The 125,361-nt window shown below is 38.0% G+C and overlaps 19 protein-coding genes and 2 long non-coding RNA genes across 28 annotated transcripts; 5 read left to right on the top strand and 16 right to left on the bottom strand.

Moving 5' to 3' along the window:
- Window positions 1–6,131: 6,131 nt before the first annotated feature.
- LOC112201424 (stigma-specific STIG1-like protein 1) lies at window positions 6,132–6,572 on the bottom strand. The gene has a single exon (XM_024342299.1). It carries the CDS (start codon window positions 6,570–6,572, stop codon window positions 6,132–6,134), a length of 441 nt encoding a protein of 146 aa, XP_024198067.1.
- A 7,063-nt stretch (window positions 6,573–13,635) lies between these two features.
- On the bottom strand, window positions 13,636–14,076 carry LOC112201418 (stigma-specific STIG1-like protein 1). The gene has a single exon (XM_024342294.1). It carries the CDS (start codon window positions 14,074–14,076, stop codon window positions 13,636–13,638), a length of 441 nt encoding a protein of 146 aa, XP_024198062.1.
- Window positions 14,077–21,594: 7,518 nt separating this feature from the next.
- Window positions 21,595–22,424, bottom strand: LOC112202436. The gene is made up of 2 exons (XM_024343452.2): window positions 22,070–22,424; window positions 21,595–21,999 (listed from the first exon to the last, which is right to left on the bottom strand). Exons 1-2 carry the CDS (start codon window positions 22,333–22,335, stop codon window positions 21,744–21,746), a joined length of 522 nt encoding a protein of 173 aa, XP_024199220.1. The 5' UTR covers window positions 22,336–22,424; the 3' UTR covers window positions 21,595–21,743.
- Window positions 22,425–27,275: 4,851 nt separating this feature from the next.
- Window positions 27,276–28,228, top strand: LOC121053135. Its single transcript, XR_005810867.1, has 2 exons — window positions 27,276–27,583; window positions 28,144–28,228. It is a non-coding gene; the product is annotated as an uncharacterized LOC121053135 (long non-coding RNA).
- A 283-nt stretch (window positions 28,229–28,511) lies between these two features.
- On the bottom strand, window positions 28,512–31,128 carry LOC112202032. Of its 3 annotated transcripts, none has more exons than XM_040519654.1 (6): window positions 30,964–31,127; window positions 30,843–30,887; window positions 30,043–30,088; window positions 29,535–29,598; window positions 29,363–29,416; window positions 28,512–29,162 (listed from the first exon to the last, which is right to left on the bottom strand). In XM_040519654.1, the coding sequence occupies exons 1-6, from the start codon at window positions 31,083–31,085 to the stop codon at window positions 28,948–28,950; spliced, it is 546 nt and encodes a 181-aa protein (XP_040375588.1). In that variant the 5' UTR covers window positions 31,086–31,127; the 3' UTR covers window positions 28,512–28,947. The 3 variants fall into 3 exon arrangements, with proteins under 3 accessions (XP_040375588.1, XP_040375589.1, XP_040375590.1); XM_040519656.1 differs by having other exon boundaries at window positions 29,020–29,291; window positions 30,964–31,128; XM_040519655.1 differs by lacking the exon at window positions 30,843–30,887 and having other exon boundaries at window positions 30,964–31,125.
- A 3,322-nt stretch (window positions 31,129–34,450) lies between these two features.
- On the bottom strand, window positions 34,451–36,992 carry LOC112167996. The gene is made up of 5 exons (XR_002924023.2): window positions 36,584–36,992; window positions 36,169–36,226; window positions 35,589–35,776; window positions 35,100–35,199; window positions 34,451–34,722 (listed from the first exon to the last, which is right to left on the bottom strand). It is a non-coding gene; the product is annotated as an uncharacterized LOC112167996 (long non-coding RNA).
- Window positions 36,993–37,297: 305 nt separating this feature from the next.
- LOC121048750 (stigma-specific STIG1-like protein 1) lies at window positions 37,298–38,046 on the bottom strand. Its single transcript, XM_040507461.1, has one exon. It carries the CDS (start codon window positions 37,944–37,946, stop codon window positions 37,470–37,472), a length of 477 nt encoding a protein of 158 aa, XP_040363395.1. The 5' UTR covers window positions 37,947–38,046; the 3' UTR covers window positions 37,298–37,469.
- A 1,518-nt stretch (window positions 38,047–39,564) lies between these two features.
- On the bottom strand, window positions 39,565–41,368 carry LOC121049631 (protein FAR1-RELATED SEQUENCE 5-like). The gene is made up of 2 exons (XM_040507469.1): window positions 39,691–41,368; window positions 39,565–39,620 (listed from the first exon to the last, which is right to left on the bottom strand). Exons 1-2 carry the CDS (start codon window positions 41,366–41,368, stop codon window positions 39,565–39,567), a joined length of 1,734 nt encoding a protein of 577 aa, XP_040363403.1.
- A 13,783-nt stretch (window positions 41,369–55,151) lies between these two features.
- On the bottom strand, window positions 55,152–55,956 carry LOC112166444 (stigma-specific STIG1-like protein 1). Its single transcript, XM_024303288.2, has one exon. The coding sequence runs from the start codon at window positions 55,854–55,856 to the stop codon at window positions 55,380–55,382; it is 477 nt and encodes a 158-aa protein (XP_024159056.2). The 5' UTR covers window positions 55,857–55,956; the 3' UTR covers window positions 55,152–55,379.
- A 1,630-nt stretch (window positions 55,957–57,586) lies between these two features.
- Window positions 57,587–57,904, bottom strand: LOC121049629 (stigma-specific STIG1-like protein 1). Its single transcript, XM_040507466.1, has one exon. The coding sequence runs from the start codon at window positions 57,902–57,904 to the stop codon at window positions 57,587–57,589; it is 318 nt and encodes a 105-aa protein (XP_040363400.1).
- Window positions 57,905–64,083: 6,179 nt separating this feature from the next.
- On the bottom strand, window positions 64,084–64,683 carry LOC121049110 (protein STIG1-like). The gene has a single exon (XM_040505625.1). The coding sequence runs from the start codon at window positions 64,666–64,668 to the stop codon at window positions 64,084–64,086; it is 585 nt and encodes a 194-aa protein (XP_040361559.1). The 5' UTR covers window positions 64,669–64,683.
- Window positions 64,684–67,551: 2,868 nt separating this feature from the next.
- LOC112165913 (pyridoxal phosphate homeostasis protein) lies at window positions 67,552–69,688 on the top strand. The gene is made up of 7 exons (XM_024302617.2): window positions 67,552–67,890; window positions 67,991–68,057; window positions 68,193–68,239; window positions 68,454–68,541; window positions 68,979–69,112; window positions 69,205–69,303; window positions 69,425–69,688. Exons 1-7 carry the CDS (start codon window positions 67,663–67,665, stop codon window positions 69,503–69,505), a joined length of 744 nt encoding a protein of 247 aa, XP_024158385.1. The 5' UTR covers window positions 67,552–67,662; the 3' UTR covers window positions 69,506–69,688.
- Window positions 69,689–71,632: 1,944 nt separating this feature from the next.
- On the top strand, window positions 71,633–73,623 carry LOC112201391 (exopolygalacturonase). The gene is made up of 4 exons (XM_024342268.2): window positions 71,633–71,751; window positions 71,862–72,170; window positions 72,560–73,084; window positions 73,185–73,623. The coding sequence occupies exons 1-4, from the start codon at window positions 71,692–71,694 to the stop codon at window positions 73,416–73,418; spliced, it is 1,128 nt and encodes a 375-aa protein (XP_024198036.1). The 5' UTR covers window positions 71,633–71,691; the 3' UTR covers window positions 73,419–73,623.
- Window positions 73,624–73,709: 86 nt separating this feature from the next.
- Window positions 73,710–76,141, top strand: LOC112166528 (pentatricopeptide repeat-containing protein At4g04370). The gene has a single exon (XM_024303396.2). It carries the CDS (start codon window positions 73,901–73,903, stop codon window positions 76,139–76,141), a length of 2,241 nt encoding a protein of 746 aa, XP_024159164.1. The 5' UTR covers window positions 73,710–73,900.
- Window positions 76,142–76,373: 232 nt separating this feature from the next.
- LOC112166529 (glycosyltransferase BC10) lies at window positions 76,374–80,252 on the bottom strand. The gene is made up of 10 exons (XM_024303397.2): window positions 79,712–80,252; window positions 79,487–79,606; window positions 79,051–79,151; window positions 78,839–78,910; window positions 78,586–78,667; window positions 78,163–78,243; window positions 77,842–77,883; window positions 77,606–77,665; window positions 77,295–77,441; window positions 76,374–77,142 (listed from the first exon to the last, which is right to left on the bottom strand). Exons 1-10 carry the CDS (start codon window positions 80,000–80,002, stop codon window positions 76,963–76,965), a joined length of 1,176 nt encoding a protein of 391 aa, XP_024159165.1. The 5' UTR covers window positions 80,003–80,252; the 3' UTR covers window positions 76,374–76,962.
- A 2,889-nt stretch (window positions 80,253–83,141) lies between these two features.
- LOC112166691 (leucine--tRNA ligase, chloroplastic/mitochondrial) lies at window positions 83,142–90,460 on the bottom strand. 2 transcript variants are annotated; one of them, XM_024303575.2, is made up of 20 exons: window positions 90,055–90,460; window positions 89,415–89,559; window positions 89,260–89,316; window positions 88,766–88,885; window positions 88,576–88,680; window positions 88,232–88,455; window positions 88,026–88,092; window positions 87,791–87,945; window positions 87,388–87,652; window positions 87,085–87,279; window positions 86,818–86,897; window positions 86,646–86,708; window positions 86,433–86,514; window positions 85,795–85,872; window positions 85,626–85,724; window positions 85,299–85,471; window positions 85,011–85,188; window positions 84,782–84,859; window positions 84,154–84,285; window positions 83,142–83,877 (listed from the first exon to the last, which is right to left on the bottom strand). In XM_024303575.2, exons 1-20 carry the CDS (start codon window positions 90,393–90,395, stop codon window positions 83,635–83,637), a joined length of 2,880 nt encoding a protein of 959 aa, XP_024159343.1. In that variant the 5' UTR covers window positions 90,396–90,460; the 3' UTR covers window positions 83,142–83,634. The 2 variants fall into 2 exon arrangements, with proteins under 2 accessions (XP_024159343.1, XP_040362582.1); XM_040506648.1 differs by lacking the exon at window positions 83,142–83,877 and having other exon boundaries at window positions 84,782–84,884.
- A 4,345-nt stretch (window positions 90,461–94,805) lies between these two features.
- Window positions 94,806–99,989, bottom strand: LOC112167797 (lysine-specific demethylase JMJ25). Of its 3 annotated transcripts, none has more exons than XM_024304869.2 (13): window positions 99,763–99,989; window positions 98,655–99,170; window positions 98,428–98,546; window positions 98,238–98,337; window positions 98,016–98,148; window positions 97,879–97,942; window positions 97,079–97,799; window positions 96,274–96,603; window positions 95,782–96,156; window positions 95,628–95,700; window positions 95,444–95,529; window positions 95,235–95,354; window positions 94,806–95,129 (listed from the first exon to the last, which is right to left on the bottom strand). In XM_024304869.2, the coding sequence occupies exons 2-13, from the start codon at window positions 99,159–99,161 to the stop codon at window positions 95,055–95,057; spliced, it is 2,703 nt and encodes a 900-aa protein (XP_024160637.1). In that variant the 5' UTR covers window positions 99,162–99,170; window positions 99,763–99,989; the 3' UTR covers window positions 94,806–95,054. The 3 variants fall into 3 exon arrangements, with proteins under 3 accessions (XP_024160637.1, XP_040362722.1, XP_024160639.1); XM_040506788.1 differs by having other exon boundaries at window positions 98,428–98,540; XM_024304871.2 differs by having other exon boundaries at window positions 98,428–98,543; window positions 99,763–99,988.
- A 3,278-nt stretch (window positions 99,990–103,267) lies between these two features.
- Window positions 103,268–109,571, bottom strand: LOC112164504 (calcium permeable stress-gated cation channel 1). 2 transcript variants are annotated; one of them, XM_024300714.2, is made up of 12 exons: window positions 109,230–109,569; window positions 108,432–108,775; window positions 107,693–107,851; window positions 107,151–107,286; window positions 106,477–106,578; window positions 105,967–106,089; window positions 105,785–105,865; window positions 105,351–105,691; window positions 104,981–105,226; window positions 104,475–104,799; window positions 104,048–104,281; window positions 103,268–103,908 (listed from the first exon to the last, which is right to left on the bottom strand). In XM_024300714.2, the coding sequence occupies exons 2-12, from the start codon at window positions 108,743–108,745 to the stop codon at window positions 103,636–103,638; spliced, it is 2,334 nt and encodes a 777-aa protein (XP_024156482.1). In that variant the 5' UTR covers window positions 108,746–108,775; window positions 109,230–109,569; the 3' UTR covers window positions 103,268–103,635. The 2 variants fall into 2 exon arrangements, with proteins under 2 accessions (XP_024156482.1, XP_040361800.1); XM_040505866.1 differs by lacking the exon at window positions 103,268–103,908 and having other exon boundaries at window positions 104,139–104,301; window positions 109,230–109,571.
- A 4,304-nt stretch (window positions 109,572–113,875) lies between these two features.
- LOC112201373 (lysM domain receptor-like kinase 3) lies at window positions 113,876–118,294 on the bottom strand. 2 transcript variants are annotated; one of them, XM_040506739.1, is made up of 11 exons: window positions 117,598–118,294; window positions 116,428–116,461; window positions 116,318–116,331; window positions 116,024–116,188; window positions 115,670–115,872; window positions 115,370–115,459; window positions 114,909–115,157; window positions 114,736–114,827; window positions 114,518–114,656; window positions 114,307–114,408; window positions 113,876–114,202 (listed from the first exon to the last, which is right to left on the bottom strand). In XM_040506739.1, the coding sequence occupies exons 1-11, from the start codon at window positions 118,223–118,225 to the stop codon at window positions 114,035–114,037; spliced, it is 1,884 nt and encodes a 627-aa protein (XP_040362673.1). In that variant the 5' UTR covers window positions 118,226–118,294; the 3' UTR covers window positions 113,876–114,034. The 2 variants fall into 2 exon arrangements, with proteins under 2 accessions (XP_040362673.1, XP_040362674.1); XM_040506740.1 differs by having other exon boundaries at window positions 116,324–116,331; window positions 117,598–118,293.
- A 622-nt stretch (window positions 118,295–118,916) lies between these two features.
- Window positions 118,917–120,304, top strand: LOC112168297 (chaperonin-like RBCX protein 1, chloroplastic). The gene is made up of 6 exons (XM_024305418.2): window positions 118,917–119,158; window positions 119,253–119,347; window positions 119,450–119,567; window positions 119,836–119,852; window positions 119,959–120,021; window positions 120,116–120,304. Exons 1-6 carry the CDS (start codon window positions 119,002–119,004, stop codon window positions 120,191–120,193), a joined length of 528 nt encoding a protein of 175 aa, XP_024161186.1. The 5' UTR covers window positions 118,917–119,001; the 3' UTR covers window positions 120,194–120,304.
- Window positions 120,294–124,740, bottom strand: LOC112168296 (malonyl-CoA decarboxylase, mitochondrial). The gene is made up of 16 exons (XM_024305416.2): window positions 124,546–124,740; window positions 124,397–124,476; window positions 124,072–124,162; window positions 123,848–123,980; window positions 123,567–123,750; window positions 123,262–123,406; window positions 123,089–123,179; window positions 122,898–122,956; window positions 122,739–122,816; window positions 122,474–122,557; window positions 121,847–122,028; window positions 121,648–121,776; window positions 121,374–121,446; window positions 121,065–121,150; window positions 120,712–120,796; window positions 120,294–120,597 (listed from the first exon to the last, which is right to left on the bottom strand). Exons 1-16 carry the CDS (start codon window positions 124,633–124,635, stop codon window positions 120,565–120,567), a joined length of 1,623 nt encoding a protein of 540 aa, XP_024161184.1. The 5' UTR covers window positions 124,636–124,740; the 3' UTR covers window positions 120,294–120,564.
- Between the last annotated feature and the right edge of the window lie 621 nt (window positions 124,741–125,361).

The raw sequence follows: 125,361 nt of genomic DNA, 5'->3' as shown, positions 1-125,361 counted from the left end.
TCCAAGATATCGCAGTGCTTCCCATGGTAAAGACATAACCAGTTTGGGAGCGACCTTTGTGAGGGTCAGAGAGGTACCCTGCATCAGCAAAACCCATCAAGACATCATTGTCGTTTTGATGGAAGGAGATAGGAGAATGCCGGCCACCATGAGCGGTGGCGGCGCTGGCGGCGGCAACATGGCCGGCGGCCATTCCATGGACGGGGGCGTTTTGCCTCTTGGGGTCCAATCCCAATTTTCCGTCATTCCTTTTCTCTCTGTAGGGATAGAATAGGCCCATATCAATCGTACCTCTTAGGTATCGAAAGATTGTCTTTATACCAATCCAATGGCGGCGTGTTGGCGCAGAGCTATGTCTAGCTAACAAGTTCACTGCGAATGAGATATCCGGTCTTGTGCATTGAGCTAAGTACAATAATGCGCCTATTGCACTCAAATAGGGCACCTCGGCCTCTAATGGTTCTTCGTCCTCATCCCTTGGACGAAACGGATCTTTTCCGGGCTCAAGACTACGGCCGATCATGGGAGTACTCGTAGGCTTTGCTTTATCTTCATTAAAGCGCCTTAGGATTTTCTGAGTATATGTAGACTGATGGATCAAGATTCCATCACTACGGTGCTCGAGTTCTAAACCGAGACAAAACCGTGTTTTCCCAAGATCTTTCATCTCAAATTCGGATTTCAAGTATTTAGCAGTTACCTTCAACTCATCTAGAGTTCCAATTAGGTTCATGTCATCGACATAAACTGCTACGATTGCAAATCCGGAACTTGTTCTTTTAATGAACACGCATGGGCATATTTCATTGTTAATATATCCCTTCCCAATCAAGTAGTCACTTAGACGGTTATACCACATCCGTCCGGATTGTTTTAATCCATATAGTGAGCGTTTTAATCTTATTGAAAACACGCTCCGTGGTTTAGAGCCACTTGATTTGGGTAATTGAAGTCCATCTGGAACCTTCATATATATCTCTGAATCTAGATCCCCATAGAGATATGCTGTAACCACATCCATAAGCTGCATGTCAAGTTTTTCGGAAACTACCAAACTGACAAGGTAGCGGAACGTTATAACGTCCATTACGGGAGAATATGTCTCCTCGTAGTCAATTCCAGGGCGTTGTGAGAAACCTTGCGCCACAAGGCGGGCTTTGTATCTAACAACCTCGTTTTTCTCATTACGCTTTCTAACAAAGACCCATTTATGGCCAACAGGCTTTACACTTGGGGGTGTCTGCGTTACAGGCCCAAATACCTGTCTCTTTGTTAGTGAATCCAATTCAACCTGGATTGCATCTTTCCATTTAGGCCAATCCGCTCTTTGTTGACATTCTTCAACAGAGCGAGGTTCGATATCATCATATTCTATAATTCCTTTTGCAATATGATATGCAAATGCATCATCAATCGCCATAGAATTTCTATCCATCATCTCATGTACACTAGTGTAATTTATGGAGATCTCTCTATTCTCTGGAGTTGGTTCTGACATTGGAGCGTCCCCCAATGATGTCTCTTGGACATAACCATAATCCGGAATATTCTCATGAGATGGATTATTTACATCGATGATTAATGGATTATTTTGTGCCGAACTCGCTTTCTTTCTTGGGCGAGAATCCATCGAACCTATGGGCCTCCCGCGCTTCTTGGCGGGAGCCGTGGGCCTAGCCACAACGTCACCATCATTGAGAGATGGGACGTTGGCGCCATGCTCATGCATTCTTGAGTTGGCGTCATGTCCTCTACTTTTAGGGACATCAATCCTTGCAGGCACGTTTGCAGCAGGTATGTGTGATCTCGTCACTTTAGCGATATCAGAAAACGCATCAGGCATCGAATCTGCTACGTTCTGAAGATCGAGAATTCTCCGCACTTCAATTTCTGACTGTGCGGTTCGGGGATCAAGATGAGACAGAGTGGGGACAGACCACGACAATTCCTGTCGTTCCTGTTGAACATTGATGTTCTTATCTCCCCCTAACGACGGGAAGACTGTCTCATCGAAGTGACAATCCGCAAATCTAGCGGTAAAGAGATCGCTTGTCAAGGGTTCTATGTAGCGGATAATTGTTGGAGAATCATATCCAACATAAAGGCCTAATCGTCTTTGAGGACCCATTTTGGTACGCTGTGGCGGCGCAATAGGCACATAGACTGCACACCCAAATATGCGTAAGTGTGAGACATCAGGCTCATACCCAGTAACCATCTGGGACGCAGAGAAGGGTTGAGTGGCAGTGGGCCTCAGACGAATAAGCACAGCTGCATGCAATATTGCATAGCCCCAAGCAGAAATAGGGAGATTGGTGCGCATCACCAATGCTCGAGCAACCATTTGTAGTCGTTTAATGGTGGCTTCTGCGAGACCATTTTGGGTATGAACATGAGGTACAGGATGTTCAACATCAATCCCAATGGACATGCAATAATCATCAAAAGTCTTTGATGTAAACTCCCCAGCATTGTCTAATCTTATAGACTTAATGGGATGATCAGGGTGGTGAGCCCGTAACTTAATTATTTGTGCTAGGAGTTTAGCAAATGCAGCGTTCCTTGTGGACAATAGCATGACATGTGACCAGCGTGTCGATGCATCAACCAACACCATAAAATATCTAAATGGTCCGCATGGTGGTTGAATAGGTCCACAAATATCACCTTGGATTCTTTGCAAGAATGGTATATTTTCTTTGGTGTCCTTTGCATAGGATGGTCTCGATCCTAACTTTGCTAAAGAGCAGGCTTTGCAGAACGAATGATGGGCTTTGGAAACAACCAATGAGGATTTTGGTTGAGCCATGAAGTCACAATGGACTTTAGAAGTCGAAATTTGAGTCAGAGGAGCAGAGGTGGCGTCAAAGCCACCCTTGAGCCGCAGGGGGATGGCGGCGCCGGCTAGTGGTGGCCGGACTTGAAGGAGGAAGGCACCGTGAGGCGCAGGTGCTCCTCCTTGATCCAAATTTCGAGTTTTACTTCCTTTCGTTCTGAAAAAGGGATGTCCGGGTGAAGTCTTTAATATACGGATCATCATGTCACGACCTGGGTGTCCCAAACGGTCGTGCCAAAGCCTATACGTGTCGGAATCCCATAAATCATCTCTCATGACATGGTTGGATTCAATGACTCGAATAGTGGTTGCATACAACCCACTAGAGCGACACATAAGTTTATCTAATACTCGTTTATGTCCGTAGTCATTAGAGGTGATGCAAAGGAACTCTTGTCCATTCTCACAATGTGTTTCCACATGAAAACCATTGGCTCTTATATCTTTGAAATAATAAAGTTCGAAAAACATGTCTACGACATGAGATAAAATAAATCGATACTTTATTAATAATATCCAATGATGACACCAAAGTTTCGTGACCATAATCTAATCCAATATAAAAATCAAATCGTAGACAAATCGTAGTCACTCTATCCGTTCGGTAATTTCAATTTAGTTGTGACCAGGTAAGGTAAGGCGAGATTTTGGTGGAGCGTTGCTCACTTTTAAAACCGTTCTCTCAGATCAAACCTTGCCTAGACATCACAAGTACTCTTGAGTACGCTTAGAGGGAAAGAGTTAATACAATAAGTCATTTTATTGATATAAGGCATAATTGCCATGACATAATTCTTGGAAAAATAAAAGACTATAAATAAAAATCTGCGGTATTTTGTCTTCATCGCCAGATTTAAAGTCTTTGTGAACTCGAAGTCTTGATCACCATGATGCGACTACCTTCGTAGGTACATTGCAAATTCAGGTCCATTGATCAGACGTTCCATATCAGAAATAGACACCATAAAGAGGATTCTCCCTTGATTGAGGCGCATTGGCACAATATGCATAGTCCCTAGGACTGGTGGCGTTGGAAAGTGGTGCCCATGGCCAACGTTGGCTCCATGGTTTCCAACCCTATTTCCCTCAAAATCACGCCTCCTACGGTCGTGGGATTGTCGCCTTGAGCGATTACCTTCTTGAGCATTTCGATCGTATGGATCATGACGTCGATGGCGACTTTCTCTAGCCATAGGACGATGCTCTTGATAGCTATCTTGAAGCCTATCAAATATTCTTTTCACAAGTTCATTGCCATGTCTTTCAGTAGTGACCATAGCTTCAATAAGCTGTTGAAAACTTGTGATTCGCCTTGCATTTACATGAGTCCGGAATAAGTCAGAGGACCTCATAGCATAGACGGGGAAGGTATTGAGGGTTTTCTCAATCAATTGGTCTTCTGTGATTGTTTTTCCAGAGAGACGCATCATTGCTTTGATGCTGAGAGCTTCCGAATAAAATTGCATGACAGTTTCAAATTCATAGAAGCGAAGATCGTTCCATTCTGCTTCTGTATTCGGAAGAATGGAGTCACGAACATTGCCATATCGTTCGCGAAGCGCATGCCAAAGCTTTATGGCGCTATCCTCATTTATGAACTCAAACTGGAGGTCACTATCCATGTGACGTTTCATAAAGGCAAGTGCCTTGGAATTATCTTTCTCAGTTTGAGGGTCTGGAGCTGTTTCTATAAGACAAAGCTCTTGGATTGTATGCAATAAATCACGGGCAATGAGGTGGATCTCGACATCAGTGACCCAAATTAAGTACCTTTTGCCTGCATAATCCAATGGAACAAAATCGAGTTTGTTTGTGTTTGACATCCTGAAAGATGAAACAAAAACAAGTTAGTTTCGGAGTCAATGCTTCCACGAAAACTAAATAAGATTTCCGAGCTATGCTACCAAGAAATCGATTTCCAAGAATAATTGGATTAGACCGAAACAATGATGTTTAAATGGTCAAAATCTATGCTCACGAACGCTCTTAGTCCGTAGCTTACGAACGCTCTTAGTTCGTTAAATCGATGCTTACGGACGCTCTTAGTCCGAAGTCTTACGAACGCTCTTAGTTCGTTAATTGCGTGAATCCCCACGATTCCGCTTTTCTCAAAAATCGAACCCACGTTATAAGAAAGGTGGGATGTAGAAGAAGAGAGGTTTTCAAGTCCCCGAGAAAAGAAGAAGAAATATAAATTCTGAAATTATAGGAACTTCAAAACTTACTCTTTTGAATACTTACTTGTATTTGGATCACGCGCGTGTCGATGCAGGCGTGATGGAGCGAAGCAATCCGAGTAGATTCTGTTCTGAACAGCTTGTACCTCGATTGGTGTACAGATCTCAATATGACTCCGATAAGGCTGAAATTCGGAGGTTAGATGGAAGAGACAGAGACGAACAACTTTGATGAAGAAAGTTTTTCGATCTGAGCTTCCGAACTAGACGTTTCGAGGCTTGCAAGAAGACGGATGTGCACAGGAACGGGAAAAAGATGCAGTGGGTGTGCGTTGGCTTGTTTGCGCAGCAGGGATGCTTCGGTGGCAGCAGGCTGGAACGCAGGGCTGCAGGGAGGGGGCAGCAGGGGCTGCTGTGCAAGGTTGCAAGCGCACGGGCGCTCGGGCTGCAGCGAAGGCTCGGCTAGCTCGGGCTAGGGGCTGATTTGTGAATGAGTTTTGGTTTTCTGTTTTGTGGTTAGAGTCGTGCTGATAACGTGTTTAAGTATAATGTATTTGAGAGAGATTGATGAGAGAGATGTGTACTTATTATTGAGAATAGGAGCCCTATATATAGGGATTACAAAGTGCTAGTTCTAATGTTACAAGGAATACTAATCCGTGTAGGATTGGGAAATCTAGAACCTTCTCTCCTATTGCTACTCCTAGTTTGATAAGGCACACTAAATCGATATTCCTTCAACACTTAAAGCTTTTTTAGGCTTATCAATAGATTTTTTTTTTTTTATCTTCACAGCCAACCATACAAAAAACACAGCAAAAAACCCATGTTGATGTCGGGGTCCACTTACATCCAACTCACTTTGTGTTAGTAAAAACACAAAAATTTCCAAAATCATTTTCCTTAATTATTTTCTATCTTACTCACTGGAAGTAAATTATGCGCCATGAATCTATAATATATGATGGAACCATTTCAGTACATATACATATAGCCAGCTGCTACATATACTTTCAACGAAAAAAGAAAAAAAGTATACATCAAGATTTTAAATATGCCCACAGACATATCACTATTGTGTTCCTCCTTTTTTAGTAGAGTAAGTATATATCCTCGTTCTATGCATAGCTGCACATCCCAAACGCGCATGAGTTGCGTCCCTTGCAAGCATTGTTGCATCTCCCACAGTTTTTCTTGTCAGACATTGGAGTTACAATATGACCATTGCAGCATATCTCTGTCTGCTTGCATTTCACCCCACATTTCCCGCAATTGAGTCTGTCCGTCTTCAAATCCACGCACTTCTTACTGCAGCACTCCGAGCCGTCCGCGGCAGCTGCGCCACAAACCTTAGGGTTTTTGTCACATGTTGACGCTGTCACTGACCGAGAAGCAAAGAAGACGCTGCTTGTTCCCCTGAGAGAAGTTTTTTCTTGGTTTTGGACGTTGTTATCCTCGTTGAAGAATGATGATTCTTCTTCATCTAGTGTCGCAGAAAGCGTACCGGCTGAAGCCATCATCAGCATGGCTAGCAGAAGGAAAACCTTATGACAGTTCATGTTTGATTTGATTGATAGTTTGTAAGAAAGATTGAGGAGGCCGGATTGGAGGGTTGAAGAAGGAAGACGATGAAACTAGTTATGAATGCTTTGGATGGAAGAAGCATGTAGAATTGAAGAATATAAATAGAAGAATGAGCTGATAGAGGTCATCAACGTACGTCGGGAATATTGCATGTGTTTTAATTTCTCTCTTTTTTTTAGCTGTTATCAGCATGACTTTGCAATGAATTATTCATGTGCATTTATTTGATTAACTAAATAATTGGCTGGTATATAAGGCATATTAATTCATCAAAAACCACAAAAAGTTAATTCAGCAAACAAAATTATTCGTCCAAAGAATATTACGCTCTAACTTAGGTGAACAGAGACAAAATAAACACGCACAAATTACTTATAATAAAATGAGTTTAATCGATATTTAAGTTCCTTTATTTCCAATTGGGCTCGTGCAGATTAGTGTCTAGTCTAGTACATACAGTTATTAAATCTAAGTATGAAGTATCTAAGAGTGTTCATATGCTGTTTTTCCCAATTTTCTAGCAAGGAAAAAGTTGTCCCAGCTATTGGTAGTCTTGCCGCATACAGTGTTCATTTGTTTGTAGAAATTCTCATGTGGATTGTCTTTTATGGTAGCTAATGAAATTTGAACTAAACAAATATATCATGAAATATTAGATATAAATCATATTCTAAGAGCTCGTAATCAACATATATTTTTTTGAGAAGCACCTCAAGTATGATTTGATCTCAGGTTAAAGCTGAATATATATCAAATATAAATTCTATGTTTTAGAGAAACGAGAATCGAAAGAACAACGATTTTTTCTCATTGATAATAGGGGTCTCTTTATATAGAGGATTACAATGCATAGAATCCAAATCATACAACGAACGATAATCATACATTGAATAGGAATCTCTATATTCTTTTAATTAAACCCTATTACCACTAGGTCAAGTAACCTAGAGTTTGGGCCAGACACAAAATAGAGATTTACTTGAACACTCCCCCTTGTGTCGCCCAAACGTGGTGCTCCTCTTGTTGCCTCATTAAAAACCTTGCCGAGTAATAAAAACCCTGTGGGACAAAAATAACCTCGGTCGAAGGGGAAAAAGAGCACAACACACTCTTCACGTTTCGAGACCATACATGTAGACATCTTCCCCTGCATGATGTCTGCATCTCCCCTTGATGACTACGGTCATGAGAGTTTGGATAATTTCCGCAAACGATGCTACCAACATGTTTCTTGAAAGTAGAATTTAGGCAATGACTTAGTGAGCAAGTCTGCCACACTGTCCTCAGATCGAACCTAGTTCACTTTGATCTTGAGGAGAGTCTGTTGTTGCTTATTATCCTTGGTGTTGTCGCTTTTGATGTAGCCTTGCTTCATTTGTTCAAAATAAGCAGCATTATCCTAAATGCTCGTAGGCTCATTTGTGGTAGACTTCAAACCACAATTTTCGAACATGCGCAATTATGGATCCAATCCATATACATTCACGAACCACTTCGTGAAGAGCAATGATCTCTGCATTGTTCGAAGATATAGTGACTAGGGTCTATTTTGTAGACCTCCAAGATATTGCGGTATCTTTACCCATGGTGAACACTTAACCAGTTTGGGAATGACCTTTGTGTGAGTTAGAGAGATACTCAATATTAGCAAAACCTTCCAAAACACATGTCGTTTTGGTATGGGGATAGTGGCCGCAGGCCAGTGTTGGCGGCATTCCTGGTGTGTGATGGGTCCAAATCCATCGTCTCTCTGTAGGGATAAAACATGTCCATATCAGTCGTACATCTCTAGTATAGAAATATATCTTTTACACCAATCCAATGGTGTCGCGTTGGTGCATGATAGGAGCATTTTTATGCGACGTTTTAATAATTATTTCCTCATATTTTTCATAGTTATTTCCTTTATTTAATCATTTTTAATTTAGTTTTTATTTTATAGGTACATTGAAATAAATGGAGAAGAAATGAGCTGAAATGAAGAAATGGAGTTTTCCTGGTCCGACTAGGAATCACAGTCAACGCAGGAATCCTGATGAGGTTAGGAAACCTGAAGGCATTAGGAGAACACATGATGACGTGGGAGATATTATGGGGAATTAAAGCTGATTTTGCCATGGGAAATCATGGAGTTAATGTCAAAAATCAAGAGATGATCAAGGATAATGATGCCATGGAGAGATTTAAGGGAGAAAAAGTCCAAAACAAGTCCAGATTCATTCCTATTTTCACTCAAGAGTATTTTGGCCGAAAATTAAGAGAAAAATCAGATTAGATCTTGGGAAAATCAGCAATAATATATTTGGAAAGATTATGGGATTTATTTTGGAGGCTTCTGATTGGCTGGATGACTCAACAGAGCTGACATTGCATTCTGTGATTGGTCGAAGCTGTGTGGCATGATTGGATAGTTATTTGAGGAGATAAATCAGAAAATAATCATGCAATTAATTCAAAAATAATCTCCCTAAATCAAGGTGTTAAATTGGAGGTTTCTTATTGGTTGGATGATATAGCAGAGCTGACGTGGCGTTCTCTGATTGGCTAATGCTGTGTGGATCAATCTTGAAGACTTGGAGACTAAGTTGTCATCCTCCTATAAATAGGAGCATTCTCTACACAATTCTACACACCAACACACCATCAAACAGAAGAACAACACCACAACACCTCTTCATTCAGAAAAATTCTCTCCATTCTCTAGTTGCAAAGCTCTGCGTTTTCAAGCAAGGAGAGGAAGAAGAAGAATGAGCTGTGAAGATCATATCCTCCATCATCCACCTTGAAGGCTTGCTTCCAAGATTCAAGATCCAACCATCTAGCTCTCCATCTCCATCTCCACTCACGGTGTAATTCGTTCCTTTTCCTTGTAACCTTTTTGGTTTCCTTGTTTGATTTCGTATGAACTTGTTTCTAGTTAACAATAACGTTTAGGGCAAAGTTTAAGCCCAATTTCTATGTTTAAATAAAGTTTTCGAATTCTATAATTGTGATTCTAAGTTGCTTATGTGAGTTTGTTCGATTGAATTTGCTTTACAGAAAACTTTTATATGTTTATCTTATTTGGGTCGACACTTATAGGATTTGCATGTAATTGGTGCTAGGTTTAAGAACATGAATCAACTTTTTGCTTTGTGTAACTTGAATCAAAAGTAGTAAAGGCTTTGGACAAAGGTCGAATTTAATTGAAGAGGATTGCAATTAGGTGGACTTTTCCATAACTAAGTTGTACACTTGAGTTGATAGCCTTTCTCTATGTGTAATGCGTTAAACATGTTATGATTAACTAGCTTTCTAGTGCTTGAATGCATGTTTGATAGGATTGATCTAGGTGCTTTCGCTTAGGTTAATTAGCATTGAAAAGTAAAATATGGGAAATCATTTGCTTTCGAATATTTCACATGATCAACTCCTTTCTCATGACTTAGATGATCAATTATAGGGTTTGAATCAAATTTGATTACATGGAATTGGTTTTGATCTTTGTTCCTTGCGTTCCACCCATGTATATATGTTTTTACGTTTTCTTTATTTTATTTATTTTAATTTTAATTTAATAATCCTAAAACCCCCTTTTGTGTTCATTTGTATATATTTTTATTCTTTGTTTTATTTTTGTAATTAATACTTTTTACTAATTAATTAATTGTTTTTGCAATTACAGGTGTACCCTTAATCCCCGGAATTGAACGATCCCTATTTGCTTATACTACTAACGATATTTTCAGGGTTAAATTATGCGCTTACTTTTAGCGTTATCAGTGCATTGTTATACCTTAGCTAACAAGTTCATTGCAAATGAGATGTCCGGTCTTGTGCATTGAGCTAATTACAATAATGCGCCTATTGTACTTATGTAGGGCACTTCCGCCCCTAGCACATCTTCGCCATCATCCTTCTGATGAAGAGGATCCTTTACAGGATCAAGACTATGGACGATCATGGAGGTGCTTGAAGGCTTGACCTTGTCAAAATGCCTAAGCAACTATCAACATGATGCTCAAGTTCCAAACCGAGACATAATCTTGTTGTTAGCATTAAAGCCACCCTCAAGTGCAAGAGGTACAAGTTATAGAATAGGGGATTAAGTAAGGATGTCGAACCCACGAGGATTGGTGAATCCTTTCCTAGCTAGGGAAAACCTAAGGAAAAACTAGAAGAATATGCAAATATACAATCACAAACAAAGGCTCACAAGTGAACCAAAGTTCATGGTGAGTATGTGCAAGATGGTGTGTAGAGATTTGATTTTGATTTTGAGATTGGTTTCTATTCAAATTGAAACAATGAAAGCGAGTAATATAAACTAAGCTAAACTAAACAAGTTGTTATCAAATGGATGTGAGTTAGGGCATCGGGTTTCACCTTTTGCCTCCCTTGCAAGTATTAAAGCAATTGAATATGAATGATGCAAAGCTAATTGTCCAACTACCCTCTTAGCATCCGGATAGGACTACTAAGGCTTAAACCCCTTTCATTTTATTAACTCTAACCGGATAAGTCTAGAGCTAACTACCTAGAGACAAATTCAATTACCGGATAGGTCTCAATCCTTTGCCCCTAAATGCATAAAGCTTAGAGTTTAGGTAACCAAGCAAGCAAACCAATCCTATCTCTAGGTGATTTTAGCTCACTACCCTCACATGCACACATGGTGTGCTTTCATGCTCCCTTTTTGCCTAAAGGTAATCAATCTCTAGGAAAAACTTCATGTCATGGCAAACACATAACTCAAATTGATTAGGTCTAAGTAATGCATTCAACTATTGACTTAGCATGTGAGAATGACAACATGAATTTGCATCAATTTATAAACAAAAGCATCAATCCAAGCAAGTTTGGCTAGGGTTGAAAAGTTTGGCTAGGGCTTTCAACCCTAGCCCCAACTAGTTCACTACTCACACATAGCTAGATACACAAACTTCAACATTCTATTAAACATCAAATACATAAAGAGATAAGGAGTAAAGGGTGACTATTGATGATGCCGGAAGAGGTGGTGGAGATGGGTCTCCAAGAACATGATGTGGTGGTAGTCACCTCCTTCTCCTTGCTCCAAGCTCTTGATATTGGTGAGAATAGTGAAATTTGGGATCTCTAAGATGAGATGTGGTGTTGAGTGGTGAAGGAAATGGAGGATGTAGTGGTGGAAATGGAGGTTTTAGAGGTGGAGATGGTGGTTTTTGTGGTGGAGATGGTGGTCTCTTCTCTAGAGAGAAAAATGGATCTTGGATAGGATGAAGATGATTGAATGGAGTCAAGAATTCTGAATAAATCACTTTGGCCTCTCCTTGATCAGCTATGTGTGTCCTCCTTGGTCCCAAAGTGTGCAAGAGATGCTCTTACACATTGTCCCCCAAATGGTCCCAAATAGGCAAGGTGACAAAAGGACAAGGTGTAGGGAGATATTTGAATTTCAAGTGATGGGATATTTTCACAACCATGGTCCTCCTTTGCTGGAGAAAAAACCCTCCATGAGTGGCGGCTCGCCGGAAAAGTCGCCGGAAAGTTTGCCGGAAAAATCGCCGGAAAAGTCAATTTGCAATTTTCTTCTAATCTCCGTGTCTTCTTCTCATAGCTTCAAATCTCCGCATTTCAAGCCTCAAATGGTCATTTTATTCTCAATGCAAGGTTTCCTACAAATAAAAGGAAATGGATTAAAAAGGGTAAAATAGAGTGGAAGACAAATCAATTTTCATAATTATGGGGCACAATTGCATAAGTAATTTGTGACTCAACACTTGTTCTCCCAAAATCCTTTATCTCAAAATCGGATTTCAAGTGTTTAGCGGTTTCCCTTATATTTAGGTTCTTTTTGGATTTTCTTTCTTTCTTTCTTTCTTTCTTCTTTTCCTTTTTTTTTTTTTTTTGACTTTCTTTCTTGACTTTCTTGAAATGTAAAGACAAATTACAATTGCACAACAAACATAATACTCCCCCACACTTATTTCTTTTCAAGTACCCCCAAACTTTGTTTCTTGAAGCATCTTGACATACACAATCTCACATTGCCCACTAAGAAAACTTGGAAAGGGTAAGGCTAGTGTTTAAGCTAGAAGGTAAGACATTTGTGGTGCAAAGAAATGAACGGCTAACAAAAGGCACAAATGGGCTATCTAAGGATATTCATCTCTTTAGGACAAGAGCTTGTTTGGCCATGAGGTTTGGTATAGTTCCTCCTCTCTGTATTAATTTTTTATTCAATAAATAATCCTCGTTTTGCCAAGGCTCATCCAAAAAAAATAATTTGATTTTCCCGTAGAGAATCGGTCAATCGACGGAGTTAGGTGGATGACAAAAATTCTTACCAATTGTGATTATCTTGGTTTTAATTATAGAGAATAGAACTTCAACTATCTTACTTTTCTTTACGTACTCATTCAACACATCTTTTTATTGCTCAAGTCTTCTTGATACATTTTAACAAATATCTTGCCTCCATAACTATAAGCAATCAGAATTATGTGAATCACAAATTCTTACCGGATTATTCTTGACTTGATTTTTTTTTTTTTTTTAGAGAATTTGTCGAATAACTTACTTTGTTTTACTCATTCAATATTGTTTTTCATTGCTTAAAGCTTTTTTAGGCTTATCAATAGATTTTTTTTTTATCTTCACAGCCAACCATACGAAAAACACAGCAAAAAACCCATGTTGATGTCGGGGTCCACTTACATCCAACTCACTTTGTGTTGGTAAAAACACAAAAATTTCCAAAATCATTTTCCTTAATTATTTTCTATCTTACTCACTGGAAGTAAATTATGCGCCATGAATCTCAACAGTATCACTGCAACGAAATTAAAAGCTAACTAGCTGCTAGTCAGGCATTATTCGTTTCCAAATACACAAATTCATAGATATAAATCATATAATATATGATGGAACCATTTCAGTACATATACATATAGCCAGCTGCTACATATACTTTCAACAAAAAAAGAAAAAAAGTATACATCAAGATTTTAAATATGCCCACAGACATATCACTATTGTGTTCCTCCTTTTTTAGTAGAGTAAGTATATATCCTCGTTCTATGCATAGCTGCACATCCCAAAAGCGCATGAGTTGCGTCCCTTGCAAGCATTGTTGCATCTCCCACAGTTTTTCTTGTCAGACATTGGAGTTACAATATGACCATTGCAGCATATCTCTGACTGCTTGCATTTCACCCCACATTTCCCGCAATTGAGTCTGTCCGTCTTCAAATCCACGCACTTCTTACTGCAGCACTCCGAGCCGTCCGCGGCAGCCGCGCCACAAACCTTAGGGTTTTTGTCACATGTTGACGCTGTCACTGACCGAGAAGCAAAGAAGACGCTGCTTGTTCCCCTGAGAGAAGTTTTTTCTTGGTTTTGGACGTTGTTATCCTCGTTGAAGAATGATGATTCTTCTTCATCTAGTGTCGCAGAAAGCGTACCGGCTGAAGCCATCATCAGCATGGCTAGCAGAAGGAAAACCTTATGACAGTTCATGTTTGATTTGATTGATAGTTTGTAAGAAAGATTGAGGAGGCCGGATTGGAGGGTTGAAGAAGGAAGACGATGAAACTAGTTATGAATGCTTTGGATGGAAGAAGCATGTAGAATTGATGAATATAAATAGACGAATGAGCTGATAGAGGTCATCAACGTACGTCGGGAATATTGCATGTGTTTTAATTTCTCTCTTTTTTTTAGCTGTTATCACTTATCAGCATGACTTTGCAATGAATTATTCATGTGCATTTATTTGATTAACTAAATAATTGGCTGGTATATAAGGCATATTAATTCATCAAAAACCACAAAAAGTTAATTCAGCAAACAAAATTATTCTTCCAAAGAATATTACGCTCTAACTTAGGTGAACAGGGACAAAATAAACACGCACAAATTACTTATAATAAAATGAGTTTAATCGATATTTAAGTTCCTTTATTTCCAATTGGGCTCGTGCAGATTAGTGTCTAGTCTAGTACATACAATTATTAAATCTAAGTATGAAGTATCTAAGAGTGTTCATATGCTGTTTTTCCCAATTTTCTGGCAAGGAAAAAGTTGTCCCAGCTATTGGTAGTCTTGCCGCTTACAGTGTTCATTTGTTTGTAGAAATTCTCATGTGGGTTGTTTTTTATGGTAGCTAATGAAATTTGAACTAAACAAATATATCATGAAATATTAGATATAAATCATATTCTAAGAGCTCGTAATCAACATATATTTTTTTGAGAAGCACCTCAAGTATGATTTGATCTCAGGTTAAAGCTGAATATATATCAAATATAAATTCTATGTTTTAGAGAAACGAGAATCGAAAGAACAACGATTTTTTCTCATTGATAATAGGGGTCTCTTTATATAGAGGATTACAATGCATAGAATCCAAATCATACAAGGAAAGATAATCATACATTGAATAGGAATCTCTATATTCTTCTAATTAAAACCTCTTACCACTAGGTCAAGTAACCTAGAGTTTGGGCCAGACACAAAATAGAGATTTACTTGAACACTCCTCCTTGTGTCGCCCAAACGTGGTGCTCCTCTTGTTGCCTCATTAAAAACCTTGCTGAGTAATAAAAACCCTGTGGGACAAAAATAACCTCAGTCGAATGGGAAAAAGAGCACAACACACTCTTCACGTTTCGAGACCATACATGTAGACATCTTCCCCTGCATGATGTCTGCATCTCCCCTTGATGACTACTGTCATGAGAGTTTGGATAATTTCCGCAAACGATGCTACCAACATGTTTCTTGAAAGTAGAATTTAGGCAATGACTTAGTGAGCAAGTCTGCCACACTGTCCTCAGATCGAACCTAGTTCACTTTGATCTTGAGGAGAGTCTGTTGTTGCTGATTATCCTTGGTGTTGTCGCTTTTGATGTAGCCTTGCTTCATTTGTTCAAAATAAGCAGCATTATCCTAAATGCTCGTAGGCTCATTTGTGGTAGACTTCAAACCACAATTTTCGAACATGCGCAATTATGGATCCAATCCATATACATTCACGAACCACTTCGTGAAATGATCTCTGCATTGTTCGAAGATATAGTGACTAGGGTCTATTTTGTAGACCTCCAAGATATTGCGGTCTCTTTACCCATGGTGAACACTTAACCAGTTTGGGAATGACCTTTGTGTGGGTCAGAGAGATACCCAATATCAGCAAAACCTTCCAAAACACATGTCGTTTTGGTATGGGGATAGTGGCCGCAGGCCAGTGTTGGCGGCGTTCCTGGTGTGTGATGGGTCCAAATCCATCGTCTCTCTGTAGGGATAAAACATGTCCATATCAGTAGTACATCTCTAGTATCGAAAGATATCTTTTACACCAATCCAATGGTGTCGCGTGGCGCATTGTTATACCTTAGCTAACAAGTTCATTGCAAATGAGATGTCCGGTCTTGTGCATTGAGCTAATTACAATAATGCGCCTATTGTACTTATGTAGGGCACTTCCGCCCCTAGCACATCTTCGCCATCATCCTTCTGACGAAGAGGATCCTTTACAGGATCAAGACTATGGACGATCATGGGGGTGCTTGAAGGCTTGACCTTGTCAAAATGCCTAAGCAACTATCAACATGATGCTCAAGTTCCAAACCGAGACATAATCTTGTTCTCCCAAAATCCTTCATCTCAAAATCGGATTTCAAGTGTTTAGCGGTTTCCCTTAACTCTTTAAGGGTTTCCAATGAAGATCATGTCCAACATGAACTGTGATAGAATCCAAAACTTGTTATGAAAACGCGTTGGCTTATCCATTCCTAATCAAGTAGTCACTTTAGTGAGCGTTTGAATCTTATTGCAAACGCGCTCCGTGGTCTAGAGCCACTTGACTTGGGTAAATGAAGTTCACCATGAATCTTCATATATATTCCGTATCTAGATCCCCATAGAGATACGTAGTGACCACATTTGTAAGTTGCATGTTCAGTTATTCGGAAACTACCAAACTGACAGGGTAGTGGAGTGTAATGACATCCATTACGAGTGAATACGTCTCATCGTAGTATATTCCAGGGCGTTTTGTGAGAAGCCTTGCGCCATAAGGCGAGATTGCCATCTCTTTTTCTCATCACGCTTTCTAACGAAGTCCCATTAGTCAATAGGTTTTATGTTAGGAGGTGTTGACATCACTGACTCAAAAACCTTCCTCTTCGTTAGAGAATCCAACTTAACCTGGATCGCATCTTTCCATTTATGCCAAATTTCACTACGTTGGCATTCATTAATCAACAGAGCATGGTTCGATATCATCAAACTCAACAAACTCATGCGCAACTACATCATCAATTATGATGGAGTTTCTATCCCACGTCTTATGTACACTAGTGTAATTTTCATAGAACTCTATATTCTCAGGAATAGGTTATGACGTCGAGGTTTCCCCCAACGATAACCATAATCCGGAAGATTCTCATGAGACGGACTTTGAGTCTAGATGATCAAAGGATTGGAATGTGCCAAAGTATCATTCGAACCCACGGGTCTCCCAAGCATCCTAGTTGGGGCCAAGGCCTATAATGCCAGAGTGTGACTCTCTTTGGCGTTGGCTCCATACCTACCTCCATGTAGGGAGGCACTATGTCCTCTCGTAGGGACGTCTATCCTTGCAGGCATATTCGCAGCAGATGTATGTGATCTCGTCACTTTAATAGGGATCGAGATGAGACATAGTGGGGACAGATCACGACAATCCATGTCGTTCCAGCTGAACATTCGTGTTCTTATCTCCCCCTAACGACTGGAAGACTGTTTCATCAAAGTGACATCCGCAAATCTAGTGGTAATGAGATCGCCTTGCAAGGGCATTAAGTGGAGGATGATTGTTGGAGTCTCAAATCCAAGAGAGTTGCCCAGTCGTCTGTAAGGACCTATCATAGAGCGATGTGGCGGCGCAATTGGCACATAAATGACACACTCACATATGCGTAAGTACGATATTTGTACCCAATCACTAGCTGTAACGCAGAGGTAGATTGAGTGGCAGTGGGTCATAGACGAATTAGCATAGCTGCATGCGATATTGCATCACCCCAATTGGATATAAGGAGATTGGTGCGCATTACTAGTGTTCGAACTACCATCGTAGTCGTTTCCGCGAGACCATTTGGGTGTGTGCATGGGAATATAATGTCCAACATCAGTCCCAATGAAATAATCATCGAAAGTCTTCGATGTAAACTCTCTAGCATCATCAAGTCCAATTGACGGAATATGATGATCCGGGGAGTGAGCCCGTTGTCATATGATATGTACTAGGAGTGTAGCATAAGCAGCATTACAAGTGGATAATGGCACAACACGTCACCAGCGTGTTTGTGTGTCAACCAACATCATGAGATATTTAAACGTCGATCCGCAAGTTGGTTGAACTAGTCCACAGAATCCCCACAGATTCCTTATAAGAACAGAATGAGTATTTTCATATCCTTTGCATAGGACTATCTCAGTCTTAACTTCCCTAAGAAACAGGCTTTGTAAATTGAGCGATAGGCCTTAGAAGCAACCAATAAGGACTGTGGTTGGGCCTGAGCGTTTGAAACACTATTTGAAGCAAAGTTGGTGATTGCAGCATCACCTGGGGGGCCATCACTATGATGGACGCCATCCATGGCGTTATGGATAGGGACTGTTCCAGCCCTAGGCTGGTGGTGGACGGTGGAGGTTCTAGAGGCAGCGACGGCTGTCACACTTAGTCTAGGAATCAACTTTTGATTCATGTTTCATTTCGCTCGAGAGAAAAGATGTCCATGTGAAGTCTTTAGTAGACGGATCATCATATCATGACTAGGATGACCTATCATGTCGTGTCAAAGCCAATATGTGTCTAAATCCAAGAGATATTCTCTCATAACTTTATTGGATTTAATAGCTCGAATAGTGACATAGAGTCCACTAGAGAGACACATAAACTTCTCTAAGATGCGTCTTTGTTCGCAATCGTTAGAGGTATTGCAAAGGAACTCATTTCCGTTCTCTACATGAGTTTTCACATGAAATCCGTTAGCTATCCATAGGTGCAATTGGCCCTAGGAGCGTAGAGAGTTTCTGTGACAGTAATTAAGGTGCCATTTGGCAAGTATTCCATGTCCTTGAATTAATACTGATGGCCCAGCCATCGTAGTAACAAAGTAATATACTCAGAATCAAAATGGAGTCATGAAAAGAACTCGAAATTTTATTCATAAACCAATGGAGTTACATCATTGTCTCTTTGATGAAAGAAAATCTAATCCAAAATGCTAGCTAATGCAAAACAATGGTAGTCGTCTAACTTCTTTCGGTAATTCCAAAATAAATGTGACCAGGTGAGTAAAGAGATGTTGGTGGAGCAAGGCTCGTAAGTACCACTAATCTCAGAACCTTCCTAGACATCACACTTACTTTGGGGGAGCCTACTTTGAAGAAAGACTAAACCATTGGCATCTACTACAAAAATATATGGCAATTGCCTATTACATCTCTTGGAAAATAAAAAGACTTAATCAAAATCGCCAGTCTCTGGATCTTGGCCTTTGAAGTGTTCAACCCTTAGAGCGAGATCGTCATCTTGATCTTCTTACTCCATGTAATTTGCTTCCCTTTCTTTATGATACGTCTTGTACGCGTTAGCAACATTCTGGGGTGCATTACATGCTTTAGCCCAATGTCCGGACGCTCCACACTGAAGATAAGCATCATCATGGTCAGGCTCCCTTGATCGAGGCGCTCTTAGAGCACATTGGGGACGGCTTATGATCCTTGGTGGCGCCACCACCATAGCCGGAGGCTCTGCCTCTCTCTCTCTTCACACGTTAACCTCTACGGTTCCGTGCACGCCTATCTTGACAATTTCCTTCCTCTTTGGGGCTAGAATATGGACTAGAACGTCCAGAATAATCTCTTTCCTTAGGGTTTCGCTCCTGGCGCCCTCCCTTAGGGGCACGACAATAGTTAGACTCCAAAATTGGCTTTTCTCCCACGGGTCTAGAGTTATAGCTCTTCACAAGTATGTTGTCATGCTTTTTAGCTACGTTCATGGCTCCAATTAGCTACGTTCATGGCTCCAATTAGCTCATGAAATCTTGTGATGCGTCCAGCATTGACATCAATCTGATAGTTATTGGCTATCATCAATGCAGAGACAGGGAAGGTAGAGAGAGTTTTCTCGATCAACATCGTATCAGTGATTTTCTGCCCATAGAATTCCATCAAAGACTTGATACGAAGTGCTTCCAAATTGTAGTCAAGTACAAACTTGAAATCACAGAAGCGGAGGCTATGCCATCTCACTTCTAAATCAGAAAGCAGAGAGTCACGAACGTTGCCAAAACACTGCTCGAGTTCTACCTATAGTTTTCTGGGGTCTTCCTCATTAAGGTACTCATTTTAGAGCGTGTCATTCATGTGTCTTGTCATGAGAATTATGGCTTTAGCTTCACTGGCCTCTCTCGTAGCTCTATTCGCTTCAAAAGCGGCAGCTTGTTGAGGAGTAAGCACGTTCTAACTTGGTTCTTGGATCATACTTAGGATCCCATCAGCCTTAAGATGCTGGGGCACATCACAGACCCACTTGTGGTATCCTGCGCCTGTTGTCTCTAGTGGAGATTCGCTCCACTTGTTCAGGTTACTCATCCTGAAAAACAACAAAACATTAGGGTTAGTTTCGGAGCGAAAAAGGCTACCACGAAAACAATAAAAATTTCTGACCGTAATCGCTTCCAAGAAATTCAATTCCAAGAGGTATTGGATTAGATCGAAACAATGACGTAAGTGGTCGATCATAAATTCTCTACAAACTCTAAGTTTGGAGATCTCAACAAGCTCCAAGTTTTGAGTGAGCACGAACTCCCACAGTTCGGCTTTTTGGTCTCCCCTATGAAGAAGAAAAGGAGGGGTAGAATAAGAGAGGTTGCAATTCCAGGAGAAAAAGAGAAAAAACTCAAAAAGGGAACTTTTAGTAAAACATACCTCTTAGGATTGCGAAACGTATTTGGTGCTTGTCATAGGATTGGAGACGAGCTTCAGTCCTAATGCAAGCAAGCAGAATTTTTGCGGGGGTCGCAAGGTAGATCGCGGAGTCCTTGGATCGCGAGGTCGAGGGGGTCGCTGAGTCATGAGGAATCGGGGGTCGCGAAGGTCGAGGAATCGTGAGGTTGCGGGGTCGTGGCCGTACTAGTGCGAAGGCAGGCGAGCGTTCGTGAGGGCAGACGAGCGTTCGCAGGAGAAGGCGAGCGTTTGCGAGGGGCAGAGGGCAGGCAAGGTTTGCAGGCGATGCATGGGCAGCGAGGCTAACCAGGTAGGGTTAACGTTGAGTTGCGACGCGGGGGCAGTAGTAGCGCAGGCGAGGCTAATCCGGTGAAGAATATTTTCGGATTTTAGGGTTTTGGTTTTTTAAGGCTAGGGTTAGAGCTCATGCTGATAACGTGTTTTAGAGAAATGGGAATTGAGATAAAATCGATGTGTATTCTTATTGATAATAGGGGCCTCTTTATATATAGAGGATTACAATGCATAGAATCTATAAAGAGGATTACAATGCATAGAATCTATAAAGTGGATTACAATGCATAGAATCCAAATCATTTCCTTGTATCATACATTGAATATGAATATCTAGATTCTTCTAATTAAATCCTATTAATTACTAGTAGGTCAAGTAACCTATAATTTGGGCCAGACACAAAATAGAGATTTATTTGAACATTCTCAATATTTTATGATGTTAATTTTGAAATACTTTGGAGTTGAACCTGGCTAAAATATATATAGAAATTAAAATATTTTTCTATTTGATGAAGTCAATATTAAGCTAAGTAAAACACATTTAAACTGATTGAGTTCGACTTACTGATTGATATCAAGGTAATCAAACTTGGTTTGAATGTGTTTTAAACATTTACCTGGCTCAATCCACTTGACCTGGTTAAAATAAATTAATAAACTGAGCTTAATTATCTTATATTGGCCTTAAAGTTGGAGACATTTGCGTTGATATCTCTCTAAGTCTTAGCCTATGATTTATTGTGCTACATCTAACTTCTTATTGATGATCGAACCATAAATGATTCCTCAAACAAACATGGAAAATCCAAATCCCTTCCCCAAAAAAAAAAAAAAGACAAACAAACAAACATAGAACATTGTTTGCTAGCCAAAGGATGGAGTGGCATTTACCCAAAGAATTTACCAAAAACGGCAGTCAATTTGGATGAACACCACTTATTGGCTTTTGCGCACAACTCCATCTCAGTCATCTTTCTTTGGGCATCTCGTCGAGCATACTTAAGTTCTTGCCTCGCTGAAGCCAAATTAGAGAAGCTATACTCATTGGGATCCATAGCCTTAAGTCCCTCCTCCACCTCCTCTATTCTCTTGATCAAGAGCACTTGATTCACAAAGCGAGTTTTACGGAAGGTGGATGCAATTCTGAACATAACAAGAAGAAGAAAAAGTTAATCAAAACTCAATGCACGCTAAGAATTAAAGTAGTACTCACTCTTTGTTGAGATAGTCTCGAGCACTCTGAAGTTGTGCTATTGATTTGTAAGGGTAGCCGGTCTCCCAGTTCCCATTCAGGGCCTTATCCATGAGCTTAACTCGCTCCAATAGGTACTCAGTATTCTTGAGCAAGTTCAGGAGCTCTGGCTCTCTACTAAGAGACTGGATTTCTTGAGCCCAATCGGTGCAACCAGCAGGTGGTGGTATAGTTTTAAGTAGCACCAAATCCTTGTCAATGTTGTTGACGAAAGTTTCATAATCCATTCTAGTGTTATCTGATCACTAATAATTATCAGACAAGAGTCACAAGACTAATTTCCACTTTAGAAACTAGAATATGACGAACTGTCCATTTAATTAACCGACAAGTACGTTTCGCCTTAGAGCCTTTCATGTACTAATTATATTTTCAATCGCATCCTTCGAATTCTTTTCATGTAAGAGGAGTTATACTTTACATGGAAGCAAAGGATTAACCCGTTAACAAGTTATCTATAATAGTGCTACGTACATATTCACCAAATGGAATATATGTCAATTAGAGCAAAAAAATTTATTCAGCAAACGCCAAAAGAATATTATTCTCTAAATAAAGTGAATAAGAACAGAAAAGCTAGCTAGTTAAGATACTATAAGTTAGGCTTTGAAATCATGTTAATAACCAAGAAAACCAGGTGATCTATATCAGTGTTTTCAAATGCGAAAGCGAAGGCGAAGGCGACCGCCTAGAGCCTCACGAGGCGAGCGCCTCAAGGCGTTAAGGCGACCGCTTTTCCCGTAACTATTATAATAATACATTATATTTATAAATAATATGAATATGCTTAAATATGATTCTAAATAAGCACTTTCATAACATTAAATTCAATAATACATAGGTTCATACTAAATTAATTCAAAAATAACAAATGCACTTCATTCTTCCAAATTATAATTATTATATCCATCCACACCCACATGAATATCATCACAATCATCAATGTTCAATGCTGCATCAGTGTGGGGAGGCAAAGTAAGATCTTCTATCTCATCATCTTCATCCCTAAGTAATGCAGTAAGTTTTCTCATATTTTGTCTCTTCCATTTCTCTTTCTAACGGATGATTAATCAAATATGGTTTATATTCATTGTTGGGCCCATGCTTTAACCAACAAAAACCAAGAAATTGTTAAATCAATTTTGGCATATATGGTTTTGTTGCTGATTTAAAATGAATAATTGTACAAACATTGGCAATAATTAATAGTATTGTACGTGTGAAATAATTAATAGTTTTGGAAACAGCCTCGTTTTGAGAAAGCCCATAATCCAAAGTTCCAAACGTTGTCGTCTCTACAGAAAAAAAAAAAAGGGCCCATTTGATCAAAAAAAAAAAAAGGAAAAAAAGGCTCAGACTTCATCTTCTTCCTCTCGCTCCGTCGCTTTTTTGCTCTGCATCTGCAGAAAACGCCGCCCCGACGCCTGGGCGGACGCTTTTCCAGCAGCAAGCCTCATTTTGAACCAGCGAGGCGTTTTTCGGTCGCCTCACACAGGAGCGCGCCCCGGGCTCGCCTCTAAATCGCCTTTGAAAACATTGATCTATATCAATCAATTTTATTGATAAAAGATTGAAGTAAAAGAAACTTCAAAATTCTTCAAAGAGTGATAGCCGAATCCAAAGTCTGACCTTTCTTTTAGTTAGAAATATAGGAGTTAGTCAAACAGAACAAAGAGATTGAGAATTTTCTGATACTCATATATTTCTCATCTTCTGAATTAGAGTATATATACAGAAGTTACAGAGTTCTACACAATCTTAATCAATCCACAATTTACCACGATAAATGGGATACCAATCCCATGACTCACGCTAGCAGAGTTAACCAGAGTTTAGAAGATCAGAACATCCAAACTTGGTTATTACGTGTAATAAAAAGTATGCTAGCCGAAGGAGTGGCTTCCATGATTTTATTTAAGGAAGTCGATCCATTTGGATGAACACCAAGCGGCGGCTCCAGAAATCCATCTAACTCTGTTGGCCTTGTCGAGCATACCCAAGTTGTTGCCTTGCTGAATCCAACTTAAAGATGCTATACTCATTGGGATCCAAAGCCTTAAGCCTCTCCTCCGCCTCGCCGATTGTGTTGATCAATTGCACTTGATTCTTGAATCGAAATTTGCGATATAATGATAAAATTCTGCAGCACAAAAGAAAAAAATATAATTAAAGTAAGCCTCAATGCACTTCAAATAAAAGACAAACATGGGTCTATTGTATCTCCTTACTCCTTCTTGGGAAGACATCCTCTCAAGCTTGGACGGCCTCAAGTTGTTCCAATTCGTCCGCTATGTTCTTGAACGAGCTCAGAGTGTCTCGCCAAAATTTAAGGTGTTGTATTTCTTGATCCCAGTTGTTGCAACCGGCTAGTAGTGGTGTCGTCCTGAGTTGCTCCAAATCCTCTACATCCCTGTCAAAGTTCTTGATAAGAGTTTCATAATCCATACGAAAACAAGTCAGCTGGATGATATGTTGATAAACTTCCTTTTACGCACCAAGAGTACTATTGCTTATAAAGAGAACAAAGCAACAAATCCTACTGCACATTGTCATACAAATACCTCAAACAGTATATTAATAGGAAAAGAAGTAAATTATAAATTTACTGTTTATATATGATACACAATGTCGCTCTACATAAGGTTTGCAGCATTCCTAAACTAATTCATATTCATCGACTATAAGACCACAGTACAAAAAACACATGTTTTTATTTTCACACCAAAATTTTATAAGAAAGTTCTTAAGAAATTTGTTATACTTAAAAAAGAGTCAAAAATATTTTGGTTTCATATACAGTTAGATTTGGTGGTACATTCTTGATTAATCATTGATCGTTTACTTTAAGCAAAAAAAAAATTATACATTGAACTTAATTATCATAGCTGCAATACAAATATTACAATTGTGAACCATATTGAGTAATGAGTAGAAGTAGTAATCAAACTAGCTTCGTAATTCCTAAGCATAGCTGCACATCCCAAACGCACAAGAACCACCTCGCTTGCAATGGTTGTCGCAGCTCCCGCAGTGTTTCTTGTCGGACATTGTGTGCACATGCAACATGACCGTTGCAGCATATCTCTGCGTGCTTGCATTTCACCCCACATTTCCCGCAGTTGAGTTTGTCCGTCTTCACATCCATACACTTGTTGTGGTAGCAGTGTGATTTTGGGCTGTTTGCAGCGGCCCTGCAAAACCTTAGAGTTTTTGTCGCATGTTGATGTAGTCACTGCCCTAGAAGTAGAACCAAGGAATCGAAGACGCTACTTGTTCCCCTCAGAGAGGTTTTCCCTTGGCTTTTGGCATCCATTGGAAGATCATCATCAAAGGTTTCGTGATCATTTGTAGCCTCGGTTCCCTTGTCGGAAAAATGGAAAATAGTTCTTCTTCGACTAGTGTTGCAGAAAGAGTAACGGCTAAAGCCATCAACATCGTTACCACTAATAGTTAAGCAAAACCTTGACAAATTTCATATTAATTAAATAAGTTTCTTTTGGTGTTGATAGTATATGTATAATTAAAGAGGGACTAAAATGTGGGAGGAAGTAGATTAATGAATTATGAATGCTTTGGATGAAGAAGCATGTAAGGTTGGAGAAGTATATATAGATGGAATGGGTACGATAAGTCAACTTTGGGAATATTTCATTAGTTTGCAATGGATACTGACTTTCATTGAATTCATTCTTTTAATAAATTGATTCAAAGGGCCAAAGCCAAAATTCAGTGAACAAAATTAGGCTTCCAAGAATATGTTATCTGTAAATTAGGTGAATAGAACAAGAAACATGCATGCAAACTACAAGCATATATATACTATATATAAAAATTAGGGAAGCTTCTTATCTATTCTTGTCTGTCTAATATCCAAAAGCACATAATACAATTTAACTCTGCAATTTGGACCGATGTATATAAACATTAATATTAATAGTCTATAATCGATCAGGTCAAGCCCGCCTTCAGATTTCAAATTTCCAAGAAATTAACAAATTATTAGTCCAAGTAGTCCAACTTCCATAAATTATGACAATGTGTCATCTCTGCTCTTTTACTAAAATATTTTTCTATTTTTTACAAATGTTCTTGGCTAGATAATTTGTGGAAATTTTGTCATGTTATAGCTTGACTATGAATATTGTTTCATTCGATTATAGTATTTGTTAGAAGAATTCTTTTCTGTTAAAACTTATTCTATTAACTTTTTTCCAGTACCCTGTACCCCCATAAATATATGCACACTTATCGTATTATAATCGATTAATTAGAATTAGTAACTAGCCAAAGAATGTTGTTAGGTTAATTTAAGTACATGCACTTGATTTCGAGCGATTAACTTTTAGTACAACAAAAGCATATGCAGAATGTTGTTTTAGCAAACATAATCAAATCATATTCTTTCTTCTTTCCAGTTTTCCCATTTATTTGCAGGATTAATTGCTGACTGCAATATTACTTGTCTTATTGTTCATTATACGTGGATGACTCCTTGTGTCAACTGAAAAACCAAAAAGAATATATATATATATATATATATATATATATATATATATATATATATATGCTCAACTACTCAATATATATTTTAGAAGATCAGTACTACAGTCTGGAATATATATATATATATATATATATATATATATATATAAGGGATTTTTTGATGCACATAAGGAGCATCTTACAATTAACATGAACAAATAAGCTATAAGAACTTAATAAAAGGGAAATGATGGAAAAGGTCACATTAGAGAGTGAAATGATAAAAAGATCATCTAGTTTCCCACTTGATAAAAAGGTCCATAATGAATTGTTAATAATATTAATTTAGTCCTTATGAATGATAGAATGATGTTAAAAAAGGTCAGTTTTTAATTTTTTGATTCCGATTCTGTCCTTAAAAGGTAAATAAACGTTTATAACTGTTTATTCAAAATCTTCAAGCTCAAATCTCTCTCTCGATCAGAAATCCCAAAACCTAAAAAGTTTGATTCGATTTTGATCGGAGTTTCTCTCTTTGATTTGATTCAAATTTCAATTGGTTCAGATTGAAGGTGCTGCAGCTTCTGTTCATTGACGACTACGCCTCCTCCAGCCAAATTGATTAACCACCGCTGCGCCGCTAGCTTCCGACTGCTCTTGGTCCATGGCGTCTAGTGGCTTTTAGTTTTTGGTTTCGTTATGGTTTTCACCGGCTCCAGCGACTCACCGGTGGTGTGTTCGGACTGCGACAGTGGCTTCATCGTGGAGATCGGCAACCCGTCCTGCTCCGTCCATGTGGATTCGTGCCGCAAGGGGAGTTCCGCTGCTGCGATGTACATGATCGGAGCCAACAACCGCTCCGGTTTCAATCATGATCTCTGATGAGAGCTTGGAACTGATTGCCAAGTATTTCAAGAATTTCAATCTCCTTGTGCTTTCGTCCTGTGAGGGATTCGGTACCGATGGCCTTGCCTTCATTGCGGCTAATTGCAGGTTCATCTCTCTGCCAGTATGGATATCTATTGCACTGTGTTTGCTGATGTTCATCACTCTCTCTCTCTCTCTCTCTGTGTGAATGTGATTGCGGCTGATTTGATTTGATTGGAGCTGGTTTGTGCTGATTTAGTTGCTAGGGTTTTGGGATTTAACTATTGATGTTTTACGTTTGTAGAATTCAAAAAGTACACATACACGCTTGACTAGTAGAGAAAGTTATTGCTCACCATTACTGGATACCATCACATTTCAACAGTACCTGGAAAGTTATTGTTCAATTTGTTGTTACAGTTGTGTTCTTAGCTCAGATAGTTGATTTTTGGTCATATTGTGCTTGATTCGTAGTTTGGACTTCGTTTTTTATTGCTTTACTTCTCGTCAAGCTTCAGATAGATCTATGAGTTTGTGAAGTTTATAGTCTCTGTTCAGATCTGGTAGTTAGCTCACTAGGAATTGCTGGCTTTAGGAGCCAGCTTTTGAATAGTAGATGTACTCTGGGAGGTTTTGACTGTTATAAAAAGTGATTGATGAATTCATGTGATCTGATCTGATTGCAGCTTCCGAGTGTTGAGATTAATCCGCAATTCATAACATTTACGCATGTTACTATGGAGTCCAATAAGTACACATGTGTTCGAGAAACAACGCTGCAGAATAGTATTGTGATTATTGATATGAGTGTGCCGAATCAACGCCGACTCTGCACCTATGAATCCAAACTCCTAAATCCTTGCTTTGAAAGGTAGGTTTTAACTTATGACTTCGTATTGACATTGATAACTGGTCATGCTTAGCCTTTTGGTATTGATCTTAATATGCTTCTGCTTCAACTTGTTGAACCTCAGTTTACTTAATTATGAGTGCATGACTTGTAGTTGTAATTCAACTTTCTATTATAAGTGTTACATTTAGTTGTTGAGATATAAAAAAAATAATTATTCTTATAAATAATGAACATATGAGGCCAAAGGAGCAAAATTCCATAATGCCGTGCTACAATTTGCTGGTAGCTTTCTTTATTATACAAGATAAAGTTCCAACCAAATAATGATTAAAAAAAAGAAGAGAAAGAATAGGAGCAGCAGGAGAGAACGTCTCAATGAAAGATAAGGAAAATCCATCTTCAAGAGCCTTGGATTAATGAGACTCTAGCTATTTCATTCCATGTGGAAGTCAACCACATCCACGTTAAACTCTCCATCAGCCCACTATATAAAGCTAGCAATAGTGACACGGAGGGGACACAGAAAAAGAGAAGAAGAGAGCGGAGGCCCTGCTGCAAGCAAGAAGAATTCAACAGCGTGCTTTTATCACAAAGGTTGAGACTCCCTCTCTTCCTTGATCTTCACTTTCTTTTGTGTTCACAGGTTTGTCAGGATGTCATGAAAAAGGAAAAAACATGCCGGAGCAGCGTCTCCAATGACCATGCCGGAGCAGCGTCTCCGATGAACCATGCCGGGCAGCGTCCCGATGAACCATGCCGGGCAGCGTCCCGATGAACCATGCCGGGCAGCGTCCCGATGACTCATGCCGGGCAGCGTCCTGATGAATATACCGGAGCAGCGTCTCCGATGGTCTACAAACAGAACAATCCCTCAAAATTAAAAAGCATCTGCCTTTTGAAACACCAGCACGAGCAATCTCCCTTCCTCCCTTGTCTCTTTTCCAAACCACCATACCACATAGCCTGTCCCCAAATTCCATGCTTGCTTCCCAAGAGCACCAACTCAGATAACACACGGAAAAAATAAACAAAGTCTAAATAGTCAGACTCACCCTCAAATTGAAACTCTGGAGTCTGGACTGCAGTTGCTGTCCTTGCCTTTATACCTGCACAACAGGGTTTAACAAATTCAAAATCCTTAAAGTTGCAGCAATGGGAGTTGACAAAGCACAAAGAAGTTGTTTTTGGTACAAAGAAACTAAAAGAGAAGGGCGGAAGACTCACCGTTGAAATCAAAAGTCTGGAACTCTGAAATTATGACACCACAGCTTCTGTACTTGTTTTGTACCTGCATAAAAAAAATAATAAGGTTTTGACAAGTTAACAAAGGCCTTGAAATCGCAGCACTTGGTAATACAAATGAAAGGCAGCATCTTCATTGAAGAAATGAGATCAAATCGATTACAGAAGTTACCAAAGTACAAAGCAAAAGATACAAAAGAAAAGAAAGCGATAATGATGTTCTGGTGGCATTTGCAGAGGAGAGAGTTCCATCAAATTGCACAAGTATAACGAGACTGACAAAAGCAAGTGACAAGCATGTGTTTGTGGGTGCAGCGTCTCAAGATGCAGAATAAAAGGAAAAAAAAAAGGTTGAAAGCCTAGTACACAAGACAATTTGACCCTATTTGTCAAAGATGTCTTGAAGTGCAGGGGATATGTTAAAGCCACTTTCAACTTATTCCAAGAGGCTGCAGCGAGTTCTGATGCAAGTAAACGAAACGGTGCTTACTTCTGAAAGCTGGCAGCAAGCCTTGGCGGAGGAGACACAACGATGCCTGCATGAATAAAGGAAAAGAACATTTAATGAGTGCTTTGTGAAGCGGTGGTGGGCGGTGTGATTAACAGAGGCAAAAGTGGTAGCAGAGCAGCTGTTTTGACGCTGTGATACGATCAGATGAAGTTGTTGCTATTCATGGTCAAAGTAAAACATGGTGACAAATTTAATTAATGGTGCAGTCTTTGATGTGGTGGTGTGATCAGAAGGAGGACAAGATAGAAAACAAAGCTTAATTGTTTCTAGGAGCATTACCACACAAAAAGACAAGAAACAATGAAACATGGCTTAGATATGTTCAATCTGGAACTTGCAAAAGTGAAACGGTGGCATCTATTAATTGTTTCAATAGCTAGCAAACAAACAAGATGGCATGTTAATTAATTGATCTTTTGAAGTACTGACAACAACAACAAACACAAGTGCAGCAACTAGGTTCAATTAAACAATTGCTTTGACTTTAGATGCTGTGCAAATGAGCTTATCTTTCCGAGACTTTGGTTGTAGAGACCCGTAGATAATGACAAGTAGCTTCAATCATATAAAAAGCTTGTCAAAAACGAGCTGCAAGCCAAGACTTTCGCAAGTATGCAGTAAGTTGGTTTTGAATGCAAATCAGACCAAGAAACATGATGCTACGTGCTCAGCTCTCAATCAAAGGAAAAAATTAAAAGAAAGAGGATGCTCCAGCTTTGAATTTCAACTACACCCAGGCAATTGATAATCAGAAAAGAAGTAGCAAGATGGGTTCATACAAGTTATGGAAGTACGGGTCAATTGCTCGAAGAATCGCTCCGGATCTGGGTAGCAATGATTAATCAAAGCCAGTCAGTACACAAACAAGAAATTGGAGGTACAGAGGATCGAAGCTATTACCCAATCTCAAACGCAGAAAATCCAGTGCAGAATCTGGACATTGAGTTCAATCCATCTATAGCACAACTCCTTCTCCGCTTCAAACTCTGACAGCCGGTTTCCGTCTCCAGTTCGGTCTCCATCTTAGACTGCTAGAGATATTCCCCAAAAAAAAAAAGACAGAGGTTATCGAGTTACTAGAGATAGGGAGTATGCCTGCTGCAGGGCCTTTACCAGATGGCCCAAGGCATAAATTGGGCTCAAATTGGTGTGGATATAAATTAATGGGTGCCCAATCCATGGGCTTGCTAAATTGCCCATCCACAGATCTTGAAGCCCATTTCTAAACAGTTCACCTCGGTGTTCGGGCCTGGCCAAATTCGTTTGTTGACAACGCAAAAGCCCATTCATACGGCCCAGTACAAGATTCAATACATCGAGTGCCCACATTAAATTCGAGTGTCTGTAGAAGAAATACATTCGACAGATTCAAAAATAAATATATGTACATCTGTCAACCAGAAATACAAATTGTTATGAACTACAATGGTTTGATCCCTTCACAGGGTATGTAGGCAATCTGGATTTAAATCTGGATGCAACCACAACGTAAACCGAATCCCTGGTTCTTTTAAAACCAAATTCACCCAAACACCTCACCAGAATTGTTTCGATAGGTCATCCACCTGTTGAAACTCCAAAGCCACGAAAACTTGAACTACGAGTGGCTTGATCCCTTCCGGGGTACGTAGGCAACCTGTAAAACAATCCAGGTGCAGCCGCAATTTTCCACAAACACACACATCTCCATATGTTAACTTTGTACTTGGAATCAAAGGGTTTTTCCCTTAAATGAGGGGTTGTAATTAAGAGATTGTTGTTATCTTGAATGGGTCGAACCCGACATAATAAAAGCTCTATTTTGTCAATAAGATAGAGCCAAATTATGTTGGGTATAAATTTACAATTTTTTGCTCAACATTAGTGGAACCATCTGCAACTATTATATGCAGTTGAAGTGTTAGCATTATTTAAATTTCTGGTTTGTTCTTGCATCTAGCTTAAATGAGATACTCCTGGCACCTTACACTTATAAAGCAGGGCTTGACAAAATAGAAAGTATCAGCAGGTGAGAGCTGATAAATATAGCTATGTCTGAAATCCTGACATGCCTTAACTACATTGAAAATATCACAATAGATGAGTAATAGAAAAATGTCTGTGTTGAGGTTCTTAACAAGACCCATTCAGATGTTGAGTTCTGATAGCAATGCTGCTTTAATGCATTTTCATTTAAACACCATTTAAAACCAGTTGCCATTGAAATGTCATTACCTGTTCTCCACATAATTTTGGCCTTTCTATGGACAGATTGTGCTTGTTTGGTGTTAGTTTTGTTCTTGTTCCTGTACTATTATTTTCTGCAGCAGTTTTGTTGTTAAAAGAGTAAGGTTGAGCTGAGTTGGGGAACTTGAGTCGGATGAATCATGCATACTCCACAACCACCGTACTTTTTATTATATTTAGTGGGCTTGTTTAGTACTTTTTTGTACCTTGCAGTTTCAGCATGTTTCTCGGAATAGTTGGTAATTTTAACTTGCCATCATATGCAGTGATAAAGTCTCTCTGCAGACTCTGAAGGCGAGTGATTGGCATCTTGAAGGAGCATTTGATATATTCTACAGCCAGCCTCAGATTCAAGCACATACTGATTCTAGACATTTGGAGAAACTATACAATAGATATAAAGGCAAGTTATGTCCTGCCACTTGGTGTTTTCCTGAATCAATATTTTATCCTTTTGCTGCACCTTCATAATAGATCCAGAAGACCCAGATGTAAACCAGTTTATATTCTCACAATTTTACAATGTCAGTCTAAATTTGTATCAAAATCCACATACGAGTTTGGATTCAGTCCTAATCCTATAGTAGCGATCATTATGGATTTCCAAAACTGTTTTGAACTTTATTTAATAAAAGAGAGATTGATGGAATTGATTTTCATGAAGTATTTTCATCAACTATGTTATTATGTGCTGCTCAAGGACCAAGAGTGACTTTGATTTGGGTATGCTTTATTTGTTAAGTCACGGATCGTGTCACTGTCAATCCCTAACCAAGTCAGTGTTAACCTCAAGTCACTGGCAAAGTTACTGACCACGTCACTATTAACCTCAAGTCACTGGCCATGTCATAATCATGAACATGTCACTGTTAATTACATGTCACTAACTAAGTAACTGACCATGTCACTAATCAAGTAACTGTCAGTAGCCATAAGTTAGTAGCCAAGTCACTGTTAATCACATGTCACTAACTAAGTAACTGACCATGTCACTAATCAAGTAACTATCAGTAACCAAGTAACAAGTTAATAGCCAAGTCACTGTTAATCACATGTCACTGACCAAGTAATTGACCATGTCACTGACCAAGTAACTATCAATAGCCAAGTCACTGTTAATCACATGTCACTAACTAAGTAACTGACCATGTCACTAACCAAGTAACTGTCAGTAGCCAAGTCAATATTAATCACATGTCACTGACCAAGTAACTGTTAGTAGCCAAGTCACAACTTAATAGCCAAGTCACTGTTAATCACATGTCACTAACTAAGTAACTGACCAAGTAACTGTTAGTAGCCAAGTCACAAGTTAATAGTCAAGTCACTGTTAATCACATGTCACTAACTATGTAACTGACCATGTAACTAACCAAGTAACTGACCATGTCACTAACCAAGTAATTGTCAGTAGCCAAGTCACAAGTTAATAGCCAAGTCACTGTTAATCACATGTCACTAACCAAGTAACTGACCATGTCACTAACCAAGTAACTGACCATGTCACTAACCAAGTAACTGACCATGTCACTAACTAAGTAACTTACAGTAGCCAAGTCACAAGTTAATAGCCAAGTCACTGTTAATCACATAGCCAAGTCATTGTTAATGACATAGCCAATGACTTGAGGTTAACAATAACTTGGGCAGTGACCTCACTAACTAGGGACTTGATCTGGTCAGTGACTTGGCCAGAGATTAACAGTGACTTGCCAATGACTTGGCCAGTAATTCACACTGACACGGTCAGTGACTTGAGATTAACACTGATAGTGACATGCAATGTGACTTGGCTAGTAACTTAATCAGTGATATATTCATGACTGTGACATGGCTAGTAACTTGGCTAGTGACTTGGACTTAAAAGTGACCTCATTAACTAGGAACCTGACCTGGCCAGTGACTTAGTCAGTGACATGAGTATAAGTATCTAACAGTGATATGGTCACTGATCAAGTTACTAGCCACTAACATGCAATGTGACTTGGCCAGTAACTTGACATGTGTATTAAATGTATAGCAGGACCTGGCCTAGATGTGATTTCATAATAAGAATACTAAACGTTATGAGCTATAGGAGCAATAATTTAACAAAACACTCAATCCCACAAGTCATGATCGCCAACATAATGAGCATCAAGACCTCTTCTTTTTTTTGGGGATAAAATAAGAAAACACCAGTAATTTGTTATTTGATACAAATTACAAGCCTAAAATGATAATGTGCAAGGGGCTCTAAATGTCACCTCCCTCAGTACAAATTGTTATGGCTGACAAAATTTCATCTGTAAATATGAAATATAAAATGTATAGAACAACCACCCTTACTGGACCTGATGCCTAGTATCTAATACTATTCAACACTGTTAACACCAAGAGTTCTTCCTCTGCGCTATCTTGAGATAGTTGAGAGAGAGACTCCACAGCAGTTCCCTGCATATCCAACAACAAACCGATATCAGCAGGAGCTGTAAGTCTCTATTGATACAATTTCACAAAACGGTTGATTCGATTAGAGAAATTTAAGGTCCAAAAATCCTTTCAAGGAAACCTTTGCTTCCTTAACCCAAAAAACAAAAACAATTTGGCTCCAATCAAATGGGTGTCTATAGAGTTCACTTGCCATGTGGTCTGGATCACCCTTGGCAAAAGCATATTCGTACTTCATTAGAATGTGCTTTCATGCACTTTCAAAAAGCAGTAGGAAAGCATTCCTTATTGTTCAGAAAGTAAAGTGACAATGGTACAAACTAGCATGAAAATGGAAATGCCAAAAAAGAGATATAATAAGAGGTATAACTCTTGCTTACCTATACACTGAAACCATTGAGATCATGAACTTTGCTTTTGAGATCACCCATCCCTTCGTGCTTCTTAAGTTCTGAATATTATTTTTTGCTTCTGGGCAGACTAGAGTACACAAAAAACCCACAAAAGATTAAAACCGATCTAATAGAAACTGGGCAATAAGATAAAAAGTAGTTTCCTATTCAATGTGGCTGGTGTAAAATTTCATACAACTTTCATTTTCCAAGAAGTTGACATATACTCCTTTTAAATCAAAACTGGGGAAAATGGTTGACACAACTACCACATGCAAGTATAATATCATATAAATCCAATTGGTGATATTTATCTGCTTTAAGAAGACATATTTAAAATTGTATAACAGAAACATCTAACTTGGGTTTCTAAAACAAAGAGGTCATCACACAAAAACAAGTATATTTACTTCAATTTACGAAGTCTCATCACTAATTGATGAGGTAGAATAAAAATTAGTTAAATTAAAGTCAAACCTGTGCAAGTTTCTTCAAAACAACATTCTCAAATGATTGATACCCAGCGCCAACTAAATTATTAAGACGATCAGGTGCATCAGATTTCTGAGCTACTGGAGCCACTGGCGCAACAACTGGTTGAAGAGGTTTAACCAACAATGGATTAGAAAGGTCACGGCACCAGTCAAAGTTCTTGTTGAAGCAACCTACAAATAGTAACACCAACAACATGTTACTACAGCATTTAGAAAATAGATGTCTAAATTGAGAAGCATGAAAAAAAAAAACAGTTTATCTGCATCTTTAGTTACCAACATAACTACAAAACAGAAGTTACAATTCCTGGAATTATCAAATGCCAAAATCAGTAGCTATGAGATATTTGAATGCAAGTTATATGCTCCCATTCTTCTATAGATATCAGAAACTAAAACCAACAAACAAGACTGTCATCTTTTATATATAGCTTAGCATCACTGCAATATGATAAGATAAACCGATACACCATATGATAATAACTTCCTAGCTTTCAAGCAAACTTAATTCAATAGAAGGTTACCCGATGCCAATCGATGTCAAATGAGAGAACGAAACTAACCTGAGTGACTCTGTAATTGAAATAAGGATCAAACTTGTGAATATCAGTGATTTAGGACCTGTAGATTAATTTTCACAAAGCAACAACACCGTGAGCATTACTAGTAAAATCACTGATAAATCACAATTCTAAATCTCCATTTTACAAAACTAGCCAAAACGAATCACAATTGATTTGGTAAACGTAAACACTATGATTCAAACATTGAGTAATCTACAATTACATGAACATGAGCGAATAGAGATTGTAGTATAAATGCATTTTCGAGGCAGCGATACCAGTAACATTAAATATAAACAGTAACAGACGATAAGGTCTTGGAAAAATTGAAGATCATGGAGGCATACAGAGAAGAGACGGATCGAAAAAGCGAGAACGCCGATCAGGATGAGGATGAAGAAGGAGAAAACATTACCGAAAGCATTCCTCAAGGTTGTACCGCTGGAGGTCTTGGAGGCCTCCATTGACGACTGGAATGAGCTTCTGAGCTTTTCACACCAAAGACGACGGAGTAGACGCAGTAGGCGTGCTCCTTGAACGTGCTGACGGAGGCGGGACGGTCAACGGTCTAGCTTCACGGTGTCATCCCACGCGACTCGTGAGAAACGAGTCGCGGCGCGTGGGGTTGTAGTCAGCGGAGCTAACCTCGCGCGTGTGCTCGTGGAGGGAGCGGAGGAGGTTGCAGGTCGGCGGGAGGGCAAGGTTTTAGAGCTTGACGGAGATTTGGACCAGGCGACGGCATAGACGCTGTTGGCGGTGTCGAAGAAGCCATGGCGGTGAAGTTAGTTTTTTTTTTATAAGACGGTGAAGTCAGTTGAGAGAGAGAGGGTTGATTATATCGTGAAATAGATTGGGGAAGAGAGAGGTGATGACATGAGTTGTAATTTTTGTTAGTTTTAATGTCAGATTGTTAAAAGGTGACCTTAATTATCATGAGGATATTTGTGTTACCTGAATTATAATAAGGTATTTTAAAATGACTTCTTTTATCATTGTCCCCTTAATAAATGAAGAGAGGAATTTATATATTATTCTTTTTACAACAAATAAAAGACAAATTGAATAATTCCTCATCGACAATTGACAAAGCCAATGGGTGCTGACTCCCGTTATTCCTTCCACACATAAGTACACAAATTCATAGCTTTAATTTAACTTATCCCACAATTCAAGTACTTTGTACTTAATTTGAATTAGACGAATAAATAATGAATTCAATAAAGTAGATATATAGCTGCACAAATGAAATTAGTGTTATCCTTATCATGCATGGACGTACGTAGAAGTTGGTCTGCTCATTTCTATGCATAGCTGCACATTCCGTACACACACGAACTGCCTTTCTTGCACTTGTTGTTGCAGCTCCCACAGTTTTTCTTGTCAGACATTGGATTCAGACACTTTCCTTTGCAGCATATCTCCGAGTACTTGCATTTCCTCCCACACTTGCCGCAATTGACTCTGTCCGTCTTCAAATTCACACACTTCTTCTTGCAGCAATCTCGCCCCGCACTGCCTGCAGCCTTACAAACCTTAGGGTTTTTGTCACAGGTAGTCGCAACAGCCCGGGTGGCAAGGAAGCGGCTTGCTCCCCTAAGGGAAGTTTTTGGTTGGCTTAAGGTCGCAGGGAGATCATCTGATGGTTCCTTTGGATTATCATTTTCCTCATCGGAGAACCATTCCTGTTGATCTTCTTCCGGGGTTGATGCGGAAAGGGTAATGGCGGCTAAAGCCATTAGCATGGCTAGCAGAAAAAAGACTTGGATGGAGCCTTTCATGTTTTGTATTCCTGTCTAGGTATAAATGAGATATTTCGAAAGGGGTCGTGGTGGATTGAAGTACTAGGATAATGGTGAGATTATATGGATGCGTTTTTGATGAGGAAGCATGCAAGTTTGAAGAGGTATATATAGAGAGCAAAAAGGGCAAGTAGAAAAGGGGATTGCATGCATAAACTGTGCGTGTGAATAATCGGGGACTTAATGGGATGGTCTAATTCGAAGGGCTGCAAAACATGTAAGTAAACGAAAGTTAGGTTTCCGAGGAAGATTATTTAAATTAGGTGAATTTGCAGAAGAAACAGCTGGAGATTACTATCTATGTTGGGCAGGTTAGGCTAGCCCACCCTCGGGTTCTCATTCATATGTATATGTAGGTAATTGCCTGAGCACATGCTCGTTTTCTTGTTTTAAGAGACGCACTCCAAGAAACCAAATGCATGTTCTCTATTCCATACCAGCAGGCCCGCTCACCTGCGGGACGAAAATAAAGGGACAAAACGGGACAAAACCATCCCAGCCGTTGGATCTTAATTCAGTTGATCAAATGGACAAAACGACAAACCATTAAAACAAATTTTTTTTAACCTATTATCCAATCCCGTTTAGTCTCATGGTCAGTTACTTGGTCAGTTACATGGTCAGTTACATGACCAGTTACTTGGTCAGTGATATGGGCAGTTACTTGGTCAGTGACATGGGCAGTTACTTGGTCAGTGACATGGGCAGGTGACCAGTTACTTGGTAAGTGACATGGGCAGTTACTTGGTCAGTGACATGGGTAGTTACTTGGTCAGTGACATGGTCAGTTACATGGTCAGTTACGTGACTAGTTACATGGCCAGTTACAGTTACTTGGTCAGTGACATGGTCAGTTACGTGACCAGTTACAGTTACTTGGTCAATGACATGTAACAGACATCCCAATTCACAATCACAAGTTATAATCATAATGCAAAAGAATATACACAAGTTCTGGGCAGTGGATGAATGAAAAAACATTCATTGAATGACAACCCAACTGATGCATATTACAATCCATTACATATAAAAAAACTTGTGATTATGCTGAAACAAAACAGAAGAAAGATCAACTTCATCCTTTACATGCTAAGTGGTGCTTCATTTGATTGCTCAGTGGGGTTAATTTGTATGCTTGACCTGCTCATATACAATATCAATGATACATTAATAAGCATGAAATAGATCACATCAAGAAATAAAAGCAAGTGTTAGTAGTAAATAAAGTTATTACCCATTAGCATTGTGCTTCTCACATGTTTTTATGTTGTGCCCAGTTTTACCACATTTTCCACAGTTTCTCTGCCTATTCATTGCAATTTCTTTGGATGACTTCAACCTCTTCCCACTTCCTTTTGCCTTTGATTGAGATGGTTCTTCAATGAGTATTTCCTGAGGTATTCTTTTTTTTTTGTGGATGGAAGTTCCTCAACACCTAGATTTGAGAGAAGTTCTTTAATACCAAGGCGAAGGGAATGGAGTCCGTCTGTGAAATATTTTGTTGTTTCTTGTGAAAGAGACGCCTCATCAATTACACCTTGTGAAAGTTGAGATAATTGAATATATCTCATCATCAATGACTTATCACCCACATCTTTCACTTCGACACCATCATCATCCCAAACTCTTCCAACTTTTGCATTTTTTGTCCACCTATCCAAGATGTATTCAATTGGCAAATGTACCATATTCATACTTCGAAAAAAGAAAATGATATGCCTACATGCAATTCCTTCAACCTCAAAGCCTCCACAACTACACTTGGCAAAACCAGAAACTTTGTCATGAACTATTTGTCGCAATTTCCAGCTTTGTTCATCATCTGCAGCCCTTAAAACATTATACACGCATTCATTTTCATCTTCCTTCAAAGTTTCACATTTCAAGTAAGCAGTACTCTTGACAACCTCATCTTGGAACCTCAAAAATATTTCTTTTGTGTACACCTCACGCATTTGCTTTTCTATGGGATAGTAAGTCCTTGTCTTTGGAATTTCATTACTATCAACATGATCACGAATCAGTTCTTCATGCCTTTGTTGTCTAAGTCCCCTTTTAATCCTTGTAGCAAAATCCAATAAAGAATTATTCACCGAAACAAATGATTTGAAGAATGAATGGTTACTCTCAACTCTTTGACTACTTTGCATACCCGCATGAAAGATGTGATTGCAAAATGCAGGGACCCATTTACTTCGTAGTTCATACATTGTGTTCAACCACGCATGATTTTCTTGACTACTTTGTTGCACAGCATTCTTCCAACTAGCTTCAAATTCTTCTTTAGTCTTGGAGTTATATACACTGGCTTTGAAGAGTCCATAATAACTTTGAGCAATCACAGGACCAAGCTTATCTCGAAATTTAAACATGATATGCCAAAGACAAAAACGATGGAGTGTAAGTGGAAGAACTTGAGCAATGGCTTTTGCAATTGCTGGATCTTGATCAGTAATTATAACTTTCGGTGGACCACTAGGCATAGCTTTCAACCATTGTTCCAGTAACCAAATAAAAGACTCAGTTTTCTCATCACTTAGAAGTCCACAACCAAATACAATTGTTTGGCCATGATGGTTGACGCCAGTGATTGGAGCAAAGATCATGCGATATTTGTTTGTGTTGTACGTGGTATCAAACACAACAACATCGTTAAAGAAATAATATGCTTTTTTTGAGGTAGGATCAGCCCAAAAGCAACGATTCATCCTATTTTCTTCATCTCGGTCAACTTCAAAATAAAAAGACGGCTTCTTTTCCTTTTCTGACTCTAAGAACTCAAGTAGCATAGTTGCATCATGTCCCTTCACTTCTTCCCTTGAATCTCTTTCAAAGTTTCTCAAATCTCTGGGAATACATCCAACATTCTGTATACCACCTGCCACAGTCTCCATTATTTTGAATTGCTGACTTGTTCGAACATTAACACTACTTAGCTTTTCCATAAGACACTTTTTTGCCTTTGTAAGCTTGCGGTGTGATGGTAATAAATGTACTCTTTTGGGGGTTGTAAGTTCATGTGTATGAGCCTCCTCGAAGTCACTTACACACCAATTTTTGCTTGCCTTGTTAAAGGCGATGTTCAACCTTGCCTTACAACCCATACGCTTTATTCCGCACCTCCTTTCTTCCATGGTCGATGAATGTTGCCGTCTTGAGTTCTCATAAGTCTCATCTGTTTTTCCTTCCTTGGAACATAAAAATTGTTTCCAAGTAATCTCTCCAGTCACCTTACTTCTCTTAGTTGAACCCATTCTCACACTAAAACCAATAGTCTTTGCATATATCTCATTGTAAAAGTAATAGGCCTCCTCTATTGATTCGAATTCTTGACCAAGCTGAAGTTTTGGTTCATCTACAACAGCATTCTCATTTGTCTCTTGTAACGATGGTTCACCCATCATAAAGCTATAGCATTATATTACAAACACCCTGTACAAACACAGCTATAATTAGAATTTCACCATAACAGAGTCAAAGACATAACACTAATAAAAAAGAAGTTAAAAACTAAACACAATTTCAATTCAAGCATTTTACTTATACAGGCCCGCTCACCTGCGGGACGAAAATAAAGGGACAAAACGGGACAAAACCATCCCAACCGTTGGATCTTAATTCAGTTGATCAAACGGACAAAACGGCAAACCATTAAAACAAATTTTTTTTTAACCTATTATCCAATCCCGTTTAGTCTCATGGTCAGTGACATGGTCAGTTACATGGTCAGTTATGTGACCAGTTACTTGGTCAGTGACATGGGCAGTTACTTGGTCAGTGACATGGTCAGTTACGTGACCAGTTACTTGGTCAGTGACATGAGCAGTTACTTGGTCAGTGACATGGGCAGGTGACCAGTTACTTGGTCAGTGACATGGGCAGTTACTTGGTCAGTGACATGGGCAGTTACTTGGTCAGTGACATGGTCAGTTACGTGACTAGTTACATGGCCAGTTACAGTTACTTGGTCAGTGACATGGTCAGTTACTTGGTCAGTGACATGGTCAGTTACGTGACTAGTTACAGTTACTTGGTCAGTGACATGTAACAGACATCCCAATTCACAATCACAAGTTATAATCATAATGCAAAAGAATATACACAAGTTCTAAACACAATTTCAATTCAAGCATTTTACTTATATTATAATTGAGCTCTTCATGTATGCAATTGCATTTTGACGACAAAATTGTGTGAAGCCATGAGCTCCTCATTAAACAAATCTATGTTGACCATTTGAGATTTTAGTGCTCTGAATTAATATATTGCCCTACTTGAAAAAGATTTTTTAAAAAAAAGAAAAAAAAAAGCAGAAACTTTGACCGTGAGATAGAGAATGAAATCAAAATTAAGACAATGAAACCAAGACAAAAAGTACTGACCTTTTTGGGTCAATGAGGCTTCCTATTCAATGATTCAATCCATTCCATGGACAAAAAGTATTGACCTTTTTTCAATTTCTTTTGACCAACTCTATATCCCAGCAAAATCAATACTTGCAAAAGAATACCAAAATTTCAACAATCAAATCAGAACACCAGAAATGAAATCATCAAACAAAATACGATGGCTCCATGATTCACCCAAACTGAAGAGAAAAAATTAAAATAAAAAAAAAACCCTAAAATCGAGAGAGAGTAAAATCTAAGAAAAATACCTTCAAGATAGGCCAATCTTATGATGATGAGGATGAGGATGAATCAAGAATGGTATATGGGAGGCGAGGGAGGAGGAAGAACTCAAGACTGAACGTGGAGACAAGGGAGGAGGAAGAACCCAAGACTGAACGTAGAGTCTTGGTTGAGACTAAACGGGATTGGATAATAGGTTAAAAAAAATTTGTTTTAATGGTTTGCCGTTTTGTTCGTTTGATCAACTGAATTAAGATTCAACGGCTGGGATGGTTTTGTCCCGTTTTGTCCCTTTATTTTCGTCCCGCAGGTGAGCGGGCCTGTCCATACCAGGGTATAAAGCCGTTACAGAAGCACTAGCTGCTTGTAGCCTATATTGACCTTTTTAAGCTCAATACTGAATAGAATTCGACAGTTGACTGTTGACCAATACGTGCGTCAAGAAAATTCAAGGACCGGAGGATGACTTGGTAACCACATCCAATTCTACTTTGCTATGACCTACAACTCCGATCGAGTTCTTATTAGAGACATACGTACACTACTGTTTTCCCTACATTTTGTACATATATTAAATAGGATTTCATAAAGAAGAAAAACAGAGCTATATCATAGTTTAACCCATCGGTACTATTTAGTCAGCCTCATTAGTGGTACTTTTGGAACCCCATTATTAGTAGTTGCAGTTGAACCTATTACTATTTCTACTTTCTATTACTTTAAAGGGAAAATTTCACAAACAGTACATCAAGTAAAGGTCACTAATAATTCTTATACGCAAAGTTTCAAACTAAATATTTCGGTACACGAAATCTGAAACTCGACCCACTATCAGTACACGACGTCAATTTTTGACACCAAAATGTCTATTATGCCCTCAATTCTTTTTTTTTTAATAATTTTTTTTTTCTGTTATTTTTTTTTCCTTCGTTTATAAATTACTCGAGTCATTTTTTTTCTGTTATGCGAGGTGAGGAAGGCGGCGTTGGAAGCGAGGGAGTGAGCTCGGAAGAAGGAAGAAGAAACAAAGGAAAAAAAATAACAGAAAAAAAAATATTAAAAAAAAAAAAGAACTGAGGGCATAATGAACATTTTCGTGTCAAAAATTAACGTCGTGTACTGATAGTGGGTCGAGTTTCAGATTTCATGTACCGAAATGTTTGGTTTGAAACTTTGTGTATAAGAATTATTAGTGGCCTTTACTTGGTGTACTGTTTGCGAAATTTACCTTACTTTAAATGATCGTTTCGTTCTTATGAACGGTTTTATTGCATGTTTTCTTTTAGCACTTTTCGTGAGCTATTAATCATTTTTTATTTATTTTTTTTTTTAAAAGTAGATCAATACAAACTGGAATGAGTCTATTTAAGGATATTCTTAGATTTTAAAATCTAAGGAGGTCCTTAGCATAGAAAGACTGTGTATATATATATATATATATATATATATAGGCCTGATCACAGGCGGAGGGCTGACGTCGACGCTGCAGCAGCTTCCAGGCGGCGCGGGGCTTGCAGGACGGAAGCCAGAGGCATCCCAGACCGCTTCTGGGCAGCAATCGAGGTCGGAGGAGATCGAGGTTGAAGGATAGTCCCCGGCGACCTCATCTGCAACTGCAACATTCTGGACAGCGTTGCAACCTCGTCGCCAGCGGCTCCACCCGACTGCAGATTGGTCTTTCGACCCCTGGCCTCTGACCAGCAAGCTGCTCCTCGCCGTCGACGCTTGATCGAGGCCTGACGAGCGAAGCTTCGCTTTGAAATTAAAATGTACATTTAGAGTTTATGGTCACTTTTCGGTTGCATATCCATACCTCAACCATTCAGTTTTTAGGTACAAATATATAGATCATCTCTGCAAATTTTCAACCAAATTGATGATCGTTAAGGCATTAATAACTGCCTTAAAGCTAGTACGGTTCAGGTTGGACAGATTCAGTTCATCCATTGGTTTGAGTGAGTTAGATATCTTAACAATCATTAATTTGGCTGAAAATTTGCAGAGATGATTTATACATTAGTAACTAAAAACGGTCGAGATGTGGATATGCGATTGAAAAGTGACCCTAAACTCTAAATGCGCACTTTAATTTCAAAACGGAGCTCCACTCTGGATAGGTTCTATATATATCTAACGATTTTTTGATGCACAGAAGGAGCATCTTACAAGTAAACACGAACAAATTCATTTGTTCAACTTAATTAATGAAGAGAAGAATTTATATATTGTTTTTTTTTTTTACAACAAATAAAAGATAAATTTGTTATAGAGAAACTGAAATTGAGAAGAATTTGTTGTGTATTCTCATTGATAATAGGGGTCTCTTTATATAGAGGATTACAATGCATAGAATCCAAATCATATAAGGAAAGTAATCGTACATTGAATAGGAATCTAGATCCTTCTAGTGTAACCCTATTACCACTCAAGTAACCTAGAGTTTGGGCCAAACACAAAATAGAGATTTACTTAAACACTCCCCCTTGTGTTGCCCAAACGCGGTGCTTCTCTAGTTGTAACAAAAATCCAGTGGGACAAAAATAACCTCGGTCGAAGGGGAAAAAGAGTACAACACACCCTTCACGATTCGAGATGAACATGTAGACATCTCCTCTTGATGTCTGCGCCTCCCGCTGATGACTACGATCATGGGAGTTTAGATAATTTCCTCAAGCCAATTCTTGCCACATGTTTCTCGAACGTGGATTTGGACAATGACTTAGTGAACAAGTCTGCCACATTGTCCTCAGATCGAACCTGGTTCACTTTGATCTTGAGGAGCTTCTGTTGTTGATGATTGTAGAAGAATTTAGGCGATATGTGCTTGGTGTTGTCGCCTTTGATGTAGCCTTGCTTCATTTGTTTAATGCAAGCAGCATTATCCTCATAAATGCTTGTTGGCTCATCTATGGTAGACTTCAGACCACAATTGCTTCGAACATGCGTAACTACGGACCTAAGCCATATACATTCACGAACTGCTTCTTGAAGAGCAATAATCTTTGCATGATTCGAAGAGGTAGCGACTAAGGTCTGCTTTGTAGACCTCCAAGATATCGCGGTCTTTCCCATGGTGAAAACATAACCAGTTTGGGAGCGACCTTTGTGTGGGTCAGAGAGGTACCCAACATAAGCAAAACCTTCTAAAACACTTATATCGTTTTAGGATGGGGAGAGGGAACGCAGTCCACCATATGTGGCTTCCCTGACACTAGATGGGTCTGAATCCATCTTCTCTCAGTAGGGATAAAACAAGCCCATATCAATCGTACCACTTAGGTATCGAAAGATATCTTTAACACCAGTCCAATGGCGTCGTGTTGGCACAGAGCTATATCTAACTAGCAAGTTCACAGCGAATGAGATATCCGGTCTTGTGCATTGTGTTAAGTACAATAATGCGCCTATTGCACTTAGGTATGGCACTTCTGCCTCTAGCACTTCTTCGTCGTCATCTTTTGGACGGAATGGATCATTCTTTGGATCAAGACTACGGACGACCATTGGGGTACTTGAAGGCTTAATCTTGTCAGTGTTGAAACGCCTAAGCATCTTTTGGGTATAAGCTGATTGATGAATCAGGATACCATCTTCACAGTGCTCAAGTTCCAAACCAAGACAAAACCTTGTTTTCCCCAGATCTTTCATCTCAAACTCGGATTTCAAGTGTTTAACGGTTTCCCTAAACTCTTTCAGGGTGCAAATTATATTCATGTCATCGACATAAACCGCTACTATTGCAAATCTGGAACTTGTCCTTTTTATGGACACACATGGACATAGTTCATTGTTGACATATCATTTCCAATCAAGTAGTCACTTAGACGATTATACCACATCCGTCCGGATTGTTTCAATCCACATAGTGAGCGTTTCAATCTTATAGCAAACGCTCTTTGTGGTTTAGAGCCACTTGATTTGGGTAACTGAATTCCATATGAAATCTTCATGTATATTTCTGTATCTAGATCCCCATATAGATACGCAGTAACCACATCCATAAGCTACATGTTCAGTTTTTCTGAAACTACCAAACTGACAAGGTAACGGAATGTAATGACGTCCATTACGGAAGAATAAGTCTCCTCGTAGTCGATTCCAGGGCATTGTGAGAAGTCTTGCACCACAAGGTTTGTACCTTACAATCTCGTTTCTCTCATTACGCTTTCTAACGAATACCCATTTATGACCAACTGGTTTGGTGTTGGGGGTATTGGCACAACTTTTCCAAATACCTTTCTTTTCGCTAGAGAATCAAGTTCTGCCTGGATCGCATCTTTCCATTTCGGCCAATCGGCTCTACGCTGGTATTCATCAATGGAGCGTGGTTCGATGTCATCGGTCTTAATAATCTCACGCGCTATAGAATATGCGAATACATCATCAATGACCTCTACGTTCTCATGGATAGGTTCTGACATTGAGGCGTCCCCCAATGATGTGTCTTGGACATAACCATAATCCGGAAAATTTTCATAAGACCGATTTTGAGTATCGATGATCAAAGGATTTGTTTGTGCCTCATTCGCTCTCTTTCTAGGGCGAGTATCCTTTGCACCAAGTGGTCTACCGCGATTCCTTGCGGGACCTGCGGCCATAGACGCCACATCATTGCCATGTTGGGCAATGACACCATCTCCTAGCGTCACAGGAGTGGCATGATGTCCATTACTCGGGACATCAATCCTTGCAGGCACGTTTGCAGCTGGTATGTGTGATCTCGTCACTTTGGCAACATCAGAAACAGCATCAGCAGAGTGTCTGCTACGTTCTGGAGCTCAATTATTCGTCGCACTTCGATTTCAGACTGTGTGGTACGGGGATCGAGATGAGACATAGTGGGGATAGACCACGATAATTCATGTCGTTCATGTTGAACATCTGTGTTCTGATCTCCCCCTAATGAAGGGAAGACTGTTTCATCAAAGTGACAATCCGCAAATCTTGAGGTAAAGAGATCGCCTGTCAAGGGTTCAAGATAGCGGACGATAGTTGGTAATTCATAGCCAACATAGATGCCCATTCGTCGTTAGGGACCCATCTTAGTACGTTGTGGCGGCGTAATAGGGACATAAATAGCACACCCAAAAATGCGTAAGTGAGAGATATCAGGCTCGCACCCAGTCATTAGCTATAACGCAGAGTAAGAATGAGATGCAACAGGTCGTAGACAAATTAGCGTCGCTGCATGCAGTATTGCATATCCCCAAGCAGAAACAGGGAGACTGGAGCGCATAACCAATGTCTGTGCTATCATCTGTAGTCGTTTGATAGTGGCTTCTGCGAGACCATTTTGGGTATGAACATGGGGAACTGGATGCTCTACATCAATCCCTAATGACATGCAATAGTCATCGAATATTTTCGATATAAACTCCCCAACATTATCAAGTCGAATTCACTTAATTAGATGGTCAGGGTAGTGAGCCCGTAGACGGATAATCTGGGCAAGGAGTTTAGCATAAGCAGCATTTCGAGTGGACAACAGCTCGACATGTGACCAGCGTATTGACGCATCAACTAATACCATAAAGTATTTAAAAGGTCTGCGTGATGGTTGAATTGGTCCACAGATATCCTCTTGGATTCTCTGTAAGAACGGAATGAGTATTTTAGGATCCTTTGCGTAGGACGGTCTCGGTCCCAATTTTCCGAAGGAACAAGCTTTGCAAAAAGAGTGAGGGGCCTTAGAAGCAACCAATGAGGATTTTGGTTGGGCATAAGCGACTGTAGCGCTATTAGAAGCAAAATGTGTGACTACATCTCCTATCATGGCTTTGGAGCCATGGGAATTGGTATTTATGGCGTCATGGCCATTGGGAGGAAAAACCATGGCGTCATGCTCATGGTTGGCGCCATTTATGGTGTCATCACAGGGGATGTGGGCAGCCCAAGACAACAGTAGCACTAGGGGCTGCGGTTGTTGCGGTCTTGCCAAGTCCGGGAATCAATTTTCGATTCTTACTTCTTCTCACTCTGAAGAATGGATGTCCGTGTGAAGTTTTTTGTATACGGATCACCGTATCACGACCATGATGTCCTAGTCGGTCATGCCAAAGCCAATATGTGTCAGAATCTAAGAGATCGTCTCTTATCACATTATTGGATTCAATTGGTCGAATTATAATGACATAAAGTCCACTAGATCGACACATAAACTTCTCTAAGATGCGCTTTCGTCCGTAATCATAATGGTAATGCAAAGGAACTCTTTCCCATTCTCATGATGTTTTTCCGCATGGAATCCGTTGGCTCTTATATCCTTAAAACTCAATAAGGTTCGATTTGTCTTAGAAGCGTAGAGAGCTTCTGCAACTTTAATCAATGTGCCATTTGGCAATAGGAATTGGGTCATTCCATGTCCTAGAACTAAACCTGATGGCCCAGCCATCGTAGTCACAGAGGAATATGTAGGCAACATCTCTAAGAATAATTGCCTATGTCGTAGAATGGTGTGCGTAGTCGCACTATCAGCAAGACATTGTAGTTCATCCATTCCTAAAAGAAAAACTCGTAATTAAAAAGGAGTCATAAAGAAAAGAACTCAACTTTTATTAATAAGCCAAACGGAATTACATCATCGTTTCTTTGACCAAGGGAAATCTAATCCAATAAACTAGCTAATGCAAAACAATGCGGTCATCCAACTTCTTTTGGTAATTCCAATGCGAATGTGACCAGGTGAGTAGAGAAATGTCGATGGAGCAAAGCTCGCTTAAGTACCACTTATCTCAAAACCTTCCTAGATATCACACTTACATTGAGTACGCCTACTTTGAAGAAGGATTAAACCATTGGCAATTGCCTACATCTCTTGGGAAATAAAAGACTTAATCAAAATCGCCAGTTTCTGGGTCTTGATTCTTATAATCTTCCACCCTCAGATCGAGATCGCCATCTTGATCTTCTTGTTCCATGTAATTTGCCTCCCTTGCTTCACGATACATCTTGTATGCGTTTGCAACATTCTGGGATGCTTTACATGCCCTTGCCCAATGTCCTGGTAGTCCACATCTGAGACAAGCATGCATCATTATGGTCAGGTTCCCTTGATCGAGGCGCTTTGAGGACTGTTATTGCCTTTGGTGGCGTCACCACCATAACTGGAGGCTTGGCCTCTCTCTCTCTCTCTTCACATGTTTTCCTCCATGGTTCCGTGTACGCCTATTTTGGCGGTTTCCTTCCTCTTTAGAGCGAGAATATGGATAAGAATGTCCAGAATTATCCCTATTCTTAGGGCTTCGCTCCTTACATCCTCCCTTAGAGGCGCGACTATAATTAGACTCCGGAATTGACTTGGTTCCCATGGGTCTAGAGTTATAGTTCTTCACAAGTATGTTGTCGTGCTTTTTAGCTACGTTCATGGCACCAATCAGCTCATGAAATCTTGTGATGCGTCTAGCATTGAATCAATCTGATAGTTCTTGGCTACCATCAATGTAGAGACAGGGAAGGTGGAGAGAGTTTTCTCGATCAACATTGTGTCAGTGATTTTCTGTCCACAGAATTTCATCAAAGACTTGATACAAAGTGCTTCTGAATTGTAGTCAAGTACAGACTTGAAATCACAGAAGCGGAGGCTATGCCATCTCACTTCTAAGTTTGGAAGCAGGAAGTCACGAATGTTGCCAAAACGCTGCTCGAGTTCTACCTATAATTTTCTTGGGTCTTCCTCATTGAGGTACTCATTTTGGAGCGCGTCATTCATGTGCCTTATCATGAGAATGGTGGCTTTTGCTTCATTAGCCTCTCTCGTAGCTCTATTTGCTTCAAAAGCAGCAACTTGTTGAGGAGTAAGCACGTCTTGACTTGGCTTTTGGATCGTACTCAGGATCCCATAAGCCTTAAGATGCTGGCGCACATCACGGACCAACTTGTGGTATCCTGCGCCTGTTGTCTCTAGTAGAGCAAAGCTCAACTTGTTCAGGTTATTCATCCTGAAAAACAACAAGAAAATAGGGTTAGTTTCGGAGCGAAAAAGGTTACCACGAAAGCAATAGAAATTTCTGAGCGTAGTCGCTTCTAAGAAATTAGGAGTTTTCCAAGCGTAGTCGCTTCCAAGAAAAATCCGATTCTAAGAGGAGTTTTGGATTAGATCGAAACAATGATGTATGTGGTCGATCGTTTTTCTTCTCAACAAACTCTAAGTTTGGAGGATTCTACAAGCTTCAAGCTTGGAATGAGCACGAACCCCCACAATTCGGCTTTTGGTCTCCCCTATGAAGAAGAAAGGGGGGTAGAAGAAGGGATGTTGGAAGTCCCTGAGAAAAAGAAGAAAAAAATGAAAACTTCAAAAACAGGAACTTTTAAAAAAGTTTACCTTGAAAATTGCGGAAATCTTGACCGGAAAAGTTGTTAGGGGTGGCCAGAAAAACGTTGTCGGAGGTCGCCGAAAAAGTGGTGGTTGGGCGGTGGTCACCCGTGGCCGGAGCAAAGCTGGCGGTGGCTGCAGGTAGGGATGGCAGAGTCTTGCAGGGCTTATGCAGAGCTACTGCAGGGCAGTTGCAAGGTTGCTGCACAGCTCAAGCAGGAGAGGCAGTCGGCAGCTGTCGAGGGCGTGCAGGGGATCTGTCGGCAGATGTCGACAGGCGCTAGGCAGGTGCGCGCAGGGGTCAGCAGGGGCAGGCATAGATCTCGGCAGGGGCTAGGCAGATGTCGACAGGCTTCATTAGGAGGCACGTAGATGATGTCTGCATATCTCCGCAGATGCAGGCACATGGGTGCGCAAGGCTTGGCAGCTTCTCGGCAGCTGCACAGGGGCAGGCACAAGGCAGTGGCCTATTCGGATTTTCCAAAGGCCGGTTCGGATTTTCCAACGGCCGGTTCTAGTGGTTCCGCCGCCGGTTCTAGGTTCCTTGAGGCTAGGGCTTTAATATGTGGGGCGGTGGATGTTGGAATTTTAGGGCTACGAAATTAGGATTTCAGGGTTAGGGCTTCGTGCTGATAACGTGTTGTAGAAAAACTGAAATTGAGAGGAATTTGTTGTGTATTCTCATTGATAATAGGGGTCTCTTTATATAGAGGATTACAATGCATAGAATCCAAATCATACAAGGAAAGTAATCATACATATTCAATGTATCTAGATCCTTCTAATGTAACCCTATTACCACTAGGTCAAGTAGCCTAGAGTTTGAGCCAAACACAAAATAGATTTACTTAAACAAAATTAATAATTCCTCGTCGCCAATTAACAAAGCCAATGGTGCTGATTGCTGACCAGTTAGCTACGTACACCTTATTCCTTGCACAGTTTCATGCCCAGGATCCGCACTAACCCCAGAACCCACTAAAAGGCGCATAGAGAGAGGTGTCTCTCTCTCTCTGACGCAAAGCCATGTCTGACTTCGAGAGCCAGAACCCTAATTTGGACCGTCCGGCGAAGCGCCGAGGTGAAGAACTCGCTGAGGACGATGAGAGCAAAATCCATGAACAGGCGAAGCGTCGAAGGGAAGAATTTGATGAGCGCGGTATGCTTTTCGTTTTTTCGATTTAGGGTTTTGAGCCCGATTTGCTTGCTCTGCTTTTCTCGTGTGTTTGATAGATTAGTAAAATTAATGGATTTGAATTTCGCTTGTCTATTATTACAGGATCATAAATTGTATTTGATTCGAGAAATAAGGTTTTGTTAATTAATTTGTCAATGTCAAGTTCATGATCCTGATCCTGGTCATAAAATTCATCACATGCTTCAATGGACAATGGTAATAAAAATTTCAGATATAACCGGTTAACAACTTTACCTTTATTGTGCTTGAAGCTGTACTTGTGTTTTCAATGTGAAAACATAAAAGTAAAATGGGCTTTGATTCAACTGTCTAGCTTTACCTAAGATATCCTTTCTGCTTGCTGGGAATTAGTTGCTTAAGGTTTTCATGTAATTGGCTTAATGAGTTATAATCCTCCTATACCATACTTCCATACATGTATTTAACTATTTAGTAGTTTGTGTTCTGTTGTGCCTACATAATGGGCTTTAAGATGCTACTAGTTTTGTCTCCCTCGATTTAGGTTTCCATGATTCTCTTCTTATCACATCGTGTTGATATATTTGCTAACAGCTGCTGGCACTGGGAACAGTACATCGTCGAACAAGGAGCCTCCAATCGTAGATGATGGCTCCCCATTGGCGGTGCAGCAAAACGAAGATAAGGAGGGTATGCTGTTAATTTTTGTTTGTGTGCAAGTTTATCTGGATTTGCTTGGCCCATGTGTTATCCTTTTGAATTTATTTATGCTTCATTCTGAAATTCTCTTTTGATATTGGAAATGTTATCTGGACCGAAAAAAAAAAATGTGCCTTGGTTATTGTCACGGACACGTTCTCGAGTAGGGAAATTTTTTCGCTTCCCTCAAGTCCGTGATGGCGCCTTGCTGCCCCTCATATGACAACAAGACCAACCTAGCACACCTTAGAGTAGAATGTGCTTACACTCAAGTGTTACGCTGCCACCCAACACTCAAAGTGGACACCAATGTGTGGGTGAATGTTTCAATCGACAAGACACACGAAATACGGGGAAACCCTAACCTTTTATTAACTCACACTGAACAAAAGGAACTCATGTTAGATCTCCACAATACACTCCCTATTGGATTGTGTTTAGAGTCTCAACACACTTGGCTATTTATAGAGGGCAGCCAACCCTCGGAAGTTGGGGTTGAAGTTGACAACCCCAACTTCCCTACGTACGTGTGTCGAGCACTCCACGGTTTTCTCTTATGGTTGACACCCCAACCGCCTAGGGATAAGATCGCTTAACTAGTCGATCTTTGTGGTTGACAGCCCCAACCACCTAAGCTTATCCAAAGGGGAGTTACTCAAGGCAACTTCCTCCAACTTCCTTTGGATAGGAGCTAATAACCTATGCTAACCGCCGCTTACATCACCCTTGCATCAGCTTGCTTGCTCACGCTTGCAGCTTGCTTGTCAGCATGCCATCCTCGCCCCTCGCTGTGCGCTGCCCCTGCCAGTCCCTCGCACAGGCCACACACTGCCTACTCTCAATGCATGGGCTTGCCATTAGTGCTTAGCGAGGTTAACCCTCGAGTCCTCCTCCTTGCCTGCTGATCATGGGCCAATGTTGGCTTTGCCTGCTGCCTGCAAGCTTGGCTAGCGAAGCTTGCACACTCGAACACTGGTCTTCCTTAGACAACCCTTGCTGCCCTTCGACACTCGAGGTAGGCGCAAGACATGCCTTAACCTCGGTGCGTTTACCCCTTTTACCTTCAAGGGTGTAACAGTTATCCAGTAGAAGTTTGTTTGTGTATCGTAGTTGATTTGATTTGATTATAGTTTTAAGAATTATGTATCAAGATTAGAATTCTAGAGGCCTTTTTTTATTTTCTTATTTCAGGTTTTCTCTTTTCGTTATGGGAACAGATTGAGTTTCATTATTTGAATGATAGAAGAAAAGAGTAGAGGGTCTTTAATATTAATGTGGGAAGCTTTTAACTTTTCAGTTTCAAATAAAGAGTAGAAGGTCTAGTTTAGAGATATATGAATTCAATCACTAATAAATTATTTCTTTTCCCCGAGTGTTTGAAGTAGGTGACATGACTTTTCTATTCAATCAAATTGAACCATGCATGGATTGTTTATAACTTGACCACTGCTAAGCTTGAACTTGAAGAGATGGTGCTTATTGATGCAAGTGTATGAGTGGCTTACCTAATATGTATTGTTCTAGATTACAAATTGCTCTTGGGAACATGTATCTCTGAGCGTTAACATCGTTTTCGTTTTGCTTCTGTTTAACAAACATTCAGGTAGCGGTGCCAAAGAAGATAGTGATGTAGAAGAAGTTAGCGCTACAGAAGAAGATTATGATTCAGCAGACCCCTATATGTTAGATAATTATGTTCATGAAGATGATGGTAGAATTTATGGATATTGTGCATCTTGTGTTGACAATGAAGTCTGCAAACGTTGTGGTAACAAGGATGGCTACCCTGCTGGTGTGGATCCGGTCAAATGTCATATTTGTGGTACCAGTTGTGAGTTTACTGAATACTGTCTATCTGGGGTGCTCAATGAGTGTTTCGAGAAGGGTTTTATGCTTCCAAGGAGTTGGGAAGGATCAGGTGACTCTGGATATGTTCCTCCATCCTACTGAGATGAGCTATCAATAATAAATTGTAGGGATGGTTTGATTTTGTTGTTTTTAATGAAAAACAATTTATGTGTTGTGAAATTAAAGCAGTTCTAGGTGTATTGTTGTGCTGATTTTTTTTTTCCTTCTTATTTTTCTATTTCTTTTGTAATTTGACTATATTATTCTTATAATTTGTTATATATTTTATGAGTAATAAAGTTTATTAATATTTCAGGATTATTTTAGTAAATTTTTGAGTTTTAGCTAACAATGCCTCTTCTCTTAATAATAGTATAGATTATATGTGAATGACTCCTTGTGTAAACTGAAAAAATATGCTTCTTGTGGAGTTGTGGATTATATATATTCTAGAAGATCAGTACAAACTGAAATGAGATCGACTATATGTATAAGGGATTTTTTAATGCACAGAAGAAGTATCGATCTTACAAGTAATATGAACAAATAATAACTTAATTAATGAAGTGACGAATTCATATATTGTCCTTTTTACAACAAATTAAATAATTCCTCGTCGACAATTGACAAAGCCAATGGGTGCTGATCGACTAGTTAGCATAATTAAACTCATGCCACATTGCCACAGTTCAATATATAGCTGCACAAATGAAATTAGTGCTATCCTTATCATGCATGGACGTACGTAGAAGTTGGCCTGCTCATTTCTATGCATAGCTGCACATTCCGTACACACACGAACTGCCTTTCTTGCACTTGTTGTTGCAGCTCCCACAGTTTTTCTTGTCAGACATTGGATTCAGACACTTTCCTTTGCAGCATATCTCCGAGTACTTGCATTTCTTCCCACACTTGCCGCAATTGACTCTGTCCGTCTTCAGATCCACACACTTCTTCTTGCAGCAATCTCGCCCCGCGCTGCCTGCAGCCTTACACACCTTAGGGTTTTTGTCACATGTAGTCGCAACAGCCCGAGTGGCAAGGAAGCGGCTTGCTCCCCTGAGAGAAGTTTTTGGTTGGCTTAAGGTCGTAGGGAGATCATCAGATGGTTCATTTGGAGTATCTGTTTCCTCATCAGAGAACCATTCATCTCGACCTTCCTCCGGGGTTGATGCGGAAAGAGTAATGGCGGCTAAAGCCATTAACATGGCTAGCAAAAAGAAGACTTGGATGGAGCCTTTCATGTTTTGTTTTCGTGTCTGGGAATAATGAGATTTCGAAGGGGGCCGGGAGGATTGAAGTACTGAGAAAATAGTGAGAAAATATGAATGTGTTTTTGATGAGGAAGCATGCTAGTTTGAAAAGGTATATATAGAGAACAAAAAGGGCTAGTAGAAAAGGGATTGCATGCATAAACTGTGCGTGTGATTATAGTCGGGGACTTAATGGGATGGTCTAATTCGAAGGGCTGCATAACATGCAAGTAAACAAAAGTTAGGCTTCACGAGAAAGATTATATTAAATTAGGTGAATTTGCAGAACAGCTAGAGATTACTATGTTGGGCAGATTAGGCTATAGCTCATCCTTGGGTTCTCATTCATATATATGTATATGTATATGTAAGTAATTGCGTGAGCACATGCTCGTCTTCTTGTTTTGAGAGACTCCAAGAAACCAAATGCATGTTCTCTATTCCAAACCGGTGTAAAAAGCCGTTATAGAAGCACTAGCTGCTTGTAGCCTATATTGACCATTTTAAGCTCAATACTGAATAGAATTCTACAGTTGACTATTGACCAATACGTGCGTCAAGAAACTTAAAGGAGGACGACGACTTGGAAACCACATCCAATTGTATTTTGCTATGAGCTACAACTCCGATCGAGTTCTTATTAGATACATACGTTGATACGTACACTTCTGTTCCCTATTAGATACATATATCAAATAGGAATTTCATAAAGAAGAAAAACAGAGCTGCATCATAGTTTAACCGATCGGTACTTTTTAGTCAGCCTCATTAGTGCTACTTTTTGGATCCTCATTATTAGTAGTTAGAGTTGAACCGATTACTATATATATGTAATAAACAAGAAAATATAAACAAGAATGAGGACCCTCATTAGTGCTACTTTTAAATTATCTAGCTTTTCGTTCTTATATGAATGGTCTTGTTTCTTATTTTCTTTTAGCACTTTTTTGGATCGTTTTGATCCGTCATGAGGTATTAATTAGATTTTTTTTTTTATGACAGTCGAGAGTAAGTCTTAAAATAAATATCAAAAGTGATTGTTATTTGGTTCCTAAAATACGTAAGCCTTAGTCTAATAGAATTTAAAAGTACTTTAGTAAAGACTCTTTAGACTATATATGTTCAATATGGTTGTTGGAATGAATTTATAATAGTACAATAGAGATTTGAGAATTAGTTATGTATGGATTTTAAAACCAAATTAGATGGCCAATGTGTTGAAGAACATACTAGAAAAATCCCGGACACAATTATTTGAATAAAAAGGACTCAAGATTAGTATAAATCATATTTCAGTTTTGTATGCTCTTCTTTTTTTCACAATTGCAAAGTTAGTAGTCGTTCGGCCAACACTACTGTTTTTTTTTTCGAGGTTCAAACTCAGAGCCTTACTATCTGATTGAAGATATGGACGTCAAACAAGATCGAATTACATATTTATATTTTTGCAACTGAATTATAGAAAATACTATATATATATATATATATATATATATATATATATATATATTCAATTATTCATCGTGAATACAATACAATGGCAAATATCCACCGGAGTGTGGCCACTTGGCCTTATTCGTAAGTACATGTAATCTCACACCCTTCTGTTCTGTAACCCTAGCTAATTAAAACAATGTTTCATTTTTATGAATCCATAATTAATCAATAAACCATCACACTTGATCTAATCCAATTCGATCATTAAGCTAAGCTAGCGTTATCTAATTAGCATAGCTGCACAGGCCATACAAGCATGAGCTTCCTTTTCCACACTTGTTGCCGCACTTGCCACAATGTTTGCCATTGACAGACGGATTCACACAAACACCGTTGCAGCAGAGTTCCGAGTACTTACACTTCACTCCACATCGCCCGCAATTGTTTGTATCCGTCGTTACATTGACGCAATTTTTGCTGCAGCAGTTAGGCCCTGCGCTGCCCTTGCTCTTACAGACTGTCGGATTCTTGTCACATGTGGTCAGTGTGGCTCGTACTTGCTCCGCAAGGAACCGGCCACCAATCCCTCGCAGAGATGCCATTGCGGACGAAAGCTCGTTAAGGTTGAGTTGGGGCTCCTGAGCGCTCCTCTTCGACAGTTGGTGTTGCTGAATGGGCAATGGCTATACCCAACAACACGAAGATTAGGGTGAACACAATTTTGGATACTATGCAATATGTACAAATATTGTGTTAATCACTCCAAAACCAGGGACAAAAGGCTAGATATTTTGTGGAAACTGAAAAAAAGCTAGAGAGTTGGAAACTATGTGAATGAATTTCATATGGGAAAAAAGCAAAGAGAGGTAGTGCTATTTATAGAACTAAACCCTAGCCGGCTAGCTAGATCGATGAGGTGCCATCTCATAGTTTAAATATACGTGTTTTAATTGCGAGCTTATAATGGAGGTCTCTATCAATATGGTACATAATGGTAGTTATGTTTCCAACTAATTCCAAAATTAGAAATTGTACACGGTGAACTGGAAAATGGGGAAACAAAGAATCACCACAAGATCCAATCGGACATATACATATTGACCAAAAGTCCAAAATTATTGCAGCCGGAGATTTTCTATTTGCGTATTAAACGGAAAAGAATGTTTTGACATTATATATATAGATATATAAGTTGATTTATTTCTCAACGGTGGATTGATATACTTTTTCTTTTGATTAATTGTAGAAAGGAAACTGAAAACTCAGAGTATGGTAACTTCAGTTTATGAGGGCAAGTGACTGCGTGTTGAGTAAAGAAGCAACAACTTCATACTGCTATTCCCTAAGCACATGAAAATGCATGTTCCTCATAGCTAGTAGTATGATTGCAGAAAATTGCGACCTTTTTGGTTGACATGAGGAACAGTTTTGAGACAAGAGAAAAAAAAAAAAACATATATATATATATATATATATATATATATATAAACCCTTAGCCGACCCTACGCTTATATATTTCAGTGAGAATCGAACCTATGATCTTTACAATATTGAAATTATAACTTACTAATATGTCATAGCTCACCGTCAAAACAAATATATGTATGGTACAAGTTGTTGCCGGAAAAGAAAAATTCTTACATAGGGCAAATGTAGTTGTTGTCGGTGAGGCTGCCAAATTAAAACCTAGAAAATTTAAGTATATTCCGAAACTATCTTTATTTTATTAAAGTGAATACCCAAAATACCCTCTTGCATGTGCATTGATTGGTCAGCCTTACTAAATACGTGGTATGTTTGCCCTACGTAAGAATCTCTCGCCGGGAAATTCTCAAATTCTTGACAAAGCACAAATGAGATAGATCGATAGAGAATAGCTAATTTGGAGCAGTTATGATCAGCATTACATGAAAACATTAGACAGGAAGGTATATCAGGATTAAAGTTAACTAGTTAAGTACCATTTATTCCCGGTGTTAGTTTACTCAATAAATTAGTTGATAACAAGTATGGATCTCTCTTTCTTTTTTTTCTTTTTGTCTTTTTTTCTGTTCTGCAAAATCACTTGATTGGACACAAAGAAAAGTTGGGACAGCTTCTTCCTCAATTTCGTCAACTTTGGGTTACTCTCTTTCTTCATTTACTTTTTCATCTTTGCTTTCATTTACCTCTAGGGGTTCACGCATCTCTTCCCAACACTCGCAGCTTCACTCACCATGTTAGTTCCATTTACTACTGTTTCGGTGCTATTAGCCACCGTGTCTTTACGTACATTTTCGCGATATATTCATCTAGCTCAACAGGCAATTTGCTAAATGCATATTACCTCTTACACGGTGAGAGTTTATAGTTGTTTGGTTAAGTAATATATGTTTACATTTACACAACCAAACTAATTTGAATTCGAAAAACCTCTCTTCCGCCAACTAATGCTTTATATCTCAGTAAAAGTGTTATGTCACTTAGGCAAGCTTCGTTATAATGAATCATTTTCATCTTTCAAATCTGAGGGCTACGTTAACTTGCTAATGAGGAATTGTGCTGTAACAAATGGTAACAGCTAGAGACTTGAAGTTTCGATTGGGGGTGGATAAAAGTATAAGACTACCCTCTTTTTTGAAAGTAAAGGTGACTAGGTGAGCTTTGGTCCGTAAAACAAGGTGATACATGTATATGCACATTTCTGAGGGACGGTGGATTAATACACGTTTTCTTTATAATTGTAGAAAGGGATCGAACTAAAAAAGTCACTAAGGGTAACTTGAATATATTAGAGGAAGTGAGTGTTGGAAATTCTGATCATGGTGAAAAATAAGCCCTAAGCTAAAGAACAAAGGAAGAAGACGATGTACCGTGTACGTACGTACCTTTCAGATTTTTCTCTAGGTAGCTTTTTTTACAATTGGTAAACAACTTAACAGTACTTAAGGATAAATCTCCCTATTTATACTGACTTGATTACTAGCACCTTGATCTTTGACCATCTATATTGACCAACTATATTGACTTTGACCTATACTCTTAACAGTGAGTGCGTGCTAAGTAAAGAAGCAACTAGAGATACTAACCACTGCAAGTGGTCTAGTGGTTCTTGCCTAGTTGGGTGTGCTCCCCAACCTAGGTTCGAACTGTCAAAGTGGCCAGACATTGTGCTGCAATGCACAGTTGGAGCATTGCACATGCGCCGAAGGGAGTTTATCTTGGGTCTAGGAAACCTTTGGGTTCCCCTTGACAAAGTTAAAATAAAAAATAAAAAAATAAAAAACAACCGGAGATACTATGTACCTTTCCTATCCCTAAAGCACATTCCTCATATTATGATTGCAGCATCTATACGACCCTGATATGCCATAGCCATATGTATTAAGGGAATAATGCACTTTTTACCTATTAGATTGTCGAACAACTGAACAAGTATCAGTGTATTTATCCTAGAAAATTGCGACACTTGTTTGACATAAGGAGCAGTACTGAGTAGGGGTCGTCAACGGGCCGGGCCGGCCCATTCATAGCGGGCTTAGGCCGGGCTTTATTAAAAATCAAAGGATCCAAGCCCGTCCATATAAAGCGGGCCTTGCGGGCTTTTTCGGGCCGGGCCTTGCGGGCTTTATTTATAAATAAATATTTAAAGACACAAGTATTTTTTTTTTTTAATCAAGCTTTGGAAATTCAATGGATAATGATCAAATACAACCAAAGATAACAATCTATATAACTATATTGTACCAAAAAAATCTATATTTATATATAGATACTAATTTGTTGATAAATAAATTTTTAAAGACACTAATTTTTTATAAATCTATATTTATACATCATACACTCCAAAGAGCTACATATAGCAATTCAAAGAAAATGAGAAACCGACCGTTAGATGAGTTTATTACAATAAATTATGAGTGTGGTAAAAAATTTAGCCAATTTCACCATATTTTTGAATCCGATCGGATTGGTCAACCGTAGTCACTTATATGTTTTATTAGTTGACCGATGGCGTGGCAACCGCGAAACGTGCTTATTTTTTCACATCACGTTTGTATATATTCCATCGATGGATGTGCGTGGACATAAGATAAAAAAAAAATTAATTTTAATTACAAACACATTGGACTATACCAATTTTATTCCTAAAGTTATATGACTTATACATTGCATTTAAATTGTTTAGGTTCATTCTAAAGCAACCATGAAGTAGAAAATGAATTCGGAGAAACCAACCGCTCGATGGAGAGATTGTAATGTTTTATGGTGGTTGTAGAAAATCCAGCCAATTTGGTTCACGTTTCGAATTCGATCAACTAGGTCAAACGTAGTTACTCTTATAAACCTATATTTATATATCATACACTCCAAAGAGCAACCCCTATCAATTCAAAGAAAATGGAAAGACCGACCGTTGGATGAGTTTATTACAATAAATTATGAGTGTGGTAAAAAATTTAGCCAATTTCACCATATTTTCAAATCCGATCGGATTGGTCAACCGTAGTCACTTATATGTTTTATTGGTTGACCGATGCCGTGACAACCACGAAACGTGCTTATTTTTTCACATCACGTTTGTATATATTCCATCAATGGATGTGCGTGGACATAAGATAAAAAAAATTAATTTTAATTACAAACACATTGGTCTATACCAATTTTATTCCTAAAGTTGTATGACTTATACATTGCATTTAAATTGTTTAGGTTCATTCTAAAGTAACCATGAAGTAGAAAATGAATTCGGAGAAACCAACCGCTCGATGGAGAGATTGTAATGTTTTATGGTGATTGTAGAAAATCCAGCCAATTTGGTTATCGTTTCAAATTCGATCAACTAGATCAAACGTAGTTACTCATATAAATCTATATTTATATATCATACACTCCAAAGAGCAACCCCTATCAATTCAAAGAAAATGGAAAAACCGACCGTTGGATGAGTTTATTACAATAAATTATGAGTGTAGTAAAAAATTTAGCCAATTTCACCATATTTTCGAATCTGATCGGATTGGTCAACCGTAGTCACTTATATGTTTTATTGGTTGACCGATGCCGTGACAACTGCGAAACGTGCTTATTTTTTCACATCACGTTTGTATATATTCCATCAATGGATGTGCGTGGACATAAGATAAAAAAAATTAATTTTAATTACAAACACATTGGTCTATACCAATTTTATTCCTATAGTTGCATGACTTATACATTGCATTTAAATTGTTTAGGTTCATTCTAAAGCAAGCATGAAGTAGAAAATGAATTCGGAGAAACCAACCGCTCGATGGAGAGATTGTAATATTTTATGGTGGTTGTAGAAAATCTAGCCAATTTGGTTCTCGTTTCGAATTCGATCAACTAGGTCAAACGTAGTTACTCTTATAAACCTATATTTATATATCATACACTCCAAAGAGCAACCCCTATCAATTCAAAGAAAATGGAAAAACCGACCGTTGGATGAGTTTATTACAATAAATTATGAGTGTGGTAAAAAATTTAGCCAATTTCACCATATTTTCGAATCCGATCGGATTGGTCAACCGATATGTAGAATATATATATGCACATATTTTATATAAAAGTATAATAGTATAAGAACTTCCACACACACACACATATATATATATATATATCTATATATATATATATATATATATATATATAAACACACACACATATATGATATATTGATATATATATATATATATATATATATATATATCTATCTCTCTCTCTCTCTATATGATATATTGATATATATATATATATATCTATATCTATATCTCTCTCTCTCTCTCTCTATATATATATATATATATATATATATATAAACACACACACACACATATGATATATTGATATATATATATAAACACACACACAAATATATATCTATATGTGTCTATATATATATAAACACGCGCGCGCGCGCGCGCACACACACACACACACATATATATATATATATATAATATTTTGCGAGCTTTTACTGGCCGGGCCTAAAGGGCTTTTACGGGCCGGGCCTAGCGGGCTTTTGGCGGGCCGGGCCTATGGGCCGGGCAGGGTTTTTGCGGGCCTCCATCGGCCCACCATGGTGGGCTTTTGCGGGTTTTTTGACGGGCCGGGCCGGGCCAAAAGCCCTGCGGGCCAGCGGGCCTTCATCGGCTCACTTGATCCGCGGGCTTTTTGATGAGGCCTAGTACTGAGGCATGAGAGACAAATACATATATTTTTTATGGACCATTCCCATGTTCTTGGAATATCTGGGAAGGATAAAAATAATATGTATTGAGAGGTTCAAAATATTGTATGTTGTAAATAATGCAAGACGTATTTTTCGGTTGCATGTATACGATTGTATTGTATGATTTACTATATGTGGAAACTAGATCCAATATCATTGATACACTCCCGATCTTACAAACTAAGATTGTACTTATAGTCCGGGATTAAAAATTAATCTAAGGGTAACAGTGAAATTTTTAACACTCTTAAAGTAATGCATACAGTTAGGATGAATCTAAAAAATTGTAATATATACATAAAAGCAAAATATAGAATTAAAATTTTAAGCAAATAAACAATCAAATATATGGAGCAGTACTGAACATTACAGGAAGAAATGAGACAGGAAAGTACTTTTACGCGGCTTGAAACAATAGATTTCCGATAAATCAATGCTTTAGTTTATTACAAGTATAGTTTTGATCTTTTCCTTTGTTTAGGTGTAAAATCACAATCATGTATATATGGTGTCATTCAAATTAACTTGGAGCATTGTAGTGAGAACTCATGCATAATTGCACATCCCATAAACACATAACTCCCCTCTCTTGCACTTCTTGTTGCATCCACCGCAATTCTTTTTGTCACAAGTTGGATTGACGCACTTCCCCTTGCAGCAAATCTCAGGGTACTTGCACTTGTAACCGCAGATCCCGCAGTTCAATTTATCCGTCTTCACATTGACGCACTTTCCCTTGCAACAAATCTCAGGGTACTTGCATTTGTAACCGCAGACCCCGCAGTTCAATTTATCCGTCTTCACATTGACGCACTTCCCCTTGCAACAAATCTCAGTTTGCTTGCACTTGCGCCCGCAGAACCCGCAGTTCAATTTATCCGTCTTCACATTGACACACTTCTTCTTACAGCAGTCGGGCCCTGGGCTCTTCTTCAGACGACAAACCCTAGGAAACTTGTTGCAGGTCAAGTTTCCCAACAGGTTCTGCTGGGAAGTCAGAAAGCGGCTCACTCCTCTCAAAGAAGTAGTCGCTTCTTGCATTTCAGATTCAGGCACCGTTGATTCATTACTCTGCACTTCCGGTTCTTCATTGTAATCTTCCAGATCAAATGCAGCTGAAACAACAGCCATTGTTGCTAGGAGTGCAAAGATGTGGAGCAACTTCATGGCTGTTGCTGCAGTTAAGTTAGAAATGGTACAATTGATGCTGTAGAGAGAGAGAGAGAGAGGAGCTTGTAGCTAGGGTTAGCACCGAAGTTGAATGGGAGATGGGGTTTTATAGAAACAGTTTGGGTGAGTTGACAACAGGAAACTTGATATACAAGTTATGCTAGCTTTATCTGTGTGGTGGTCTAATTCATCAGACTGCTTACAAATTACTGAAAATCATTGATCTTCTAAGAAGCGAAATCACTTGATTGGACACAAAGGAAAGTCGACCTAGCCTACTAGTGATTCTCTCTGTGTCCCCATCATTAAGTCTGGGAAGATTCATATAAATGTATAAAAAATGCACACGCTATTACGCTTTTCTTCATTTTCACATTAATAATATCAACGTGTGCACTATTTTAAATTGATGTATCCCAATGATGAAACTCAAAGCCTCCTGCATGTCGAAGAGAAAGCCACAAATAAATACACTTTACAATAACAATCTGTATCAATTATTAAAGGGTAGTATCCAAGATGAGAATAAAATCAACTAAATCCCAGATTTCTCAATTTTCATGGAATGAAATCTGGGATCTTCTGATTGATTAAGTTTTGAGTTCAGAAAATAATCGACCGAAAGTATATATGCATATATAGTTACACTTATTTTAGTTTGAATCAGTAGCTGACCAAATGCTGGCTCGGTTACAACAAATTTGTTAATTTTTCCTTACAATGATTCTTTCATTTTTTTTTTATGTACTTCGTACTGGTTTTCGATGAATTATACGAATTAAATTCCATATTACCATATATTGAGGCAATCTTACTCATGAACTGAACTTGCATCTTAATAGAGTACGGTGGCAAGTCAACTAAGCATGCATTTTGTCGCAGTTTAAGGAGTTAATTGCCATAGTAAGACATATATATAAATTATATCAAATAGAAACACAAATTGGAGACAATGCATTTGAGTCAATCACTGTGTGAAAAACGTGGTAGATTCTAGGCACCAAGCTCCTGAACTTGGGGCCGAAAACTTTGAGACTTGAATCGTGGGCCATTGTCAGCCTAACATATATTATCAACTTCCGGACTTCGAGCCTCCGATTTGGTTAAAACTCAAGTTACTTGCAACTTGCAAGTCTTGCTTGACATCTATTTTGACTCCACAAGTCAACTCAAGTTTTTAGCTCACCATTACAAGTAGGGGTGGGGGCGGTGTAGTTTGGTTTGCTTTGAGGCCCAAACAGCAACCAAACTGCATTTTTCGGTTGGCCTATATATCAAACCGCAACCGCATTATAAAAGGGCTGAACCGATTGTTTTGGTTACTCCATTTTTCAATGCGGTGCGGGTCGGTTTCTGTTTGGAGCGATTTATTAATTTCAACTAGAAAGAGAGGGCCAAAATCAGGCTTATTTTTACCTAACAATTTCAATAACGCATAAATAAATTTTGAATGCATTTAAAGTCCACACAAATCGGCAAATGTCACCCAAATATCAAGCAACTTGCAGAAAAACCATAGCAACTTATTACACACACACACACACACACATATATATATATATATATCAACGATCAAGCAAACATAGCAACTTTTTACAAACTGAAAACATAATCAAAAATGGATTTATTATATATTGAAAACCAACATTTCCATCAATAGAGAAATAATAAATAAAGAAAATGTAATTAAAATAAATTCGGTGTGGGTCGGTTTAAATCGGGCGGTTTATGACCCAAAACCTCAACCGAACCACTTTTATAAGGTTCGGTGTGGTGTGATCATAAAACGACATCGTTTTAGTAATGCAGAACGGATGGCAGCCCAATTTAAAGAATAGTTAGATCTGCGAAAGGAGGAAAACGAAAAGTGACTAGTAGACAGGAAACAGCACGGTGTCCGATTGGGACGTACCTTACCTTTCCGGAAAGGGAATCGTGCCAGAAACAAGACTTATTGCTTTGCTATGAGCTGTAGCATTTTTCGGGATTTCGGGGTCGTTTAGGGCCTCAAAACTGCATTTTTCTATTTTACCCATTTTTGGTTTTCTTAGTTATTTTTGGATTGTTTTCGTTTTTATCCATGGGCTTTAGGGTTTCATTGTTAGTCGCCCTAGGGTACTTTCTCTTATATATGCGGCTGCAGAACGCATCTTTCAACTTTTAATCAATAAAATAGAGATTTTCTCTTTTATCTCTAGTGGATTCCAGAACCCTTTTGTTAGGTTTATTGCTGGTAAACCTAGTTATCAATCCGACTGCATCATTTAGTTTGGTGCGGTTGTCGAACTATTTTTTCGGTGCGGTTCGGGTCGGTAGCCGCATTTTCGGTACAAAATGCCCACCCCTAATTACAAGACTGAAGTATAATAGAAGGAGCCATAACTCATATGTAAAAGTTTAACAATTGTTAGAAATAAATTGTCAAAATTGATAATACAATTGAGGAGCACTAAAATGAAGATTTCATAAGGACTTTTTAATCAACGGTTTCAGAGACTCATTTTTTAATTATATACCGCAAATCAGCCGTCGGATGTTTATGTATGCACGAGTAGATCACTTCGGAAAATTTTCTTCCAAATCGATAATCATTAAGATACCAAATTAGATTAAATCAATGGATGAACAAAATCTATCAAACCTGAACCATTCATGTTCATAAATGATAAATCATGATTATAAATGTCTTAATGATTTTTAATTTGGTTGAAAATTTGTATAAATGATTTATACATGAATATCTAAACATCTAACAGTTGATTTGCCGAGATGTGATAAAAAAGTGATAAGTCTCACATAAAATTCCTCATGGAGTGGGATACGTCGTCGTTTCGGACTCTTGGGCAGAACAATGGCAAACGTGAATTTTAAGCACCACGAAACGTTTCGTAACCCAACAGCAATCTGGAGAAGCCTCAGAAAACTCTAGAAGCGGAGGAGGACGAGCAATCAGCCATGTCCAGCTCCGCCGCAGTCTTCGACGGCGTCGCAGCCACCGCGCTCCGCTCAGTTCTCCACCGCGTCCAGCTGGCAGCCGAAAAGTCCGGCCGCCGCGCCGACGAGATCCGAGTGGTGGCGGTGAGCAAGACGAAGCCGGCGGCCGTCCTCCGCCAAGTCTACGACGCCGGCCACCGCTGCTTCGGCGAGAACTACGTCCAGGAAATCGTCGAGAAAGCTCCTCAGGTTTTGGTTTTGTGCTCTCAGCTAAATTTTTCATTCAAAGAATTGAAATTTGATTGTGAATTTTGTGATGGTGATTATTGGTTTTTTTGGGGTTTTGCAGCTTCCTGAAGATATAGAGTGGCATTTTATTGGGAATTTGCAGAGCAATAAAGTAAAGCCTCTTCTAAGTATGAGTCTTTATATCTCACTATGAATTATAGTTTGTTGTTGATTATTCAAAATCATACAGATTAAGCTTTGTTTATTAAGCATTGGTTTGTAGCAAAGGAATGAGCTTTTTGTTCTTGTGTGAATTTTTGAAGGTGCTATTCCCAACCTTGCAATGGTAGAGAGTGTGGATGATGAGAAGGTAAACACTTTGTGAAACATTGTTAAAAGGGTCTTAATTTTTTGGTGCCGTTTCGTGTATATGAAGTTTGGGTTGAAATCTGTGATATTTGGGGCGGTTAAAGTAGTAGTCTTTGTAGAATGTGTTGAATGAGGGAAGTACTGGTTTTTGTAATCCGGTTCTTATAATTTGAGCAGTTTGGTTGGTTTATAAGTTTATTGCAAATGTTTTGCAGATTGCAAATCGTCTTAATACTGTTGTTTCTAGCATTGGGAGAAAGCCTTTGAAGGTCTTGCTCCAAGTGAATACTAGTGGAGAAGAATGTAAGTTAACTAGATTTGAGCTACAACTTTTGCAGATATTACCACCTGCAAGTTTATCAGAAGGTTTATTATTCATCTGCCTTATAGATAAATGTTGGTCTAGGTTTGGATGTATGTTAGTCATTTGCTCTTTATGGCCATCTTTGTTACTCATCTTCAGATTGAAGGATTAATAATGGAAGAAATAGGGACGAACTTCCAACTTTTATCCAATTTAGGGGAAGTAGATGAATTAGTTATAAAGAGTTGATATTCCACCATTTTGTGGGGATCAGAAGGAGTTTCCTCCCCGGAACAATCCAATTTCTTTCTTCGACTTGGACAAAATGTGGAAGTTAGCCTTCATTTCTTCCTTCCATCTAATGAGTTATAATAACTAATAATATAATCATAGGCACCAAATGGGGACTGAAATTTTGATGTAATATCTGTTGCAGCAAAATCTGGTGTTGAGCCCTCTGGATGTGTGGAGCTGGCAAAGCATGTGAGTTTGGATTGTCCAAACCTAGAGTTTTGTGGTCTAATGACCATTGGTATGTTGGATTATTCATCTACACCAGAAAACTTTAAGGTGATAGTTTGATGACATATAAATCTTTCTCCATGACTTCATTTCCCTGAGCTTCATGGTAATAATACTTAAACCATACGGTTTGTTTTCAGACATTAGCCAACTGCAGAGCGGAGGTCTGCAAGGCACTTGGAATTCCAGAAGAGAAATGTGAGCTATCAATGGGCATGTCTGCGGACTTTGAGCTAGCTGTAAGGACTAATCCATGGCTTTATCCTACTAATTTGTATACCTTTATAATGTGTATCTGGATAGTCGAAAACTTACACTTCTAAAGTGTAAAACTAATGAAAAAAACTTGCAATTTCGCAGATCGAAATGGGAAGCACAAATGTGAGAATTGGATCGACAATTTTTGGGCCAAGAGAATATCCAAAGAAACAATCGACTTAGCTTTGATATATTTCAGATTTATTTTTCATGTAATCTTATGCATTGATATTGACAGAATTGTGGTCACAATTGTATGCCATTTGAAGACTGGATGCATAATCTTTGTTATAAAATGTTCGTTGTACTTGAGCATAGGATGAAAATCTTGAAATCACCTCTCTGACATAAGGGGAGTGCTACGTAGTGTGTATGTGAGCCATACGTGTCAACTTGGTTTTCTGCTATTTAATTACACAATAACAATTAAAGCTACTTTGAGTGTTTTTTTAACATCTCTACCCTAACCATCTTTCGCTCTCCATTTTCTACTTTCCCTCCATCCTTCTCCCTCCATTTTCAATGAATAACATTTAACAAACTTGGTTGGTAACGTTTTGCAGAATAATCAGCAAAAAAAAATATTTCTTTCTTCAACCATTAAGATCAACAAAAAATAAGAACACAGCAAAATAAAATCCTTCTTTCCATTAACGTTTTGCAAAATTACATCAGCAAAAAATCTACTGTTCAACCAATTTTCACTACCTGATAAAGGAAACAAGGCTAATTGGACAATATAAATGATAACAAGTCAATTATATATTACTTGCACACCTTAAAAGGGATTCCAAAACATGGAATTAATATGGTTTGCTTGATTCCCAATACTTTCCATATTCATAAGGTCATAGGATTGATTAGCATCCAAACTTGAATTTCCGTTGTAGCTTGAGTGATTCCCAGTACCAATATTCATAAGGCCATAGTTTCAAAAAGCATTCAAATCGGAATCCAAAAACATGGAATTATAACAAGACGTGTGTGAGTCGCAAAGCTCATGGTTCTCTAAATCAATCACCAAAAGCACACATACAATTAGAATTATCGAAGACATAGCTCAATGTAATACAATTTACCTGCAAGGCTTCAATGAGTGCGTCAAAAGAATTATGTGTTTAATAGAGTAGAGTGCACAGATCCTATATACAATGCAGACCCTTTGATCAAGCTATTGTTGATTACTTGATTTATATATGAATAAGGAAACAAACAACATGTTTAATAGACTAGAGTGCACATATCCTATATATAATTTTTTTTCCAGCAAAGAATATAATGCAAACCCTTTGATCAAGCTATTTTTGATCTACTTGATTTATATATGAATAAGGAAACAAACAACATAAATTTACATATGAATAAGGAAACAAACAACACGGATTTATATATGAAAAAGGAAACAATCAAACTATTGATTTCCTACAATCACGTCAAATAAAAAGGGAAATCAGGCATTAAGAGTAAGAATTACCTCACAATAGAGTACCAATATAATTAGGGACCATCACGAGTATAAATCAGTACCAACTACCAACATAAAAATCACATAAATTGATTAAGAATCTTACCTCAATGTAAAAGGCAACCCACGAAAGTAACTAAGATAGCTGGAAATTGCATCTCAGTCAGAAGCTTGCTCTTTTTTCTTTCTAAATCAGGGATCTCAAAAGTTTACTTTGAGGTAATTAAGCCTTTTGGCGCGAGAAAATTGAAGCTTTAATTGGCTTGTGGCGAGAATGGAAAGTAGAAGGAGGAGGGTCTCTCTGTTTTCCAAAACAGGGGTAGAGATGGAAAAAAATAAATTTAAGGTAGCTTTAATTGTTATTGTGTAATTAAATAGTAGAAAATCATGAGAAGTGACACTTGTTTGAGTGTGGCTCACACATACTCACAAGTGAGTGTGTATGTAGCACTTCCCCTGACATAAATCCAAATTTCCTAAATTTAGGCGACCCATAAATCTGAAAATTGTTTACTTTATTTAGCTAAAATCATTGGGGTTTTTTTTCACCTTTCTGGCACAAAACTTTCCTACAACATGTATTTTCATACGAACAATAAATTCTAATTTCTCATTAAATCCATAATTTTTGTACTATTAGCCCCTATTGTTAAAATGTACACATGAGGCAATGAAATTTTAATTTCCGCTTAATTGAGGCAATAATTTCATCATACGAACATTGCTATATAAGAAGAGAAGAAAGAACTTCTAAACCCACTCGGTGAACAAAAAGAACGCCGAAAAAAAAATGACTGTTTTGATTTCTTCCCTAGTCTTTCGGACTTTTTTGTTTTTGTTCTTGTTGGCATGGATAACAAAAGGCCATAAACTCTATCGTCAAACAGCACGTCTTGGTAGACCCATGGTTTTCAATGTGATGCGTTATGGAGCTATTGAAGGAGGAAGAACTGATAATAGTCAGGTAACGTTTTTGTAAAAGCTTTCGGATTTTTGCTTACTATGTGAAATGATGAGTTTTATCGTATTAAATCCAACAGCGAGTGACCGTATTCTCATTGTTAATGCATACAGGCATTTTTGAAAGCATGGATCGAAGCATGTAAATGGGATGGAAGAGCAAAGGTTGTGATTCCGCCCGGAACATTCAAGTTGTTCCCAGTTATATTCTCAGGTCCATGCAAGGGTAACATGGCCTTTGTAATCAAGGGAACTTTGTTGGCTTCTACTAGTCCATCAGCATTGAGTTCTGAAAATTGGATAAGCTTTCGGAACATTGAACAATTAACTGTAGCCGGGGGAGGTACGCTGGACGGCCAAGGATCCTCGGTTTGGTCTCTTAACGATTGCAAAACTAATCCCGTATGCAAAGCTCTCCCAACTGTAAGTTTTTACAGTTTCATAACAAAGGATTCTAATCTGAAAACGTACAGCATTTAAAGTTCATCTCATATAATGCCATTTGTATTACATTACTTACATTTGCATCCTTAAAATACAGAGAGGTTGCCTATTCTTTCAAATTTGTTACTATAATGATCGAGCATTGTTTTTCATCAGCAAAGCGATTAGGGCCAAAACATTTATCATTGTTTATATACAAAGTGCAGGTGTTTGTTTTATGGTCGATAAAAATGGATCTTTTTCTTCACTATTACTTAAAATACCACACCCCCTAGTGGTGGGATAGGGAGTGGTGGGCAGTTATAAGTAGTATAGATAATTTCATGGATGTGATCACATTTTAACATCGATCTTCTTGTGATGATCAGTCAATGACTTTCGACTTCGTAACAAATGCAAGTGTTCATCACTTAAGATCATTCAACAGCCAAAATGGTCATTTCAAGGTTCATGGATGCCAGAAGATAGACTTCGGAAACATTAGAATATCAGCTCCTGAGGACAGTCCAAACACCGATGGCATAAAAATTGGAAACTCATACCGCATCAGAATTAGACGAACGATCATTGAGACCGGCGATGATTGTATAGGAATTGTATCGGGAAGTCAAAAAATCCACATTTCTAATGTCTTTTGCGGTCCCGGACATGGAATTAGCATTGGAAGTCTTGGAGGGCATAGTTATACAGAATATGATGTGGAGGGAATTTTTGTGAAAAATAGCGTTTTCAAAAAGACTGATAATGGTTTGAGAATCAAAACATGGGCTCGAGATTCTCCAAAACCATTGAAGGCTTCGAATATTGTGTATGAAGATATTAACATGATTGATGTCAGGAATCCCATTGTCATCGATCAACAATATTGTCCGAACAATCAATGCAATCAACAGGTATATATAATATTGATCTAGGGCATTTTCTTTTGCACTAAAACCTGAGTTTTATTTGATGAAACTAGCTAGGGTTTCTCACATTTCTTGTTCATTGTAGGCTACTTCATCAAATGTGCAAATCAGCGATGTTACATTCAGAAACATATGGGGAACCTCGTCTTCCCAAGAAGCAGTGACTCTGAAATGCAGCAAAAGCAAGCCATGCAAGAATATAGTGATGGAGAATATCAAGTTACCTCATACTGATTCCAAAGGAGCTGCGACGACTTCCATCTGTAATAATGTCATCGGCAACTCTTATGGCTCACACATCCCTCCTAGTTGCATATAAGTGTCATCTATTCTTTACGTATTTATAAGTTTCTAGACCTAGCTAGTTTTAGTTTTCATTTTTTTTTTTTGGCTCATTTGCTAGTTTATTTTGCCAAGAAGTGAAAACGCACAAAAGACTCTAATTTGATTCTTCATTCGATATTATGTATTATGTAATAAGTTCAAAAAATAATTTCGTCATTGATTTGACTTACACATCCTCTTAGTCATTCGATCAACTAATCACTCTTTTTATCCTAGAACTACATCATGCACGAATTCAACGAATTTAAGCTAAAAAGAAACTATGTTGGGGGTAGTATAAAAGCTTATCCATCATACCAATCATGAAATGAGTATACCTCGTAAAACCAATGTTAATCATTACTTCGTACTAAATAGTCTTGGATGAACTTGCCAAAAAATAAAGAAAATCAAAGCCACTCTCTGTTTTGCTTCCTTTCCCCCTTCATTTCTGTGCTAGATATACTGGCATGAGTTATGAACAAGCTAAACAGCTCCTTCTTAAAACCCCAACCTCAGCCTACACCAACTGCCACCACCACCAGAGCTTTCAACGCTATCATCAACCGTCTCTCTTCTCAAGGCTCTCACCATGAAGTCCTTGCCACATACTCCTCTATGCTCAAAACCCACATAGCTCCGGATACCCACACCTTCCCTAATCTGCTCAAAGCTTGCACCTCCCTGAACCTCTTTTGTTATGGTGTCTCGTGTCATCAATGCATTGTTGTTAACGGGTTTTCTTCGGATGCTTACATTGCCTCTTCATTGATCAACTTCTATGCGAAATTTGGTTATGCCCAAAATGCACGCAAGGTGTTTGATACAATGGCGGAAAGAAACGTTGTTCCTTGGACTTCCATTATCGGATGCTATTCGCGTGCCGCAAGTGTTGGAGTCGCGTTTGAGATGTTTGGTGATATGCGGCGTGAGGGAGTTCAACCCAGTTCGGTTACTCTGCTCAGCTTGCTCTCTGGAGCTCTGGAACTTGCCCATGTGCAGTGTTTGCATGGTTGTGCTGTGTTGTATGGTTTTGAGTCTGATATGTCTTTGATGAATTCCATGTTGAATGTGTATTGTAAATGTGGGAGAGTTGAAGATGCTAGGGACTTGTTTGAGTATTTGAATCGAAGAGACATTGTTTCGTGGAACTCATTGATTTCAGGCTATGCACAGAGTGGAAATATCAGAGAAGTATTCCAGCTTTTATTTAAGATGAGGGTTGAAGGTGTGGAACCTGATAAGCAGACATACGCGACTGCGGTGTCTGTGGCCGCAACACAGAGTAATCTTAAATTGGGAAAGTCTGTGCATGGACAGATTTTGAGAACAGGATTTGAATTGGATTCCCACGTCGAAACAGCGCTTATTGTTATGTACTTGAAGTGCAGGAATATTGATCTTGCGTTTCGTGTATTTGAAAGGACAATTCAGAAGGATGTGGTTCTGTGGACGGCTATGATCTCAGGGCTTGCGCAAAATGATTCTGCAGACAGGGCTCTAATGGTTTTCTCTCAGATGTTGGAATCGAGAACAGAACCGTCTAGTTCTACCATAGCTAGTGCTCTTGCAGCTTGTGCGCAACTAGGTTCTATTGATTTAGGAACCTCAATTCACGGTTATGTGTTGAGGCAAGGAATGAGACTTGACATTCCTGCCCAAAACTCCCTTGTCACCATGTATGCAAAGTGTGCACGTTTGGATCATTGTCGCGCTGTTTTCGAAAATATGAGCAAAAGAGATTTGGTTTCTTGGAATGCAATAGTTGCTGGATATGCTCAAAATGGTCATATATGCGAGGCTCTGGTACTTTTCTCCGAGATGAGGGCAACTCTTCAGAAGCCTGATTCGTTAACTGTGGTCTCCCTTCTCCAAGCTTGTGCTTCCACTGGGGCTCTCCATCAAGGAAAGTGGATCCACAACTTCATTATTAGAAGTTGCCTCAGACCATGCATCTTGGTAGACACAGCTCTGGTCGACATGTACTCAAAATGCGGCGACATTGATAAAGCTCACAAGTGCTTTGTTGAGATGTCTGACCGGGATCTGGTGTCATGGAGCACTATTATTTCTGGTTATGGTTGTCATGGCAAAACAGAGACTGCTTTGGAGTTGTATGCAGAGCTTCTGCAGACTGGAATCAAACCAAATCATGTCATTTTCCTCTCAATTCTTTCAGCTTGTAGTCATAATGGTCTTGTCGACAAGGGTTTGAGCATATACCAGTCGATGACTGAAGATTTTGGTATTGCACCAAGCCTTGAACATCGAGCTTGCATTGTTGATCTCCTCAGTCGAGCTGGAAGGGTGGAAAAGGCATATGATTTCTACAAGAGGGTGTTTCCAGAGCCTGCAGTTGACGTCTTAGGCATACTTCTCGATGCCTGTCGAACCAAGGGCAATGAGTTTCTCGTGGACATTATCGCAGGAGAAATTTTGAGGCTGAGACCTGTGGATGCTGGAAACTATGTGCAATTGGCGCATACCTATGCTTCGATGAACAGATGGGATGGCGTTGGTGAAGCATGGAACCAAATGAAGTCTCTTGGCTTGAAAAAACTCCCTGGTTGGAGTTTTATCGAATTACATGGGACTATCACTACATTCTTCACAGATCACAATTCAAATCCTCAGATTGATGATATAGTGTCACTACTGAAAATTTTGAGCAAGGAAATGAGGAAATCAAGCCTCCGCAGTTGGGATGGCGTTGAATAAATTCTTAGGACTCAACAATCAATACTTGGAAATGAGCCATTTTTTCTGTAGATATCTTATATTTTACTCTATCGGTAGATAAAAAAAAATAGAGAAAAAGACTGAAATGAGTTGAAAGAAACGATTAGATTCATAAACCAAAGTACCAAACCAAACCAAACATGAGAGCTTACTTTTAGTTATCAAAACAAATATAGATGATTGATGTATAAAGCCGCAACTCACATCCTCGTTAAATTTGCCGAAATAGGCTACACTGGCCAAGAAATGATGCAGCCTTTCCAAACCGTGTGAAGGTTCAGGAACAAGTGAAACTACTTGTTATTCAACTAGGCAGCATTCTACAGAGAGTTCAAAGCAATCTATGATCTACAAGACTTGAAACCATCATCCACCATCTCCTTCCATAACTCACGTAACTTGATTTACATATATGTTGTATAATCAAAGGCCAGGAGAAGAAAAGATGACTACGATTTTACTAGTTAAATGTGTATAGCATGCAGCAAGCATGAAGTTAATACTCCGTAAGATCTTAACTGAAGGCCTGGCAAGTGTACTAGTTCAGCATGTCTAAATGCCACAAGCAGAATGCCATTGAAATCCCAGGTGGAACATTCCCCATCATGTCTCTGACGAGTGACGAATCTTCATCTCTGCACAAGTTTATCAGCAGTACGACAACCTCCCTAGCATATTCAGTATCAAAAAATCTGTTGTATGAGTATGTATGATTTCCTCTAGTGGGGGCTTTCTAATATGCCCAGATTATAGTCGCGATGTGCTAACAGTAAGTGACAGCTAAGAAGTTAGAAAATAGATCATGGTGATGGTTTTAACAATGCAGCTGTGTCAAAGTGACCAACAACTCCCTCGCTCAGAAGGCGCATGGCAGCACCCTTGGAGAACTTCCTTGCGAATAAAAAACAGGGAACAACAGTAGAATTTATACGACACCATTCTGTTCGGAATTCTGTCTCATAGTATACATGGTTGATCCCCTGTTGAAATAGGCAGTATGTCAAAACAATAGCAGAACAGAAGAAATACGAAAAAAAAGTTGTAATTTGTTAAGCTATATAAAAGAAACCACATCTGACACTGCTAATGAAAATCTAAAACGGTAACCGGAGTACAGAGTCATTTTATTAACCTTTATTTCCCTAATCTTTTGAGGGGCCGCATTGGCATGGTTGAAAGTCATAGGATGCCAGCCTTTACTCTCTGTTTTATTTGGAGAGTTGCTCCACAATGTATAGGTTAATGTCCTTCGCTCAAGTTCGCCATCAAGCTCACTCATCTACAAAAAGAAACATATAACAGGTGAAAACAAGGATTTTTCAATTAGAAACTCTTAAACTAGTGGACAGATGACTCATATAAGTAAAGAAGAAAGGGAAGGCATACAAGGATGGCTTAAAGCAAACCCCGAATATCGTAAGACATTCAGCTGTGATAGCTTACCGCAAGCAGTGTCTGCACATAGTGTTCGTCTGGGATACAGTTGTGCTGTTTCTGAAGTTTCTGCATTTGTTATTTAAGCCAAAATCAGAATACTATCAATCACTTGAAAGAGAGAAAACGATGACTATATCACTGTTAAGGAAGGGAAGGAGATGTCATCCTCTTCCGGTCTCTGAAAGATACACGCACTTAAATAATATAATACAAGGTCAGAATATAAAGGAATCTACACTTACAAGATTCAGCTTCCCCTTTCTGATATCAACAGGTGGACGACGCTGCAAAGTGAGAGGCAGTGAAACATTATATATATGTTGAAATAAACAAATTAAGGGTCTGTATGGTTTGGTTATCAATGACTCTTCAAAGGACAGAAATTTTAAAATATGTCTACAGTTGATCTCTGGCCCAAACCCACCATATAAGTATAAACATTTATAACTTGAATTTAGCATATGCTTGACAAAATGACCATGATATCAATAAATCACCATAATAAAAAATATACAAAAAGATATATGCAGAAAAAATCAAGTATCCAATGCATTATTACATACTCTGCAAAACTTTTTGAAAACTGGAAGTATAACTTCATCATCCACAAGGACTTCAGCGTGTCTCCGAATCAAAGCAATCCACTGAAATTACCCAATCTAATTCCAGTTAGGTCATCAATCATGAAGACATATTACATAGTACTACGATATATGAGACTCCCCATGAACCACAGAGAAATAATCATAAGATGATGACAACAAGGATAATATCTAAGCAAGTGAAGCATTGTTGAAGAACACTGTATTGACATAACAAACACGGATTTTGGCTCTGTAACCCAGAACTAAGAGATTCTGGCCTTTTAACAACGGTATATAGATAATAATATAAAGAATTTTCTGTACAAACATTTAAAATAGATGAAAAGTTAAAGAAACCAGTAAATCAAGGTTTTGTGTAAACCAAAAATAAGAGAATGCCACCTGTGATCCTTTCCGCCATTTGGCTTTTGGTATTACGGGTGACATTTTTGGGTTGTAGCGGCCCTCCTTCACATCCAGGAAGCTAACAACATAAACACATTACACAAGTCACTTCTAACCTTTCAACTCAGAAGCCTTCAAAACACACTTCAGAAACAGTCAAAAGCCTACAGTATGAAAAAGTTTCCAATTGATATATAATTATCTATTAATTAACAGTGCTTGTCACGTCAGAAATGAAATCTATATGTACCTGTCAACAATACTCCTACGAGAAGTCATCAGGTAATTGTATATGAAGCTGAAGTTGTACAAAGGAACGCAACTGCAGCACAAAAAGTAAGAAGCTTAGACCTGAACAACACCAATTGAGATTTGAATACCAATACTTGCTATATGTCAACTCTTTCTCTTTCTAGCTAAGTTCATACATAACCGGACAATGATGCCAAAACATTTATCAACCTGTCAGAGAGGAGAACAAATCTTTGATTTGCTGGATCCTCAAGAGCTGTTGCAAACAACAACCTCTCCGCTTCAATCATGCTCGATTCTCCCCATCCCACCTGCAATATACCAACACCAAGACCGCATTCAATGCAAGTAATTTATAAAAAAATCACTAAAATAAAGAAAAAAATGTGATCTTGCAAACAATTCATTCTAAACTCCGTTACGTTAACTCTGAATAATTTTTCACATTACTCCTTATTCTAACAGAATTAGAAACAATACTATTTCACTATCATATATAGGCATCATAAAACATAACTCCTTATTCTAACAGAAATAGAAAGAAAGAAAAAAATACTATTTCAATATCATATATAGGCATCATAAAACAAAATGATGGAAGTCGTGACGAAACTAAAATTGAAATTCAAAGGAAATGAATAAGTACCTGTATGCTATTCGGCAACTGACGGCCGTGAAAGAACCGAGACCTCGTCGTGGACTCATCGAACACAAAACCAGGCGCCGAGTGAATATAAATCGAAAAATTCAAAGCGCCACCGGCATTCTGCCAAAACCAAACGGAATTCTCCGTCACTCTCCGTCTCCGCAAACCAAACCACCAATTGAAATTCCCGAAATTCAAAACAAAAAAGAGAGCTAGACCTCAAACCTCGAAGAAGCTCTCCCAAAGAAAATCGAGCGGGACGTCACGTCGCGCGAGAAATAGGAAGGCGATCTTGGCGGGGCCGGCGAAGCTGACGCTGTGGCGAGCAATTCGAGATCTCGCGCGAGATAATGAAGAAGAAGAAGGAGAGTAAAGGTCTGGCTGCTGAGACTGAAACCTGTACAGAGCCAAAACGCAGAGCAAGACGGAGAAGACGATCAGAAGCTTCCAGCTGGACCTGATCACGTGGCGCGCCGTGATTGGCGGTGGCGACGTCTTCTTCGTCATCGTCACCATCGTCGTCTCTCCGATTAACCGGAAAAATCGAACGGAGCGGAGCCTACTGATTTATGAGGCTCAATTTGAAGAGAGAAGCCTCAATTTGAAGAGGGAAAATGATAAAAAGAGAAAGTGAGGGTTTGGATTTTGGAAGGAGAAAGCATTTGGAGATTGAAATGGGAGGAGAGAGGACTGTGTGTGTTTTCTTCTTGGAGGGGTCGGAAAGAAAGAGAGGGAGAAGGGGTGGACTGTTTGGGAGAGACCAAATGCGGCGTCGTTTTTTGGTTTCTTCGGTTAATTCGCGCCGTGATCCTCGCCGTACAGGTGGCAGTTTGTGGTGACGCTTAAAGGGTACTAGGCGTGGGGAGCTGGTGGGGTCCAGCGAGAGGACTGAGGCGGTCACTGCATTCTTGATTCTTCTTTAATTAAACGGCACCGTGTCGGCCACATGACGCATGATGACTGTTTCTTTTTGCTTTTCTATGAGTCTTTTTTTCTTTGGGGAAAGCTATTTTTAATTTGGATTTAGGAATGTTAGGGTGTGTCAATATTATTATCGGCGATCTCAACCTTTCTCTCATCGGCCGTCTTTAATCGAGGATAACACAATTTTTTTCATCTATATAAACCTTCGTAGTATGTATACTATTGTTAAAAATGAATATTAAATGTAGACATAATTCTTATTTCTATTACAAATGAATTTTTGTTCATTTTTTCCTGCTCTTTATAGGTTTCCTTGAGTATTTTACTACGCATACTGAATTAGTATGCAAACGACATCTTACAAAAGCTGTGTGAGGGAGGGTTGCAGCATGACAAAAAATGGACTGGAGTCTGGAGATGGTTTCATCAAAGAGACTGAGATTATGGTCTCAAATTAATTTTTAGCCGAAAATTCTTATATTGAAATTGAGCTATAATAATATACTTTATCATATCTTTCTTTCTTTTTTTTAGAAGAACTATATCATATCTAATTGAATCAAATAAACAGTAGTGTGGCCTTGTACACTCATGTGTCTCTAACTAACATACAGTCTTGAAAATTCATCACTCTGCAATTATTCTCTCAAAACTCTTAAAATAATACTTCATTGGATGCAAGATGAGAATTAAAGGGTGCTACTTTATACATATATTGAAATTGAAGGGTTACAAGAATAAAAACTATAACAAAACATTCAGCTATAGCCTATATACATTTATACCAAGAAATGAAATCCTCAGCCGAGCTATGAAATCTAACTTCCTCATTGAAGCCAATTGATTGAAGCTTCAGAAGGTAAAGGTAGTGCAGTAGAATTATCATCTTCAAAATGAGTGCCAATAATGTTAAGAACTCCTTTAGGAGGTTTGGAATTCCTCCTACTACTCCTAGGGAAGTAACTGGATGCATACTTGGAAAAGGCCGACGTCGAAACCTCATCGTCAACACTATCAGCTTTGCAATCAATTGGCAAAGGCCAATTGATTGAAGCTTCAGAAGGTAAAGGTAGTGCAGTAGAATTATCATCTTCAAAATGAGTGCCAATAATGTTAAGAACTCCTTTAGGAGGTTTGGAATTCCTCCTACTACTCCTAGGGAAGTAACTGGATGCATACTTGGCAAAGGCCGACGTCGAAACCTCATCGTCAACACTATCAGCTTTGCAATCGCCCAATTCTTCCCCAGTTTCATCACCATTTGCGTTTATAAGCCAACTTAACGACGCTTCAACCACTTGTGAGGATGATCTAAAATTTCCTTCACTGCAGCCACTCTTTTCATTTGAATTCACATCCCATTTGATTGAAGCTTCAGTAGGTAAAGGAACCATAGAACTAGGATCATGATTAACAAGGCCGGAATCGTTCCGGTCTTCTCCGAAGCTGGGAACTCCTATAGGAGACTTGCAATTCCTCCTCCGATGAGTTTTCTGTGTGAGTAAGCAAGTTTCTGCATACTTAGCAGAGGTTGTCATTGAAGAAGAAGAAGAAGAAGAACAATCAATCGTAAATTTTGAAGGTCTTGAAGCCATAGGAGATGGTTTAGGAATTTTGAACAGGGGGTTTGGAAAGAGAGAGAGAGCAGCTTTAGGTTATCGTTGAAATGTGAAATGAGATGTGGTTGTGGGTACGTATTTAAAGGCAAACTTTCCTATTCCAGTTCGGATAACTTCCCTTTTCCTTGTTCTTCTAGGGTAAACCTTCCTTTTCCTATTTCTTTGGGGTAAACTTCATTTCCTTGTTTTGGGCGTTAGAGCTTTTCCTAGATGTTGTGGGTAACCCTAGCTAATTCCTTTTAGGAAAGGGAAGCTTCACAAAATTCAAGATGGCCTATATTTTCTGTCCACCATATATTAATCTAATCCCTTGCCCCTGGGTTTTCCAATTTTTCCACGAACACTGAAACAGGGAAGAAGACTCTCCTAAATCAACGATCAGGTATGTATATTTCATCATGGCTATGGGGAGGAAGAGGATTGGAATGTCGGATGCGGAGGATTCATATTCGGGTACTGCTGAGTTGGAGCCCCAATACTCCATTGAAGAAGCAGAGAAGCGAGTGTTTCGATTTCGAATCTAAACTTGAAGCTCTGCCTCAGGAGACTCTGATTAAGATTCTATGCGGAGTTGATCATGAGGATCTTAAACAGCTTTTCCATGTATCTAAGGCAATTAGAGAAGCGACTCTTATTGTGAAACAGTGGCATTTTGCTTAGGGCGCTTCCGAGCCGGAAAGAGCTTTTCGAACAAATGACGATTTGGTTGAGATTGAAGCTCCCAATGCTCCGAGGAAGCAGAGGCTGCATAGGGCGCTTCCGAGCCGGAAAGAGCTTGAAGAGATATCGGTTGACTTATTTGGAGGAAGAAATGAGAAAAGGCTTTCATGGATGAAGATGATGAGTGATCAATCAGGGATTTTGTAAATAGAAATGTCCTGTTTTGCTGCTTGAGTAGTGTACATATAGAGAAATTGACAACAAGCAGATTCTTCAAATTCAAAAAAAGTTGAAGATGGGAGGTTTGTCTTAGATAGACAGTTTTTTTTTTTTTTTTTGAGTAGATACTTAGATGGATAGTTTATCAATTCATCATGATTGAAAATTTGTTATTCGTGTTATAAATCTATGTAACATGATTTTTCTCATTATGAACTACTTGTGTGATCACATTTTTTGAGGAAAAATGAATGAATCAATTTAATTGTATTAATATACTAGGTCAATGCCAGAATATACGGTAGAGTTCAAGCCTTAAAAGCAAGAGTTCTAAGCCTTATATACTAGGTCACCTCAACACCTTGTGTAAATATACCAATATGGTCCGAGCCCAATATACCAGTATCTCCCAAGTGGAATCATAGTATATCATACAACAGCTGCATGGCTGCATATACATACATCAATCCTTTATATGAAAGAACTTGGCACAGTTTTGTACTACATTAAATTGATTGTGGTTGAGCTGCGCTTTCTTTTCCTCAAGCCCTTGGATTGGCAAACAGGATCTAAAAGAATCTGAAACTAGACCGATTCCGAGGCTTCGCAAACAAGCTGTATATGGTGATCCATTGCAAGGCAGACAACTTCATAGCTGCTTCTTCATGCAGTCATCCAGACTCGTAAGTTCACAACAGAAGCCAGCAATAGCATGGGACTGATTGGTTATCGCACAGCTGCCTTGACGTTTTGACGGTCCAAGATGACATTCAGGATTTTTCCAGGGACGAAAATCCTCTTTTTAATTGACACCCCATCAAGATATTTGGAGAGCTTTCCATCTTTCGATGCCAGTAGGAATGCATCCTCCTCCAAACAGGTCTTTTCAACCTGGATTGTACCCCTCGTCTTGCCATTGATCTGAACCGGTAGCAAAATAGTAGATTCCTCCAAGTAAGCAGGATTGACCTGAATTAAGAACATAAAAAGGAATTAAAAACAGCTCACCATATGCCATTCAATCTTCCTCAAGTAGCATACATCCAATATCATATCTCAGGTGTACCAGAAAACAAGAATTGAGGTGCTTCTTTTACAATATGTTAGGATGTAATGACACCACAATACTTAGTATGATATATACAGATTTATCCACTTAACATTTACTAGTCTTTTTGTTGGTGAATTATCAACATGGTTTGCCAGGAAATATGTCCCTATATTTGACTTGAGAGAGATTTTCACCTTAGGAAAAGCCTCGTATGCCAATGATTTCGAGTGTCCCAAGCGAAACCAAAGCTCCTCAGCCATATGAGGTGCATATGGTGCGAGCAACAAAACAAACGCTTCAATAATCACCCTCGGATGTTTTTTCCACTGGAAAAAAAAATAACCATATAGTCAGTTAAAGTGTCATGTATAACTGTTTCCAAAAGATTGAAATGAACATTGTATTAACCGTTTAAGACAGGTAAGGATATTCACTTTTCTAGGACCAAGGGTAGTACTAAAACTTAATCATCGGATACTGGAAAAGCAAAGTACTTGTCGAGAGAAAAAACATTTTCAAAGGAATCATTCTAAGCTAAACAGGCTGCTCAGCACTCTTGAAAGATCTGGTTTGTTGATTTTGTGTGCAGTGCACCAAACCAAGTGGAATGGTAGCTCTTCAGGCTAGCAAAGAGCCATCCACCAAGAGAAAACACCATGCAGCTAAGCCTAGGAAATGCTTCACAACCCAACAACACCAATCTTACTGACAAGGTGGGAACCATTGATCATGCAGGACCTACCCCATATCTAAGAGATTTGAAAAAATATAAAAAAAAATATAAAAAAAATAAAAAACAATGAGAGCAGCATTTTCATGGACCTTATATGCCACATTGATGAACTCCATCATTGCAGAAATTCCAGTATTAAATCTCGTCGCTTCTATTTCCTCTGTTACCTGCAATTGGAAAATGAACGGAATACTAATAAAAATAAACCATGGTGAACTCATTGGAAAAAAGGTGCATACTATTACACCAGAATGTAAAGGTGGACACTCCTGATTTACAGGAAATCTGAAGATAAAGTCCCAGTAAGCAAGATAGTACCTTGGCAATGCACTTATGTAGAGAACGAAGTTGCTGCGAAGTGGGATCCTCATCAGTCACTACCGTTCCCTCTTTGAGTGTACCATCAGATAACGTTGAACCAACAACTAGCCTCCAGGCTCTTCCCAAAAACCGATGAACACCTTCAATACCACTCGTATTCCATTGTTTTGAGTCTCTATAAGAAAATTTTAGTGATGAGAAGCTGCATAACTTTGTAGATATTCTTTCATACTTGAAAAAAAAAATATTAATATTTAATAATGTATAAATTAAACAAAAATTTACCTTAACGGCCCCATGAACATTTCATATAAGCGAAGTGAATCGGCCCCGTACTCAGAAACAACATCATCAGGATTGACAACATTTCCCCTACTCTTACTCATTTTATGAGAACGTGCAATAAGAGAGATCTCAGGATTGTCTTTTAGTACAAAAGAATCCCCGGATTTAATGACCTAGAGAATGAAAACTTGTCAGGAGAAAGTTTAAAGAGGAAAGGAAATATGATGTCAAACTAAATGTTCTTTCTGTTCTCTTAACCTTTTCTAAAGAATCAAAACAGGGTCAATAGAGGAGAATAAACTAACTGTGAAGCATTTATGGAAATACCTTTTCCTCCGGTATTATTTCTTGTTGAAGCTCAGCTGATGTATCAGAGTCTGCAGAGACAAAGTTCCCATCTGAGTCCTTGTAAGCGATATATTGAACCTGCAAATCAGAGTGTAAGAAACATGTATTGGAAAAGCTGACTTTTATAAGCAGAAACAATTATACTTACTTCTCCAAGAATAATGCCCTGATTTATGACACACTTGAAGGGTTCTTTGGTGGAGACGACACCAATGTCATAGAGAACCTGACACAGTGTTCAAAAAAACTACCTTAGCAAAGATGATAATTGGTATTGGAAAACCAATTTAGTGAAAAGAAAGTAATCAGTCTTCTCGTTTTAGTACCCCGTGCATTATCAACTATAGGTAACAAATTATCAATCTGATGTGTTATCATCCCTCACAAACCTTCTCATGGTTAATGTGGTCCTTGGGATGAAGAGCCTTTAATCTACTTGGAATGGAATGATTAAACTTAACAAAAGTTCATATCAATAAACTTGGAATGGAATGGTTAAACCAACTTGTGAGTTTTCGACTCATTTAATATGCATATAGCTGAATAACTGATGTAGGTCAGATCCATCATGCAATCCAAGTTTCAGAGCATTCCTAACCCCTAAGTAGCTCATCTTATATAAGAAGTACATATGTACAAAACAAGACTCCAACAAGAATGACCATACAAATGATCATGACAATATTGCTTTATAAGCAGGTGCAATTATTAAGGAAAAGGTATAGTTTCGCATCGTAAACCTTATCTACTTGTATATCCCAAAATCAAAAACCATAAGTCACACACCTTGTGCCAGAATCGTGCATAAAGTAAATGGAGAACAGCATGTTCAGCACCACCAACATACACATCAACTGGGCTCCAATACCTGCGGATCAAAAGAAGTTTTGAAAGACAGAAATAAAATGGAGAAACTCACTTATATTACAAATCTAATCATCTTTAACAAATTTTCTTAATAGAATGTACATAAAGCACTCCCAGAGAGATTTTTCTTACATTTCTTTTGTCTTGGCCACCAATTCTTTTGAATTTTTTGGGTCCATAAATCTCAAATAGTACCTGAACATGATAGACAACAACATCTCAAAAACCAAAATGAAGTTTCCAACATTTCAATATGCATTAACTAATATGACTGAACTATAGAAGGTTATGAATAACAGAATACCAGCAAGAACCAGCCCACTGGGGCATGGTGCTTGTCTCTCGTCTGGCAGGTTTTCCAGACAAAGGATCCTTAGTTTTGACCTGAAAATAAGTTGCAACAGTGTAGATATATAAATATAGAGGGCAACAAAATCATCCAAAATACTCGCAAGAAAAAATTATGCAGTTCAACATAGAGTAACAAAATTAGAAATCTTAAGTTGCATGAACTCATCCGTCAACAGACAAAAAGTAGATAGAAAGCAATGGACAAGAAGGGAAAACATACCCAAGAAACTGCTTTTGCTAGGGGTGGTTCTCCTGTTCCAGTGGGAGAAAAATCATCCAATTCTGGAAGGGTGAGGGGCAGTTCGGTTTCATGAATGGGAACACCCTCATCACTATCATCTGAAAAAACTACTGGAATAGGTTCCCCCCAATAGCGTTGCCTAGCAAAAAGCCAATCCCTCAACTTATAGTTCACCTAATAAGAGACAAGTTCAAGTCAGGAAACAGGTCATCTCATATTCATAAAGAAAGTAGGCATACCCCAAATTTCTAATAAAAAGCTTCAGCGTTCTGAAAAAAACACCTTTTTCTTCCCATTTCCAGTTTTCTCGGCCCATTCAATGACTTTGAAAGCAGCTTCTTTGCTAGATAAGCTATTAATGTCCAGCCCCAATGTTGTGTTTGAAGAATTTATAACATTGCCTTCACCTGAATAGGCCTTTCCGGAACCACTGAGCTTTTTATCGTGCGGCATCACAACCCAACGGATTGGGATATCATATTTTGAAGCAAATTCATAGTCACGAGCATCATGTGCAGGTACAGCCATTATTGCTCCCGTTCCATAACTGCGTCAGTAACAAAGTCATGTGATAAAGAAGAAACAATGAACACAAATTCCCATTCGAAACATCATACAAGGTAGACGTGAGTCTAGCATGCATGCCTTCCTAATAATAAATTGTTTTAAAGAAAGTATAACACACCTGGCCAAGACATAGTCCGCAACCCAGATAGGGATAGCTTCTCCATTAACTGGATTTTTAGCATAGCAACCACTGAACACCCCGGTCTTTTCCTTCTGAAGCTCAGTCCTCTCAAGGTCACTCTTTCTTGAGGCAACATCTACGTACCCCTCCACCTGTGCTCAATATTGTTGGCTGTCTAATTACCATCATAAGAAACCTTTGAGAAAAGTGGACAGGAAACAATTGAACGTACACTTTCTCTCTGGGCTGTTGATACTGATGATGACAGCAAGGGATGCTCTGGTGCGATGACTAAATATCTAGACATAAACAAACAGCCAAAAATTCTAATTAATTCCAGCCTTCCATCTATGTCAAAACCTCTACAAATACCTCTGTATCTAAAGAAAAAATTTGTCCAATAAGAAGATAGTGATAATGTAAGTGTTTGATTATTACGTTGCTCCAAAGATGGTGTCCGGTCTGGTAGTATATATTGTAATCTTTATGTCTCTCTCTTGTCCATCACTACTAAGAACAGAAAATTCCATCTCAGCGCCTTCTGACTTCCCTATCCAGTTTCTTTGCATCTCTTTGATACTCTCAGGCCAGTCAAGGTCATCTAAATCTTCAAGAAGGCGATCAGCATATGCCGTAATCTTGAGCATCCATTGCTTCATTGGCTGCTCGGCAATAAACAATGACACTGTAAAATTATAAGACCATTCAAAAATGGGAATTAAGCCAAGGAGATTATAACTTAGATGGTCTGAAAAATAAAAACACATAAGTCTTGTATGTACCTTTCTTATAACTGGATGACCCCCACGCTCGCTCAGACCATCTATCACTTCTTCATTTGCCAACACAGTACCAAGAGCAGGGCACCAATTGACTGGCACTTCAGCCTTATTGCATTATAAGTACATTATCAGATCTTCTTTTATAGTGGAAATTGATAGAAACTATTGACAGCCAATATATCATTTATACCTGATATGCCAAGCCTCTCTTTAATAGCTGAAGAAAGATCCATTGGGTCCATTTATAATATTCTGGTTCTGTTGTAGAAATTTCACGATCCCAGTCATATGAGAAACCTAACGATTTAAGCTGCAAAGAAATTGCAAAATGTTAATACATAGAGAAAAATAATACAATCCACCAAAACCAAGAGAGCAGTAAGTGATCATCACACATGGATACATGTTCCTATTGTTAATCCTATCCAAACATGCCTAACATTGGAACTTGATGACATGTAGGGTCAGAACTCCCTTTAAATCATGAAGCTTTATGCTAATGACAACCTGCTTAACCGGCCTATGAACCACTAAAACTTCCAAAAGTTTATTAAATGGAACCTTGAATATAATTTTTATTATATATATACAGCGGTTTGTAGATTATCTTACATCACAATTTGCTAAAAACTTATTCATTACTGATTAGTCACGCATGCAGAAATAAAATGGACACTACATGACCTGGGAACGAAAGCGGTCAATGTTCTTCAAGGTTGTGATCTTTGGGTGGGTTCCTGTCTGTCCAACACACACAAGGCAACCAATTAGCACATATTCAAACCCACAACAGATATCCAAACAGTTGTGAGCCATGTAAAAGCACTGAAAAACAATACCTCGATCGCATATTGCTCCGCTGGCAATCCAAATGCATCCCATCCCATTGGGTGTAATACATTGTAACCCTGCATACGTTTGAGCCTAGCAAGAATATCTGTCGCAGTATATCCAAGCGGATGGCCAACATGTAACCCCGCTCCACTGCATCCATCAAAATGAACATAAAAGTCTCAGTCAACACAAACTCCACTTCATATTACACAAGATACAGTCCAACTAGGTCCTCACCTCCTTCACTATGTTACTTACACAAAAGCTCACACAAAGTAAACCCCACTATTACAAATTGCACTGTACCTCATGTTTTCGTTACGCTTAACTGATATAACCTTGTTATCAAATTCAAATCCTTCTATCCAAAGCCATTACCAACTAGAAACACATAACAAGCATATCTATCATCCGTAATTCATCAAACAATCATTTCTTAACCGAAAACGCAAAACATTTCATGAATTCAACTGCAAAAAAAAAAAAAATTGAACAACTGGGTCTTCACATTTCCCCTAATCCATCAGTACCCAATTCCTCAAACCACCATTTTTCACATCAAAGACCGAAACTTTCACGCACCCAACTCCTCAAACTCAAATTCCAAATTCTGGGTCATCACATTTTTCCAAGAAAAACACATACCTGGGATAAGGGAACATGTCAAGAACATAGAACTTGGGCTTTGACACGTCAACTTCATCCGGGGTTCGAAAGGTTCCATCTTCCTCCCAATAACGCTGCCACTTGGGCTCGATTTCGTGGAAAGGATAGGCCCTCTTCACCGCCGATTGCTGCTTCGGCTTCTGCTCTACGACGTCGTTGGGTTCATTGGAAGCTGAGGCTGTGATGGAAACGCGGCGTTTGAAGCTGCGGTTGTGGAGTCTGGGGGAGAAAGTGATGAGTGGGTGTGAGGGGAGTAGAAGTGAGTTGAAGGTTAGGCGTGGTTGGGGTTGGAGACCCAGTTGGGTGTGAGTAGAACTCATTTTCGCATGAGCTGAAGAAAGAAGAAAGAAGAAGAAGAAGTAGAAGGGGAGGAGATAACGTACTGTAAACTGTTATTGGCGGGTGAACGTTTTCTTATTATATGGGCGAAAAATTGGGTCGGGTCAGTTTTGTGGGTACGAGACCGACAAATTATGGTGTTAGATAATATATTACAAAAGATCTACATGATTGGGGAATATTAATAGTTTTTATGATACGGCCATCAAAAATTATATCGTAAGTGACGAGAATTTTAAAAAATTTACATAATAATTGAAAGAAAAAAAATTATTTAGACAAAATTAATTAAAATTAATGAATAAGAGGCCCATATAATAAAATTAGAAATAAATGAATTTAAATAATATAGATTGAAAAGTTCTAAGAAAGTAAAGTGGTTTTTTTTTTTTTTTAATCTAGAAATTATGTGGTTTAATTACTAGTTTTATTGTTTTACTACTCTTTTTGGCCTTTTGCATTCATTGAATGATGTAACTGTTAGTCCGAATAAGTAGCCATAATTCATGTAACTTCCTATATTGGAATTTAGAGGGGGGCAATTTTGCTATTTAACACAATCACTATGAAACCCTAATCATCTTGAAGCCTTGAACTATATAAAGGCATCTATGCCTCCCTTTGGCCTCCTTCTTTGACATGGGGGAGATCTCTTGGCATTCCAATGGCTCAATTAATTTATGTTCTTCATTCCAAGAATCCAAGCAAATTCTTTCCCACCACCATCTATTGGCTAAAACAAGGAGAATTTCAAGTTTGTTGGGAAGAGTTTTCATCCATGATCTCATGTTTGTTGGAGATGGTTTTCATCCATGGTTTCAAGTATAAAAGATAAGGAAGCTACTACACATCCACAAAGAGAAGGTTTTGTGTAAGAAATTTTTTCTCTTTATCTTTTCTTTTTTATAATTTAATGTTTAACATCCTTGATCCTTTTTAAGCACTTTAGATGAGATCATAGTATTTTCTTTCAATGTGTTTAGTTGCCCTTCCATTGTCTTTAACAAGATCCTCTATAGACTTGAAAATATATTCCCTCAATAAAGCACTAAAACTCCAAGACATGACAAAAATTAATATTTTTTCATTAAATTCTCTTTGTAATTTAATCTTAATTGTTCATGATAAATTTTTAGTGTAAGAATATAGATTTTGTCTGGTATCATAAGTGGGAGGTTCTTAATTCGACTCTTGCAGTCATCTACTCGTTGTTGTATAGTAAAAGTTTAGTAGAAAACTCATAACATAAGCAACACAATGATAATTTATTGTTAACATGTTAGGGTTGACATTAGAGCATTGAAAAACTGAAAATTACCTAGAGCCACCCTAAACTCCATTGTCATGGCCTTGAACTGCACCATCACCACCCTAAACTACACCATCATTGCCATGAATTGCATCCAAAGGCATAGCTACACACTGGCTCCGATGGGCTATCTCACCCAAATTTTGAAAAAATGTTAATTTTTAGCTTAATTTTAGTTTTAAAAAATTAAATATTAAAAACTAGCCCTCCCCAAATTTCTAAACTTAGCCCATTTATTAATTTTTTTTTTGGTCATATATATGTTTTGCTTGAAGTATTTTATTGTATTTTTTTTCCTATTCTGCTTTAAAAGGCATATCACATCAAAAGCTTGCTTTTTTTTGGATAAATTAAGTCAGAAGAGTTCGTTGAAAATTATGATACAGATTCAATAATTAATGATTTTCAGTTCTAGTTAAGAGCGCATGATAAAATATGAATAGGTATGTTTTTTTTGTCTTAGACTTTTGTTATCGAAATTCTACCACTAGGTATGAATAGTTAACATTTCTCATACATCAACTATTTTTACCACTATGAGGACTCATTTTACCACTTGAAAATTCATGTGCTAACTAAAAAAATTTATCACTTTAAGGATTCATGTTACTACTTTGAGGACTAATATTAGGGTTTAGGACTAATATTAAGGTAATTACTACTTTGAGGACTAATATTACTATTTTGAGGACTCATTTTACGACTATAAGGTAATTATATGCATGTCATACATTAACACATTGTAGAATTTCCATAATATATGATGAGGTTTAATTTAAGGAAGGAATAAAACATGTTACTTGTAAAAGTTGAAAAAAGAATTTAAGCATTAATAAACGTTTATTAAAAAAAAATTTAGCCCACCCAATTTTAAAATCCTAGCTCCGCCATTGATTGCATCATCACCCCCCATGAACTACATTGTCACTGCTCTAAACTGCACCATCACTGTCCTAAATTGCACGTCAATCGATAATTTGGTTTCGTTGCTAGTTAGGATCTAACAATATCGATAATAAACCAAAGTACGATCATAACATGTAAAGCCATATCTAACACCATCACCGCTCTAAATTGCATTGTCACCAACCTAAACTACGCCATCGCCCTAAACTACACCGTCACTGTCTTGATCTGTACATTGATCGACGGTTCGGTTTAGTTGCTACATATTGCATAATGAAAATACTTGTCTAAACTAGTTGTAAAACACATCACCTATAAATAATGATCTGAATTAATTTCTCTTAATTATCATTATCATTTTTTTAAACTCAACCAAGTCAAAAATCACCTAAGCATCCAAATATATCGAACAAATGAATGGTTCATCACGAAAATGTTAACTTTTACTATCACTTTATTATTTCTTTTATCCCTACCCATACCTACTTTACCCCACCACATCTAACTCCTAATGTCAGTGAGAATTGAACCGGTAACCTGGACGATGTTAGTTTTTCTAAATAACCAACACGTCTAACTCACTAATAAAATGTTAACTTTCACCTAAATTAGCTATTTGTTTGATATATTGATTTTCAATTTAGGTAATTCTTTGAGATGATCTAGATTTGGTCATATCATTTATGATCATAACACTATCTTACGTACAAATGTAGAGAATTTGGACAAGGTGTATGCCCAAAACTAACTTGGCCATAATTATTCTCCATTATCTTCTTTCTTTTTTGTTTTTATTAAATTTTACATTTACGTGTGACGTTCTTTTAGTTTTTTTTTTTTAACTACTTCTAGTAGTTGTGGATTTCAACTACTCCTAGATGGTGTTAGTTTTTCTAAATAACCAACACATCTAACTCACTAATAAAATGTTAACTTTCACCTAAATTGGTTATTTGTTTGATATATTGATTTTCGATTTAGGTGATTCTTTGAGATGATCTAGATTTGGTCATATCATTTATGATCATAACACTATCTTACATACAAATGTAGAGAATTTGGACAAGGTGTATGCCCAAAACTAACTTGGCCATAATTATTCTCCATTATCTTCTTTCTTTTTTGTTTTTATTAAATTTTACATGTACGTGTGACGTTCCTTTAGTTTTTTTTTTTAACTACTTCTAGTAGTTGTGGATTTCAACTACTCCTAGATGGTGTTAGTTTTTCTAAATAACCAACACGTCTAACTCACTAATAAAATGTTAACTTTCACCTAAATTGGCTATTTGTTTGATATATTGATTTTCAATTTAGGTGATTTTTTGAGATGATCTAGATTTGGTCATATCATTTATGATCATAACACTATCTTACGTACAAATGTAGAGAATTTGGACAAGGTGTATGCCCAAAACTAACTTGGCCATAATTATTCTCCATTATCTTCTTTCTTTTTTGTTTTTATTAAATTTAACATTTACATGACGTTCCTTTAGTTTTTTTTTTTTTAACTACTCCTAGTAGTCGTGGATTTCAACTTCAAGAGAAGGGAATCAAAGCACCAACGTGCACTAACTTGCATTAAATGAAATAGATAGTTATATAACATCAAGTGTATTTTTTGGTCATTCAAAAAATGTTGACTATAAATATTAAGAACTAAGATCACCTATTAGGTGTTAGGCCATTTGTATTGCCAGTGCATAGAAGAATTTTCCTTTAAATTCCCACCTTTCTCTTCTTTTTGTATACTCAGTCTATTTTTTATGTTGAGTCATTTACACTGCTCGTATATAGAAGAATTTTCCTTCAAGTTTCCACATTTCTCTCCTTTTTGTGTACTCAGTCTCCGTATCAAGTTGTGGCACTACACTGCGGGTCTCCAAGGCTCTAAAAGTTACACTAAATTAGCTAGGTGGTATTTCCCATATTTCACTATTTATCACTTTATATTTTGAAATGGTGGGTCTCAAGTTCAAATCTCCCTCCCAAAGAGTGAAGGTTGGGCATTTTAAGTTTTGAAACCTCATTTTTTTTTTTTTTTTCAAATGCCAAATTGTTTCCATTGTGCAGGTGCAAGAGATGGGATCAAAGGAGGATCGCAGGTGTTCAACTTCTTGGTTACAGAGGCCAGAATACATTCAGTTCATTATGCAGCATGTACCAAGAGGTGGGATCAAAGGAGGATAGCAGGTGTTTCATTTCATTATAATGTTCATACACTACTTAACTTGAAGGTCAAGCAACAAACCTACATATGGTCCAAGCTCAAGGCATCAATTGTTAGAACTGAAAAGACAAGTGATTGCTTCAGCTTATATTGACCGGGAGGAAGACTCAGGAAAAAGGAAAAAAATTTGTTCCAACTTTACAAAATTTTCCCGATCAGGAATATGGAATATCATTTTATAGTTGTCAGCTTTCAAACTTGAGTTGCTACCAAGGCTTCCAAATCCTTAACAGCTTGGTCGACCGCATATAGTATCATTTTCTTTATCTGTACCACCGAAAGATAATACCCAATCAAACTTGGAAGAATTGAAGTGAAGTAGAGTGAAGGAAAGAAAGCAGAAAGGGTTGGAAGGTAAAGCAAGCTGGTCACCTCAAGTTTGTCCTCTCTAGCTCTATGATTCTTGGGAAGCTGTCTGAAGTCCTTAGTTAAACGGAGGCACTCATGGACATTTTCTGGGGATACAAAGTCTACAGCTACTTTTGTACAAGACTGCAAGGGAGTGATAGCATAATGTTTTAGAGTTATACCACAAACAAATAAAAAGTGGGAAAACATGAGAAAAGTAAAAGCTGATAGACCTTGAGATTCCTAACTTGGTGTGGGCATCCAGCAGGTATAAATACAGCCTCTCCAAGGCTTTGTACAAATGTCCATGGTTCGACTCCTGAAGTGTGCAACAAGTATGTTATAGTAACTACTAAAGATACAACAACAATATGGATTGGGCAGCAAATAAAACCACATGTTTGCCTAGTTTCTTACCAAATTCTTCCTTAAGCTTCCTTTTGTGATCCATTGTCAAATAAAAGGATTGATCATGAATAGGATGAATAACCTAAACACAAAGAACAAAAACCAAAATCAGCACCCATAAACACAACATATTACTAAGGAAAGCTGAGGATACCATACTTACCCGTTCAACTAACGAACAGTAAGTGTGCCTGAATTCTTTATAGTGCTTCTTCAGATAAGCCTCCAACTGAGGGACATCTTCCCTGCGGAAAATGTCCCACAAAGCACCACCGGTTTCCTCTACTGCTTCCGTGCAGGGAGAACCAGAAGGAGTGGGCCCATCTGCATCATCTTCTGGAACCTTCAATTCCCTATTGTAAGTCTTTTCTATGATTTCTTCATCCCCTATCTGTGCTCCAGACTGTCCAGACTGAGAATTCACCCAATTCCGAAGCTCTCTCTCATCTTGGGCTCTATGTAATTCTTTTAACATTGAAATTGCAGATTTCTGCTCATCACCTAGCTTTATTTCTGCTGTATGTGTCAAAATATTAACCTGCATAGATTGAAAGAACATGACATACTATACTATACAGACGCATAGGCAACCCAAGTGTTTGTTTCCAGACATTAAACGAGAAACAATAAAAATCACAATATGCAATATTCATACCGCATCAGACATATCACAATGCAGCTTGGTTACGGAATCCCCTCTTCCAAGCTCTTCCACAAGCCCATAAGCAATATATGTTTTTGGACCCATGTCTGGTTTCAAGACTCCAGGTGGCAACTTAACAGCAAGGTTAAGAAGTCCAGCTCTAGGATCTGTGTACTCTTGAAATGGCAAGGCAGTAATAAATTCATCACAATGTCGGGGCAGAAGATTCTCAAACTTATCAGAAGGGGGCCAATCCTTCAGCTTAAGCATCTCTGGCCACAAATTTCCATACATTCTTCCTTCCGTATATCCTTCAAAAAATTGCCGAGTATTTATTTCCACCTGCAAAAAAAGTTTATGAAAGTGACATTAGAAGTGCAATATATTCAGAAGAAACCAAGCGGAAAACAAAAAACAAAAGAAATCATGTTCGCAATTAGTGATTCCAGACAAAACTGGGAAATTATAACAATTTATTTTAGAAAAGCAAAACAAGGGCAATTGTGTGGATCAGTGTCTGGGTGTGAGAACTTTTAACGATAGGCACTTTGAAAACTATATCTGGCACTATAATACTAAAAGTAAGAAAATAGTGTCACTGCAGCCTTAGTTTCAGGCTGCCAAGACAGAAGAAGTAAGATGATGTAGGAAAGAGCATTCAACATCATCATCAGATTGGCCTAGCACAAAATAATGCAAGGATGATTTTCAAAAATTTTTTATAGATTATAATCATTATATATTCAAAGTGGACTCGGAGATTAATTAAATCAGAAACAGAAGGTTAAAAGTGACAAAATCTGATAAGTAGACCAACCTCACAGCCAGCCAGGCAATCAATGGTCTTGACCTCTGAAAATTGTGAGGTACTATTTGGATCCATATTTTCACTTAAAGCACGCCACATGACCATTGGCTCCCAGCTCAGACCATTTGCCTGTTCAAGTACATTTTGAACTATGACTGGTTCACCATTAATCCAATGTTCTCTGAAGTGCAAAAGATCTCCTTCTTTCAGAGTGTCCCTTGAATCTGGACAATATAAAAAGTTGTCACAAGAATCCTCCCTCGAAGCTGCCTTTCGCAACATATCAATTCTTCTTTCACCACATTCATGCTTGAAGGTACAGTATTTGGTTTCGCAAATGTCTAGTACAGTTTTGGCTTTTGCTTCTAAACTTGCAATCCAATCACAAGGAAGGATTCGCTTCAGAGCCAAGTTGCTCTCACCGCAGCCACCCATTTCCTTTGGAGCACAAGTAATACTATTATCATCATTTGCACTCCACCCAGTCAAAGGCTCATTCCACCCAGTCAAAGGCTCAATATGATTGTCTGGAGCTTCTAAGGAACAACATTCAGGTGATGGATCTCCACCATGAATGTACTCGCAACCCATATTCCTATATTGAAACTTCACCTCTGCACGGTCTAAAAGGCATCCCTGCCTAATTTCTCTACAACAACTTAGACAGAGTTCATACAGACATTTAGGGCAGCTTCGATGAAGATCAACAATTGAAGTTGCACAGTGGTTGCTATTCCAAGCATGAAGACAGACATCTAGTTAGTTAACAATCATATAGCATTTCCTTTAATGAATAAAGAGACGCTTACCAATAGACACGCTCATCATTGTAACAGAGGGTTTGTTCTATTATAATGTTGGAAAGCGACTCTCCTGACAGAAAAGTTTGTGTTAGCTGTGTCCTACACCTGATTGACCTGAAACCAAAGCCAATGAAACTTCATACCTTGAATATTAGCTTCGATCTGTATCTCCTCCTTTTGTTCATCAGAAAATTCCTTCAGAAATGGAAGCATGGAGCGAATTAAATGCGCCAAATGCTGAGCCTTTTCATAGTCACTTATGTCCCGTTTTGGTGTCTGAAGTTTCAGAAATAGAAAGAATAATGTATTTATCATTGGAGGGAGCAATGCTGAAAGGATTCTCTGATTAATACTACAAAACAAACCTTAATCATGCCAGTTGAGTGGAGGCAAGCATTACAGTTGCAATTTCTGCGGCAAAATGGGCAAAGTTCCTTGACTTCCTGTACCTTCATGTGAGGATACCTATATACAAAAGAAAAAGAATCCACATGATACATGTCAAGTGACTATTGCAAACTCAGAAAGAGGACAGGGACTGTGTTAAATACATACCATTCCTTGATACAACGGATACAATAAGAGTTGTTTTCACACTTGGAGCAAGAAACAATAGTTTTTGATTCTTGCATACACTGATGACACTTAAAACAAACATCTCCATTATCCTGCTGCTTTAAGTAATAAACAAAAGCTTTCTCAGTGCACCTAAATAAATTTTTGAAGATGAAGAAAAAAATAATACACACTGTAGGGAGAGGCATAGCTAGATAAGTAAATACCTTTATGTGTCTTGAAGTGCATCTACTACGATCCCATCTTAGAACTGAAACTGATGAATTCGGAGAAGACGGTGGTGAAGAAGACGAAGTATAAGAAGTATTATTCTTTGACTCATCTTTAACTCCTGAATCCACTGAGCAACTCCTGTTGATCTTTCCACGGCCAGGACTTCCCCTTCTCCGTGCTTTTGACTTGATCATAAAGGCAATTTCTGTGTCATGCTCCATTTCATCCATTAACTCATCTGCATCTTCATAATAGTTGGAGGCAAGTTGCTTTTTTCTAATTCTTTTTCCATTTGAAGCTCCAATTTCTGGAGTAAACCGTCTCTTCTTAGTTCCGGTCCTCTGTAAGCGACCATTGTCCTTCTCATCCTCTTCTGATTGGTCCTGCAGTAGCTCCTCCTTTTCATGCTCCAGTAACTCCGAGAATTCTCTCTTGCCAGAACCAATGTCTTTATCACTATATTGGCCCGGCCTTCCTTCTTCCACTCTCAGAACTTGCATTCTCAATACCTATAAAACAGAACACAATCTGAGCTAGGTAGTACTATGATTGCGATCAGTATACAATCTACAATCTCTTCGACTAAACAACCAAAACAATATTTGATCCCTATATCAAAACAATGACAATAGCATATGCACCCCACAGCTGTGATTCAACAGTACACTTGTATACAACAGCGATATAAATTTTCACCAATTCCCAGAAAGAAAAAAAATCTCCATGAAAACTAAAGCTTCAATACAAACACTTCAGCATTGGTTCAAAATCAAAATAAACAATTGTTCCAAGTCAACGAAACAACAAAGACCCGACTGACTCTAAGAGTCTAAGTCAACCCAAAATTCATCTCCCTGGCATAAACCCATCCTAAAAACCCCATAATTCAATCCCATAACCCAAACCAACATTCAATCCCATCCCACAAACCCCATAACTCAATCCCACCTACACAAACACTGATCAAAACACCCCCCTCTGTTTTCCAAAGAACCGATCTTTATTCAATTCCAAGTCCCAAAAAAAACCGACCAAAAAAAAAAAACTAAAAGAAACAGTCAACAACATAAGAATCATCAAAATGGGAGTTTCAACACTCACCTAAATATGATCACTGAAAACGCAACAAGAACCCGAAAACAAATTCAGCTGGAATTAGTTTCTCACAGCCATTGAATGGTGATATAGAGTTTGTGTAATCTGGGTGGTTCAATGGTCGGAAATTACAATGCATGCAATGAAACCGAAAAGGCGAAAGAGATTCCGGAGAGAGACCGAAATTTGGTGGAAGATATAAATAGGGAGAGAGAAAGAGAGAGGTGAAGTGGGAGTGAAAGACCAAGACTTGGGAAATAGACCGTTGGATTTTAGGCATGTGCAAAAACTGTGTGCGTGGTTTGGGTTGGAACTTGCCTACTAGGTAGGTAGCGTGGGTTGAGCCTCTAATAAATCAGGCCCATTTTTGGTAGTAAACTTTTTTCCTTTTTTTTTCTTTCTTTCCTTCTTTTTCACCCTTCCAAGTTTGGTAATGTATCAAATTCTCTGGTATCCATAATGGTAGAGGATTTTTCTGTTTTCGATAAGATCCATTTGACTTTGTGGGCTCTTTTTTTATCGTTTCCAAAGAACAATAAATGAGAATCGAAAACACTGTTACAATGAATTTCAGTTAAATTTACGGAATTAGCAAAAGCTTCTCTTACGAACTTAATTTTTAAATCTAATTCATCACTTAATGTTCCCAAAATACGAGAGCTGTGAACCACCAAACGCATGTTCAAGTAATTACTCATCCTAAATTAATGAACCATCTAACAAGTCAGGCTCTGTATTTAAAAAAAATTTGGATAAGACTACGAGATTAACATGTTCGATTAATGCTAATTTTAACAAATTATTGTATGCACCCGGACAACAGCCACGTGGTTTTCCGAATCACTTTTATTGGTCGAGTTGTCTTAATTTATAATTGATATTGTACACATTTGAACCACTCAATATATTTTCACGTCTTTCAATCCATAAATACTGATTCAGTTTATTTGTTCCCATAAATTTTCATAACGGATATGGTAATTTGGGATCCTAGCATTGGATTAAAAGAATATGGTTTCGGACCAACATTGATTAATTGTTCCATGACTTATAATTGCAAAGAGACAAACCTAAGATTTCCAACTGTTTTAGGAGAAATTTGAATAATCCACACAATAGACTATCCTCAAATACAATCATTAAAAGAAAACTATTGTAAAAGAGGATTGGAATTCTCATTCCATATTTGACAAAGAGTACTAACTTAAATTTTGTTTTTATTAACTTAGATTTTGTAGAAACTTTTCTTCCGTCTTTCTTTTTACTCAACCAATTTTAGTAAAGTATCCAAGCCCTTTGAATGCTTACACTGAATATTGGTAGAGTTTTTGGATTCTCTTCTAACATGGTTTTGCCTAATGTGACATACAAGATTCATATTCTTCTCCTATGTATTTGACTTTTGTTTTTTCTTTGAAGAATGCTAGCAACCTTCTCCTCCAACATTTATCTTTCTACCTTTCTCAATTATTGTATGCCATGTGTACTCCACTAAGATAGAAAACTCATCATTTATTGCAGTGAAAAATAAATTATTTTATTTCCTTGTCTACCCTTCTATTAAATGTCCAACATTCTTTTTTGTTTTTTATACTTGAGTTTTTAATCATTTGGTTTTTTTTTTTTTTTTGCTTACAAGTCTTTTCTGGGTTCATGCCTTCATGACCCCATACACAATGCTAAACCTATATATGTGGCCTCCCACCCACGCAATCTAGAATCAATTCAAATTTATAAAAGATGAATCAATTTAAATCAGTTAATGGCCTCCCACCCATGCCATTAACCGAGTTACCTAGGATTGGGCATACTGATCGAGAATGATGAGGTGTGTATGACGTTGGCCCCAAGTGGTAATTTTGATTGAAATTTCTAGTGGAAAATTCATCACAAAATGACTAAAATGGTTATGAGCCGATGACTAGTTATCTAGAACGAAAGAAATTCGAAAAATGTGGGAGTGGTCAAATTTTGCTGGGCCCGCAATTAAGGCGATTAGCTCCGTAGTTAGTATGACGTTAAATTTCAGTCACGAATGCGGCGATTATTACGACAATAACTACGCACAATAATTATGATTATAAGTGCGCAATGAATGACTATGATAAATACGCAATGAATGACGGTCGTAAGTACGCAATGATTAACTGTTATTAGTGCAGTAATAATTATCATTATAAGTGTGTAAATAAATGCAGCCATCAAAGCAGAAATAATGGCGGCTTGTTCCCGAAGTAAGTCATCGCCTATATAAAGGACGCTCGACGTCCAGGTAATCCATCGAATTCCAATTCTCTCTACTCCACTACTAAGAAACATATTGACTTAGGCATCGGAGGGTTTTTCTGCAGGTACCCCCCCTCCTCCTAGAGCCGACGGTCAAACTTCTGGTCAACGCTCGAAGGAATCTTCTCGATTGTTCCCAGGTCAGCTTCCGCTCTAGTCCGCATTAATTGTTGGGTCAAACTCCTCTAAGGAATTTTTCACCTCCAACAAAAAACTTCTTGTTTCATCGAGGATCATTAGTGAATGAAAGACTTTTAAAGAATCATGTTTGAATTAGGAGTTTTTGTTTTGGGCACTTGGTAGTTTATTGAAATTCCGTCGATTATATGATGATATGCAATTTGTAGTTGTAATCAAAGACCAGAAATATATTGCTGGAATAGAGGTGGAAGAGGAATTCCCATATTCAAAGAAAAGGAAAATAATAAAGAGAATACTAAATGGACGGAGAGAGAGAAAAAGTCAACCACAATATTAATGAAAATTGAAATAAATAAGAGTAAAAGCGAAAAGAAAAAAATTGTCTAATTAATGTATTAAATATCTGATTTCTAAGTATAATGGAGTACACATGACATACAATGAATATGAAATGTAGAAAGGAAAGGTTAGAGGGGAAGGTAGCTAGCATTTTTTTTTTTTTTCGAAGAACATTAACAAGAGTTGAAAACAATTTAATGTAAAATTAATAAAATCTGACGAAATTAGCAAAATCATCTTTTACGAACTTAGATTTTAAAAGTTCATCACTCAAGGTGCCCAAAATCCGAGAGCTAAACCATTAAACGCATGCTCCAACAATTACTCATCCTAAATTAAAGAACCATCTAACAGGTGTAGATGCATGGAATACACTAAAGTGACATAAGATTAACAGATAAAAATGTTATACTAATGCTAACTTTGAAAAATTATCCTACACACTCGGACAATAGCGACGTGGTAGTTTCAATGACTGTTATCGATCCATTTAGCTCCAATTAAACTCAATATTGTACGCTTTGCCGCCGTGTAACACAATAATCTTTTCATGCCTTATCGGTCCATAAGTATTTATTGATTCAATATAGAATCTAATTTGTTATATCGTAATTTAAAATCCTATTATTTCGGGCCAACGTAGAATTCAACTGTTCCATCACTTGACAATTCCGTAGAGACAGACTTTATCTCCAAAGCTTTAGAAGAAATTCCGCACAATCCATTATCTTCGACTAAAGTATTATAAAAACGCAAAATCCACAATCAATATGATATTTAAGTAGATCAATAAATTTAATTACAAACCAGTGCAAAATCCACAATCACATAATTACACAATTTGTCTACAGAAAGAGAGAAGAAACTGACTCCCTTGTACGCCAGCCTAGTCTCTATGTCAAAATAGAATTAAGGTAATCTTTCAGCTGGCTGCAAACAGAACTTCACAACTCTCTACGTATAGTGGAACCTATGCTCGGGGTTTCCCTCTCTGTCCTCCCCGTGCATCGTTATCAGCTCATTCAATTTTTACAGTTCCATCGTGTCTTGAACTTATGCACAACATCGGAAAGGCCAAATGTACAGCTAAGATTTACATCTCCTACTCACAATTCAAGGCTGTAGATCTTCAACAGCTTCTGGCAACGAGGGCGTGGATCCACCAGTCATTCTGCTAGGCACCGGGGTGTTCCGCCGGGATTGGCGTTTTGTGGCCACAGTCGTCACGCTCTCATTTTCGTACTTTTCAAACGAGTAATGGTCATCATCATCATCATCTTCATCGCACTCTTTAAAAACTGGATGGACATATGCGCTTTGGAGGTAGCCTTTCAAGTTCAAGTTTGGTTCTCTTACTTGTTCCAGAGTATCTTTCATCCTTGCTTCCTGATCCCAGAAATGAAAAAAAATAAAGTATAATCTTAGAGAGAGAGAGATCTTGTACAAAGTATTAAAAAACTGAACTAAAAGAGGTAATAAGTTGCTGCCCTTGCTCGAAGAAGAAATTAGTGGAAAACTGACATACCTGTAATGGATATCTAACAAATGCAGGTTCAAAACGACCTTGGCAATACTTATAGAACGCTATGGTCAATACTGGAAGTGCAAGAAGAAATGGTGTAGACTGAGCAGCTTTTTTGGTGCTCAACAATCCCAATAGAACCAATTGAGAGATAAGCAATGCAGACAGAATGCGACCATGGACATCAGGCCAGTATGCTGCAGCACTTTCATATTCCTGGATGTAAACATTTATGATCTGCATTCAGAGAAGATAATCTATACATGTTAAAAGGAAGTGAAGCATCCAACAAAAATATATAATTGATATCTAAGTTAAACACTTGGTGCGAATGGCATTGCTGACACCTAGTATGTTCATATGGATGGATACACAGATATACATAATCCTAATAATGTGAAATTTAGTAATCAAGATACCAAATTTTTACCTGATGACGGAACACAACATAAGCCAGGCCAAAGAAAACAATTATGAATGGAAGTAAAACTGGTGTCACTGTAGCATATACAAGGCCCAGTAAGATATAAAGCTGTATACGAGGCTCCCCAGTGTTGAAACCAATACTTCCTGGATCCATTGCCTCCTCCCTGTCCTTATCAGTCTTTACCAGGAAGGTATTCTTCAAGTGATATATAATGAGCGGTTTCAACATCAAGATCTCTGCAGCGATACCAGCCCACCCATCAACCATTATATATGTTATGAAGAAAGTTGCTTTTAATGGGACTGCAGTGCCAAGTGTCACTGGAATGCTGCCAAAAAGAAAGAAAAAAAGAAAAACTTAATTCAACATTTGAATAGTACTAAAAGAAAGATTATATACTTGTACAAACAGAAAAGAGCTGACAATACACAAGTTTGATAACTATGTAATCACATAGATAGTCACATCATGAAAATGAAAGGTCTGACAATTAATTTCAAAATACGTACTCAGATGGTGATTGGTGTATGAAAGATTTTAGCTGTTCAAGTGCCGATCCAGCTATAATGCTACCAAGGAATACATTCACCAAAGTGAAGAGATAGTATCTAGATGCTGCTCTCCTCTCAAGAGAAGACAGAGATGTATACCCCTCAAATTTAGCCATGATCATCAATATGGTTGGCAAAAATATCAGAAACAACTTCAGTGCGATCCCAGGTAGAAAGCCTGTAATGACTGACTTAATGAACTCCCTGCATATATATCAAGGTAACATTAGTAACTAGTGCTAATAAAAGACATCAAGGTACCATTAGTAACTAGTGCTAATAAAAGCTAGATGCCAAGTCAAAAAGGTCCAAGGATGAGATAACTCACACTTCAACAATGGGCTTTAGGAATGGAGCTACTTTCTCAAGTCCCTCCAGGCTTGCAAGAGATTGTACAAATGCAATGGGGATCATGAAAAAGAAAGTGAGGAAAAAGAATGCAACAGCCATGATGAGCCTCTTAACTGTGAGTTTTACATATGGAATAGCCAGATTTGGCCAATATACATCGCGTGGCTCTGGAGCCCATTCGGTTAACCAAATAGTTGGATTTCTAGATTGCTGAGTTTGTGCACAAACAGCAGCACCCCATCTGCTTTTAAAGGAAACAAAGGCAGCTGCCACGATAGAGTTGGGATCGTTTGAAACTCTCTCCCTTTCTTCAGGTATCTGAAGAGAAAAAAAAACACAAATTATGAATTTGAAACAACCAAGAACATGGCAGTATATATTTGACAAAGAACTGAAGGGACTGGTACTTACTTCCTTCTTCAATTTGTCAATCTCAGAGTGATAATGTTCAATTGCATCAACTTTCTTTCCCCAAAGCCCAAGAAAACCAGTCTGATAGTTGTATATGCACATCCAGGTTAAAGCTAAAATTAAATATCAACTTAAGAACTTGGAAATACTTATAGCACTTACAGATAGAGCAATTTATTTACCTTAACCAAAGGCCTTACTGAAGTTTTGCTTCTTTCAAGTTTGTTTTCGTAGTAGACAAGCCAGTTATCCATTTTTTTCTTCTTCTTTACCAATTTTGCAAGTTTGTTGGCATTGCACACCACCTGCATATAATTCGTCACTGGATCAAGTTTCAGAAAACAAGACTTCTTTTTATAGAAACAATTGTATAGCTTTGGCAGTTGAAGGATTAAGTGAAGGAGATGTTTCAAAACTCTATCCTGGCAAATAGAAAATAATTTAGTATTACAAAGCATTATGGCTACCTTTTCAATAGGAAGCACAAGGATAAAGATATTGCAGAAACTGCATAGTTGATTTTTTAAACCAAAAAGATTTCTTCATGTAAAATCTCAAAAAGTACATTAGTAATTAAAGTTTTATATACAATAATTACTACTTTAAGCATGTAGGGATTAATGGCTCCTTAAAATTTTATTTAACATTTTGTACTGTATAAGAGCACTACTTCTATTTCTTCGGGGACAAACCTGATGAGTAAGATAATGATCCGGATGGTTGACCAGAAAAAAGTGCTCCACAAGCTCACTTACAGATTCATCTGGATCTGGTGGAACATTTCTGACAAGGGCCTGTAAACAATAAGATAATTAGGCGTATAAGCATGATTTTATAGATTTTTATCATTTTTTCTGGGTAGATAATGCAAACGAGCTCTGCTTGTATCCGTATAGATTAACATTCAAGATTATTCATCAGGTAAGATCAAATATTAATTTCAGTTCTTATCCTTATTACAAGAGGCAAAAGGCTATTATTCATCAGGTAAGCTCAAATATTAATTTCAGTTCTTATCCTTATTACAAGAGGCAAAAGGCTATTATTCATCAGGTAAGCTCAAATATTAATTTCAGTTCTTATCCTTATTACAAGAGGCAAAAGACTATAAAAGTGACTGCTTATTACTGTAACGTATATATGATTAGTATATCAAGCAATTGACATCACTACTTAAAAATGTCTTATTTGAATAAACATTAATCTGAACTCATGTATTCAGGCAAAAAGCTATAAAAGTGAAATGTTTATTACTTTAACATTTTCATGATTAGTATATCAACCAATTGACATCGCTGCTCAAAAGTGTCTTATTTGAATAAACATTAATCTGAAATCATATATCGGGGCATGGAATCAATCTCACCGTAAATTGATCTGGTCGTCGTTTTTCTGTTGCAAGAAAATGCAACCGCATTGAGGCAACTTTCTCATACTCCTTCATTAGCACATAACATGTCCAAAAGGTAAAGGCATACGCCACCACTATATGAGTCCACAATCTGTCAAATACAATTGCATGAGTATTGCACTTATTAGTAAGTAAGATGAGAGTTAACCTGGATTGAATTTTTCAAGATTTTCTATTGTCTGCATGAATTAGATGTCAATAACACCACATAGGTAGACTAAAATATAGAGATAGAAATGGCAATAACTACAATTGAATGTTAATACGATGGAATTTCTTATATTTACAATTATCCAACAATCATGTGTTCTACAGAAAGGGCACAAAATGCTCCCAAATATATAGAAATGACAAAGAAAGTTAATAAATCAATGTTAATATGACGGAATTTCTTATATTTACAATTATCCAACAATCATGTGTTCTACAGAAAGGGTACAAAATGCTCCCAAATATATAGAAATGACACAGAAAGTTAATAAAGGAGGGTGTCTCACCTTTGAGATTTTTCTGGGATATTTGATATAGAGAGCCTATCAATGTCACTAGAAGTGACGTTCTTTAAATGAGCGGCAATATCCAAAGTGTTATTTGTCCAGTTGACTGGTACCAAAATAGCCCATGCAACGAATGCCATTGGAACAAAGATTTTAAGCCTGCATTAATATAAGGAGAATAAAATCATCAACATATGCTGACATCTTAGATCTGAAGAACTAAATGACATGCATTTTGAAAATATGAATTTTAATGTTAGCATATAGTAATCAGGATATATTATAATGGAGACCTCACTGGAACAGGTACCACAGAGATCATGCAAATTACACATGCATGATCTAACAATGTCATGCACTTCTAGGGTCATGTCAGACTCATTTCACTGACATTACTGATGAACGCTAGCAAAACTGAAGTGCTTGAACTGCATTGTCAACAAAATAAGGTAGTTGAAAATAGGTAGGCTTTCAAACTGTAAACTAGGGTTAAGGTGGGGGCTTCTTTAAAGGTTTGTCTCATTCCAGGGTCAAGGTTAAATTAAACCAGAGGAAAAAAAAAAGGGTTCTCCAAAAATGATTATCTCTTGAACATTACCAAAAAAAAAAAAAAAAATCTATCCCTGCAAAATATATGAAGAAAAACTTAAAGCAAGCGGTACGATGCCATACTAAGAGCACTCGACACCAATTTAAGTAAGTAGGTAAATAAGAAAAGAAAAGAAAAATTGCAGCCTACCCTATCAAGTATATCCTCAAGTAAACAGCAGAATCCAATCCTGCATGATCAATAAGCTCCGGTTCCGGCATCCTCAATGCTTCTGGCATCCAATTTAGAAACCTCACATATGACCTATAGTCTAGATTGACAAATTTACTGACGAATGTGCCAGAGCGTGTGGGACTGTCTCTTACTCCCTTGAAATACCATTTTGGAAAGTACACCCTGTCGTTGAACGGCTGAAGCCTAAGAAACGCAAATACTAAAAAGAAAACAAAGGCACTCAGAATATTGATGGCTGCTCCAACCCCTATATCCCCGAGTGTAGCCATTTAAATTGTCACAAAGAAAACCGCATCACCCTGTAAAACGATTATGAATTAGAAAAGCAGAATAACAGAAACAAAACATAAAAGGCACAGATTTACACAAACTTTTAATAACAAAATCTAACAAAGTTATTACTTCCAATTATAAACTCCACAATCCTATATATCAAATTACCCTCTGTCTACATATTAATCTAACTTTTCGAAACGGTATTAGATCTATAAATTTCTAGTTCCCTTTCCTTTTCTATCCGCTGTACCAAAAACCAGCAGCTCATAAATTCCCAACTACTTTCCACAAAAACGTTAAAAACAAAGTGATCAAATCACCATTACACCTCAAGTTAAAAACCAAACCTCACCTCCTCCTCAGAGCTAAAAACACAGATTAAAATAAACAACCTCTGCAAACCTCACGTAATCAGCTGAAAAAAAAAAAAAAAAAGTGTGGAATTGAAGAAAAGAGAGAAAGAGAAGAAAAGCATACCGGAGATTAAGGATCGAGAGGAGAAGTTGAATTGGATTAGATTGCTTGAAATTCCACCTAAAGAAAGCTTGAAATTCCTGCACTCCTCTACAGGAAAACTGAAACTCACGCCAACTGTTACTATTTCCGATTAGACGCCACTCACTCTCTCTCTCTCGGCTGCGCCACTCGGATTATAGTGGAGAGATTGGATTATGCTGGTTTTCGGAAAGTGCGGAAAACAATGAGAGAGATATCCTAGTGATCTTCGTAGTGGTTATGGTGGAGGTGGTTAGGGATCTGATGGTTACGTCTTTTTTTTTTTCACTATGGCCTTTCCCGTTTTGGGAGATCTAGTCCAATTTAGTCCTCCTGTCAATTGCTTATATAGCTTCGTCCTTTTCTTTTCGCCTTGGACGTCGGCAACGTCCCAATTGCGATGCCCAACGGCTACTTTTTGCGGGAACAGGCGGTTTCTCACCCGCGTGAGTGGCGTGTGAGGGGCACGGGCCAATTGGAGTGGCATAAAGTGGGTTGGTCTGCCCGGACCCGAGAAAAAGTGGTTTCATGCGTTGTGACCGCGTGGTTAGAGCGTTGGCGACGTGGGGAGTGTCGGGAGGGGACAGCTAGACCCGGGTTGGATTGGGATTGACGGCAAGGGGATGGGATTGGGTTACGGGGGTTGGGATACGTGGAGTGTGACGGGCGTTTGAGGGAGTGACGCGTGGATTTGGTAAGGGGGGCATTTGGTTAGGTTAGAATGGGCACGAGGATGTCATAATCAGAGTGAGGATGAAAGATAGGGTATGGGAGGTCAGAACAGTATGGTGGTGGTCGCCAAATTGTGAGTATCAATCAGTGAGAATGATGTCTTGTATTGGATCTTGGTCTAACAACAAGATGCAAGATGGTGAAAAAATTTGTGGGGTTTGTCTTTTTTTGGTTTTATTTGGCATTACGTGCGATTATCTCATTAGGTGTGTTGGTATATTCATGAATTTTTGTTAATAAATTTAGATAATATAGTGTATATAATGGTTCAAAGTTAGTATTTTTAAGATAATTTATCAAAAGTAACAAAAATAATTTAATTATATAGCGTTTAGTGAATCGAACAACTTATAAAGCAAAACAAAGTATAAGAGATCTATTGACCTAATGAAAAACTAATTCAAGTTTGCGGCTCAGCTTAGTAGTTGACAATGACATTTTTAATCATGATCTCTAAGTTTTTATAGTCATAATCTCCATTTTTAAGCAGTGAGAAATGAGTCCTTTTATTTTTTTCCTTCCTTCTCATTCTCCTTTTTCTTCTATGTTTGTCTTAGTTGCTTTGCCCAACATTTTGACATCGCACAAACAAAACGTGTTTCCTTACAATACGTTTGTTGTAAAAGTATAATTATGTTCAAACTATACCATATATCTACATTTGGACTTTCCTTGATTCTAAGTTTTGGACTCCTATGTTCAAAGTTAGTATCTTTGAGATAATTTATCAAACAATAACAAAAATAATTTAATAATGTGGTGTTTAGTGAATCGAACAACTTACAAAAAAAAAAAGCAAAGCAAAATATTCAATAAGAGTGTGTTTGGATAAGGGAAAAAATGATGAAATTTAACTGCAAGTGAGGATTTCATAATTCCTAAAAGCCAATTTCTTCATTTGGCACTATCAGATTGGAAATTTTAAATTTCTCAGTGGAAAAAAACGAAGGAATTCATTATTTAAATTGGAGAGGTTGGAAATGTCGCCGCGGTTCTTCCTATGATCGATCACATTCTGCCTTTCTTTGCAGAGCCGGCGTTCCGGTAAGGGCTTCGAAACAATCACCGTTGATTGTTTGCTTTTGATTCATTGTGAAAATGCATTTGGTGATTTTTTGAAGATATGAAAAAATTGGAAAAAAAGAGCTCATTATGTGATTGTGATTATGGATTTTGTTAGGATCGGATTGTGAGTAGACATGATATATTGATATATCGAAGAGGAAATTTTAGCTTAAAACAAAATCTATGAAAATAAAGAGAAAAATGTTGTTCGTCTCTTTTTTGTTCCATGTTGACCAAAAGCATTAGTTATTTTTCTTATTATATGATATTGATTTATTATTTTTTTATCCACAGGTTTTGTTTTTCAGATTACGTTGAAAACGATTGAGATGTCACGTACAGAACCTGAGTAGCTAGAAGTGGCGACAACCAGTCTTGAGTTTACTGTAAAGGATGGCATAGTTGTAGCCGTTGCTTCTAGAATAACTCGAGTCGATGAAAACTTTATAAGCAAACACTATTTATCTTTTCTTTCTTTTTTTCATACTGTAAATGAGGTTTCTATTGTAATCTTATATCTTCCACATGTTAAATTTTCAGTTTCCGAAAACGCAAGAAACTATTATGAATTACCTTCAGTACACGGCATACTATGCACATTCACAGGGTCAGCTGACGACTGGTATGAGATGTTCAAAACTGTTAAAAAACAGGTAATTAGATGCTCTAGAATTTTTAGCTGCTGCATAAGGTACCCAAGAATTTTCTCATATGCAATAAAACAATAAAGAATATTAGGGTCCAGAAGCAATTACTTTTTGTTCAAGATCCTCTTCGCTAGTTCACCCTCAGATCTTAGGGTTGTGAAAAACTCAACTTTTTCGTTTGAAGGCGGAGTGTCTTCATTATCTATAGAAACACGGTAAAGTTCATACTTCCGCAGCAAAGAAAATTTTAAAAATAAATGAATGAACAAATAATAAATCAACACAAACATTGTTAATTAAGAGATAAAGCACATATATATGTACGTCTCCATTATATCCAGCGATTAAGATCCCAAATTGACCCTCTCCGTATTGCTCCTTGGCTTTACGCAAGAACGGCCTGTATTTTTCAACGTATTCAACCATGTAATCTTCTGCCATCTTTACTGCTTCCTTGGGTGTTGTTGGTTCCTGCATGTGTTATTGTAAACATGCTACTTAATTAGTTGTTTTTCTAAGGAAAATTCTGGAGTAGGAGAAGCTGTTACTGAGTAACAATTAATTCTTTAGTTAATTATACAAATAAGAAAACGACATTATACTAAACAGTAAAAGATGAATAATAGGAATAAGAAAACGACGTCATACTAAACAGTAAAAAATGAGCACAATTCTTGCAACCAATGCAGCAACAAAATCAAACGTGATATTGAAGCAAGTAGCACAAAAAAAGTAGTGAAGCAAAGCATGAACAACTAATTCCTAAAGGACAATAATGTTTCATGCATGAACTTGGAAACGTATATGAAGCAAAGCATGAACTTGAAAAGGACAATGTTCATAATACTTCATATAGTTGAACTGTTGAAGGGTCATGAATAGATGCTTGGTTAAGTACATTTCCTTATTTACTAAAACACTCTTGAACAATTAAATCTATTATAAATGTCAATTTCCACTAAAATAAATGTCATTTACGAACTCTTTTGCAGTATTCAACATTCATTTCCAAAACAAGGCTTTTTTCAATTTTATTTTTTTTATTTGTTTGAAACTTTCTTAATTTATTACACATTTCAAATCCTAAATATATACAACCGAATAATAGAAATTACAATTAATTTAATTTTAGATTGATGGAGTTAAAGATTTCATCATTTATAAATTTCTACAAATTTCATAATTTTCTCATCCAAACGCACCCTAAATTTAGTTGTTTAAGGAAAACTCAAATCAGATTGTTTTGAATTTACTCATGAGAGATCTATTGACCTAATGAAAAGCTAATTCAAGTTTGCGGCTCAGCTTAGTAGTTGACAATGACATTTCTAGTCATGATCTCTAATTTTTTTCTAGTCTAAGCAATGAGAAATGAGTCCTTTCATTTTTCTTCTTCCTTTCATTCTCCTTTTTCTTCAGTGTTTGTCTTAGTTGCTTTGCCCAACATTTTGACATCGCACAAACAAAACGTGTTTCCTTACAATACGTTTGTTGTAAAAGTATAATTATGTTCAAACTTTACCATATATCTACATTTGGACTTTCCTTGATTCTAAGTTTTGGACTCCTAGGTCGGCGACACCATTAAATTCAATATATAAGGGTAATCCAAGATATTATTGAATAGAATATATTGCCTGCTTGCTTTACTTTTCTATATCATTACCCATATCTTGAACCCTTTCTTGGATTGGCCATCCATATTGACATTTAGATGAGGTTTAGATGAGGTAGAATAGATATTTGGAGCACACTCTTAAACAGTTGGCAAAGACTAACCATAGAAAGCTGTGGTTAGCAGACACCTTTCAATCTGGGGACACAAGGACATATTTTTCTGTTGAGATATGATTGCCCAATAAATAATACTTTTACTTTAGAATAAAGACTAAATCTTTTGACACATATGGTGCAGATTGTTCCAGATCATCCAAGTTCTTCATTTTCTCTGAAATTTCTAGTACACGCCTCAGCACGCTGTTATGTGCTCTCATCAGCTTTGAATCTTTTGTTCCTTTAGGATTTTAACGCGTAATAGTTGTCTAACATGGTATTAGAGTCTTGTTTGCACTAGGTTTTGAGCCTTCTTTGCATTGCAAGTTAGCACTACACGTGAGGGGGTGTCAACTTCATATATACATTGTTAATGCATTTGCCGACTGCTTAAGCTTTTGGCCGGTTCTCTACCACAATGTTACGAGCTGGAACAAGCAACTGATATGGAGTCAAAGATGATACACTCATACACATAATTGTTAATTAATTAATTACATATGGTTATTTCAAAACCAGGAAAGTTAGGATCACTTTGTTTTCTTGAGGAGTGGTGGTTTGTTTCCTCTGCTACCTCCCTGACATTAGATTGACTAGATCTGTGTGATTTTCATAAAACGAACCAACATCCCATTCCTCAGTTGATGATGAAAGTGTCATTAGCGCAACGACAATTGATCTCATGCTTGGCCTCAGTTGAGGATTCTCTTGTGTGCAAGCTCTGGCAAGTTGAGCCATCTGCATCCACAACAGCTTATAAGAAATCCACAAGAAAAATAGCTAGCTAGCTAGAGTGCTAGACACAACATACATATGCATTTGAGAAATTAATGAAAGGTCACCTTGTAGACCGAGTCAGGTGAGTAATCATCGCTGCTGAGCCTGGGGTCGACAAGTTTACCAAGATCTTTTCTCGGATCAGGCTGGCTAAGAACACTTTCAAACTGCGTCACATTGAGTACATTCTTTACATTAGTACTCGAGTTCTTATGGAACCATTTATGGGGTTTTATAGTACTTATTGGTAAGTAAAGGAAGGGAAGAAAAAACTACCAAATCAACAAGTCCTCTCGATTCAGTAACATATTCATTTGTTCTCACAACAGCTTCCTTGGCAGATATTAATTCAAAAAGTACAACACCAAAAGCATAAACATCGACTTTGGGGGAGACATCACCATATTGAGCATACCTGTTCACAGACACTTCATTCAATGAGACTTCCTTTGAAGAACAATGAATGAAGTGAAAAGAAGCAAATGAATACGTACTCTGGAGGCATGTATCCGAATGTACCCACAAGACGTGTCTGCAGTGAAGCACTTCCATATTCAGACAGTTTTGTTAGCCCGAAATCTGCAACCTGCACAGAAATTTAGTTCTATATGTATATATTCAGAAAAAATTCAAGCCAAAAGTAATAATAAAGGCATTTTTTCACTACCTTTGCACGGAAGTTTTTGTCTATTAAGATGTTTGCTGACTTTATATCACGATGAATGTAGACAGGAACAGTGTGTTCGTGGATATATTCTAGTCCTCTTGCAGAATCTAAGGCTATTTGCATCCTGGTTTGCCATGGCAATGGGCCTAGACCAGAAGAGCCATGCAAATGTTGACTTAAGTTACCATTTTCAATGTACTCATACACTAGGAACAAGGAGTCCTCGACACAATACCCTATCAAGCGCACCTGCAAAAAAGCATACTATAAGATAATGAAACAACCTAGTTCCAACAAATACTGAACTGAACAGCATGCTTGCTCAAAGAAGTTTCTAAATGTTTAAAGTGCTTCAAGTCTGAGGCTGTATTTTACCCTGAATAAAAAATGTCAAGGGACTTCTTGCTCTAACCAAGTTCATTGAAAAACTTCCCATAAAAAGGGAAAATAAAGAAAATTACCAGATTTAAGTGATGAACATGTGTTAGAACCTTCAGTTCAGCAAGGAATTCTTTTGTTGCTTGCATATCCATCCTTTTGATTGCTGCTCTCTGTATGATAATAGTACAAAAGAATCAGCCATTGAATTTTTGCAAATGTGTCAAGTCAGGTAAAAAACACTTGAAATCTATGTTAGTATACAATCTCCCACATATTTGAAGTCCAGGATTTGGTGTTTGTACATTTAAGTTAGACGATGTAGCTATTTAGATGTGAACCTGTCACAGGAAATTTTGTTTATGGAACAAAGTAGCACAAACCTCGCCTCGGAGTTCTGCATAATAAACAGCTCCAAACCCACCCTGTCCAATTTTTATGCTGAAGTCATTAGTAGCTTTGGATAGCTCTTCATATGAGAACTCCACAGATTTGTCCACAGTTATACCCATAAGGCCCGGAGAAGAACCGCTAACTAGAGCAACTGTATCAGAAGTTGTCTCAGAAGTAATTCCAGAAGTTAAAACTGCAAGATAGATATACTGAAAAGTCAGACAAGGACAGCCACATGAACGTTTCTATTTCACATGATTTTCAGTTATTAAAAAAAACCTTTCACATTGCCAAGAATTCTTCAGCTGCTAATCATTGAATCAAGGTCAATCTGGAAGAATTACCATGTGTATGTTGAATTTGAAGATAGCGTTCTTCAGACGGTGTGGAAAGAAATGGTGCCTCAACCACCTTCCTCCTATAAACCCGAGCAAATAGGAAAATTGCCAAAGCTAGAGCAGCAGAAGCTCCTCCAGCACATATACCAATAATAGCTCCTCTTGAGATACCTGACAATTAAAATGCCAGCACAAGAAGAGGCAAACGACATTATCAATGCCGATTTTAGAGTTTCATTTTTGACCTCAAACACGAAAGCAATAGATATTGAGATCATTGAAGCAGTAATCAGACAATACCCCTACCAGCTGTTCTGCAAGAAAAGGAGAGGAAGGAATGAGGTTTTATTCTAGAACAAAGCTGATCAATGTAGCATTCCACTAAGATTAAGAGAGGTGATATAATTTACCTTGACTTATATGGTGGAAAAGTCCCATTTTGATCTGCAGAAAATAAAAGCCAAAACTTAATGAGAAAAACAGCAGGTTAGGCTCAATCGCGCCTGGAAGAGAGAGAGAGAACTTATCAATCATCTGATGTTTTGATAGAAGTAATTCATGTTTGGCCAATTCATATCTGTGGAGCAATTTAGCAGTAAGAGATTGGAAAACCAAATGCCGTAGTCAATTCCTTCGGTTGTAAGGCAAGGTTAGGCTCATTACCCAAAAGATCATATATCTTTATTATAAAAGAAGAATAATGTAGCTGTAAATCTTTGGCCCTATATGATTAGTATAATAATTAAGCTACCACTAGAAAGCTATATGATTGATTAGCAATTGTCCTAATTCATTTACAGTAATCAGTAATGCACATAATCATGCAGAGACCCTTGTCGTTTATCCCTATTCCTTCAGAAACAGACACACTTTCACAAATACAACGGTGTATATTTTTTCTTTCATTTCCAGCAATTATCAGATAAATCTGTGTTATTCTCTACATTATTGTTTAGTCTCTGTCTGTCAGTGCTCATATCCAAATGGAATATGCATAGCAGCAATTACTTTTCTATTCTTATTTCCTTTTCTCAGGATATGAAAAAAAGCCCACTTTGAGTAGGTAATCGAATAAGACTCAATCTAGAGACATAGGGGTGTTGACTTCGGCCAGCCAGCTTAAACCTCTCCAAACCTCATTTCAGTTCATATGTTTTGGTTCAAGTGAAATTTTTCAATTTGATCTTGTAGTTGAAGTCGGCTCCCAATTTATGTAGTGAATCCCACTTTAAGATTGAAAACAATGGTACCTTAGAAGCAAACTTGTTAATTTGGCATCCGTTTTAAGTTTGTTTTCCAACGTCAAATTGTTGAATATATGGAAAAGACAGAGATAAGAAATGTTGTTGAACATATGATCAAAGTTGCCAACTCTAAACCACATGAACCAAGTTCTCAAAACACATAAATACAAGAGTAGATTGAAAGAGACCATTTTCACTGCCTAATTCTCAAGCATTTTAAGATAAATGATACCAGAAATAGTTGAAATGAGTACTATCTCTAGACTGCATAAGCATACTACTCATGTTGTATTATATGGAATATTATATGAATCAAAAGATGATACTATTACTAACCTCTTGCTGGCACAAAGACTAATTCATTGCCTGAACCAAAGTTGGACCCTTTGTTGTACATCTCCAGCAACCTTGCTGGAACACCACTCTCCGCAGCCACAGAGGACAAGCCCTCACCAGGACGAAGAGGATATGTCACGAAAAACCCATAATCCCTTGATATCTTTCCATCACCGCAAGAGCAGTTCACTGTTACGTTAATTGGAGCTTTGTCAGGTATCTGAGTTGGTGTGTAAGTGTTCACTCTATGCACCCATTCTTCTGTAGTGAGATTAGCAAATGCGATCTGAGCAACTTTGTTATAGGTATCACTATATTGGGTGAGGTAGGTGAACGTATGCCCCAAAAAATCACTATTCAAGCAGTCACAAGAAAATGGTATGTTGATTCGAGTACCAGTTCGGAGGCTATCAGAGTTCTTGACTTGAGGGTTGTACTTGAGAATTTCAGGGATTTGTTGGCTAAAGATGTAGCTAATGTAAGTGAGGTTTGAACCATCCCAGACATTGTATGAGGCTAAGGCAAGGCAGCCATGTTTGCACTTAGCTTTGGCTGTGAATGATAGAAGAAGAAGAAATACATGGAAGGCGAACAATTTGATTTGTGTGTTCCCTTCTGCAAGCATCATCTTTTGTGAAGAAGAGGAAGTGTTTGAGAGAATGTGCTGGCTGATTTTAATGTTATAGTAGTCTAGACTTGGTTGATGAAGCTAATTAGGTTCATATTGTTCTTATTAAAAATATAGGGTGACAGCATCTGTTTCATTTTTGTCGGCATCTTTTGCCTTTGATTCGTTCTGCTATGAACCACTCTAGCAACATGGTTGTAAAAGAGCGGAATTTCTTTGGCTTCAAGTAGGGGACAAGAAGAACATTCATTTCAAAACTAAATCTTAAGAAAAATGAGGCAGGCGTGTCAGTAGGCCCTAAAAACATGTACACGGGTTCCACAATTGATGTTAATGTTAGACTCTAAAAGTCTCTAGAGAACTTTTGTCCGACCGTCCAATCACAAGTCAAACTGTTAGTAGTGTCTGAAATATGTTCTACTCGATAGTAAAAATATCTAACATGACAATACCTATTATTGGACGGTCGGACGAGAGAAGTGATCGGTTTTCCTTACCAAAGGCGCCGGAGCCATTTGTAATATCCGATTTTCCAAACACATGACCCCCAGCGGAACAAGTGGAAGCATGTTATTGGTCGATTGGACACGACATGTGGTCCGGCCATAACTGAAAGACTTTTCAGTTGAACTACAACTTGCTATACAGATATTTTTTTGGACGGTTCAGTAGCTGTACTTCTGAAGCCTGAAGATATTTTTGAACGGAAGAAATATTTGGTCTTCAAACAGAAGCTGCTCATTTTCACAAATCCAAGTTCTCTTTATCTCTTATCCATGGAATCCTCTGCAGCACTTGTCCCATTCTCTCAGCTCCCATCTTTCTTCTCACAAAACCCCAACAACAGAATTAGCAAAGCTCATCCTTCTTGGCCATCCAAACCAAGAACTTCTCTGCCAACTCGCATACACTGCCAAAAGATGTATGTCCCTGGTGGGTGCTTCAGTACTCAACACTCTACATTCTACGATGATCTGCGACTGTTTTAAGTGTGTTGTAACAGAGGTTGTTTAATGTTTATATGCAGGATTTGGAGAAGCGTCCCCAGAAGCAAAGGCAGCGAATAACCTCCATAGTTTCTTCACTTATGTTGCGGTTAGCATTGTCACTGCACAGCTTGAGGTTCCTGCTCTTCTTTGTTCTTTTAAAACTAGCTTTAAATTTTCAAAACTTATGTGTTTTTGGATAATATATAAATCTGTTAACAGTAAATTGCCAGAGCAGAGTTACAACAGAGAGGCATATGAAGAGCTAATGGAGTTTTTGAGTCGAAACTCATTGAATGATGGAGACAAGTTCTGTGCCGATTTGATGCGAGAATCTTCCAGGCATCAGGCTCTAGGTATGTTGATGTCTCAAATCTCTCAACCCTACAGAAAGTTCTATCATACTGATCAGTGTGGTATACATACTGGCTTTTGGTGGTTCTTTTCAATCGTTTTTCACTGTAAACTGAATCTATATGACACACTGATCAGTAGGTTGTACTTTAGGCATACTCAGCAAGCTAAGCTCAAAATTAAAAGGCTTCTAATCTGACTTTGACAATATGATTTGTGATTGATACATGGGGGTATTGAAACTATTGTTCTACGGCATCCATATGGCAGCTTTACGCATTTTAGAGGTCAGTCCTATGAAGGTCAATTTGAATATTCAGTTTATTATATTTTGTTGACTACAAGCTTGTTGAAATTGTCAAGTTGAATATATAGGGTCTGATTTTTGTCTAGGTTCGATCTGCATATTGTAAAAATGATTTTGAATGGGACAACCTAAAGCGACTGGCTTGCAAGGTAAGGAATTAAATACTTTCTGGTTGGTTATTTCCCACAGTCAAAGCTACTTCCTTAAGGTTTCTTATTCACTGGTTCTGTGGCTTCTGTGTAGATGGTGGATGAATCCAACACAAGACTCATGAGAGATTATGTCTTGGAAACAAGTCATGTGGACAATGAAGGAAAGTGAGAAGTGACAAATCCAAATCCTAAGCAATGTCAAATTAATGTAACATGTATGTACATCAACGGATTGAGCTCCATAATGGTACAAACGAAAAGATGAGATCTTAAGTTGAAATGCAGCAAAGTCGTAAATTGCTAAGTCTAGTTTCTCTGCTGATTATAAAGTTTATCATATTATATACGGCATTTGCTACAATCTTTGACTATTATTTGATATTACATTACGACTTAACAAAGGCTGAAGAAGATCAGCTTAAGGAGAAACAAATTTAAAAATAACATTATAATGACAACTGTACATCAATTTAAAATAAATCACTTTCCACTATAGAAAACAATGAAATTAAAAGCATGGACACATACGTTATTACCCGGCTATTCTGTTCTATTTTGAGGTTCCTTCAATGGCTGCAAGCAAAAGGACATTCAGGACTCAGGAGCATGTAAGTTTGGGTTTGAATGAAAATGCCAAGCATCTTTCATGGTACATGTAAGGTGTCACTTCAGTACACAACTAATTACCTCAACGTAATGGGAAAGTTCACTAGAAGTATGGATATGCCCTGTACTGAAATATGACTGAGAATAATCTTCAATTTTTCCCAATCTGCAATGATTGTTCAATGTTAGTATTCATTAGATGATATTTGATACTGCGATAATATAGTGAAACTGAAAATCACAATTCAATGAACAATGAGCTTCACAATTGTTGATCTGGTATCGACTCAAATAGATGCTGGCAATGCTAGATTAAAAGCTATTCAAAACAAAAGTTTGACAGGTGTATGATTCAAAATTGCATCGTGTTCATAAATGAACAGGTTTTCATGGAGGAATTAGTCATATGATAGGAGAGAGAAGGTTTTGGTTACCGGTAAACATAGTTCACCATGATACCTCCACTTTGATGAAGGCCTTTCTCTGATCGATCAGCCATCCAATTAATTCTTTCAACCATCTGCTCCACAGAAATAAAAATGAAATTAGCATATACTATTGAAACATACTTCTTGTCAGATTTCTTGTTCAGAGAAATTTTTTTTTTCTTGTTCAGAGAATTGCATAGTTCTACATGTACCATTTATGCATCAAATATAAAATTCAATCAGTCCATCCAACTATAAAACATATACATATGCTCATATAAGGACTGTTGCACAAACTAGAGTTAAATGACATACTGCTCCATTCTGTAGGTGAAAATTTGCAACAGAATCCAGAGCTTTGCCTCTCTTTTTCTCTTGCAGAAGGTACCTTTAGCAAGAGAAACAAAGATATGTTAATAGTGTTTCATACAGAAGAACATAGATCACAATATTGTCCAAGACTCTTAAAAGTAATTCCTGTAATGTCATCAGCAATTACATAATATGTAATGTTAACCGTTTCATTTTAGCAGACCCATCATCTTTACTAGCTTAGCAACAAAAAAAAGAAGGAAACTAGAGTTAAGACCTGGCACACAATCGCATTAGAGGGGGTTTTAGAACTGAAAGCAATTTATCAGACTTGGTCCACTCATGGTTTGCCGAAGTCAGTAAATTGAGCATCACTTCCATGCTGTTTTTCCCAGTGGTGATTTCCCTGCACAATTAAAATGTTATTAAGCATTCCAGATGCTAACACAATGTGACAAAGCCAATAAGAAGCTTACACAGAAGCATCCATAAGTGCTCTTTCCTCTTCTGGTTCAAGTATGTTCTCCCAAAATGTGGAACCAGATCTATCAGCTGACGAGTTTGGCATGTCTTCACCTTCAGCAAGTTTTGACTGGGATGCCAATTTTGATAGGAGCCATTGCATATACCCTGGAATGGGGCTGAGTGTCGCAAATGTCTGATTTTAAAGACGGTATGTGTCAGAAAGTAAAGCCATAATGACTGTTTTCCAAACACTATCTATTTATTGCTTTGACACCTTGAATAAGAGCAGTTAAAAGATAACTTTAGTAAAACAAAAACAGATCAATTTGAAAGTTGGCAAAAAGAAAAAGCAATGTCAAAAGCTCTTGAGTTACTTTCAAATTTTAAGGGGAGTAAACTAGTTAAAACTAAAAACACCACATCCAAGCATTACCAGTAACCACAACTTATAAATGTTCAGCTAAAAGTTAATTAAACGTTCACTAAAGTAATTATTTGCACTAACAGAAGTAAACAAACAAGCTAATATCACAGATAAAAAGTCTAAATCTAAAACAATGTATGAAGTCCATGAAGTAGGGAGATTATTTTGCGAGTCTGACTCTTAAAATTTGTAAAAGGAACAGGACAGAACTTACAGAAATATGTGGCATGTCTTTCCTCACCAGTGTGATCACACGTTTGATTAGAAACTTCCCCAGGTTTATCCCCGACAAGCCAGGCTGTCAAAATTAGAAACTACTCAAATCAAGTTATGGTAGCAGCAAGTTTAAAGTAAAGAAGGCCACTCTACAAGATGTGGCCCTAGAAAGCTTCTAGAACTACCATGGGATAAGTGTCCATGATCTACTTGATGTGTTTCTATTCATTTCAGAAATACTAAGTACTGTAACAAATACACACCTGAGTTGATGATATGGAGTAAAACAATGCACATGTAGCCTCACATTCAGGAATTGGAGGGTCATCCCATAGAACTTCCTGCTACATAAATATTAATTGCATTACAGGAAAATAGAGACGAGTATATTAAGAAGAGTTTACTACTGAAAGATCACTGACCTGTACAGATTGAGCCATATCTTTCATGAGTGCGACTTCTATGAAAATAAGGGGTTCACCTAAAAAACAGAAGATAAATGAAGTATATGTTATAACTTAAGAATATCTCAACTGTGTCTCAACACATTACAACGAATTGTCACTAGATCAATAATAGAGAAATGATGGGGCCAATGGGATAAGAGGCTGACCAGGTATTGCTGGATGAAAGTATCCAAAACACCGGCGACCAACTCCCAACCTTCTCTTAAGATCTATAAGATTGCTGATTGGGTGCACGGCCTATACAATATAATAGGAAGTTGTAAAGCCACCTGTAAACAAACATAACTAAATGCAGTACAAGACAAGCAAGATAGAGTACCTCATAAGCCACAATTTTTTCCAGCAAGGAGGCAGGATCATTCCATGTGATCTGGTGGAGCTCTAAGGCAGCAGGACTAAGCCACAGACTAAGTTTCTCCTTTAAATAGGAATCCAGAGCTCGCAAAGACGCAAGATTTTCTTCTCTAAATATGCAAGATTATATCAAAATCTTAAACCTATTGGCAGAGATTGCATTTCTTAACTTAATAGTAGTTTTAGCTACACTGAAAACATAGTTCATTTACCAGCTAGTGTCAACGAGACACAACAAAAAATAAATGTAGGGATTAAGTATAACCTTACGCGAGAATTGATAAAATATCAGCTCGAAGAATGGACAAGAACTTCAACCCTCCAGGATGCGTATTAAGCCGCTCAAATAGCACTTCATACATCGGCTTGAGAGCATGTCTCAAGTTCCTCTCAATGCGGTAGAATGCAGAAAGAGATGCCTCCTCTTCAACGCCAACTGAGTGAGCACTGTCACCTAAAGATACAGATATCCAATCAAACCACCTCAATCTCATAAATCACCAAATGCAAAGTGTAAATAGCAACTAAAAAGATATCAACATGAAACTCACTTCCAGTTCCAGGAGGCTCAAGTCCCAAATACTGCTTTATCAAATCGCGAACTTGTGTCCTATTAACATCACACTCTTTGGCAAGTTGCACAAGCAATTTTTGACGATTCTCATACGAAAGGCTGAAATATCCCTACTCAACCACAAAAGAACCAAATTCAGCATCAAAATATCACCAAGCATCACTAAAAATGCATCTCAACCTACCCAAAAAAAAAAACTACCTCTGAGAAATCACTCAGCACAGAATCCAAGACTTCAGTTTTACTCATTGAAATTGCAGAGTGCATGGACTCACTTACAACCTCAAAATCCCTAAACAACAGTAAAAAAAGTATTAACTGCAATCAAACAAAGTAAAAGTCCATGCTTTTACAAGCTCAAACTCCCTAAACAACAGTAAAACAATCATCAAGTGCATTCAAACAATGTAAAAATCCATGCTTTTTGTATTGGGTTTTGAATAAACAACAGTGAAAAAAATCATTAACCACAATCAAACAATGAATAAATCCAAGCTTTTTGTATTGGGTTTAGAACAAAGCACACCTCTTGGTGTTGCTTAAAGAATTGAGCTTTTGGGTTCCACTACTTGATTGGCCTCCATTCACCGTTTGATTAACCATGTTCTGTTCCAGAAACTCCGATCAGAGTCCATGAAATTACGAAAAATGGGTATCGGAAAATTGAAGACTTACGGCGAGAGGAGAGCGAGCGAGGTGAGCTGAATCGTTGTTGGTGGGTCTCATTCTGGTTCGCATTAGAATTGTCAAACCTTTCTTGTTCATATCTACTCAAATCAAAGTTCGGTGCTTTTTATAGTGCGAAGGGTGAAGAAGACAAATGAAGGTTGAGCTCTCCTTCTCTGATTCACTCAAATCAAAGTTTAGGCTTTTTTGTCCACACCCGCCATGACAGAACCAAAATTCCCTAAACCCAACCAATAATATCGTGGAGGCATGCAAGGGTGAGAAAAGTAAAAAAAAAAAAAATTAATTTAAAAGACTATTCAGAAATCATTACGAGTCACATGAGCTAATAATATTATATCGGACCATCACGTGTACTATGATGGAATTAGGTATCATATTATAATTTCTCATCTACATATATATGTGTGTGTCTTTTTTTTTTTTTTTGAAATAATGTGTATGTGGCTTTTAAAAGTAATTTTATCTACACATCTCAAACTGTTTAATACACATCCTCCATTTTTGTAAAATTTCAAATTCATTTTTATAACCCTCTTGGCCTCTTCTCAACGTAACAAGAAGAAGAAGAAGTAATCTTCCAATTCTTATCTTTGCCTACTCAACGGCAAGATGTTATAGAAGACCAAACTTTACACAGTATGTCTTCTTATTCCTTTGAGTCTCCCATGCCTGTCTAAATACCTTCATCAACTTACAATTTCTGTCCAGTGAGCATTTTTCTTTTCTTCATCATCATATTGAGAAGGCATGTCACCCATGACCATTCTTTGCATCTTTGAAAATGGCTATAGCTATAAAAAT

Source organism: Rosa chinensis, chromosome 5 (genome assembly GCF_002994745.2).
Source record: "Rosa chinensis cultivar Old Blush chromosome 5, RchiOBHm-V2, whole genome shotgun sequence".
NCBI lineage: Eukaryota > Viridiplantae > Streptophyta > Magnoliopsida > Rosales > Rosaceae > Rosa > Rosa chinensis.
The sequence above is the reverse complement of the archived record's forward strand: the minus strand, read 5'-3'. Positions and strand labels throughout refer to the sequence as shown.

Coding starts and splice junctions, on each gene's coding strand:
- LOC112201424 (XM_024342299.1), bottom strand. CDS start 6,572: ATGAACTGTCATAAGGTTTTCCTTCTGCTAGCCATGCTGATGATGGCT.
- LOC112201418 (XM_024342294.1), bottom strand. CDS start 14,076: ATGAACTGTCATAAGGTTTTCCTTCTGCTAGCCATGCTGATGATGGCT.
- LOC112202436 (XM_024343452.2), bottom strand. CDS start 22,335: ATGGATTATGAAACTTTCGTCAACAACATTGACAAGGATTTGGTGCTA. Junction 22,000..22,069: donor CGAGACTATCTCAACAAAGA/GTGAGTACTACT, acceptor TGTTATGTTCAG/AATTGCATCCACCTTCCGTA.
- LOC112202032 (XM_040519654.1), bottom strand. CDS start 31,085: ATGGAGACCGAACTGGAGACGGAAACCGGCTGTCAGAGTTTGAAGCGG. Junction 30,888..30,963: donor TTTTCTGCGTTTGAGATTGG/GTAATAGCTTCG, acceptor ATTGCTACCCAG/ATCCGGAGCGATTCTTCGAG. Junction 29,599..30,042: donor CTTGCTGCCAGCTTTCAGAA/GTAAGCACCGTT, acceptor TTTTTTATGCAG/GTACAAAACAAGTACAGAAG.
- LOC121048750 (XM_040507461.1), bottom strand. CDS start 37,946: ATGAAAGGCTCCATCCAAGTCTTTTTTCTGCTAGCCATGCTAATGGCT.
- LOC121049631 (XM_040507469.1), bottom strand. CDS start 41,368: ATGGGTGAACCATCGTTACAAGAGACAAATGAGAATGCTGTTGTAGAT. Junction 39,621..39,690: donor TGAGGTTGAAGGAATTGCAT/GTAGGCATATCA, acceptor CATCTTGGATAG/GTGGACAAAAAATGCAAAAG.
- LOC112166444 (XM_024303288.2), bottom strand. CDS start 55,856: ATGAAAGGCTCCATCCAAGTCTTCTTTTTGCTAGCCATGTTAATGGCT.
- LOC121049629 (XM_040507466.1), bottom strand. CDS start 57,904: ATGGCATCTCTGCGAGGGATTGGTGGCCGGTTCCTTGCGGAGCAAGTA.
- LOC121049110 (XM_040505625.1), bottom strand. CDS start 64,668: ATGGCTGTTGTTTCAGCTGCATTTGATCTGGAAGATTACAATGAAGAA.
- LOC112165913 (XM_024302617.2), top strand. CDS start 67,663: ATGTCCAGCTCCGCCGCAGTCTTCGACGGCGTCGCAGCCACCGCGCTC. Junction 68,058..68,192: donor TAAAGTAAAGCCTCTTCTAA/GTATGAGTCTTT, acceptor GAATTTTTGAAG/GTGCTATTCCCAACCTTGCA. Junction 69,304..69,424: donor CTGCGGACTTTGAGCTAGCT/GTAAGGACTAAT, acceptor GCAATTTCGCAG/ATCGAAATGGGAAGCACAAA.
- LOC112201391 (XM_024342268.2), top strand. CDS start 71,692: ATGGTTTTCAATGTGATGCGTTATGGAGCTATTGAAGGAGGAAGAACT. Junction 71,752..71,861: donor GAAGAACTGATAATAGTCAG/GTAACGTTTTTG, acceptor TAATGCATACAG/GCATTTTTGAAAGCATGGAT. Junction 73,085..73,184: donor ACAATCAATGCAATCAACAG/GTATATATAATA, acceptor TGTTCATTGTAG/GCTACTTCATCAAATGTGCA.
- LOC112166528 (XM_024303396.2), top strand. CDS start 73,901: ATGAACAAGCTAAACAGCTCCTTCTTAAAACCCCAACCTCAGCCTACA.
- LOC112166529 (XM_024303397.2), bottom strand. CDS start 80,002: ATGGTGACGATGACGAAGAAGACGTCGCCACCGCCAATCACGGCGCGC. Junction 78,668..78,838: donor CGTAGGAGTATTGTTGACAG/GTACATATAGAT, acceptor TTATGTTGTTAG/CTTCCTGGATGTGAAGGAGG. Junction 77,442..77,605: donor ATGTGCAGACACTGCTTGCG/GTAAGCTATCAC, acceptor TTCTTTTTGTAG/ATGAGTGAGCTTGATGGCGA.
- LOC112166691 (XM_024303575.2), bottom strand. CDS start 90,395: ATGAGTTCTACTCACACCCAACTGGGTCTCCAACCCCAACCACGCCTA. Junction 88,456..88,575: donor GTCATCCAGTTATAAGAAAG/GTACATACAAGA, acceptor ATTGCCGAGCAG/CCAATGAAGCAATGGATGCT. Junction 84,286..84,781: donor TCATCAATGTGGCATATAAG/GTCCATGAAAAT, acceptor TTTTTTTTCCAG/TGGAAAAAACATCCGAGGGT.
- LOC112167797 (XM_024304869.2), bottom strand. CDS start 99,161: ATGCAAGTTCTGAGAGTGGAAGAAGGAAGGCCGGGCCAATATAGTGAT. Junction 98,149..98,237: donor ACTCAACTGGCATGATTAAG/GTTTGTTTTGTA, acceptor CTGAAACTTCAG/ACACCAAAACGGGACATAAG. Junction 95,701..95,781: donor ACTGTTCGTTAGTTGAACGG/GTAAGTATGGTA, acceptor CTTTGTGTTTAG/GTTATTCATCCTATTCATGA.
- LOC112164504 (XM_024300714.2), bottom strand. CDS start 108,745: ATGGCTACACTCGGGGATATAGGGGTTGGAGCAGCCATCAATATTCTG. Junction 105,692..105,784: donor TTGACAAATTGAAGAAGGAA/GTAAGTACCAGT, acceptor TTTTCTCTTCAG/ATACCTGAAGAAAGGGAGAG. Junction 104,800..104,980: donor ATACACCAATCACCATCTGA/GTACGTATTTTG, acceptor TCTTTTTGGCAG/CATTCCAGTGACACTTGGCA.
- LOC112201373 (XM_040506739.1), bottom strand. CDS start 118,225: ATGATGCTTGCAGAAGGGAACACACAAATCAAATTGTTCGCCTTCCAT. Junction 115,460..115,669: donor ATGCAGAACTCCGAGGCGAG/GTTTGTGCTACT, acceptor ATTATCATACAG/AGAGCAGCAATCAAAAGGAT. Junction 114,409..114,517: donor CGAGAGGACTTGTTGATTTG/GTAGTTTTTTCT, acceptor AATGTGACGCAG/TTTGAAAGTGTTCTTAGCCA.
- LOC112168297 (XM_024305418.2), top strand. CDS start 119,002: ATGGAATCCTCTGCAGCACTTGTCCCATTCTCTCAGCTCCCATCTTTC. Junction 119,159..119,252: donor CCAAAAGATGTATGTCCCTG/GTGGGTGCTTCA, acceptor GTTTATATGCAG/GATTTGGAGAAGCGTCCCCA. Junction 119,348..119,449: donor TTGTCACTGCACAGCTTGAG/GTTCCTGCTCTT, acceptor TTGCCAGAGCAG/AGTTACAACAGAGAGGCATA.
- LOC112168296 (XM_024305416.2), bottom strand. CDS start 124,635: ATGAACAAGAAAGGTTTGACAATTCTAATGCGAACCAGAATGAGACCC. Junction 124,477..124,545: donor TCGCTCGCTCTCCTCTCGCC/GTAAGTCTTCAA, acceptor TTTCTGGAACAG/AACATGGTTAATCAAACGGT. Junction 122,558..122,738: donor ACTCCATATCATCAACTCAG/GTGTGTATTTGT, acceptor TAATTTTGACAG/CCTGGCTTGTCGGGGATAAA.